Genomic DNA, 144,179 nt, shown 5'->3' with positions numbered 1-144,179 from the left:
CCTTAATTTACACCTGGCTTATAGTTTCTATATAGTAAGAGTATATAAAGATTGGTAACATAAGATATATAAGAACATGGCTGGTAAAGTATGTTCCATTAGAACAGAGCTGCAGATACTGTATTTATTTTTTGGATACTGTACTTATTTATCAGAGAGTCACCAAATTCAGGTCACATTGAGAAAATCCTACTTCTTTTGAATATATGATAATGGCAAAATTGGAGGGGGTGATTTCTTTATTTTTCTGAATGATATTAAGGTCTCTGGTTCAGATATTATATTCATATATTCATGAAAAGTTCTTGTTTATTATAGACTAGAATCATTTTTAGGTATACTAATAGGTACTGTGAAGTTGAAATTTAGGAAAATTCCTCCTATGCCATCTTTAAAGAGACATGTATATATAGCTTTTCATGTGTATATGTGCGTGTACCTTCTACATGTATCTGCATATATATAATAGAATATTGACAAATGCTCTGTGATAGCTCTAACTTTGTCCCATTCTCTCTGATTTATCAATGTCAGCCACAATGCCTATCTTAAAACCACTAATCTGACAAATGTTTAAGTCAATTCTTTAAGACACAGAGCAACTGTTTGTAAATTTAAGATGTCGCAGAGAATGCCGACTTATACCAAATGCGGACCTGCTTATTATATTCATTAAATTTGCCTTTTACCTCAGAAATGCAAAGCAGAAAAATATTGGATAGACATTACTTATACAAGCACATATTTACCTCCATATTCATGCATCACATTTTGTATTATTTAACAGCAGCCTGGTCCTGCTGTTTTATTGCCCAATTGGCTAGGATGACATATGACCATAAGAATAGATAGAGGCTTACATTTGCATTTGTTCTCGCATTATGGAGCTCAGAAGCAAACTGGTAATCAGAAACATATTACCTAGAATTACAAGGGACACATTGCTACCATGGTAATGTTTTAAAAAATTAAGTGTTCTCAGTAGGTGTTTAGTGCCTCCATATTTCAATTAGCACACTCTTACTACATGCTTACAATTTTTAGAGATTTTATATAGGGATATATTATTTGGATGTACATTATGCATATCTGAATGTCTACACATTCTCACAGCAGAAGTTTCTTACCCAATATTTTATGAATATGTTGCAAAGTAAGAAAGAAATCTTCAAGGATAGGAGATACCAGGCAAGAGTTGAGGTATAAGGGATGACAGATGTACAAAACTGATGGGTCATTTCCCTGTTCCCACAGCTATGTACTCAGGGCTGCTCCTCAGGAACAAATGTGATTTTTATAACTCTTGGCACGTGCTGACATACTCAAAAGGCAAAACTACAGCAAGGATTCCTTATAGCACACAGTTAGGTTTGGGTTCCCAAGGCTTCTAGCATCCCTTAAATAGTCTTCAGTAATCTAAATATCACAGCAGACTACTGAAAAAGACTACTACACAGTGGGGACTCAATTCCCCATTTCCAAACATGCCAAACATGGTGATATCAGCCAACATTGCCACATAAAGAAACTACATCACAACAGATGGATTGTCTGACCAAATATTGCTATCAAAAAGCTACAGAACTTAGAACTGTTTTCCTTCATGATTTCATATTCTTTTTGTTCCCAAACTAAGAGTAAAAATTTGTAAATGGCATTTTTGTGTATATGTGTGTATAGAAATGTGTGTATATAGGTATATTTGTACGTATTTATACATATACAAATATGAACTAGATCAACAGGACATGCATGCAGCATATATGTACATTTGACTAAATATAAAACATTTTTTTAAGGTGATGGGAGTTTCTGTCAACATGAGTTGTGAATGTTAAGCACTTCTGAAGATTGAAACATGGTTATTTAGGTGACTAAACATTGCAAAGAGCTGTCATGTTTGAATACACAGACCACAGTGCTTAGGGAAAAATCAGCTTTATTCTACTGAGTATATCCGCTTGTTGGAAGAGAAGTAGATGATACAGTAGCCATGAAAACTGAAACTGGACTATAAGAAAAGCTTACCCATTTTACCTTTATTGAGCATAAGAGACATAACACAAAAATTTCCTAGAGGGCAGTTTATGAAGGAAAAAAATTCCATATTCTATCAGACAAAATCATTGCAATGGCCCCTTTTTCTCTTTAAAAAAAAAAAAAAAAGCCTTCATATTTCATCTGAAGATCTACCAGTATCATCCTCTGTATTTTGCGCAAACACACATTAGTACAGCAAGTTGAATCTCTCTTATTTAATTCCCACATTTCTGAGAAGACATCTCTGGACCACAAGTCTTGAATTAAGAACAGATGGCTAGGCTAGACACTTCTGGCAGGGTCACGAAGAGCTTGTCCATCCAGCCATTACCACACAATCAGACCCTTTGATCAAGATGTTTTGCAGGATTGTGACAGATCCAGAACTATTCCATCAGAGCAGACTTATTTCACCAGTACAGCCCTCTGCATGTAACCTCTTTGTTGGGTATCAGTACATTGGAAGTGCTGAGGGGGGCTTGATCCTGAAAGAAGAGGTATAGCAGTTGGCCACCCTCAGGGGAATTGTCACCGGCTGGTGAAGAACTGATTGATTTTGAAAGCTATTAATTTTCTGCTGATTCAGGAGCTACAGAATTTAGGAACACAGGATGTACTATGAACACCATGCAATGTAATAGCAAAAAAAAAAAAAAAAATTCCCTCAGAAGCAAAAGTTCCTAGAGTAAGATTACTTAAATATGAAGGCCACTTTTTGTACCACTCTCAGTTCAATTAAAACATTTGTCACCAAGTTATTTTTTGTTGAAATGATCTTTCAGAAAGACTAAGAACTTAATAGGTCCACCAAAATATAGTATGATTTGCTTGAAATTAATACATAACTCAAAATTCAATTGAAAGTTTTGTAGAACTCACTGAGTAATAGTAAAAAGTTCCAGTAAATTAATGACAGAAATGAGTAAGAGAATAAAAGCATGGATCTGAACAAATATTTGTTCCTTAAATGTTTTTAGACTCAAGGCAAACTCGTTACCAGTAAAGGACTCAGTAGTCTAAAATACTGGCTGTTTTACAAGCTGTCTCCTGTTTACTACTCTGTGATTTTAAATTCTCCCATGCCTATAGACTTTTACTGGATGGTTTCTGTAAACCTTCCAGAAATGTACATTCATTTGTGTACAGTGAATGAGACCTGTGAAGTATGAAGTGCAAGAAGAGCACTTGCAAATCTGAAAGCAGAAAAGATAATCTCTTACATGTAAGGGTGCAGCTACCACTGTTAATTACAGTGAAAAATATTTGCCTGCCTGGTTTCCACCAGCCTGGCAAATTACAGAAGTAAAATAAGATGTATTATTTCTTTTGTTTGTTTTTTCTCTCCTTCTTTTATTTTTGTTTGTTTTACATTAACTACACTTTTTTTAAAATCTACCTATAACGTTTCTTTGATTGGCAGTTCTTGGCAGTTCTGGGGAATAAGCACAAACTGAACGTTCAGGAAAATGAGAAAGGATGTGTCCTTTGTTCATAAGTGCAAGTAAAATGATTAAATGGTTCATGTAACCTCAATTATTCCTTCTCACTAAGCAGGTATAGGTGGCGCGTCTTCTTTTACCCAAGCTTCCTGTCCTGCATGGGGAAAGGAATATATATGCCATAAGAGTCAGTTGTGAGGGTAGACATTTCCAATAGGACTACAGAAAGCGATGGTCTGTCATTGGTTTTTGGCATCTGTCGCTAAATTCCAGAGGCACTAGAGGTTTTCTTCAGTTCCTCATATCAGGCTAGGGTGTAAGTCCTGTGCCCTTGAAATTGTCTATAATGGTCTGACCCTTATATCATGGCAGAAAATATTTCCCAGCTCCTGAAGAGACTTAGAGCTGTATCAGCCCTCCTGAAAGACAATAAGCAGTTGCCAGCAGATATTGTAATTTCCAGAGTAGGACAGCACTTTTTCCATCTGTTTCACTCAGCTCCACACTAGACTCAAGTCAGTCTCAAGTAAGACCAAAATATGAATACCAGTAAAACTAAAGGTTGTGTTCTTGACTAGAAAGGTGAAAACAAAGACAACAGCATAAAAGGACATGAAGAGGACAAGAGGACTCAGTACATAGAAATATATGTATATGTATGTGTAAATGGATATTACATCAATCATCTTTTGTAAGCTCCTCAGATATATTTTGTCCAGTAAAACAAAGTAATTTGACTAACTATATTAAGTACTGAATAGATTTTGTTTGTTTGTTTCATATCCAGAGGCTTTATAACCTTTTAATACTGTAATGTTCTGTTTGTGCTCTTCAAAAGCCTTTAATTTCCCTTATAATTAAAGGTGACTAACTCTGCTGTAGCTTTAGCAAACTCTTAGGAGACCATAAGAATGGAACAGGTTTACTTTTACCAGGGAATATCTCTTTAAAATATGTTTAGAGATTACATATGTGCTGTATGTGTGTAGACAAAAATATCCATATATATGTTATGGCTGTCAGTTTTACCACTCACATTTCTCCACTTTTTAGGAAGTCAGGTGAATCAAATTTTTTACCTAACTCTCCTCTCAGAGAGCAAAATCTGCTATATAAAACTTGCCTTGATAAATAAAATATTCAGTACATACAAAGAACACTGAAATTATACTTTAAAATAAACAGGGTTTTCACTTTTTAAGTACTGTGGATAAGGCATAAGAAAATGCATTACAAATAGATCTTCTGGAATTCATCATACAAACTTGCCCATTTCTTGTTGACACATAAGATTTTAAATTAACATTTATCACCATATACTTTAATGCATGCATATGAACTTGTTGCTGACTTGTCTTTGTTCAGATATGGTTATCTTATCCTTTACAGAAGGCCTGCTGATATGCAACAGATATCTTCTCAGAACTTGGCAGCATTTCATCCGTTTCCAAATACATCAGAGGGCTGCAATTAAACTAGCTGAGGTCTCCACAGTACATAGCATTAACTACTTTGGTTAGCAGATGACTGGACTCCTCAGTTTTGCCAAAACAGAAATGTGTAACATGTATTCAAAGTAGTAGAGGTTTGGGGCATGCCAGACTCACAGCTCAGATGATAAAGACAATGATTAGAGGTACTCCTCCACAGCTGATACTGTTCAGTCCCACACTGATTATTTGCAGATTTTTTTTTTTTTTTTAATCCGTAAAATACTCTCTTCTCATCGCCCTTTGACTAGCTTAGTTCTTGGACTGCCACTGTGTCTGCACCTGTGCTCAAAAGGGAGCAGGGGGGAAGCAGGGGAGATTGCTACCCCACACATAGCTTTGCCATTTAAAAATGTATCATTTCTGAGTGGCTACTGGGAATATGCAATAACTAGCACACCTGTTTCTGGAAGTTTCTGGAACTTTCCAAATAACCTCCACACAATGCATATATTCAGACCCAAGTCAGAAATTGGTGGACCTTCTCAAGGTTTTCTTTCTTTGCTTAATACCTATGAAAACCTTGTAAACTATAATTATTAGGAGAAGGTGTGCTGAAGTTCCTTAGATAAACTTTACCCTTTCTTACTGTTTGTATACACAATTTTTTTCCTCCCCTCTTTATACCAACGAGGTTCAATGCCACAATATAAAAAATCTGCATAACAAAGTTGTAATATCTGCCACAAACCAAGCTTATTTAACAACTGGGAAACGTACAAGTCAGCAGAGTAATTAGGACAGAATAGAAGAAAACCAGAGTAGCTTAATCTGCACTTATTTGATGTCCCTGCACATCAAATGCAATTCAAGAAGTACGATTAGAAACCAGCGTAATGCATAGTTTGTCTTAAGCTGCAAATCGAAAGGGAATTTATTACAAGTTTGAAGGCCAATGGATTTGCAAACATTTTCAAATCTGGTGAATCACAGTTCTAGTACCTCCCTTTACAGACTGTGCACAACCGAGCATCTCCTAAAGGTTCTGCTCTATTAAAAAAAGCCAGTGGTGTCAAAGCATTATACAAAATCAATAATAATTAGAGGTCACTATCAGCCTCTCTCTTTCCGATGCTTTTGAAATGAAGTCTCTCATTTCAGAGAGCAAAGTACAGCAAGGAATACTGCTGATTCACATGTAACTTAAAAACATAAAATAGAAAAGTCTTGCAGTAAAGCTATACTAAAATGCATTTCTTTTTGCCCCTGAGTTCTCCTTAATGTCATATGTAAATTGTGCTGATCAAGGACACAAAATCCAGTCCAGGGAAGACTGTCATAGCAAATACATTGATTATCTGACCTTTAAGTTCCCCTTATGCTTCTGCAGGAATGGACCTTCTATTTCTTCCTGACACACTGTTTGTGAAACCTTTCTCTGTGTAACCAGGAAGGAAGAGCAGAACATTTTTTCCTTATGTCTCTCACTTAAAAAAAATCTTCCTTTTTTTTTTTTTTTTTTTTTCCCTCATTTTAGCAGCACCACCAACTCCTGATAATTTTGGAGTGGATTCAGATTTCTTTAATATCTAAAGTTTTATATACTTTTTACTAGTAAACTTAAGACATATAGTAAGTTGGTGGCATATTAGCCTGCTTGATCATTTAAATGGAAGGTTAATAAGGACTGTAAACAAATGCAGTGCTTACATATATTTAAATCAAATATTTCAAGAAGAACTGTCTTTTAAGTGAATTAGGACCCTTTTTAAAGCTTCTACCTTTTCTTCAGTGTGAGACAAGAAAAATGCCCTCCAACTATCTACAAGTTTGGATACATCCCAGATTTGCTGAACTCATAGTTTTGGCTCACCTCTAGTTACTGCAGCAAAATAATGTAAATTACAACAAGATGTAGCAATTTTAAAGAGTGTAATAAATGGCCAAAATATTCTGTATTTCCCATTAAACTGAAGAGTTAACTTTCTTCACATGAAAATACTGCTTACTTGCCTCTAATAATTACTGCTGAGGTTTTTTTAATAACGAGGTAATAGCTTCATCTAAACAATATAATTTCCTTCTGTAGGCTGCTGTCAGACAGTAAGGGGACAGACCTAACGCACAGTATTTGCATGGCATCCAAAAGGGCAAATGAGAATACTGGTTATGGCTTATGTTTCTTTCTTGCACTAGTCTAAAGAAATGAAGCATCAGACCTAGCAGTACCCCAAGAAAGACCATATTCTTTCACCTTGACAAAATTTTAGAGGAACATCCTTTCTTGTGACCTTCTGAGAGATTGTTTCAAGATGCCCACCACTCTGACCTAACTTACCATACAAAAGTCCTAAGCTAGTAAGATATAGAGTCAATTTTTTTTTACAATGGCATTCCAATGCTTCTAAAATCTTCTTCTAAATGACAAAGGAAATGAAGATGCAATCTTTTTGCAGTGTTATGTCACCCCTACCTCAGAGTGGGCAAAATGTCCATTTCATTATACATTTTATAAGAAATTTGCAGTATATTTCAAGATTTCATGCCCAGGATAGAAAGACATCCTTTCATGGCATTATAGAATTTCTTATTATAGAGGCTTCATATCTCCCTCTGAAACATCTGTTGTTGGCCACTATGGGATACCAGTCTAGATTGATGATTGGTCTAATCCCATGCGACACTTTATCTCTTCGAATTATACTGATGCATTTGCTCAAATGCAACTTTTTACCATGAGAGGAAATTTAGAGCATATTGGTTGTGGAACCCCAAGGTGAACATGTTTCATGCACTTTGGGGTACTGGATTGGAAGAGGACACTTCACTACAAATGACCTACCTCTTTCTTTAGGTCATTCTTCTGGAAAACTCGGGAATTACTGAACTCTTTGGCATCCAGAGGTCTTCCGCTCAGACTGGTCCTTTTCACTTCAGTGCTTCACAAAATTATTGTCTTTCCTGCTTCTAATCTCTCCATCTTTAGAAAGCTGGCCTTGGCATAAGTTCCTCTCTCTCAGACACTTTAGGGACATCAATGAGAAAGAAAGTCACAATCAGACCTCTCCTCTCTTCTGGAAGACTGGACACGCTGAGGCACACATAGAGGAAAAGTTGCAAGTCCTTTCAAATTACAGGACATTAATCTGGGCACCCTGAGGAAAGTATTCCCCACCTTACTCAGTTAAATTGACTTCCCAAACTTACAGTGTAGTTAGATACCTTCAGAGGCAATGATTAGATCTGATGCCCCCAGAGGAGCCCCTTCCTTCTCACTGCCCAGGCTGGGAGAATGATGATTCTCGGTTAAGTTGCTTCCAAGTTGCTCTAAGGTCATTCTGTTTGAACAGCCTCTTGACTGTTAAAATGATAAATTGAGATCAGAAAAGGGGAGCAAACTGAAACATTCAGAATGTTTGACCCCTGAATACAGAAAAAAAGATGGCCTTTGCACCACTTATTTTCAGGGTGTGGTTTCTTTTCCATTGTATGTGCTTATTTTCCCCTTGACTTATTATGAATGCTTCTTCCTAGCTCCTTTTAGAATGCAAAGTTAGTTCATACCATTTTTTGTACATTTCAAATATTCTAATTTAATTTCATTCTTCTTGAGCGTTTTTCTATCCTTTGTATACATAAAATTGTAAAAAGCATACCAAAAATAGCTGGAAATAAACAATTTGACATCTATGGTCTTAAATGATCTCTGATTTATAAAGTGCTTCTTTTGCTGGTATTTCTGCTTCAGGAGGTTCAATGTTCCCTAGTTTTCAATATGCAATCAGAAAGGCACACTTAAAAGATGTCGTGACTAAGGCTTACATCAGTGTTATAATGGCAGCTTCCACTATCATTCGTATAATTTCCCGATAGCCAGTTGAACAGTGCAAATTACATTATGATTCTTGATTTCTGATTCTGAGTGATCTCTTCCAAGTGCAATATTCAGTTGAATGTGCAGCACCCGTAAAAGCACAGTGCATAATGCGAATGTTCTGTGCATTATCATTCCACAAATGATTACTTCTTTGATCACAGTATAGCTATGCCAACCTGTTTAAACCTGTTGTCAATAGGAATAAACAAGCTCAAAGTGTTTGTCTTAGAGTGACAGCACAAAGCAGCCTGCAATCAAGCCAGCATGTTTAGAAGACAATGCAGTAAACAGTAAAAGGTTAACTTATAACCTTTGGTAATACGATAAAGTGCTGTTTTGGTAAAAACATGCAATTAAATTCAAATCTGGCTTTTCATTACGCAAAAAGCCTATTCAGTGTAGATTTGCTGCATCTCTAAGCGGTAAGGCATTCTGGCTATTAGGCAACCATTTTCCTCAGATATATTTTTCATATCAAATTAAAAGCTAACTCCAAAAATGCTTCATTTTAAATGACAAGAAATAGCAGAGATCAGCTAATCTTTCATTGGTTCTAAAGCGTACAACTCCTGGTGACAATTTTAATAATATATTAAGATCTTTATACATGCTAAAAGAAAAGCCACCAGGGACAGGAGCAGAACAGTTGGACTGACTAAGATATATCAAGATGGTTTTTGGTGTCCTGTGTTGGGATCTATGTTGTTCAGACAGGCTATTCTAATTGTGCAAAACCACTTTTAATACTTCTTGGAAATAAATGATTCCCAGAATGCTGAATTTAAGCCTTGCTGCAGTGGTCTGAGCATGTGGATGGACGAGTGCACATGAAAGAGCTCTTTCAGAGGACTTTATTCTGCACCTGGAAGTCCCAGCCCCTCTGCTGAGAACTGGCGACTGGCCTTTTGTAGAATCCTAATAAGGATTTGCTCCTAAGGATTTACTCCTAATAGGGAGTCATTGAGATACTTTATGGTGCCATTAAGTAGCACTTTGAACTAATCCAGCTGACTAATCCAGTCTCATTGCAGTTGATTTGGAGCCCATAACTTGTTAGTTTCTAATCTGGGCTAAAAGCCAGTGACTTCTTCAACCATTCTGGCTCAGTCACAGGTTTGTCTGGACATACTCCACTGCTGGTGACTCTGCCTTCCCTTATTCTCCTCTTTGTTGGGATTCTTCCTTCTAAATTTCTGGCACTTATACTTTCCTGACCTTAAATCCCAAATCATTTTGCTTTTTAAAAATCTATTAACCTGTGAAATAAACAAGTCGAATACGGCCAGAATGCTATAACTGCTCAGCTTTCTCAAATAAAAGTGCTCTATTAAGTTCTGTGGCTTATGGTATTGCTATATGCACTTGAAAACCCCCACTCTTCCAGAAATCTGTGCATAGATCTTTGACCAAAAGTTGATATGGCAATCCTCTTTGTTGATTAGTTTCCATTCCTTATTTGACTATTTGAGTTTGAAAAAGCACGATGCAGGCTTGGTGAAGGATGTCTGATCCTCTACAAGATCTAGGCAAGAAAACAGTTAAATCTAAATGATTTCACAGTCCCTTCTGATTTAAATTTCTAGGAAATAATAATGCACTTTTAAGCAAGCAGGTCATAAACAGTCAATTAACTGTTTCTTTCTCACAGTAGGTGGATAGTTCTGCATCTGGTCTGATATTGAATTTACTGAAGCCAGTAGAAGGATCACATGGGTCTACTAATATATACCAAATTAATGTATATTTTACCATCACATGCTAATATTAATCAATTGATCAACCTGCCCAGTTCCCACACTGAAAAAGTCTATTAACCGTTTATTTTTGTTTAATGTTGTGACTGTTATTACCATACATGCACATATATACACACAAATGCCAGGCTATAGGGTTTCTATGAATTCTCTCTCCAGTGTCAGAGAATTAACCACAGCCTTTAAACATTTACTGCAAGGGTACCTTGTAACCCAGTAAAAATTTTGCCTTGATTCTACTCCTTTATTTCCAGACGTTTGATATTTTGATATTTTGACTGCTATATCGAACAGACCTATGCTTAACTTATATCTGTCCTTCATGAACTCTGTGCCTTCAGTACTAACCTTTCTCTGGGATGTCCTAGATGCCCAGAGCACCAGATATTACTATCTCTTTTCAAAACTGTTTATAAACTTGCTCTGAAACCCCTCCAGATTTTAAATGTTTCCAATTTATGTATGTGAAGAGTGTTTTCAGCAAGACTCAATAATACAGCAACACTGATCCCTCCATCAGTCTATACTTGTAAACTCCTCAGAGATAATGTTATTTTGGGCAATATCTGGTTTCCATAAACTAATGTTAATTGGAGATAACTGTTTTCTCTTAATCAGCTTCTATAAATCAAGTCTCATTTAAACTATTTGATCAGTTTAAACAGAATCAATGTGAGAGTTATATAGTTAATAGAGTAATCACATTTTTATCCGTCTTAAATTAAAGCACTGTATTAGCTTTCTGGTTTTCATTTTTTCACTGCCTTTCAATCATCTGGAATTTCCTAATAGTTTTAATTTGCATTAGAAATCAACACTGAGAAGGTATGAAGCTTCTCACCCTTTTCATTTTTCACTCTTAGGGACAGGAGGTTGGTCAGATACGTTGCTTTAAAAATAGCTAGCTATAGGAGCTGCAGCTTCTGATTTACTGTTCGTGTGCAAAGTATTTCATCAGCAGACTGTGAAATTACTGCGTTTATTTCTTTTTTTCAAATAGGGAGCAGAAATATTCAATAGAAAAGGGAAAGATGTATTATTTGTGATATATTATTTCAATCTACCGAGGGAAAAGTAATATTATTAGAATTTCTTTTGTTCTTAGTGTAGTTAAAAATATCTTCCATATTATAGGTCGTAAGCTTTTCCTTATGTCTTTTTTCTTCTTTATCAACTTTCCACCATTCTTAGTTTCCAATTTATATTCATTGTTAGTGGTGGCACTGTTTTGCCATTTGTTATGTACCATATTTATCTGAATATAAGGTGATAGTGATCAAACAGCAAACCAGATTTACAGTTGATTTTAGGAGAATAATATATGGATCCTGGATATATGATAACCCCCAGTTATAGATGTTTCCCATGTCTCAAAACTCCTACCATGCGTCCTTATATTTGTAGGGAAGGCCTTCCTCCCTCCATCCTTGCTCTCCAACCTTTTCCCTGACAGTGTTCTTTCTATACTTCTCTGCACACATTTTCGTAAAACACCAGGGCATTAGCCCTATATAAGAAAGGTCTCAACTGTAAGGCAGGAGGCTTCAACAATTTAGGCTTTTTATATGCTAGTTGTTGTTTCTCCACTTACTCTGTCAGCATTTCAACTCCCCAGATAATTCTGGGCAGAGATTTGCTGCGCTCTCGTCTGAGCTGGAGGCTCAGCCACAGAACTACAGCTCTCACCTGACCTTCCTCCATGCAATTCTCTTTGTTTTTCACTGTAACTTTCCCACATCAGGGTGAACTGAGACATGTTAGGGCTCTGCTGCAGTCTCCACACCACAAAGAGCCAGACTGGTAGATGAATGCTGAGAAAGATTGCTTTTTACTTTGTGACTTCTTTCTCAATACAGAAGGTTTGGGAGGATCTCGTTAAATATGTTTAAATATTTTTAATATTCTAATTTATCATTCACATTTCTACTGATAACTAATATGGATCAGAATTCTTCACAGATCTATGTCTTTATACCAATTAAAATTTTCATCTTACACATGGATTTGTGTAAAGGACAAAATTGCTCATGCATAAAAAAGCCTAAGAAGCCATGATTGCTGATACCTATATAAACATTTATTGATAAGTTTCCTTATCGATAATTTCTTTGTCCAGACGAGTTTTCTGATTATATGCAACACTTTTTAATTTGTTAAATGGCTTCTTTAGTAATGCCAATAATGTTCAGAAAGCTCTGCAGTGTAAGAATGCAACTGTCTGACACTCAGGCTATGCTATTTGATGATAATGTGCAATACAAACATAACAGGTACTTAAGGAATTAATGATCCTGCTCTCATGTAGAATACAGTAGTTGGTAGCCATCACTGACTGCTACCCTATCTTAATTAATTTTTACAAACATTCAGACATTCAAGAACCTGTCAGTGCAAACTAATAACTGATTCAGAAATAGTTGCATTTTAAAGCATCTCAATTCTCTTCTTTTACTCACGCCATTTTTCCTACTACTCTAGAGTCATTTGGTTGGATATTCTAACCAAGTCCATCATTCTACTACCTTCCATTAAAGACAAAAATATATATTCAAATTGTTGGTTTTCCTCTTTAGTCTATACTTGATATCAGAAAGATTTACTGAGTTTGTATTTGTTGCTATCTGTTTTTCCAAAAATTTTGAAATAATTTAAAAAGTATTATTTAAAAAATAATGAACAATTTAGTAAGTCATCTCAGAGAAGATAATTGTTTGCAAAAGTCTTTCTATTAAATAATACAGAATGAGTTCCCTAAAAATAGTCAATTATAGAAAAATTTGTACAAATTTTCACTTCTTTGGAAAAAGAAGGCATATATATATATATGATATATATATATATATTGCCGATATAATAGCAAATAATTACGGAAAAATTCACATGACTCAAAAGACCACAAAATACAAGATTATTCACGGAGCAAAGATACCATGTATTTCACTGTTTCAGTCTGGTTCTGCTCCTACATGAAGTAAGTTTTATCCTTTCAGTAATTATCAACACATGGAAGTGGAGGAATTATTGCATTGAGCAAAATTTTAGTTAGCAGGAAATAATACAGGTCTGGAAAAGGTACGAATATATTACAAGTGATAATATTTTTAATAGATTGGTTTTTATGAATTATTCATTTTCACCCTTTATATATTTAGCAATTATTTATTTTGCATAAATTATTTACAGTTTGAAAATTATTAATTTTAAAGATAACATTAAAAATTAATTTTTTTTTAATTTATTGTACTACAGATTAACTTTTCATTCTAGACCATGGCAATAACTTTGCATTTTTCATATCATGCTGCAAAATAGCTAGAAATGTTCTTGTGACTAGGATGGCTTTCCTGGAAAGAGTGGGGAACTTAAGAACGTACACCATAGGATCCCAATTTATTAAAGGATTCTTAGAAGAACTAAAAATTTACTTATATGAGTATTCCTATGCAACTCAGGGGGGTTAGTCACACATAAAGTCAGTGCTTCAGTACTTTGCTGAATTAAACTCCAGAGATAGGGAAATGATACTTTAAGTTCAGCGTTGAACATAAAGTAGAACATAACATCACTTAGATAAGTGCTTTGGTAAGAAAAAAAAAGAGAAAAAAAAAAACACACACACAAAAAAAAACAACTGAGAAGGGAGCCATCTGCTAAGTATTTCAAAAAGTTAGTCTAACTGAGAAGTTAGGCTGTCCCTGCCCCAGAAAGCATGTATTATAAATAAGTAAGACAGAAAACTATTGAAAAAGACTCACTCATGCAAGCTGAAAGAACAGACATAGTTGGCAAGCACTATATCAGTACCATATTTTGTTTTAACAAGCTTCATTTTCTTTTTAGGTTATGGTGGACATTGTTTATCAGACTAGCAAAAGGAGGAGGAGAAAGGTAGGAGAAAGAGCAGCAAGAAGGCAGCACGGGATTTGGCTGTTGTTCAGAGAAAGCCAGCAATCAGCACAGGAAAGTGAACATACAGTGGAAATATGTTAGCTGCTCCTAATTCTTCTATTTCCAGTTCATCTGCTTGACAGTTTTCTTTCTCTTTTATCCCTCAAGGTTGCAAAAGCAAGGAAAGAAAACAGAAATGCATAAAAGCACGTCTAGAAAATAGCTAGCTCTTGTGCAGTTCTGCAACTAGGAGTGCTTGACTTTTCCACTTCCTGGGTCTTGTCCAGGATACAGATGTCCAGCCTACACCTAGGATTGGTTCATTCTTGATGTTTCTGTGTTCTCATAACTGAAGCTTACCATAGCAAGCACATTTGAGAATGTAACCTGTCCGGGATGACTGGTACAATTTCCCACCTGAAAAAGGAAAAAAAAAAAAAAAAAAAAGAAGATAAGATTTAATTGTCTATTTTGAACACAAATGCATTGACTATTATTTGTGGGGTAAATGATCTCCAATGAAATATTGCAATGAAAAAAGTGCCAAACTATTTTTTTTGCTTTTATTCTCTTACTTCCGCCATTTCTGAAGTAGACACAGCTAAATACCACAAAGAAGGGAAGACCCTGAAAAGAGCAGATACCTATTTATTCCTTCATATTTGTCTAAAGTCAACAGGAGAAATTTATTTATATATAATTGGATCAAAGCATTATTTAAACTTAGGTTCTGGATCTCATCTGTATGCTGCTGGGACAACTATAGGTTTTCCAAGGAAAATGTTGCTGCATGGGTTTTTCACTTGAGCGCTGAATTGCTGGTAACTGCGCGAACACAGTTTCCTTCAGATAAAAGTCTGGAATGCTCTTGGTCTAGTATTGTTCATTTACAAGATCTGTAGGCAAAGTTTGATTTTCTTGAATACAGCAGAAAGCAAACAAAATGGTCATTTTCCTAATCAGCAGTCTCTTGTATGGCTCTACAATAAATTCAGTACTTGAGAAACTGTCTTTGTCTCCCTTCAAAATCACTTTCATAACTCTGTCTCCTGCCTTTCCCACACTAATTCACATATTTCAATAAAACATGCTTTTAATGATTTGATTTTATCTGAATTACGCCTGCACAGGCCTGACCATTTGTTTTAATGCCTCCAGTGGCAATCCTTTACCACCTAGAGATATTTCATTACATAAAAGTACTTAATCAGTTCTGCCTTCAATCCCAAAAAGAGCGAGTGGGTGCACACCTACTCACATTAACAAGGTCTGTGATTCTTTTAGGGCCAATGACTCCTCTCTGTAGCAGTGTGGTATTCTGTTGTGTTGTGAACGAGCATGCCCAAAAAGCAGATAGTCACTCATTCAATTCTAGCCCAGAAACACGACGTCTTCCCTCTAGTTATGTGTATTCACACCTCTTCCAAATACTTTTGACCTCTAAATCATCTCCTATATTCATCAGCCTTTTATTATTTTCTGTTAGTTGAGCAATGTTCAAGTTCTAGATATCTTTTTAATCTTTTCTTTCTTGTTGTTCTAAAAAAGGAAAAAGAAACCAAAATAAACTGTTGCTCTGAAAACAAGAACAGGGGGATCTGAAGGAATGTTCGCTCCTTACCTGCCAACATACAATTCCTAATTGGATGTCTTGCCTCAACAAAAGACCATTTGGGAAAAAACCTATAACACTGCACTTCAGTTTTTCCATAAATGCAAATTTTATAGTGATGCCCTAGAATTAAGGTACAGTTTCCATTATAAACTGATTTGAAGAGAAAGGTATTTCAAAATGTGTTGGATGACCTAAGAAGAAAAGTTAAAACCATAAAAACACCACCACCACTGAGATCTTTTCCTATATTTCTTGGGACTTTTTCCTAGTTCAATGAAAACAACAAATAAAAATATATGTAGCTGAGAAATGTGTTTATTACTAAATAATTTCTATTTTCATGACTATTAGGATAAAGCAGAGATTAAAACCACTGCAAAGAGTACTGTATATCAGTAAAATATAAAACCACGTATAGCATGTATTGCCACTTAGTGGGAAGAGATAAAATGTTTTGAATGTTTAAAAAAATACCCTTTGCAAAGCACTAAGGCAGTTAATAGGTGTTGCAGGAAAATACAAACAGGGAGTAAACTGGACAATGGCACACATTACTCTTTTCTACCTCTTTTCTGAGTGTTTCAATCTAAGCATATTCTAACTGAAAAAGAAGTCTGCATCTGTGATCTGCTGTACAAGCATGGTGCTAAATTAAAAGTGTTTTAGAAGTAGAAAGTACAAGTAATGTCAAACTGTGTTTTCCCAGAAATTTTCAAAGTTGTATTCATTCTATTATCATGTTATGGTGCCTTATTTTCAGGCAGTCCTTTTTTTGCTTCCAAGTCATTTGGCCTAAATTGGCTTCATTTTCTCAAAGATTTCCCAAGTGGCAACACTTTCCTCAGCTAGGAATTACCTGTTCAAAACTCAGTGTAAGGCTTCCTTATGGAGGCATTCCTGGGGGTAGAGGAAGGTTTTGGTGTTTAGTTCGCATTGCTAAAGGCTCTGCTTTGTAAGGCAAAAATATGAAGGTGGAAAAAACTCATTCCAGCATTCTTGTTCTCATTTCTGTGCCAGTGGTATTACCAGGAACAACCTGAGCCAATTCTGGACACCCTTGTATTTGAGCAGTGTTCATACACAGAGCACTGCTCGCAGTCCATGGCATTTCCTTTGGGAAACAGATCCCAAGCCTTGGGATCTCAACAACACTAGTTTCTCAAATGATAGCAGGTCCTGGATACATTACATAAAACCAGCTGAACTGGAAAAGGCTAATGACTCTGTGTTTCAGCAGCAGGTCTGTATCTCACTGATGACGTCCTGCTGTCTGTGTTTGGGCACCAGAGGGTTAGCCTGGAGAGTTTCAGAGCTGCCAGCACAGTTGGACTGTGCGGGCGTGTTGTAATAATCGAGGCTTGAGAGGCTCTTCTCACTCACATACCAACCAAGTGCTGTTCATCTGGACTGACAGTCAGGCATTGGCCCCTGCTGTCTCTGTTTCTGCCAGCTAAAATGTCTCTTCTAAACAAGCGGTGAGAAAGGCTTTCTCCTCCTTGTCCTGCAGAGCACTCTCTGGGCTGGGAAGGGCAGGGCAGGTGGGAAAGGCTCCCTCCCTGTCTTGGTTTAGAAATATTTTCTTCAGTCCCAGCGTGAGAAAGACAGTACTGGACAAACTGTAAAGCAACTACTGGAGAAGCAAAATTAACAGGAGAGGGATAGATAGGAGATATCACAGTGGGGCTAATGGAGATGACAGAAAACTAACTGGGAATACTAAGGTCAGTATTTTATTGACCTATACTGATTAAATATTTAATGAACGTGTGGCAGTTTTGGTGAATCTTTCTAGAAAATGTTCTTATCATTTGGTGAAATAGTCTGATCTTTTCACTGTTCTTTTCCAACAAGTGTTTTGAAACTTCAAAGAAAACACAAGTTATTCCACAGTTTGTGGAGAAGGTACAGAACAGAAATGCTCAGTTTCAGCCAGCAGTGGCAGGCAGCATACAGAGGGTCTCACTGTGTCAGCAGGCAGAGGAGGTTATAATCTTATTTTAAAGTAATTCTGTACATGCACCCTCATCTACAGCAATCAGGGCTCTTTACCTGAATAGAATCATAGAATGGTTAGAGTTGGAAGGGAACTTAAAGATCTAGTTCCAACCCCCCTGCCATGGGCAGGGACACCACCCACTAGAGCAGGTTGCTCAAAGCTCCATCCAGCCTGGCCTTGAACACTTCCAGGGATGGGACATCCACAACTTCTCTGGGCAACCTGTTCTAGTGTCTCACCACGCCCACAGTAAAGAATTTCTTCCTAGTATCTAAATTAAATCTCCCCTCTTTCAGTTTCAAGCCATTACCCCTCGTCCTATCGCTACCCTCCCTAATAAAGAGTCCCTCCCCATCTCTCCTGGAGGCCTGTGGACTCAGTTCTACGTAGTTTTGTTTTCCAGGTACAATATCCCAAGTGTAGCTCAGAGACGCAAACATTATCCATCAGAGGACACTAATGTGCTGCTATGGTTTAGCAGGAGGAAATTTCTCCCCTACCCTCATGCATACTGCAACATGGGGGAAATCAAGTGCTCTCCTGCTTCCCACCTGTCTCAGTGATCCTGTACCTGTGGGGCTGTTCAGAGCCTGCTTAGCCTTCTGGCTCAGAAAGGCAAGCCTTTCTTGTTGTGAGAGGGCCCCAAATAATCTTACTCTCAAAGGGTCTGTAATCAGCCTTCCAGAGCCAGGGTGCCGCCTAGATTAAAGTGAGCAGAAGGAGAATATTCTTCAAAACGTGTTCCGTGCCTTATTCTAGATATATATAAATTATGATAATTATGTGGCTCTCAAGCTGAACATGAAGTTAAAACAGCAGTAGTAATGAATAAAGATTTCAAGATTATACTCATTTAGCCTTTGTCCGTGATAAAGCTCTGGCTAGCAGGTCAATTTAAAGCACGTCTCTCGGGACAGTAGAATAAAGGCTTTCATTACACCATAAAAGTCTTAGCAAAAAGCAGGGAAATAAAGTAAATCTACTGTGGATGTTAGTGCCATTAGAACATTATCCAAGGAAATTAGACACATTATTGAGTAAAAGCATAAGACCAGGAGAAAACCCCCACAAAATTAACAGTACACATTTTAAACACTGTGACCAAGTTTATTGCCTCTTATTTCCTGAGTTCAGAAAAATTGTCAGCAGCCACAAAACACCTGGAGTTTAGATTACTATGTGTTAAATTGTGTTTATGTACTTGTAAAACAGTGCTACATTGCTACTGGTCTTTAAAAAGTCTCTTGTCTAAGAAGGTCTCCAGAGTTCCTATGTGTGAAAAACACCTCTCTACATTCAAATGTATGAGTGCTTTCTATATACTTAAGAAGCATCTCTTTTTTTAAAAAGACGTCTTTCTAAGGGACATAATTAGAGGAGGACAGAGGGCAGAGATGCTACTTTAAACACTGCATCTTTTTGAAAATTTGAGTTTTAAAATGTTGATTTCTGTCCATTATTTTGTACACATTCCTAAGCTACAGATCCCACATCAGATAAACAAATGAGAGGAAGCTGGAAGCAACTTGAAATGGCAGCCTTATCTGTTCCCCTCTACTGAGGCAGGATGTGCCAGCAATACAGCCAGACTACCTCTGGCAGTTACTTGCTCAGCCTCCTTTTCTTTGAGAGACATTAAATTGCAAAGCTTTTTGCTAACATGTTATTAAAAAAATAATAGCTTCTATTGCAATAGATATAAAATCAGCTCTCATTCTTTCTACCTTGAAAGCATAATTTTGAATCAGAATCCTGTCTTAATTAAAACAAACATTTATTAAATATATCAATAAATTAAGCATATAACTAAATCTAGTAATACATTACATTAGCGCTTAAAATGATTGCAGCTTCTCCCCACTCAATTTCATACTACCTGTTAGTAGCATTTAAAAATAGCAACAACTTTCCAGAGCACATTGAAGAGACATTTTTACGAAGGCCCATGTTACAGTGCTGTCAGATTTCATGACTTCACTGTAGCACAAAAACATTGTGTCTCTAAAATAAAGTTAGTTTATTTTCTTATAGCAGGCATTTATACACATGGTATTGTTCTCAAATTGACTTTGGAGATAACCTAAAAATAATTCCTCTTTTATCAGCCTGTATATAGTACTGATATTATAACATTGCTTTCACAGCATTACAGTGAAGGTTGTATTAACCTTACATCATAAAGCCCTATTTCTCTGAATTTTATAACCATGATTTGTACTGGGCTCCAAACTGAAATTTGCTACTAAAAGTCATATTGTTTCACAAAAGTCTGAAAATATCCACAATATTCATTTTTGTCTATTCTGGCTGCAAAAAATAGACATAAGTTTGTGTGTGTGTATAAATGCATTTAAATATATAAATACTTATTTTTGTACACGTAAGTTTAAACTCCCCTTATACATTCATATACACACAACCGCCTTTATATATGACGACATGCATAACTGTGTGTATATATATATATAAAAATACTTGTGTTGATATAATTCCAAAATGTTTGATTGAATTTCTTCTCTCTCCTTGTCTCATTTTGAACTGCTAATAATATCAAAGCAGTATTCTTAGCACAGGAGTAACCTCTAGCCACGGTCAGCTCTCAGACTTACAGCTGCTCTACCTTTGTGAAGGAGCAGGGGGAGGAGTCAAACAGGGAGAAGAGACAGAACGGGATAATGCTATTAATGGAAATTGTCTCCTGGAAGTTGTCCCCACAAAGCCTTACATTATGCTAAAGATTAAAGGAGGTGGGCCTGGCTGCTGTCATTCCTCCCATCTTGTAGCATCCAGCCATGAGGAAGATGAGTAAACCGTGGCTATGACCCCAAGTTTTCAGCTGCATTTGGATGTCCTCTATTACAGAATGTTGAGTGCAACCTTAGTATTAGTTTTGCTAGGAGGTGAGCCATTATTCCTCAATCTCTTGTTTAGTACCTGTTCCAGTGAAGAAGACGTAGAAGTGTGTTTGCCTGACAGAATTCAACTGTCTGAAGATGCAGTATGTAAAGCACAATCAAGTGAGTGTTGTATTTATTCCTTTGCCTTGCTTAATGTGATACAAAAACAAGTAGTTCATTTGTTCAAGGTTTACAGTGTTGCACATTATTTCTTTGTTTTTAATTAATCAACATTTCCCCAATGTTTTTCAACAGAATTATTTATTGCATGTGTTTATGTGTAAAACATAGTCTGGCTTGTGACACCAGTCAGGTGCCTTTTCTGATCATGACTTTGCCACAATAATCCATACTTGAATCTATTTAGGCCAAATTAGCTTCATAACAAACTGAATATGGTTTTGTTTATCAAAAATTATTAACATTTATAATCCTTCAGCCTTTATCCAAAATGGAACATCCTTTAATTGGAGCTGTTGTAGAATGTGGTCTTTTTTTTTAAATATTTTTTTTATCAGGGAGAGCATATGGACAATTTTCGCACTTATATTACTTGCAACACTCCTTTATCTTGTAAGGGTGTCAAGGATATGGAAGTGAACAATGCACAGCTCCTTAGTATTCACTTCAAGAGACGGAGAAAAATTATTGGAGAAGTTTAAAGTTGCACTGCTTCTGAATTGTACTGGGCTTGTTTTGATCTGGCTTACACTTGCAGCTAAACTACTCAGCAGTGGTTTTGCTTGCCTGTTTCTGGCTCACAACATCGGTAATTGGTTGTTTTGCCAGTAAAGGCCTAAGCTCAAGAAAACACAAATTCCCCAAAAGAAAAGCCTTAACACCTATTAATACAGAAATCAGTCTCTTAGTGCAGGGAGTGACATGAACAGATAAACTAGAAAGCATGGTTCCTCAGGATTTTTTGGTATGCGCCACAGAGGAAAGTTATTAATACTATTTTTCCCAAAGTGGGAGATGTAAATTATTTCATTATATTTGTATGGTGAATGAGCACCAGTATTGTAGTCTGTTTCTTTCAAAATGAAGCAATAGTGAAGGATAACTGATCAGCTCTTCACTGAAAAAAAAAAACCAAATATTGACTTGATGCAGTTACACCAACTCCTCCAACCTTTGTTATAATCAAAGGCAATTAACTGAAACTGCTCTCAACTACTATTTTTTCTTAAACCAAAGCTAAGCCTGAAACAGTATTTTGAAGTGTTTGAATATGAACCCAAACCGAATTCGAAAGCTTTCACATAACACTTCAGCTGAAACCAGAATTATATTGAAAAATGCATTACTTGTGCTATATATGTTATTTTGTTTGGGTGTTAAAATATCTTGCTGCAAATGAATTCTTCCACTATAGTGTTTTTTAGACTGTTTATGTCAGATTTATCTTCCTTTTGATGCACATGCACCCTATTAACCTTTTCTCTGGGTTATAGGTCTGCATGTAAGACAAATATAGCTAATAATTATAGTCATCTTTGCTCACTGGTTAACAGGCTTGGCCAAAACAAATTTCAACCAACATTTGTATATTTGTAGACTGCAAAGATTATTATTGCTACTTATTCATGTTCCTAATTAAGAAATTTGAAATTAAGGGCAATGTTCTTCTTTAGATATAATTAAAGCGGTATTTCACAGAATAGTGCTTGAATTTCCTTATCTCACTCTGTGCCAATTAACTTGGCCCGATTTGCTTGCTAAAGTGACTGGGCCAATTTAATTAGCCTGACTTCACTCTCTGATTCTGTATCTGAGTATTACAGAGTTTGTGTTTAGCTCCATGGAGTGACCATAATGAATCAGTATGTATTTGGAGAGTAATTGCTTTAGTAATGAGAAAGGACAAAACAACAGGCCATTTCACTATGTCATTTTTTAAAGCAGAATTTCTTGTGTGAGGTCAGTTGAATAAAAGAGCCCACAGTCTTATTGCATTGTTAGGTCCCACTAGTGTTTATGGCACGTGTGAGAAAGTGACACAGGGAAGCAAAGTGACAGAGTGACAAGTATCATAGCTCATAAAACTAAACCAAGATTTTAAAAACAATCTGTAAAACATTGATAAAGATGCTTAAAAGTTTGGGTAAATAAAATCAGCAATAATTTTATTTAGTATGAGAAACTATCCCAAGAGAGGGGAAAAAAAACACCCTAAAAATTCCTTGAATTAGAAACTTAGCTCTTATTTAGTTTGTTTCACCTTCTAACTGCTTTATAAATATTTAATTCTGCCCAATATTCTTGTTACATGAATTACTGTTCTTACTGTTGTTATTATTAATAACTTATTCCTGTGTTTATTTACTTTTTCCAAAAGGCAAAATTGAGGAAGATAGTTGGAAAGTTTGTAAGAGAGATTTGTGCCATAAATTAGCCTGGCACATGTAAGGTCAGTTACCTGGAGATAAGAAAGCTGTCATTTCCAAATCTTCCTTATCACATGGGGTGTGCTAACACCTTCTGGACTCCGTCAACATACCACCAGTGGGTGTAAACCAGAGAAAGGCAAGGAAGTGAGAGTATCATACTGCTCAAATCAGAAATCAGGGGACGATTTCTCAGCATAAGCGCTAATGTGCTGCCCAGCCATGTTATATTCAACTCAAGGCTGATGACATGGGAGAGTGGTATTTCATATCTCTCCCTCTATCATGCAGTCAAGGAAAAGTGGAGCAAAATCTAATTTAAAAGGATATGTAAATATCATAGAAGAATTTTGATACCAAAAGTGAATTTAGAGTTCAGACTTTCCTAGTTCCCAGCTGTCTACTCTACTCAGTCACTTGAAATCACTGACCTTTAATCTCTAGGGAGGAAGTTCAAGCTGTATACACTCTTGGATTTGGCCAACCTTTGTATAAGATAAGAAGTAGCTAATGCCACAAATGGACCCCGCAGGGTTCCTTTGCAGGGAGATCCTACCCTTTGTGGAGTAGTGCATAATAAGCAGTTGTGCATATTTGTGCAGATACAGCCTTTGTTTGCTGAACCTGAGAAAAATGACATTTTCTGAGATGCATATAAATTCAAAGATAAAATGGAAAATATTAAGGTAGTGAGGATCCTAGAATGAAATGTATATTAGTGGGAATGGGAGGGGTAGACTGAGATTAGAGAGGGGGTCATGTTTCCACAGGCCCATCCTGATCAGATCACAGCGCTGCTTGATGCCAGTATAACCCAGGAATGCATCGTTCAATCCAATCTACTTTGCTACTGGTGTAACTGGGAGCAGTAGGATAGCAGGCATCCTCCAAAACGCTATAGGTCTTCTCAATGATTTAGTAGAGTCTGAACGCAAGTAAGGACAGTCAGTGGATATTGGCAGTGCAGTAGAAACATCAGCTGTATTTCCTTTAGAATGAGTTCCTTTTAGGCACAAGGCAATGCCATTTATATACACCTCCCTTTATTTATGGTGTGTATTAAACCTTAGGTGTGGCACTCAATCTTCTGTTCAGCCTTCGGATAGGCAAAGTAACCTTGTGTGTTTTTTTTTCTTTCGGTCAAATTCGTCTTCACAAGACTATTTTCCAAGTATTTGCATTATGTGACTGTACAGGTAGCAGTAAGGAAGCTGCAGAGATGTGAACTCAGCTCCCTTCAAGATGCAGTTCAGGAACAACACCAAACTCCACAGCTAAATTCAGGCTGCCTGCAGTTATAAATGGGAAGAGACAGAAATGATGTAAAACTGATATGGGCTGACATCCAAAATTGCAGTGAACATGGACTTGGAAGTTATGAGATGAAGGCTGTGAAACGGAATTAGAAAAGTATAATCATTCTCTTCTGCATTACTCTGTACTTTTTGTTTCTTTTAAGAATGACACACCATGACACACACACATAAATAATGTAACTAGGGTAAAATACCGCTTTCTCACAATGCAAGTAGAAGAACTGCTGTAGGATAGCATTCTTCTTCAAAAATGGCCAAAAGTGTGTCTTTCATGAAAGAACAGCAGTGTACCTGAATGTATGAACCAGCACGACTCAGTGGCAATCTAGGCATACACAACTGGATGATACAGGAGTCATGGAACCTAAAACTTCTATTAGTCAATTTATTTGAATTATCCCCGGTTAGGATAATCAAGGAAGATACCATTTGTTTTATTTTCTTTTTTTTTCAAATACAACATGCAATTAATTTTTTTGATCACCAGACATGAAATATTTAGCTGAAATTATGAAAGAATATCAAAATTACTGATCAGCTCATAATGTGTGTGTCTTTCCTCATGTCCAACCTGTATATGCAAAATATCTATTGCAGAAGCACAATTCAGAGCTGTGAATGACAAATTCTTGTTCACCTGCAAATAGAGGTATACTTTTACAAGCAGATATTTAAAACTGGACTGGCACGTCTATGGTTGACTTAATGTTTGCATAAGGAAGGCACAAAGCAACAGTTCAGGCAAAGATGAAAAGGAGTTTGAAGAGTGCAAAGAAGCAAAACAGAGCTTGCCTTTATGAGCAAAGCAATCATTGCAGTTCTTTTCAAACTCAAAGATTAACAAAATTATTTTACAAAGAGCACGCATATAACTGAGGCCAACAGCAATCAAAAATAATCTGCTCAGTCATGCAAAACTAAAAAAATACTATTTTCCAATGCTAATTTTGTTAATATGAAACTGCCTGAAGATAATTTTTCATTTCAGACTGGAACAGAAGTAAAGAATTGCCTGTACTCCTCCACGCACAACCGCCTTCAGAGTAAATGAATCCAACGAAATCTTCCATGATTAGTTCTGCAAAATATCCAGAGCTTCTCATGAGGGTCATTGTGTTATCGGTTCTCCAGTTTCAATGAACCTTCTACAGAAAGACTTTTACAGGGTTCATCTAAAATACAGTTACTTTTTGCCTTTGGCTATTTTGCCATACATCTTACTTAGGTGCCCTATAGTGCTTTGGACCATTACTGTAGAAAACAGTAGTATTTTCAACAGAAGTCTCACATAACTAGACGAGCGGCAAGGCTGATGGACCAAAGTTAGAACTAACATCTGAATGCAACTGAAAATTTATATTCCACATTGAAGATTAGAGCCACTTAAGAGGAAATATTTCACTAACCTTTCTCAAGTCAGGAACGGTAGCAAAACTACTGTTGTGAGCATATTAAACTGGATTTTACCTAAAATACTAACATACATACATAATCCATAATCTTTTGGCATTTTCCTTGGGCGAAACTTTGTATACACTTACAAAGATTTACTCTTCACCAATCTTCTACCAAATTAGCAGTTTCTGCCTTCCAAAATGTCCCTGTTTTATACACAAGCACTTCAGAAAATTTATTGGGATTTCACAGGGAGTCTGACTCTCTAGAGTAGACTTTGGCATTTGTTAAAGATTTGCCTTTCTCATCCGTTGCTTCCTCCTGGAAGTCATGGATGAAAATAATTGTATTTAGACTATATTAGAGCATGTGGTATTTGAAAGACATTTTTTAATCTAATTTATGCCAAAGTACCATATAAGTACTCTGAAAGTTTTTCAGCAGAATCAGGATGTTGATGATATTGGTGGTGTTTCAACAGATGGACCAGTGATTGAACAAGGTTAAAATGCTGTTTTGCCAAAAAGATGCAAAATATCTGTCATTTTATTCACAGCTACTCTTTTTTTTTTTTTCTCTTTCCTGAAATTAGGTTGTTGAGAAAGCAGTGGTGGTCCAACACAGATTGTCTGACTTCTCTCTGTGTTGGTCTTCAGGTCAGAATTCAGACTAAAGCATCGTGGGCAATTGTTGATGACTGGTTTATTTGACTGCTGTGTGCTCATGTGCAGGAATTTCACCTTGCAGATTGTGATTTTCCTTGAAGGCTTCTCTACCTCATCTCTCCCAGTCTTCTAGTTCAGGACTATTGTCATGAAGGATACCAAGTTAAACACTGATTTGGAATGACTCAACATCATAATTTGGTGTTTAGGACATGTCTTACCTACAAGAGAGAAGTATCCAAGTGAATCCATGTCATTCAAAGGCAAAGGTCCCATTTTCTTCAGCACTGTGAAATCAAACCTTCTGTTCTTCTCCTAGTAACATTGCTGGAACAAGGTGTTTTGGACTGGGCTATTCAGTTGCTCATACAGGACTGAGTCCCAAGGCTCAGCCTCGTAATGGTTTCATTACATTTGTAGATATGTCAGACCCCATGACTGGAGTTCTCTGGTATTAAGATAATAGTCTGTGTTAGTTTTGTGGGTTTCTTTTCTTTGACTTGACTTCATTGCTCCCAAATTTCATCTAACACTGAATTTAAATTTAATTTTTCATAGAATTTTCAGCTCTGAGAGCATGTACCTCCATATTTTCTTCTGTGGAGCTCACTTCAGTTTTATGTTTTCATTTTTAAAAAAAATGCATTTTCACATTAGTGTGGTCATTCTTTAGCTTGGGAAGCTGTTTGTTTTTTTCAAAGTACAAAGCATAAAGAAAAATAGTATCAATAATGAAATTCATGAAAAAAATGTGAAAAAAATAAACAATTTTATTGGTTTTGTATTTCAGATTATCAACTCAAATAGTAGTATTTCCTTAGCTCCCACTGCATCCATCTAAAATCACTAGATAAGCACACAGGTGGTGAAATCCTTCTATCCTGAGACTGGTTTGCTGTCACATGTATGCAGAAGGATATAATGTAAAAATTAATATATACCTGCTTTCAAAGTGAGCAAGCTCTTTACACTTACAGCCACAACTGTATGTATCTGTTTTAAGTTGCTTTAGCAACTGAGTTGATAGTCACTGGGAAATTTCAAGCAGCTGAACAGAAGACAATTTCCAGCCAGCATTATCCATTTCTAGTGACTTGTTAGTAACTGGGGATGCAAAAAATGTTGTGATGATTTGGAATGAGCCACGTGAAGTTTGCTTGACATAAGTTATCTTTGTGGGTGCAACCTAGAAGTACAACAGTCTCACTTTAGACAGTAGGACCAGTTGATAACTAATTTCTTTATGCTATCCAGGGAGTCAGACCTGACCTTTTGGAAGGACATTCCAATCTTCTGTCCTTTCTGAATCATAGTTCCTTGTAAATCACTGTGTTTGGAGCTGAGAAATTTAGTGTGAATTAATAACTGATGCAAATTAAAAGTTGATTCTTATTTCATCAGGGGAAATATCTTTTTTCATTCCATGAATCTAAATTGTTTTAAGTTATCATGCAAACTTTCAATCTAAGTACATAGGAAAATTTTGTTCTATGGAGGTGTGCACAGGGATAGGTTCTGCATTACGTGATCCTCAAAAATAAGTTCTCACTCTTGATATAGTTCCCTGCATCTCTGTCATTGATTCTCAATAAAAGTTAATAGCTAACAAGTACTTCAAATTGAATTATTTTTTTCCACTAATATTTCCATGAAAAATATAAGTATAAAAGATACATTAAATCAAGATGTATCTGGAAGGAAACAGTCTTATAAACTGAGTTTTTTCATTAGAGACCTGTTTCATTACTGTTTATAACAACATTAACACAGGTCATGGGTTAACACAAAGTCTTCCAGATGCAAGGTGTTTGCTGGCATGAACTATTTAACAGAAAGGCTAAATCTATTTACTGTAGCAGTAATCAAGAGAGAAAACAATAAGAAATCATTGACATATCCATGGTGGGTTTCCTGTAAATTTAGCTTGAATAGCTCCATTACACCTACAAAACATGCACCAGTTAGATAATGATCCCAAGCATTAATTTTCAGATTTCAGTTAAGACTTGAATTTATCACTTCTATCTTTGGTATACTTGTAGAAGTTATGTAAAAGCATAGTATATGCAGTTTATACTCTACCGTATTTCAAAGAAAAACTGCCTAAATACTGAAAGGTTGTCTATAATTTTTCAGAACTACTTGCTAATTTCTTGCTGCAAGGTTCATTCCTAGCTATGAACAAGAATAGAACAAACAAACAAAAACTGTGGTTTAATAATTGGATATTTTCTCACTTCTTTGAAATGTTATTAATTTCTCGTAAACCTCAGCTTGTGTCTATTTCAAAGACAGTCCAGGACTGTTATAACAATATTTAATTAGCATTCCACACCACAGAAGAATTCATGGTGCCATTTCAAAACACTACTTAATAACACATTAACTGTCTGATCTTGTCTTCCCTCTCTAAACAAAGCTCCCATTAACATCAAGGGGAAATGAGTGCAAAAGGGCAATGGGACTGGGAATGTGATCAATTATTTGATGCATGCTACAATAATCTATTTAAAAGTAATTTTAGTGTTTAGGGAAGTAATTAATTTAAGAAAGCATAACTTACTGACATATTTGAAATTCTACCATTATGTACATTAAGAGCATTCCTTATTCATTCTAATGTTTTGTTTATTGTTGCACCATTAAAAGATAAATCAGACATTGTTGCACAGCTTCTCAGGATCTTTGGCAAATCAACATTAATATTGATTTTTGTTTCTCTAGAAATTTGGCATGCACCTAGCAAGCTGGACCCCTCCAGAGTGTCAGCTTTATGTGAAGGACAGTGGGCTCCCTGCAAATGACTAAATGCATTGAATTTACCAGAGAAAGTGTTTTGTTAACCAAATTGTTTATTAAATTAGATTCTGCAATCCATGAATATTAAGAAATTAGTAACAAAATTGCCATAGTCTACTTAATTTTTTTCTACGTGCTGCTCCACATCATCGATGAATTCTCCTAAAGTGCATTTGGAATTGAACTGAAATATCATCTAAGCAGTTTGAAGAAATATTCTTATTCTCCATCTCTTCAAGAATGTTATTCCTCTTTCATATCTCTGAACCCTTTCTGCAAGCCATAACTGAAATATTGCACCTACATCTGCAAAGGCAGCTCAACTGCTACAGCCAGTGCTGTTTAATGGAACAGAAGTTCTGAACTCACAAGTTCCCATGGAGGATATTATCTTTCAAGAGAGTATAATTTTCTCATTGTATTTGTTATTTTTAGAATGTCTCTAAAATTAAGTAAGTACAAAAATTATATTTCTGAAAGTATTTTTCATCAGGAATGTTATGTTCAAAGCCTCGGGACATATTCTGACAGTTATTGGGGCTGAAATATACATATTAAATTTTGCTGAGGATTGAAATTGCACATTTGAGACAGAGAAAACAAGTTTTGAAGTGCTTTGTGTGGAACCGTATTTTCCATATTTGGTTTGAGCATCAAAAACATGACTTGTCAAGTTACATTCAGTTAACCAATGTTGGGTCACTGAGCTGGAAACAACGTTCTGTGGTGTTTATACTTTACTTTTTCTTCATGATTGCATCAATGAACAATAGTTTTAGTGATGTGGATTTTATAGCATGAAAAGACCTCTAGTCAGGGAGAACATAAACCAAGTGCAAGGCACTGAATGCTATGACTAGAACAACTGCATTAGGGAAGGGTGAAGCCCCATTTCATCATCCGGTGCTACAGGGATCACCATCCGTCTTTGGCAATTATCCCTTCAAGAGAGTGACCATGTGGTGCTGAACTGTAACCTGACTTCTGTATTTAGAACTGAGTCTATTAAATGCCATGAAAAGCTCATATCCAAGGAGAAATGAACTGAAAATAACCTGAAGCAACAAAGAGCTTCTTAACAGCATTCTGCTGAGAAGGTCACAAATTTCAACATTTAGAGACTTTCTCTGTGATGCTGATCAGGACAGCACAGCTGCTCTGACTGCTCTGGAGAACAGAGACCAAAATATTACTCCCTTGACTTCTCTCCAGCTATCAAAGTCCCAGAAAGCAACAAGATTTTTGGTAACATTTTTTTTTTTCCTACTTATTCCAAAATGTCATGAAACTATTTTTGCAGCAGAAAAGTGCAGTGCTTTATCTTGTTGTAATATATTTTGTTTTATTCCGTCTCCCTTTTCCTATATTATTTAGTATTCAAGCAACATAACATGCTAGGAAATAGTTAAATTTGTAAAATTCTTTACATCTGAAGAGTTGTAAATTATGGTACCTAGGAGCTTCATTGCCCTTTTCTGAGGACTATGTTTCAGGAGAGAATTAAATTCAGACTTGTAAAGGTATAACTCTCATGTTTAGAAGAACAACAAGAAGTGCAAATTTCAACCATATTGTAATGCAATATTAAAAATGTAATACCTATTTTAATGGCAATATTGTAAAGTGTAATGATTTTGTCTTAAGTTTTCTGATGGCACTTGTCTTAAAAGCTGGTTACTGAAATTATGTGTTCATTGAAAAACACGTGTTAGACACTGTGCTTATGTAAAAAAAAAAAAAAAAGCAAATATATGGGCCATGCACATCTTTAATAACTCTTTTCTTAACATTTTGGTTGTCTAACAATTTTTAACTATTTGAAGTAGGCATGGCTACAGCTGGCTACCATGCCTAGGAGCGTATTTTAGATGGTAGTGGATTGTCCTGAGAGAATTTGCACTCATTCTAAAAAAATAAATTTTAGGAAAATCTTGAATTCTTAGAGATTGATCATCATAATATTTCTAGGGGGAGGGGGGAGGATAGGACGACACAACAAAAACTCCCCAAAAAATACCCAAACACAAAAACCCCACAGATCTTTTACGATCAGTCTATTTAGACTGATTCACTTGGTGATTAATTTATGTACTATATATAATCAGGCCAACACTGAATAATGACATCAACTTTCAGATGAGTCAAAATCAGTGCAGTGCTGTCATGCCCTATTGTTCTTTCAGCACACTATGAGTTTATCTCAACACACCATAAACTAAACAGACCGACACTTTCAGGACATGTTCAGGAAGGGGAACAGAGCAGCCTAAAATTACTTTTTTCTCTACTGCTGCCTTTGTGTTTTCTGCACATGGCTATACAGCCATGGAAAGGAGTGAGACTAGAAAAGGGATGGGATCAGTGAAAGTGCGATCAAATACTATGAAAATTTTAATGATTCAATAATATTCTTGAAAAGATTATTAGACTGATCACTCTGTATATCTCAGGCAGCTTGTCAATGATGTATTTCAAATGTGTTCCTTACAGTGCATTCCCATAATTTACAGTAATGTAAGTATCAGGATATGGTTTAGAAGGCTGATAAAGTTCTAGAAAAGCCAAAGCGCAGAGCGGGGAAGGGAAGGGAAGGGAAGGGAAGGGAAGGGAAGGGAAGGGAAGGGAAGGGAAGGGAAGGGAAGGGAAGGGAAGGGAAGGGAAGGGAAGGGAAGGGAAGGGAAGGGAAGGGAAGGGAAGGGAAGGGAAGGGAAGGGAAGGGAAGGGAAGGGAAGGGAAGGGAAGGGAAGGGAAGGGAATCTTATCTTGATTTTTTATATGTTGGGTCATTTTTCTGAAAATCCTATTTCTTCCTTTTCCCCATAATAACCCTTACTATGTCCTAACTCAGAAAGAGACACTATGCTATTACTAGTCAAAACTGGCTGAGCAGCTTTTGACAGAGCTTGTCACAACTGAGTTCTGCCTTTCCTTCCTTCAGCAAAGAGTCTCATTTGTGTCTCCTCTCTTGCTAACAGCAGACAATAGCAGACAATTGTGCTTGAAGTTTGTAGCAGTGTTATTATCTATATTTCTTTCAAATGTTAAGTTACTCATTGCACTCAGAGGTTATTGCAGAGACAGACTAGCAGGTGGATAGCAGACTGCACAAAAACACACAGGGCAACATTTAAAACAAAACCAAAACCAACATATAGATGAGCAGATTAATTAAATATCAAAATCAATTATGCCGTAAATTACACTTTTTTCTGATTTCAAGTCTACTTTAGCTAGTAAGTTACAGCACAGATTCTTTTGGTCCAAATTATTTGTCTGAGCAAAAAACTGGAAAGGCTGAAAGTTATGAGGCAAGTTACCTCATCCCATACCTAGATGCCCCACTAGAGTGCCAAAAGCTAGCCAGATCCCAGACGTCAATAGAAATGAAGAAGCCAAAGGAATTTGTCAAAAAGGTCCAGAAAATATATCCGGCAATTCCTGTGACTTCAGTCAATCTGCAGAATAGTCTCATAAAGTTATAAACATGACTTGTGTTTGTCCTTCAACAGAGCAGTAGCCATCTCACTTCTGCTCCCAAGTGTAGTGAATTATCATGATACCAATGCTTTGGTGGATGCAGTCTGGTACCCTCAGGAGTTAAACCAGTTCTTGGTTTCTATGCATTGAAAGAACAGTTATGTAGTGTGTCTAAACTGCATGATTAATGACATATTTTTTTTTTTTGAAAAAAGAATTGAGTCAACAGTTAGTCATGAATTTTGTGAACAAGATGCTGTTTTAATTGATTACTTCCTAAAAGAAACTCCCTTTCCCCAACATTGACAACTTGCAGAAAACATAAATTAATAATGGAATCATAGAATCATAGAGCCATAAAACCATTTGGGTTGCAAGGGACCTTTGAAGGTCGTCTAGTCCAATCCCCTGCAATGATCAAGGACATCTTCAACTAGACCAGGTTGCTCAGAGCCCCATTCAACCTAACCTTGAATGTTTCCAGGGATGGGGCATCTACCACCTCTGTGGACAACCTGTTTCGGTGTTTCACCACCCCCATCATAAAAAATGTCTTCCTTTTATCTAGTCTAAATCTACCTTCTTTTAGTTTAAAGGCATTACTCCCTTGTCTTATCACAACAGGCCCTGCTAAAAAGTTTGCCCCCATCTTTCTTATAAGCCCCCTTTAAGTGTTGAAAGGCATCCATGGAGCCTTCTCTTCTACAAGCTGAACAACTCCAACTCTCCCAGCCTGTCCTCGTAGGAGAGATATGATCATCTTCATGGCCCTCCTCTGGACTCACTCCAACATGTTCATGTCTTTAATGTTGGGAGCCCCAGAGCTGGACACAGTACTCCAGGAGGGTTTTAACCAGAGTGGAGTAGAGGGGCAGTATCACCTCCTTCAACCTGCTGGCCACACTTCTATGGATGCAGCCCAGGATATGGTTGGCCTTCTGGGCTGCGAGCGCACATTGCATGCTCATGTCCAGCTTTTCATCCACCAATACCCCCAAGTACTTCTCAGCAGAGCTGCTCTCAATCCCAGCCTGTATTGATACCAGGGGTTGCCCTGACCCAGGTGCCAGACCCTGCACTTGGCCTTGTTGGACGTCATGAGGTTCACATGGGCCCACTTCTCCAGCTTTGTCCATGTCCCTCTGGATGGCATCCCATCTCTCAGATGTGTCAACTGCACCACTCAGCTAGGTGTCATCCACAGACTTGCTGAGGGTGCATTTGATCCCACTGTCTATGTCATTGGTGCAGATACTGACCAGTACTGGTCCCAGTATGGACTCCTGAGGGACACCACTTGTCACTGATTTCCATCTGGACATTGAGCCATTGAACATTACCCTTTGGATGCAACCATCCAACCAATTCTTCATCCACTGAACAGTCCACCCATCAATTCTATATTTCTCCAATTTAGAGAAAAAGATGTTGTGGGGGACTCTGCCAAAGGCCTTACAGAAGTACAGATAGACAACATCCATAGCTCTTCCCTTGTCCACTGGTGTAGTCACTCCATCACGGAAAGCCACTAGGTTTGTCAGGCAGCATTTACCCTTGGTGAAACCATGCTGGCTGTCTGAAATCACCTTCCTGTCCTCTATTTGCCTCAGCATAGCTTAAGGAGGATCTGTTCTGTGATTGTCCCAGGCACAGAGATGAGGCTGACAAGTTGGTAGTTCCCAGGGTCCTCCTTTCAGGGACTTCACCTGACTGCCATGACTTTTCAAATACCGTGGAGAGTGACTTGGCAACTACATCAGTCAGTTCCTCAGGACTCTGGGATGTATCTCATCAGGTCCCATAGACTTCTATATGTTCAGATTCCTCAGGCAGTCATGAACCTGATCTTCTCCAGTCCTTGCCTTGCAGTCCATCCACTCAAGAGGTGCAGGAAGAGAGGTTGCCAGTGAAGACTGAGGCAAAAAAGTTGTTGAGTACCTTAGCTTTCTCCTCATCCATTGTTACCAGTTTGCTAGTCTTGCTGGCTAGATAATGTGGTGTAAGTGAACGGCAGGCACTCAGTGACCCATGAATACAGCAAGGAGTTCAAGTAAGCATTTCACGTAAATCCAGGGTAGCTGATGGGATGAAGCCTATGCATTTTAGAGGTCCCTGGGTCCTGTCAAGCTCTGAGAAGGTCAGAAATTAAAAAGGGAGAGAATATCAATAATGTATTTTGAGACAGGTTGGAGGTTTTTGTTCATTCGCAGTAACAAATAGGGAAAATAGAGCAAACAGTTCTACCTTAGTAGTCTTTTTATCAAATATTTAACAAAAGAAGATTCCCTGTGTCCAAATAGCTAACAGTCCAAGTGACATGTTGGTTTCCAGTCTAAGCAAACTGAATCCAAGTTGACTGTACCCTCCAATTGAACTGTTTGTTGTTATTTTATATACATGTGTGTGTCTATATATATGTGTGTGTATATATATATATAAATTGAAGAAAATCAGAAGCCATATGCTTGTGAGAGGATAGGGTTCTGGGAGCTATTTTTTCATCTTTTACCTCAAGACAAGTATCGCTCTGCATGTGACTAGTTAGGCTGTTTCTGTGTTTGGTTATACATATGTTTTAAAACAGTAGTTATAGTCTATAGCTTTGAGATGAAGTGTTTAGGATCCTCTTTCTTTTTTGCCCTTCCTGATTAGGACATGAAAAATTAACGTCTTTATGTAATATTCTACATATTCTGAAGTTTCAAAAAATACCATTAATAACATTCATTAGTAATAGGCCATATGGCATCTAGATGACCAGAATTCAGACTTCTTACACTCAGCATTCCATAAGCATAATGACAAATGACTATCACTCCCTCCCAGCACTAAATAAGAGTAGAGGAAAAGGAAATTCTAAAAGATGGGGGACAAGGATGCATACATATGTGTATACATACACCCCCCAAATATACAGTGGTTTCCATCCATTAAATGCAGTTATGTATAATGATACTAAACTATAAAACTTAAAACTCAGTGTTGAATTTATGGACATTAAGCCTGAAAAATGGAAAAGCTCCCAACTTATTTGACAAAGGTGGTTTTGTTTTGAAAGGCTGGAGACAAGATAAGTCTGCAGTGGGGGTCAGAGCAGTTTTACGTGCATGTGTGTGCTGGAATTGTACCTTGCTAAGCCAGTGGCCTTTTTAAAACACACATAGCAGAAGAGGCTAGCTGTTGGAAATATCCGCGTCAGTCTGTGGTATTTAAAGGAATAAGGTCATAAATTCTTTCATATCCAACCTTAATATGCTTGCACATATAGTAAGGCTAAGAATAGAACTATTTGTAGCAAGTATTGAAAATACGATTTAATAAATGAAACATCATTAACTTCTTACCAGCCTTTCCTTTTCTAGACACTTTAATAAATAAGTGGTGTACACCCAAAGCGTCCATTTTTTCACAAGGAAGAAAGAGGGAATAACTTTATTCCTGTTAACTGTGCCTTCTGATCCTAAAAAGACCCATAAAAATAAGGAATACGTTAGGACAGGAAACTGGAAGATTTTTTACATCAAATCTGTCCCTTGGAATTTGAATGAATTAGATTGATCCAAATGTTATGACTCTGCGTATTTTCTTTACATTATGATTTAGTTTTGATTTCAAAACATAATACGCAATGAAATAATGAGAAAACTGAGAAGAAATGCTCAGAAAACACATATAGAAAAAGAGAAGTCAAGGAAAAATCAGCAAGAGAAAAACAAGATATGATAAAATGCCATTTTATCCTGTGTTTGTCAGATAGTGTAGTGTCAGATAGACAGATAGATAGATAGATAGTCAGATAAATAGTGTAGTGTCAGATAACTATGTATAGCTGCACAGTATGGAAAGATTAAACAAAATTATACAGAGGGTGTATTCTGGAAGCCACTGTATGTTAAACTTGCTCCAAAAGCACATACAGGATCCAGCCCCTCAGGTCACTTTTAGAGTGTCTGGATTTCATTAGAGTTTAAGCATTAGCTAAGCACCATTTCCTCAGTCCTGTCAAGCATAAGACAACTCCAGGGAGACAGAGATGCAAAACTTTGAATACCTGGGAGTCTTTAAAATGGAAACCCAAAAGGTTTATCAAATGTAAAATTCAGCAGCATGCAAAGGTTGATCCAGGGTTTTCCAAACAGCAAGTTGTGGTACCTAATCTTCATGTGAAACTTGATACTGATGTCCTCTGGACTTCACACTTAGGTACAAAGATGAAAAGCACAGCAGAAAAACCAGAATAGAACAGATTAGTGAGGGGCTTGCCTTCTTTTGCTGTTCATTACCATCATGCAATCTAGAAAGTTATGTCACTCCCTTGGATTAATGCTGGAGTCAGCAGTAATAATATAGCATAATCTCTACATGGAAAGTATTTGTTTCAGCTCAAAAGCACATTGAGAGCTCATGGCATAGGAACAATAAGAAATGGAATATTAACATATCATATGTTTCAGATTAATATCCTGGTCACACAGACAAAATAAAACTTGTAGATATTATATGGAAACAAATTCTGAAAAATTCCTACCAATAATATTTAAAATTAATATTGCCTCAGCCAACCTAAAAAAATCCTGTTAACTGACACTATAATTAAGATAAGATACCTCTTTGCTTGTAGCAGTGGGGGTTATAAATTATTGAGTGTCTAAATAACCATTCTCAATTAACATGAAATTTCTGGCTATGTTGTACAACATATTTATTGAATGCAGACTTTAAAGTACTAGACGTGCAGGCTGACATTACTTATGCTTACTTACCAAGTATTTACATAGAGTTCAGCCTCAGTAAAATGTATAACTCAAGGCAATCCTTCCATACTCACTATTCCATCTTCCTTGGGGTGGGTTTTGTTTTGATTTAGAAGCTGATTTACAAAGCATATTTCTTGTTTTGCTCAATGCTAAGAGATACTTTCTTAGCAGATTAAGGAAAGTTCAGAGAAAGGAGGGTTGCTGACATTTTTTCTTTTTTCTTTTTTAATGTAAGTGTTGCTTTATAGTTGGCAGCTTTCTCCTAACAAAATTACTTGTAGTGACTTTTCATGTAATTGTCACCTGCCTTCTCCTTTCACTTAGCAATGCACTTTGGGTTGTTGTAGTCCAGCTGTGAACCTGCAACAATTTCTAAGTGACAGGATAATCGAAGATCGCACTTCAGCAAAATCCTTTTATGCTTCCTAATGAGTGGGTTTTTGTCCACAGTGAACATTATTTTAACATGGCATTTCAAAAAGTAATACGTAAGGTTCTGTTGACTGATAAAGGAAGTTTGTTTTCCTTCCATGCAGGAAAAAGATTTTTAGAACTTGGGAAAAATTAAAAGAGAAAAATAAATGTATGTAAATGAGAAATAATCTGAAGTAAGACTTCATGACTTTTACTGAAAAGTCAAAGATCATAAATTATTACAGCCCTGCACTTTCAAAGATGCAGTTATTCATTCTGTTGATGGTAATCGAAACATCTCTGAATATCCCTTCTTTAAGTTTCCCACATTAGCTTTAGTTTAACCAATGCATCATAGATATTACATATACTGAAGTAAAATTTCAGCCAATGTTTAAAGCATACAGTAAGACAGTACTTACTTTTGCCTTTCAATTAAGGTACTTTTGTATGGAACCTAAATATTTTGCATTACTACACAAAAAAAAAATTCAAAAAGGAAACTGTCATTAACAATAATTGTCCACTGGGCAGCCGTTACAAAGTGTACACTCACATGCAAAGTCTCATAGATAATTAAATATTAAACTTTCTTTGAGATAGAGAGATGTGTCAAATAGAGACAAGTCACAAGGAACAGGCAATAGAGGTGACCTTAAAGCTGCTCAGAAGAAATTCCCAGGCACAAAAGCAAACGGATTGTGAGAAAAAGCAGAGTTAGTTTGCTCTATTGTGGCAAGACTTTCCATTATAATAAATCCTGGACTTAGAGCAGCCTACAATGACTCAGGTCACCTAGAGATGATATTTTAGCAAAAGTATTTTTGCGGTTCTGAGAAGAAGATGCATCAACAAAATTAAACTACATGCAAGTCAAGAGTATGGGCTTTAAGAAGTCTTGAACGAAAAGTCAATGGTGCCCAATATTAGTGTCAAAGAGCAAATGGAAGAAAATACAGAAATATTCATAGAGTTGCAGGAGATCTGGGCTTCAAAATCCAAATCATTTAGTGCAAAAAAAAATATAAACCTGATTGTTAGTTACTAGGTGCAAACACAACAGTTTTCATATTACAGAGGGTTTAACCTGGAGATCTGGGACTTCTGTCAGGGTTGTACACTCAGCTTGTTACCTCTGTGTCATGTTCTCCTGTATTTTGTATTCCAAGGATAACTCAGGCAGAAAAGAAAGACCTCACAGAAAATCGTCTTTCAGGCCACAGGCCTGAAAAGATGCTCCCATACCCAAGCTTGCCATATGTGGCCACACACATCAGCGACAGTCACAGTTGCCATCACAGTGGCTGTCACCAGCCACCTCACTGCCTTTCACTCAAGACCTATAAAAACTGGGTCCCCTGCAGCTGACCCACAATTTGCCGAGCTTCAAGGTTCTCAGATGCCAAGCATGCTTGGGAGGAAGAGTAGCCACAGCAGCAAGGTGGGTGGCTGCCCACCTTGGTGTGGGACAACACAGAGCTGGTTCCAGCAACCACAGAAGAGGAAGACACCTCCAAGGAGGAAGAAACAGAGGCAGCAGAGGAGGAGGAGGAATGTCACCCTCATGCCATAAGAGCAATTGCCCATGCTCATGTGACCAACGGCATGCAGCACACATCTGTGGTCACATAAGGAAAGAGCATGGGGCCCTGGCCCATCTATCTGCTGAGGCACGGTGTGAGGCCCAGGCATGCCAGCCCACCAAAGGGTGACATGGAGCCCATGGATGTCAATCCATCAAAGCACAGTGTGGGCCCAATGACTGTTAATCCATGAGACAACAGCATGGAGCCTGTGGTGGTGGATCCTCCTCAGGAAGACTCATCGATGGCAGTGGGTCCACCTGCCACAGGGATGACTGGGCAGCACCACAGTGCATCAAGGCTCCTTTTTCTGAGGTCTTGCCAAGAGCACCGCAAGAGCAACTGGCCGGTTCCCTAACAATGGCCCAGCCTCTGCACCTTCACAACTGGACAATAAACAAAACAATAAAAATGCTTTCCTCTTCTCTTATTTTGCACTTTGGTAACTGCATTGGCACTCCTGTGTCCCCTACTGGTCTCTGTGTTTGAGTAAGAGGGGCTTTCTGGAAACTTTTGGTTTCTATGCCCACCTTCGTGCTTCTGTGGTGCCTTACATTCTGTGGGTTTTTTTAGGGTGTAACATCAATAATTTGATAATAGTTTTTTTTTAATGGAATAAAATTATCATAATAAAAGCCATTGAACCCTAGGAACTTCTTGTTTCCAAGGGTAAGAAGGAAGACCCTGGTAATTGAGCTCTGGTAATGAGAGCATGCACTCATAATTGAGACCCTGGTAATATGAGCATGCAATTTCATAGTCTCTGATACTGTCTCCAATCCTCCATCCATTTAATTTACACCTTTGAAAAATCTCTTCCAGTTTACTGTCCTGTTGGATTTCAAAAAAATTTTCTAATCATTGTTATTAAGACTAAACTGAAAATATCATAAATATATACATGTAATAATCACAAAGAGAGTGACTAGCATAGCAGAGGGTGAAAGTTCACTGAAAACAGAAGCAGCTTTTATTACTTGCACTTGTTTCAGGTGTTCAAGTTGGTTTTGAATATTATGGGTTTTAAATAATAATGAGTTAAAGTTTGTGCAGACTAATTAGTGAGAAGATGAAAAGAACAGATTAGTTAAAGTTCAGGATTACTCTCTCTTCTATACAGATTTAGATAGTGTTTATCAGTGCTCTGTCTAAGAATCTTCCAATAAGCAATGTCACATCTGTCATATGTTGGTTCCTCTCTTATCTCCAGCCCCAGGGGAGAACTGCACGACAGCATACCATAGTGTGTCTTGCGGCAGCTTGTTTTCAGTTGTTTTAGTTGTGAATATATAAACTGCTATTTGAGAAAGGGCAAGACAGAGAGAAAAGCATTTTGTAGGGGCCAGAAAACAATGACGTATATGAGAGCACATTCTGGAAGAATTAGCTTCATGTTTGGGACCAACAGCTGAGAAGGTTGAGCTCCATCACAAACAGCACGCTCCCATTGGAGGGTAGAGGTCTGCTGCATCAGGAAGGAGAAGTGGTTGGTCACTGTTTCTGTCAAAGGGCTTTAGGGAAAACACATGAAACAGGCCAGGAAAAAACTTGAAAATGGGAATTCCTATCAGAGGTGTAAGGGAAATAAGGAGGCAATGATGAAAATATAGCAAGAACCAAAGGACTTAAATAAGAAAGAGAAAAAGAACTAGCTACACAAAAAGTTATTATTGAAGAAATGTACAGTATTGTTCAGTGATAACCTTGCAGTGTACGTGCTTTCTGACATTGAGTGTAACAGATGAGAACAAAAGAGGCAGGATATAAATGGCAGTATGAAAAAGTAATACAGCACATCATGAGCTCATATCCTAAATATATAAACTAGTTAGTTAAGCTTAAAATCCACTTACTTCTACCTAAACAGTAACCAGGTTGGAATATCTTCACACATCCATCCTGGACCAGACTATGCAATTCCTCTGCAGTTTTCAAGACAAAACTACTACATACCTCTGGAGGAATGTGTTATAGCCATTGCAGCTAACTGGCAGTGCTGTGACTTCTTACCAGCAATTCACATTATTTCCTTTGACAGTGAATAGGATGGCTACAGCACCAGTTTCCTTCCAGCTCTATTATAGTGCCTAAGTGGCATGGAAGACCCTAGCAGGCCTTCCCATTGATGGATTTTGCTAAAGTATGGGGATGGTTGTTTTGTTTTGTTTAGTTTTCCACAAAGTCCACTCCCTTTCAGTTTTTTCTCCTTTGGTCACTGCCAGAATGTGATTAATAGATAACATGCTTTGAATATGCCATGCATTGTTTAACATCTTGAAATGGGTGCACCTGCGTACCGTACTGAATGACAGAAAGAGAGAAGGACACTGTGAACTTCAATGGTTAGGTACATATAAACTGACAGAAAATGTTACAAGGCTATATTAAACATTTGCCTTTCATTATTCAGGTTCAAATACCAAATGACTCACTGGCTTTGATAGAATTTGACCAGTGTAATAGAGATTAGAATTCACTCCACAGTCCATAGGCACAAGAATGTTCTTGATTGGTAGCCTGGGTCATTTTTTCATTTGTTTTAATTACCAGAAATGAGTATCTCGTTAATGTTCCATAAATATATTTTAATAAATGTAATAAGGCATAGCCCCTTTATATAAGAAAATCATTTTAACATACAGCTACTGTCTTTTGCCTGATCTCTCTCTCTGTCACACACACACACACTTTCACACTCTACTATATCCAATTTAACTAATGTTTATAGCTTTCTCATTCTGGTGACAGTACCAAACATTTATGGTTTTAATACAGTGCAGAGGCATAAATAAAATGTGTTACCAGTGTTCGAAGCAATTTTAGAAATTACAATACATTTTTACACTGTAAAGCATAAAGAACACTACCATAAACAGTAACATTTTTATAATTCATCCTAATTAAAAAACCCCAGTCTGCCTTTAAATTTAATTAGAATGTACCTTCTATAGGAGGCTCATTGGAAGCCAAGTAATTTGCATGTTTACAGATGATGCATTGTGTTGAAGACAGGCTTAGTGCCAAAAAAAATTACCCAAGAAGTCTTTGTATGTTAAAGACACTTTAGGTAGCAACGCAGGCTACTGATTGATGGATTCTGAATTCTTGGAGCCCCATTCTGTAGATTTAAAGTCACGCAGATATATTTCCCCTCTGATCTACTTCTAAGCAGATGGTTTCAACAGCATAACATTTTACACAAATAAGCTGAAATGGCTACTACATTGTCATCTTTCAAAAATATGTCTGAACATCATGTCTATGGGAATTCCTTAATTCTCTTAGATGGATTTATATTTAAGTTCTAAAACTCTATGGAGTAGATATAAATAAAAGTGGCTTATATCCTGCATATGAATACACAGGAAGACGAAACAGTAGATTTCTTAGTTTCTGTATAATCCCGTTTCTTTTCTTCCAGCACAAAATGAAGCACCATGACTTGACAGAGCTTTTAACCTTTTTGCGTGAACACTAAATGCTTTTTTGGCACAGCACCTCAGCTGTGTAACAAGATGACAAAGATCTGTTAACCTGCCCCATAGAGCAGTGCCTGACAACAGAGGAGTTTAACAGAAGACAACAGAGCTGCAACAGAGCACGGGCAGCTTATTGGTAGCTCATCATGGCACCTGTGCCTTCTTTCTAGTTCCATCTTGGATCTGAGGGAGATAACTCTTCCTTTGGAAATATTGATGTTCTGGGAGGTCTTTTTTTTTTTTTACAAAAATCTTGGTACTGGTTCATTGGGAAAGAGGTAAATGTGTTTGTTTATTTATTTATTTAATGGTAGGTGAATCACCAATGTAGTACAGTAGCAACAGGAAGAACATTAGCATAATACCCATAGCTTTGCTCAGAACAGGGCAAGAATTATACTCACCCACTACCTTCTGCAGGCTGGCTTGGGAGAGTCCTGCAAATTAATAAACATTTCTAGGGATTTATTGTAAGATTCCACATGAACCATTTGCATCCACCAAAGGAAAAGCAGATCTTCAAAGGTCTAGTGCAGGGAAACTGTTTCCCAATGATTTTCAAATGAACTTTGTTTTGAGCCTTTGAAAATTGAATGGTTGATTGGCTATGGTCATCTGAAGATTGACTGTATCCCTTGAGAGTCTACATGCACCTCTTGATTTTTCATACAAAGAACTGTATCACTGATGCTTCTGCTTGTCTCTGTGACTCTAATTTTGAAAAGACATTTAATGTTGCTCCAGAAGAACTTTCATCTTCTACAGAGTTATCAGTACCAAGTTCTTATAAGTTTAAGTAACTTTCATTTGATGATTTCTAGCAAACATAACCTTATCAAATGTATGCAAAATTAATGATAGTTTTCCATCATTGTAATTGGCCTTCTGAAGTGGGTTATCTTCTTGCAACCTATGGAAAAAAAATCACATTTTTATCTCCATGTTCCCGCCTGTGTAAGAGCTTTTCTTTGCTCTTTTGAGTGTCTTGCATTGTGTGTTAACGAGTCCTGATTAGTTCCAGTAGTCCATATACCTTTTCTCTTGTCATGTTCCCATACACTTCTCATAATTGCTGCTTCTTTATTTATCAGGTGGGAGACTTGACCATTAAACAAACTGTGGGAAGAGAGCACCTCCTTAGGAGGCTAACCTTTGTGTGTTATTGCTAATGTTGTCAATCCACAATTATTTCCCCCTGCAGTCTAAATCTGTCTCTTATAATTGCTGTCACCTGGACCTGGAGTAGGAGTGATCTTATGTGGCTGTGATGCCAGCCACAGATTTTGTGACAACGCTGAATCTTTATTCTTTCAGACATATCTAGCCTTTTAATAAGCACTTTAATAGTGCATTGTGAATTCGCCAATCATTTTTAGATAGACCTTAGAATATTTCAGAACTTTTCAACAAAAGCTGCTTAAGATCATATTACTTCCAGTGTCAGCTGATGTTAGCAGTGCTAACAGTACAGTGCTCTAATATATTTTGTCAAAATGTTTCTTAAAATATTAAACATTACTTAAGGCTCAGATCAAATAAATGGTTATGAGAACTACAATAAAAGACTTGGAGTTTCTTTTCCAAAAACTTTTCCTAGTTTCATTCAATGGTATGAATTTCAAATGTACTGACAGCTAAATCACCCATCACTATGTTACAACAGAGCCAGTCTGCTTCTGGTTTGCTGTCCTTCTAACTCCCAAGAATATTATGTTATTTTCTAAACAGAGACTGGGATAGATGGAGGGTGGCCTATTAAAATACCTTTCTCCATGATCCATTTTGATAACCAGAATATTCTATTAATCTTACTTTATTATGCACATGTCGGTAGGATTTTGCAGCTAAATTCATAAACTGGACTTGAGTTTCAAGGTGACTATATCTCTTTTGGAAAACCTGGCTGTAAATGCAAAGTGGTTGACCTTGAGGGTATCACATCCTGTCATGTCACATTAAACTTCCAATAGGCAGGACTCACACTGTAGGACACATTCATATGAAAGGTTCTGGATGCCTTTGAGTGTCCTAGCAGGTAGCTGCAGATGTGAATATCCATAATGGCTGGTAGGTAAATTTCAGGGTACCCACTAAAGCCCCTAAACTTTATTGCGTCTAGGGATAGCAAATTAGATGATGGATCAGATTCTTAGCTCCAGCCATGTAAATGGATATCTTGCACAATTCCCTGTGGCAGATCAGTGACTCACCCCCCTGTGAGCTTCTTGTGCAAATTCTGTCTGAAAGATAATGTGTCAAAGTTTGAGTTGTCCTGGTAAACACAAAAATTTCTGAAAATTTCAAGACACCCAATTTGTGTATAAAACAAATAGATATTCAATAGTGTTTATTTCAGCAAAGACTGTAGTCAATGTCGTCTTACAGCTTACCTAAACAACCCTTTTCCTGCATCCCTCCCTTCATGCATAATACAAGCAATATATCTAGTTCATGTAAGCTGTAATTTCCTGGCACACATAATGACAGTACACAGTGAAAATGAGTTGAGCCTGATGCCTTTTTTTTGTAAATTAATCAGTTATAATACACTCTCACAGATCTATTAGAGCAGCAGACCTGGAGGCAGGATTCTTGACCCTGGTTTTACCACTTATGAACAGTTTAATTTCAGCTGACTTCATCTTAAACCAATAATACAGTAATAGAGTCTTATATATTTTTTTATTTTTATATAAATATGTTTCATAAAATGCCAGCAAGTTTATGCTTAGTTAGGGTTCTTAAAAAAATTTCATAATATTAGAACTTCCTATTCAAAGTCTTATGGTATGCAGTGCTAAGAACTGCTTCTAATGCTGATATGAGTTCTGAAAAAAAATAGTTTTGAAGAACTTTACATTTGTATATGGTGCTTAGTGTATAAGAAGATTTATAGAGTACACAACAGGCAGACAAGGCTTATTTCAGTGACTCTTTAGTTATGACCTAAATCTAATAATATCTCCAATCCTAGCCTTATTGTTGTTCTCACAATAGTTGCCACTGGAGTCTGGCTGCAGCTCCCTGCTGTGGGGCATTCAAAACTTTGTGTAGCCTTATTTTGTTACAACTTATGTCCATTATATTCTCTGAGATGACTTGTGCTTTGAGCTTTGGCTGCACACATTTATTTCTTACAATATTATGTGCCGGGATGAGCCATAAACTACAAAGTTGAAATCTTTGGGCCTAAACTCATAAGGCACTGCTGCATGAACAAAGATTCAGCCAGTATCTCAACCACCGAACCCTAAGAGGTCTAGCTGACAGGGACACAACTGTCAGTATGGCCACTTTTTTATACTGCTGTCCCTCACACAGAGAAGTGTGGGATTTCATCTAACCTCATTCCTATATTCCTTCATGTATGTCAGTATAACATCATAGTTAAAATTTCAGTCATTCCCTTATTGCTAATGGAAAAGTTGAGTTTAAGCTGTCAGATAAACATGGATTTACTTTATACCCAGACCTCAGCTGGTGAAAAATTATGGTAAATTATGGCAATTTATAGCTTGTGAGGATCCACTCCCTCTAATATGTGTGAAGACTGGGACACTTTTCTGGAATTTCTCTCAGATACGAATACTTGTCTGGGATGAAAAAAACCAACCAAATAAAAAAACCCCAACAAAACAACAATCATTCCCTTGAAAATGTTTGTTTGTGAGATTAAGTGAAGATGAGGGTATGCAAATTACTTTGATCTTCCAAAACAAAAGGCTTGGAGTTATTTACATAAAGTAAAATAAATTAAAGGAAGTTAAAAGCTCATTAAAATCTTACCATACCTGTTAAAACAACACAGAGAAAAAAATTTCAAATGTTCCCCAAAGTAGATGTTTTTTCTGTGATATTTAAATGAATGGGTGATGCATTTTGGCCATGAGAAACATCAAAGTGTGCTATTCATGTTCTGGGATTAATGCTCTTGTATTGCTGAAGTTAATCATCATGCAATCATATGAAGAAACTTAAGTTAGTTTTTACAGAGGAAGAAGGAAAATCCCTGGTGTTGCTATTCATGTCTGAAGTAAAAGAAAATCTCCCTGAGAAACAGAAGAAATCTTTTTAATTTTATGTCTCATGGGAAAGTCTATGCACATAACCCAAGGCAATTTTATTGCACCTTTGGTGAAGGATGAAGAATTTAAAATGCTCTAAGTCGCACTCATTAGATTTCTTCAGTACAAACTTTCAGTGCAATATTACTAATAGAAGAGGAAATCTACAATTAGTAATGAGAAAGTGAGTCTCTAGCAGCTTTGGTTTCCCAGGACATTTGAATTATTCATTAGAAATTATTACAGAGTAGCCTGGATGGAAAAAAAAAAAAAAAATGTCCCCCAAACCCTAACATCTCCAACATCAACAACAAAAAGTCTTTTGTCAATTCTTCATAAGGGGGTAGTGGCAGTGAGAAACCACCAAACAGTAAGATGATTTTCCATTCAAGCTAATTCATTGATCTGATAAAAGGAATCTCCTTTCTTTTTTTGTATGTAAATTAAATGTCCTGGTGTTACAGAATTAAAAAGAAGTATATTAGACTGTATGAATTATTCACAGGGAACTGTGGTGATAGGGAAAGGCAGCAGACACAATGAACAGAAATGCTATTAATTCCTTTCCAGACTAACATGCAGAAAGATGTATAGAACAGTAAATGAAAATACAAAGGCTACAGTAAATCATACTGAAAGTCTGATTGCAATCTGTTATTCACAATATAGGCTTTCCCCTTCTTGCCTTTGTCTCATTGCCATAAATTGGACACTATGATTGCACCATGGAAATGCTTAAGCCCTGAGAAACAATTTTTTTCAAGACTTCACAAAGTTTCCTGGGCATATTGTTTGGGTTATTGTTCATTCCTAGCCTCAAAACTCTTCATTAAGGTCCTGTCAGCATTTGTTGCCAGTGGTGGGGGCATCCCCCAGCTCAGGATGGCCCCAACAGGACTCTACCCAGTCACCCAAAAATACCTGCTCACTCCACCTGCCATGAGATCAGCTGTAATGGAGTTCACTCAGATCTGTGCTGGGGCCCCTGCCTTCAGATGTCACCTGGGTATCCCCTCTAACCACAGAGCCACGTCTGCTTTGGCAGTCCTGCGTTATCCCTCACTTTTGCATCAATTTGCTTGTGCCTCAGTGGGGAGGACCAGTGGCCCATGCGATCTGAGACAGATCTTGCAGGGAGGCTGCCTCTCATGCACAGGGAAGCATGAAAGTAGGTCTTTTCCCTTCTTTCTCGCTCACCAAACTGGAATCTATTTCCGAGTAGTTCCAGCAACTCCAGAAAACTCTATATTGAGCTTTTCTGGTATGAAGTTTGAGCATATATATGACATATATATGACCTTTCTACAGTTATAAATGTCTCTGCTCAACAAAAGATGATGATAGGAGCTTTCAGCCTTGTAATTTCAAATGATAAATTCTAGATTGTAGGCACATTTGTTACTCCTTCATTTACTGTTCTGTATATCATACGTCTAAGAATCCCACTGCTGAGTTCAATGCTGCATAGAAACAGAATAAAAAGTGGTATCAAATCAAAATGGTTTATAATTTAAAGACTTCTGTGCCTCTTTTATCTTAGAGAAGAAACAGATGACTATGCGTTGGTTTGGGACTTAAATAGCAAACTGATGGTAAAAATGGACCCTAAGAACAAAGACTGTGGCTTTTCTTGAGATGGTTATAAGACACAAATTAGATGATGCAAGACGAGAGGGCTCAAGGAGACAATGAGATAATAACATTCACACTGATTAACAATGATATAGAGATACAAGCCTCCAGATGTTGTTTTCTAGATGCATTTATGTTATATTCAAAAGCACATGCTTCACAGGCTGCATTTCACTTCAGTACAATGTGCCCATTGTTGCAGTGTTGCGTATTACTTATTTTCAGAAGAAATAGGAGCAATAACATTAGTTACTGGGGGGGGGGGGGGGGGAGGGGAAGTAAAAATAAGGCCATCAGTGCATGTACATACAAGATAATTAATGGTGAGTTAAGAAGATGGAGTAGCTTCAGAAAGATTTAATGAAGTAAGACCAGTGTGGCAAAAATGTCTGATGCAATCCACAACACAAGAGGAAGCCAGAGACAGCAGAAGGGTAAAAGAACAAAAGCACAACATTAGGCAGAGCGAGTAAATAGCATGTGAATAAAAATCAGGAATCCAAAAGAATCCAGACCACTGTAGAGCTTGGTCTTGCACAGAGCCAACTAAACCTAAATCAGGTTTTTGCTTTGCTTACATTGCTGACAGATTTTCTCATTTCAGTGAAAATATGTTTCGAGTTTATGATTATTTGATGTATGTCAGATTTTCATGCTCAAGCAGAATGATTTTTATTACATCATTTGCATTTTGAGGGTATTCTGGAAAGTTTCCTAAAGGTTTGGTATAGCTGATTGAAAGGCAGAATATTCATGCTCTGAAGAATGTCAGCATTAAAATAGAAAAATGTTGGATTTTCCAAATCAAAATAAAAAACAGAAGTTTTCATGTTGCAGTTTTTTTCCCCACTCTATTGTCCCCAGCATTCTTTTCTTTCTGGGGTCTGAATGAGCCAGGTGCTAGAGATAGTCTGTTGCCATGGCTTAAAATGTACATTAGCTAGAAGAAACTGGCTTTTTCATTTCCCCTCTGCTAAGGTTCCAGTCATTTACTTCTCCAGGGCCATTGATTTAGCCTTTGCATTTTGAAAGGGAAAGGGTCCCTCTGTGTTTTCAAACATCTGTACCTGAGGAACAGGAATTACAAAATGATTTCAAAAAGTAGAACTGAGCACCCTCAGTCACTTAGGCTAATTTGAAAATATTTCCTGACCAAATTTACACACTGATTAACCAGTTTCCTTTCCACAGAGAAGACCATGACATTCTGTCCCAACAAAAGCAGCGGAGATCTTTCTGTGAGATGGACTTTGTCTTGCAGGACTTCACCAGAATTTGAGCCAAGAGCAGCATTTTGTGCAGATTGCGAAATGACTTTTGTCTTTTAAGGCACTTGCAATGCAGGAAGAGGTTGAGATTTTTTTCATCTCGTAGAAATATATTACAGTAGATCAGTGTGTTTTTCAAGGTGTATAGAAATTTTCCATTTTTGCAACATTCAGAAACTCAAGCTTTAAACTATAGAAACAGAAAATCAGACTCGGGTCCAAAGACCACCTCTGATTTTGCTGTTCCTTCAGTGAACACTCTAGACCAGGTGCGTAGCACTTCCCAGTGTTTTAAACAACTCATCTCAGACTTCCAGTAGATGAAATGCACAAACCTAGTTTAAAATGCGCTGCAGGTCTTAAGTTTCCAACCTATTACTCTTTTGCCTCAAACACAATAGCACTTAAGGTCTAGGTTTTAAGCTTCTATCTAACTTCTCTTAAATACTGTTGGGAAGAAGTCTGGATGCAAATAAGGGCATAAGAATAATAAGTGGCCAGTAACTGACTGTCTCAGAAACTGGCTGGATGATGAGAACATTTAACAAGGAAAACTTGTTTTCAGTTTAATTTCTGTAAACTCATCCTGAGACAAGGAAATGTAAATACAACCAGTTAGAAAAAGAGCATGATAACATTACCATAATTTGGAAGTCAATTTTGTCAGTAAAAAGGGAAAGCAAATGGGATGTAATCAGAAGAATCTAGACAGAGACTGTTACAACCTCCTCAGACCCTGCAAGTCAATGTGGTGATTATGCCTTGCACGCTTATTGTTAGCTATCATATTGTGAATCTGTAATAGGTATCTGCACTAGCATTTGAAATTTTTTTTTCAGCCATTAGAATATAAAGAAATTGAGATTTCTGCTAGCAGAAGGGTGTTCTACCAGTTTCCACAACTACTTCTATTATCCTTCCTTCTTACCACCAGCATTAAACATCTATTTAGACTCTTTTAGCCTGACATTTTTTTTCTTCCTTTCTGCAGGAAGAAAACAATTTTAGATTTACAATGTAGCATTTCATTACATTACTTTAAAGAAAAATAAATTACAGAAGTGTCATATCATGTAACAGCATAATAAACCACTGGTAAATTATTAAGTGCTGCATAGTAGTTTTTTATCATTCTTTATTATGTATTAAATGTCTCATCTAAAGCATGTTGCTGGGAGGTGGGGCTGTCAGGAATTTTGTATTTCGTTCTTTGTTTTATAATGGTGCTTCATGTACTAAGAACTTATCTGTGACTGAGATTTTAGGGTCTGCCAGCCATGCAGCTGCTGCTCTTCTGCATCTGTATCTTGTCACAGCCTTCCTACGCAATAATGTGTTTCTGAAAGCTATAAATAAGTGATGAAAAAGGCAAGGGTCAGGATCTATGACCTTTTGAACCCAAGTTACAGAACTTAACAGGGGCTCCTGATATGCTGTTGCTTCATCTGTACTTCCAACCATTTTAAAGCACTCTTCAGACTATGTCACACATTCACTCTCCTCTCCAGCCCCCCCTTCCTTTTCCTCTCCTCCCCCACTGCTTGGCTCATGATCTAATGCAACATAATTCAGTGTGAACTAGCATAGCATGTCGGAAAACCAAAAGAGAGCATTTTCTTCAGATCAGTTATTTGTTATCAATTTGAGCAAAGAAACCAGTTCCAAATGTATTGCTGACACTAGATTGCTGACAAAGAATCCTCATTTATCATGCCAAAGCTATTTTATTTTCACATGTGGTGAATAATAAGAATGTAAATTGGCCCTTGGTTGCGAGGTTTTTTTATTTCACATAGAAGCGTCAATACCACTCTAATCCTGCTTAATTAGGACCAATTTACCATGCACAGGATAAAAAATATTGTAAATATCTATTTACCAGTTAGCATACTTCTCGCCTAGGCACTGAACAGATAAGCTGCCATTATGAAATAAAAAAGCCATATGCATACAGATGACATTGTATTAAGTATCATCTAGTCATACTATACCAAATAAAGATGTACAGAAATTCAGATTTTGAAGATCTAATTTCAGGTCAATCCATGAGCCTGATTTAAAAAAAAAATAAAAATAATTATCCCAGAACTGTATAGTGTTTTTGTACAGCTAAGATTCTGACTCTGACACATCTTTTAAAAATGTCATGCTTGTGTGATGTTGAAGAGGAAATTATTTGTTGTCTTAGAGGGTAAATATTTATTGATCACTCATTAATTATTTTGCATAAGTTGCCTATTTGTTTTTCCGTGCATAAACTACTTGGTTAATTTGCTGATTGGCATCATATAGTCCCTTATGATTGAAAATAATGAAAGAGCTTGGAAACTTTCAACAAATGCTTATAATGTAGAAAATGAAAAACAGAAAACAGTTTAGATGAAGCAGTAAAACAATAATTTATTTATATTATGATTACAACAAGGTTAATTAAATAATGTTTGGTTTAAATCCATTTTTCATCAGAGTTAATCACACAAAGCTTTTCCAGATGAGTACCGAACTTGAATAAAATTATCCCAAAAGGTTTATCTTTAACAAGGCATTACCAAACTGATAATATGAAATTTGGAGTTTGCCCAACACTCTTTTTTGACTTTTCAACCACCTCATCTGTCTCCCTTCCTATTATCAACACAGGCCAGTTGTACATTTCTTTGTAAGTTTGTAGATGAGCCATACTTAGACAAATGCATCAAGCATAGTGATTAGAGGCCGTTTCAGTGATTTATAATGGTTATCACATGTATGAGTGAAAGGGCATCCCAAAAGCCAGATATATTCTAGGTGCTTTCAGTAAATTTTAAGGTTATGATTTTCTTGGCACAGTTCTTACGCTGGCAACAGCTTAAACATGCTACCAATCATTTAATTTCAAAATTCCCACTGCCATTCTGGTATCATGTACTTCATGCAGGGACCAGATACTGGTTTTACCAGAAAAACACTTCTTGTTAAAAAACATTGTGTCTCTGGGGGGATGTTTATTGCTAAAGGATTTCTCTCTGCAAACTCATGTAGGACAGACTGCAGCTAGGACTGAATAGTACTTAAATCCACCGTAGTCATAGGAGGGCAGATTTTCTACTAATAAGCACAGATATATAGCAAGTGACTTGAGAGCACACTAGCACTTGGCCAGTCAGTAAGCTGTGGTGCCCAAAGTAAGCAGGCCAGTAAGAAAGAGAAACACTGGTGAGGGAGTATTTTGCACATCACTGTTGCAGCTAGTTGCTCTGGTTGGTGTCACCTGAATGCTAAGAGCAGTTAAGCTCCTTCTGTCGCAACAGAGCAAGCCAATAGCCAAGGAGAAACCTTGCCAAGGGAAGGCAAGTTTCAGGAGAGGTCTTGGTTTAGGAGCGAAGGTCCACACCTTGAATGTTTCTTTCTTAATTGGGGTGGTCTTCACATGCAGCAAACTGGCTCCCAAACCCTTGCTCTAGATGAGCCGGAATCACTTTCCTTGGGCAAACGTGGGGAAGTCCTGGGGCCATGCGAGACGGCAGCATTCACCATGCATCATTGTATCCCACCTATGCCAGTACCTAAAATGTAGTCTGAGCTAATCTCTGCAGATTATTCCAGTTGGTGTAGAAAACTCACATGCATGTCCATAAATTTCTTTTATTCTTTTGGTATTTCTAGTCTGTGCAAACACCAGAAAAGGGCCAGGGAGACAGTTGTAGTTGCCCTGAGCTATAGCTGGTGCCAGGACTATGCTGTCACTTAATGGCAGAGGGGATGGAGTCCCTGTGCCCAGGAGCATTCCCCAATTTTGCTGAGGGAACTGGGGTAGATGTAGGTTATGACTAATTTAGTCTGCAGTGCCTTTCCAGAAAGACCATGCTCAGTACATGTTTCAGGAGTGAGCAGTAAGATATTTTAAGCAAACTCCTTTTCTTATGCAACTGTATGAAGCATATGCACATTTTGAATAGGTGTCTTCCTTTAAATACCACTTACTTTACACTGAACGACTTCAGTGAATGTCATTCCTTGTGAAAGACTGCAGTAAAGCAAAGAATTAGCAAGACAAATAAACCTTCTTCTAATTAGATTTCTATGCTACATTCCTCATCTCAGTAACTGAGTGCTACAATATGTGACTAGAATCAAAAATTAACTTTTCCTTCATTCTGTTCTGCTGGGAGGAGCATGTGTTAGTAGATTTTTTTATTTTTAAATCAGTTGTTGGATTTTACTTAGTTACATTCAATTTTCTTTAATAATCTATTTAAATATATACATTTATGAATCAATTTATGCACTTCTTTTTTATTGGCACAACCTCAATTATTGAGGCCTTGAATTATTCTGAAAGTCACTGTCAGAACTGGGAATCTACCTGGCTTCAGTGAAATCCATGTTAGGCTGGCAAGTTATCTTTCTGGCCTCCGCCACCCATTTCATAGAATCATAGAATCATAGAATGGTTAGAGTTCGAAGGGACCTTAAAGATCATCCAGTTCCAACCCCCCTGCCATGGGCAGGGACACCTCCACTAGAGCAGGTTGCTCAAAGCCCCATCCAGCCTGGCCTTAAACACTTCCAGGGATGGGGCATCCACAGCTTCCCTGGGCAACCTGTTCCAGTGCTTCACCACCCTCACAGTAAAGAATTTCCTCCTAATATCTAATCTAAATCTCCCCTCTTCCAATTTAAACCCATTACCCCTTGTCCTGTCACTACACTTCCTGACAAAGAGTCCCTCTCCGGCTCTCCTGTAGGCTCCCTTCAGATATTGGAAGGCTGCTATGAGGTCTCCCCGGAGCCTTCTCTTCTCCAGGCTGAACAACCCCAGCTCTCTCAGCCTGTCTTCATAGGAGAGGTGCTCCATCCCTCTGATCATTTTCGTGGCCCTCTGCTGGACCCTTTTGTCCCATTTGCTGCATTTATTAAAAAAGAGGGTGGCTTCTTTCAGTTTGGGTTTTGTTTTGTTTTACTTTAGAGCATTTTTGAGAAGAAAGAGACCCAAAAGTGTTTTCATTTGGTTGCTGAAGACAGCTGAGAAATCAGTTCATGTAGTGCTGGAAAAAACATTGTTTGATTTACTGATGCAGGCACTACCTAATTGCGTGAGCAAAACAAGCAGGCATTGGCCAGGCACTTTTCTTTTATGCCATCTCTCTATCATAGCATTCAATGCATTTTACAAAGTTATTAAGTGTACAGAAGATGAAAGGGAAATGCCTGCAGTCTGGCTTAGAGTATATCTAAAAAGTAATATATATATATCTACAAACACACAAAGAATATTTTAAATTTCCTAGGCTTGATTCACCCAGCATCAATGGCTCAAATGTCTCCTTCAGTAACTCACAACTAATGCTTTTTTTATTTGTTTTAGTGCTCCGTGATGCTCACTAAAATAAATACCCAATCACTTTAACAATCTCCTAACTGTGAGTGGCTACTGCAAGAGCTATTATTCTAGAAGCTTTCAAATACCTTGAAGATACTGAATGGAGAGAGAAGTTAACTGTATGGAATGGTAAAAGACAGATGGATACAGCAGGCAAACCTAAGCACTGGTAGCTCTAGGCGCCTTTCATCAGAGAGACTGTCATTGGAACAATTTAGTCATCAATTCGTGTTATCTATTTTAACACTTGCCTTGAATTCTGTGGGGTCTTAGGCACACTTGCAGCACGGTATTGCTAATGAGGTACTTACTGTTTTTTTACCTGGGACTTTGTACTCTAAAAGATATGCCTTTACTGTTTCCCTTTCAGAGTAACAAAAGAATTGCTATTGGCAGCAATTAAGATGTTTGAATACCATTTACATTTCTTTATCTTTCAGGTCAGTGAGACACTCGCACAAGACAGTTTAAATTGAAATACTCCTTTGATTCATGCTTTTAAAGGCATATTAACTTCAATCAGAAAACAGATGACACCTGAAGTCAGATCTAGCTTCTGGTCTCATAATGAAATTCTGTGTCTAATCTCCTTCTGTCAGTTTAGACTAAAAACTCTTCTATGTGGAAACTTTATCCTTTCCACATGCCTTTTTTGCAGCTCTGACCACATGTGAGCTATACGATGGGAGGAAGCCAATACCAACTAATAAATCTGGACCATGAACGGTGTGTAAGTGCCTTGCAGCCCACAGAACTCCTTCACCTCTCCCTCCACTCATTCACAGGACAGGCACCTGGCAAAAACAATATTATGGAAACCCATGGAAACCTAGGAGCTTCATGGTTTGAAGCTCAAATTCAGGCTCAGGATGGGTGGGAAACGGCCCAAGCACATACACGAGCTTCTGTTGCAGGAGTTGTCACTTAATTGTTCTCATTTCTTACTGGGTAAGCAGACATGACGAGCTAGGAGCATATACTGCACCCCCCTCCAATAATATACATCACATAAGCAGAGCACCATTCAATAGTCAAGACCCAAACTCCACTGTCATCTTTATAAAGGCATGCACTGAGTTCATCAGCCCCTGAAAGAGAATGTGCATGTGGAATTACCACATACAAAAACAGCTGTTGAATCAGATCCTGGTTTCAAGGCAAATACTGATCAAACAGCTTAATTCTGGTGTGATTTCCGAACACATACACAGATGTACCCTTCAGGCTTGTGAGACTTCCCCAGAGAGGGCTAAGGAACAGGCTTTTCCTCCCTGCCACTACCACACCAGGATCTGGAGATTCATGATAATGGGACAGGAGCAAGAGATGAGGAAGCAGGGGAGACGAGCCCATTTCAACTTTGCCACAGTGCTGCTGCCAACTGCAACTGCTCTATACTAATTACGGTACAACTACACACGTCTTGATGCCTTGGAATATTGCACTGTTTTCCTGCTCCTAAGATTATCATGAATAATAGTAATGGAAAGGACTAAAGAAGATGCAGTAAGTTCAGAAAACTTATTAGAACAGCAAAAAAAAAAATAATTTCTGTGAATGTCTTTATCCCACGAGTGCAATCTGTCATGCTATTCAGGCATTTCTGTAAGTCCAGAAATGAAGAGCCATTCAGGCACAGGAAGCAGAAACAGGACGGATGGTGAAATCAGCAACAAAAAAATGTTCTGAGATATCTAAAGTTGCTGTTTGGCATTTTGTTTGTTTGTTTGTTTGTTTTGCTATTGTTTATTTTCTCCTGATGGGGGATTCACACAGCTGATGTGGGAGGCAGCAGAAGAATTCAATGATTCTCTGGTATGCTGCAAGGTCATAACCTCAAATGTTACATAAAGCCTACAATAAGCTTATTTATTTTGAGATAATCATTTTAGTCCAGGTTAGTTTATTCATATTTAAAGCAAAAAGCAAAGATTTATATAAAATATCATTCCAGTTTTATTGCTATATTTATAGACATATTACAAAATTGTTGAACCGTTCGAATAGTGGAGAGGAATAGCACATAGGTATACATACAATAAATAATAACAGCATATAGTTTTATATAGGTTTGTTTAGTTCTATTTTTGTAATATATATATACACTACAATATTATGTAGTAATAGATAGGTATATGCATATAGCTAAAAGTAAAATCTTTCCATTCCTGTTTTAGTATAAACCACTCTCTTATACATACTAAAAGAAAGGTAGTCAAATTCACTTCAAAGCTCATTTATACACAGGCCTTGAGAGCAGCCCTAGATGACAGAATGGTTAAACCTAGATGCCTGCCAGTTCTTTATCTTCTTTATCACTAGCATTGTTGCCTTCACAGTGGAGATACAAAAGGAGGAAATGTACTATAAATAAGAGGTAAAGTTAAAGATAAGACATACAATCACTTCCCTAATACATACTCCAGCTTGACCTTGAATAATTCAAGATCAGTCTCTCCAAATATTACATAGACATAATATTTCTCTATCCACCAAAAGGATTAAGAAGATGATATTATTAAGGACATGGTTATAAATCTCTTCTTACTGACTATTCACATGCAGAAAAATTTCCAGTCTTTTCTGTGTCCGTCAGGATGTATGATCACACAGCTGGATCATAACACTTACAGCTAACAGCTTTTGAGAGCTAAATTGGAATAGAGTGTTCACGTTCACAGCCCTGACCCTGCTCATTGCTCACACAAGATGTTGGTCTTAATAGGGAACAGGATGTGTGCCTGGAAACCATAATTTAGGAGAAATGCAGGTTTCCTTTTTTGTAAATAATTAACTGGATTATTGGTAAAAGCAGCTACTAGATGAAGTATGTCTTCCATCAGGTGGAAGACTGGGAAGTCATTTGGCAAAAGAGAGCAAAATACAAGGTCCTAATGCAAGGCTGAGTATAGGAGAAACTGCCTTGGAAGCTGAGGAAGTATAAAGGAAGGGAAATCAAGAGAGGGGCTTGAAAAAAGCACAAGCAGAGAGAAAGGAAGCAGAAAGGAGCACTAACAAAGCTGCAGGCATGGAGCAGTTGGGCAAAGCTGAAAGGCGAGAGAAAGCGTCTCACGCTTGCTGGGGAGGATGAGAGGAAAACTCTGTAGGAGTTAGCCTAGGGCTTAACTGAAGAGAGAAGGTTTCAGCAAGGTACCTAAATATACATGCATCTGGGTACGTGTCAGGGTAGGTGACTAGACACAAAGACACAAACATCAGGGAACTGAGCATGGATCTTCAGTGTTTGAGCTGAAGAACAAAGGAGGAGGATCAGACTAGTTCTGGGCTCTGCAAAGGGGAAATTAAGTCAAACTGGTAGAAAAACTTTGCAGACATGGTGTTCAAGCATTTCAAGGATGAAGATATGTAATTATCACAACAGCCAGATATTATATGTTCCCACTTAACACTGTGGACTTGATCAGTTGAAGAAATGTGCCAAAGGTTCACAACTGTAATTTTCTCTACTTTTCTGAGTTAAATTTCTGAACCATTTCTGAACCTCTGAATGGAACATTTAGAACACAGTTATCTTTTCAGAGCAAAATTTATACTTTCAGTCTCTACTCTGAATAAGAAAAAATATTTTCTATTGAACGTTTACTTTCTCCTTTGAAGTCTAACTTCAACTCAAAACACATCTGGTTCAAAGATAAATCAAAGATGCAGCAGCAGCTTGTGTTCAAATGAAAACACATGTATACATGTTCTTTTTAGCCCAGACTTGAGGATATTTAGGCTTTTAAGGCCTCAGTATTTAAAATAACTTCAAGATTGTAATATCTACAGGAAAAACCTTATGGTGTTTGGGTTCTCTCTGCTTTTTTCTTTCTTTTTTTTTTTTTTTTACCTAGTCTTTTTAGCTCAGCAGTGAGCATACTTATTTCAGAAAGCCTGCTCTAGCTAAGTTGGACTTTTAAAGGAGACAAAGACTTTGGGAAAGCCAAGTCATTGATGATTAAACTTGAGTGGTCACTAGTAGTTAGGCAAGTCATGGCGTGCGTGGAGTGTTGCCTAAAGTGTGAAGATAAGATCAAAGCTATGGAATAGCTGTGTGGAGGTTTCAAGAGATTAAAATTGGAAAGGTTTATGACCTTAACACTGAGGGTGTCCAGGCCAAAAAATGTAGTTAAAGATACTTATTTCTAAAGGTAATTTTTTTATTTCTAAATAATAATTTCTAAATAAATTATAATTTCTAAATAAATAATTTCTAAAGGTACTTATTTCAAAAGGTAATTTTTCATAACTCTAGTGGGAGAAGGAAGGAGTCAGCATGTGGAAATGAGGAACAATAAATTATAGTTCATACCTCATGAAATACAGGATTAAATAACAAGGGCAATGGAAGAGCCAAACTGGGAAAAAGCATGTCCCCAGAGGCACTGCAGCTCACACATTGTCATGCGCCATTGGCAAGTTGGAAGCTATCAAGTCTTGTCTCTTTAGATGAGTTTCTCAACAATGCTATGATTTCTTTCCAGAAGAAAGTTGAGGTTATCATAATTCAGGATTTCATCTTGCAATCTTGAGTAATGTTTACATATTTGACTCTAAATTAGAAAAAAAAAAAATAAAAATATTATACTGTTCCTACTACCCCTGCAATCCTTGGAACAACAATGACTCAAAGAAAGTTCACTAATATATTAAATGCACTGAAGTATATACTGAATGGATACAGTAAAAACTTTTGCCAGTATGCTATAGGTCATCAGATAACTATTAGTTGAGAATTTAAAGATTAACTTTGCATATAGCAGACTGCTGCAGAGAAGTCTCTGTTAGAATAGAGCTGAAATCCTGAGGGTGGGAACACTATTTGAATGCATTTTGTGATGCATTTTGAATGTTTGTGATCTCTTTGCTTTTAGTGATTATTCTAACACAGGCACAAACAGACAGTCACAATTCAGTGAGTGTTAAACAAACAGCAAAAAACATTCCACAGTACAAAGGAGTCAGTTATATATTGAGAGAGTTTAAGGCCTAGAGGTCGTCTGTATTCTTTTCTTTTCAGACTGGAATTTAAACAATGTGCAAGATTTGTGCTAGTTTGCTTCACACAGGTGTATTCAACCACATAATGATTCATGTACACTAGTTCTAGCACTGAGCTGGTCTAAATGACACCATTTATCTCACTTAATCAGGAAACCCACCTGTCCTAAATGCTCAGTTAAAACAGCCGGAGATTTTGAATACTTAGTACCTGATAAAGAATAGCTGTCAAACAAGCTGGAGAGCATTTTTTGCAGCAGTCAGCCAGTATTCCGTACTCATTATCCAATTTAAGAAAATGTTGGTCCATTCACACAGATTTTTCAAAGAGAAAAAGCATCACAGTTTGCTGATAAGTGTATGAGAATGTTTATTTAACAGCCCCAAGTGGCAAAGGATGCACATTTCTCTACCTTATTTCATCCACAAATGTTTCAGCACCATTGACCTACCTAGGCTTTTAACAACAAACTCACAGTATCTAGAATTCCATTAAATCGGTGGTAACCCACTTTGACTCTGCTTATGTCTGATTTCTTCCAGAGATGATTCAGAGTCTGAGAGCAACTTTCACTTTAATGTTTGTTTTTGATACACATACAAGCTCAATAGTTCAATCTCCCTTCTGCCTCCTGAAATTTCCCTGGTAACAAACATTTTCAATTCTGTCTGGTTTAAAAAACACAGCCTGTGTTCTTGGAAGTAGAAAGAGTACATGGATCCATCCTTAGTGAAGTGTTTGCTCTGAGTGTTTCAATTTAATAATTCAGTCAATTGGAACTCTTGCTTTTGAAAATGTAAATAAGATCAGTCACTGGCATCTGAAATAAACTCCTTGAGCCTTTCAGTGTTTTAAAGGAGCCACCTTCTTTCAAGAAATTTGATTGAAATTCACGTTGCAGTATGTGATTTCACAGCCCAAGTTGTTTCAGTGAAAAGTAAGAGCATAATCCCCTTTTCTTCATTTTTTTTGCCTTCACTCATTTCCACACTCTTTTTGTCCCCATTCCATCCACAGATTTCCATTGTAATAAATCATAACTACCTCTTACTGCACTGTGCAGAGCAAGATGACATAACTTGTCTCCTCTCTAAGTATTCAAATAAAACAGCAGGAGCATTTAACTACTAAGCATTTGTTTAGGGGAAAAAAAAATGTTGGGGTGGGATGGCTGTGAACAAACTAAACTAGAAATCATAACTTTTTTTAGAAATTATTAAAAATGAAGATTTCATCTAGTATTTCAAGCATTATTCAATCCAGATACTTTAAATCTGCAAGATGGCTCCAAAATTATGGTAGCTTATTTTCACCCTGAAAATTGTGTATTTTCAGTCTTTTTCATTTCACAGCAACATGTTTCTCCCCTCTCCTTCATCAAACCAGAAATTTTCAAGCAAAAAAGTGTTGTTGTGATGAGCAATACATTAGTCAAAATGCACTAAAAATGGTAAAATTTGAATCAAGTATCAAAAATTGCAGAAATGCCACAAAATATTCAGAGCACAGTTCAAAGAGAAATTGACTCTTTGACCTGAATATCTTATGGTTTGCTTAAGCTATGGGAGGTTTAATTTGAATTTCCCCTTCTGCCTGAGAGAATTTGAACCATAATCTCCCATCTCCACCAAGAAAGTCCTCAATATACCCAGTTCTACCAAGGTATAATAAAATTTCCACCACTTCTTACTTATGCCCCTGTAGATGGCTTCATTTTCCAGAAGTGAGAATTCACCTAAAGTTGTTCAACTGTACCCTAATGGAAGAGTCATTGCTACTGAAGTATATATTATGTATTCACTGATCATCAAAGGTAGTGAGCTGAAATACGTACTTCACTGAGAAATATTTTTCTGTTTAAGAAAGCACTTCTTTTCTAAATTCACTAAGTTTATTCTTTTCACATGCTCTTTGCAAGTACCTGATGGTCATTTTCAGTAATGATATTCATTTACTTAAATTTCCTCAAGCAGCAAATTTATTCACTGGGTTTTAAGCTGTGGAAAAACAAAATAAAAAGTAATACTGCAGTGTGTCAGTATCCACTTACTGGAGAGTATTGGTGAGAAATGCGCATTCGGGTCACAAGAAATAAAAATTCATAATGTGTCTGAAAATTAGGGTTAAACTAATAGTGTTCTGGAGCTTTTTCTTCTTCGCTTTTAACTGTTTCAGATGTGAAGTTCCAAGACTCAGGTAGAGCTCAGTCACTGTAGTTACCTGTAAGTAAAGTTATCATTATGCAGTCTTAGCAAGAGAAAAATACTTCTGTAATGTTTCTCCATCTAAGAGTGCTTATGCAATGTTCCCTAGCCAGATGAAATTCTCATCATGATATACAGCCATCCAGCCTGGTGCTAAAGGTGGCAGTGTTTAGCTGCTGGTCTTCACCATAACCTTTAGTAGCTATCTAGTAATTATTTTTTGCTGTAACTACCCATTTCCTAAGGCACTCTCTCCTTCACATTTCCTTCTGAGGGCCTCAGGGGAGTTCTGTACCTTTAATGGAGACAACATCTTATCTCGTCTCTAAATTTTAGAAAAACTACTTGTTAGGTTGTGCTATTGTCTCTCTGCAGCATCCTTGGTTCTTCTGGAACATAGTATCTCTATGCTGGACATTTTGTTACTCTGTTCTGATCCTGCATTGAACAAGTTAGTGACATAGAAGGCAACACATATATCTTTTACCTTTGTTTTCTGGTTTCAGCAAACCAGAGTGATTTCTTCATACAAAAATGTAATCAATATTATGTATCCTCTGTATCCTCTTCTCTGTACCTTTTCTCAAACATGCTTCACAATATTGACATGAAATAACCCATTCACAAATCAGTCCATGTCATCTTGTGTGTCTTTGTCTGAATATTGCTCTCCCTCTGTATAAGCTCTCTTCATGCAATCTTGCTGACTCAGTAAACCCAGAAATCAGACTAAGTGATGTGACTCAGGATTCTCTCTGAAAAGTGGTGTATTCCAGCTGACCAAAGTCTGTGCAGACTTTGTACAACCCTTCCTGCTTCCAGATTGAAGCTATTCACAATCTCACTCTGCAGGAATGGTTTCCCCAAATAGAAGTCTGCCACTTTGCTTTTGCTGATTCTTTAAGCGTTTGGGAAATATGCTGGGGGAATGGTTTGTTACTAGATATAGTGGAGAAGTTACCAGCAAACATGACTTAAAAAGCCTTAATCAATCTCTGAAGTGTATTTTACATTGAAGAAACACTTAGATTGAACTAATGTATAGTGAAAGCAGCCTTGGGAACCGGAGCACTCTAACTTCATCAAGTACGCTGTGCCTGTCCCACAAAGCCTGAGGCAGCCACCATCCAACAATAGCCCTATGATTCAAAGATGTTTTTTTACTGAAAGTAAAAGTGGGCTTTAATTTGGGGAAATGACATGGTAATCTGGATTTATTTTATGTTTTGGCACCAAATCACATACTTTCAGCCTGCCAAAATTCCCCGTCTATAGAAGAAGAATAATTCCTTTTGTCTGTTCCCTTCCACTCGCCTACTCCCCAATTTAGACCGTGAGGTCCCTGGTCTGCTTGAATACACAAAATTGAGAGTAACAGTTAGTAATAATGGTGTTTACTCAAAGGATTGCATCAAGTGTTCGCTTTGTGTGCCTGCTTTGTAAAACATATTTAGCATAGAACAGTTTATCACATTGCATATCTCCACACTATATTTTCAGCCTTCTTACCAAGGCAAAATGCACGAAGGATAGCAATGGCTGTGAATTCCTAAATTGGATTATTCCTTTTCAGCAGTATAGTTTACACTGTTCTCTAATAATTTGGGCTGACTGTCAAGAAAATACAGAGGCAGAGCAACAGCAAGAGGCATGTCACTATAGTGCTCAGTAACATCATTATCTATTCAGCTATCTTTCAAGTTTATTTCCTCTACTTTTATGCTCACCCTATACCTTTTCCACCTAAAATTCGAGAGAGCTTGCATTTTCCCTAGACCCACTGTGTTACTTTTTTTATAAATAGAGCAGCACAAAATAACTGAAATAATTCCTGCTGCTGTGTCTCTGTTTCTATTTCCTTACCCTAATGAGAATTTCAAGTTGGAATTTAGGAACATAGTAAGAAAAACACAGAGAGAAATTCTACTGACTGAGCCAACTGAAATTAGTAGATATGACTGTGAGTACAGAAATACCTTCTCTAGCAGAGTTTCTCTTAATGGCCAAGGTTTTACACACTGTTTAAGCCACTGTTACATTTTGTAGTTCAATTAAGCAAAGGTTTGCACATCCTTAGTCATATATGGGAGATTGGACTAATGCACTGTTGTGTTTGCAGCCTTTGTTGATAAAGCAATTGTGCAGGGTCCAGCAGTTTCAGAATGTAATAGCACATTTTATCACTTGAACTAATCAGAACATATTTTCTCAGTATTGAAGTATTTGTTCATTGTGTTAAACATCACATCGATTGCAAGACTGCACGTCTCATGCAAAAGACTTTTAATACTTTGATCCTTTCAGACTCGAACGGCCTTACTCCTTGTTTCCTTAGCCATGCTCTGCTGAATCTCATGCCAATCCCCTCTCCCTGTCTCACAGTTCAATTTAGAAGCTTTAGATGCCCCAATTTTTATATTTATTTTTTTCACACGGCAAAACATTTGAATCAAAAGGACTTCTGAGAGCTTGAGCCACCATAAAAACTACCTGTGTTACTACTCATACTGAATTCTGCTACAGTGGTGAGATGAGCACTCTTTTGGTTGCATTATTCTATTCTGGTTTGTAGCTGAGCACAATCAGTAAGCCCCAGACAGGTTGTGATTCTTTGTATTCCACAGACATGAGATACTGGACTTGTCAATTAAAATAAGAAAAAAAAAAAAAAAAAGCCCTAAAATACTTCGACACTCTCAGGACAATGTCTCAGCTTCCATAACATGCTTTCTACTGTGCAGACAGTTTGAGAAGTACAGCTGTAGCAATACCATCTCTGGCTTTTCCGTGCATACATAATGTGGCACTCATCTGAAAGCAGTAGAGCAGGTAGGGGTATTCCTTTGGTTTTGTATTGTTGTGGTTGCTTTATTTGCATAATTTGGAGTCAAAGTCCTTTCTCCCCTACCACCTCCAATATGCACCCTTCTTTTTCTGGTAAACCGCAGCTGCATGTAGGTAATGGCAGATTGCAAAATACAAGGTAGTTTAGCCTAGTCCCTACAAAAGAATGCAAGGCAAAGAAAAAAAAATAATTAGAAAAGCATGGGACTGTGTTTTTATATCTGTTTGCCAGATGTGATATCTTAAATAAGAGCTGAAACAGGATCTCATTATTCTTCAAGCTTCGGTGGTCTACTGTTGGTCTGTTTTTTTCCTTGTCTTCTTTTCAAGATTTTCTTTGAACTTGAAACACTTTAGTCCTTGGAAACCTATTCCAGCACTACTTTATGTGATACAGTGTGGGGTGGGAGATCTATCAAAGACGGCAGTTCTGCCTACCTATGATGTAAAAGTTGTTTAGTAAGACTCCGCTCCAAATATTGATAAAAAATAGACCTATTGAGAAATTGAACCCAGATGTTAAAATATAGAGAAACAATTTTTCAAAGAAACTAACCTGAACTTTGCAATCAAACCTAGAATTCTGGTACTTGAAAAATTAAGGCAAGGCATTCTGTTTCTGAAACAGGCACAGCTCACACCAGCAACAGATACCACCACCTCAATTTCCCCCAACGTACCCCCCAAAACACCCATGCATTTACATAAAACAGAAATCTCCACTTTTGGGCTAGAGGCATTTATAAGTGGTGGTGGTTCAAAAGAAGGAGCATAAAACAAGGACTTCCTTTTGTAAGATTCCTTTTACTAATCACTTTTGCAGTAGTCCGGTACTATAGCCTGCTAGAAAAACAGGACATTCACCAGGGAGCTCCAAGGTCAATTCCCAGCTCCTGATAAAGTGTCATAAACTCAAGAACACTTCCAGATTACCAGGGACAGCACAGGAAGTTAACATTAAAATTAATAAATCACTGTCCTAACTGGAAAAAAAACTTCCCTTCATATACAATCCTACTTGGGCAACTAACTTAGAACAACTCTTAATCAAAAGCCTTTTTTTTTTTCTTGTGGAGGGGATTAATAGAAACACTTCATCTAAAACAGAAAACTGTTTATAGATATATGCATTTTTGAAAACAGATTTTCTTGAGATTTTCAATTTTCTGGTGGAGTAGAGACATGAGTTCACATTCCGTAGCACAGAAATACTGGAATATGTTGTGACTGGCTAGATCTCTTAATTGGACAGGGTTTAATCTTTGTGAATATTTCAGATATATCCAAGAAAACAGGTTAACTTGGTAAGTAATTTCATTCACAGTGCCTGAAAATTAAAAAAACCCTGTGATCTATAATGAGCAATGTACATGGATAAGTTGGCGACTAAGTAAGCCAAAGAACAGCAATTTAAGTCCCTGCTCCAAGCCCACTGCTTTTTATTTTTTTATATATTTATAGGGTGTATGCTCTATACTACACAGCACTGGAATAACTGAAAAAAACCACCATAAAAATCAAAAATGTTCTAATAGAAAAAAGTACCTTATTTAAAGAATGATCATTATTTTTTGAAGAATCAAGAGACCAGTCTGACAAGATCAATACTCTGGATGTGGAAGGCACTGTATTTATTTTGGTGAAGATTGTTAGTTTTCCAAAACCATACAAGTATTCCCCAATGAATCTGTAATATATCATCATGGCATACCATTGTGTAAACCAAGATGAAAGGTTAAAAATTACATTTTCAAAATAATCAGATTAAAATTTATCAGTGTTTAGGGCTGTAAAAAAAATCATTCATAAATACTTAGCTCAATTTGCCTCATGAAGTTTAGATTATATAAAGTTATATGGGGATTAAGAAGAAGGGTTAAGACCCAAGATAATCTTTCTGTTAATTCAAATTCCTTATTTATCCCTCTGAATAAAATGGCAAGGTTTTGCAATGCCTCATCAGAGATAAGACATCTGACCTCAGACTAAGTATGTAACTAGAGATTGTTGGGAATTTTCCAACACAATGCTTTGCTCCTAAAATGAAGTTACACAAAACCCAGAAATTATCAGAAGTGAATACTTCCCCACCCAGCTCCTCCAAAAAAAAGGACTTTCTGGCACTATTGAAACAGAAAGTGAGAAATATCTGCAGGACCTAAGCTACCTCCACACAGAAAGCATGTTTGAGATATGGAAAATTTCATCAGATCAGCAAATTCAACTTGCATCTTGAAAGTTTTAGGTGATATAGATGTGGAGATGGTCTCTTTCTCTCTCTCTCTCTCCAGTCAGAGGTTTTGCATGTTATATAAAACAGTATAACTGCACTGGGCCACAAAGAGAGACAAAAAGAGGGAGTAACTTTGTAGTCTAATGATTAGGGATGCTTGAGAACAACATAAAAATCTCTCTACTAAAGAAAACGTATTATTTACCTAAAATGGAATGGCATGAAGAGAAAATGGTGAAAGTGTTGGAATAACCAGTATCTCAGTCATCCAGGAATTCACATCCTTGGTGTGAATGAATTCCAGTTAATTTAAGGACTCTTGATCTAACATTCCCAGGTGGAATATTTCTCATGTGCCATCCAAGAGCTCTAAAATTGCCTCAGATACTTAGGGTGTGCATTCGATATTTTTCTAGTTTTTCACTTTGATGGAAATTGGTTTGATCCTATTCCAGAATTACATATATTCTTAAATCTTTAAAAAAAAAAAAATCATTAAAATCTCAGGATGAAAAATGGAGCTTTGCCCATGATAACTGTATTAAAACCACTCTGGCACTGATAAAATTCTACTCTTATTCGAGTCTGACTTACTGATGTCTATCCAGGGCAAGAGTGAGACACTAATTTGACTTCTGTTTTGTTTGAATATTTCTTTTATCATACTAATTTCCTCTTAGTAATTTTTGTGTTTGTTCATTGCCCTCTGAAATTCCATGAGTAAATTTGCTTGTGTAAGTAGAATGAAATCACTTACATTATTTTCATTAAAAATTCCAGCCATTTCTCTTTTGTCCAACAAGAATCAGTTTTCTACTTACTTAGCAAAGACAAAACTGTTTGCCTATTGAAAAAAACTGATCAAAAAGTGAAAGATACTCTTTAGTCAAAGAAAAGGATGTTCAGTTTTAAATTCTTTCTAAAGTACATCTCACTTGAACTTTGGCTATTTAAAAATCACTCAGCTGGTCTCTCAGGTACGCCCTTATTACCCCATGACTTCAATAGCATTCTGCAGATATAACTAAGAATCAGATTTGGCCTAGGGCATATAGATAGTAGAGGTCATCCTTTTCAATGAAATATTAGTATTTTACTTATTCCTTTAAGCTATTTCAAAAGCTAAACATCCAAGAGACTTGAATATGAGGTATCTAATTCTGTTGATAAGCAAGACTCTTTAAATGACAGCATTCATCTGTGTGAGAGATTCCTTTCATATTGCTCTGCTCATGAGTTTTCAGTTGTGGTGGACCATCTGCCAGCTGGGAAATCCCACTATGTTTGCAGCAGCACTGCAAATTCTATTGGTGTTTGCAGAATAAATTAACTTGATTTAGAGAGCACACTGAAAGCTTCGTGCAACACTTCAAAATTACTAAAATTAATAAATCAAGCAGTACAAGGCATTTTTATATTTGTCTCCAAGAATCTCAGACCGTTCTTTGAATGAATTGTCAGTTAAAGTGTATCAGTGAAGCTGGTGGAAGTAAAAGACAGTTTAATATAAAGTAGCTTGCAGAATTAATATTTTCATTTCTCTCTGAGACATTAAACCTTTCCAGCCTAAAATTCCATTTTCTTGCCCTATAGTATCCTTTCTGGTATCCCACCAAAACAGTGACTTCACAAGCTCAAACGTATCACAACCTTTAGAACTCTGAAGGAAATTTCTAATCAGCTCATGAGTTATGGTTCTCACATGAATTTATAATGTCTTTCTCTTTGGAGGAAAAAGCCACAGAGACGTATTTAACAAGCATTCTTTCACAACTCACACTTGGTGACACAGGCTTGATGGGAATTGGATTTCTGTTGCATCTTAAAAAGTTACTGCTTCAAGTACACAAATATTGATCATGAAACAATAGTTCTAATCTTAAATTAACAATTACCAAACCTCTCCTTTATAGAAAGCCTACTAACACTCCGAACAAACACTAAGAAGCCTAACCAATCGGCATCCAGTATAATCCTGCAAATCGGGGAGTATTTATTTCTATGGTAAAAGATGATTACTTGAGATAGGATGATCTGAATTAAAAAGCTAGTAAATCTTGTTTGACTTTACAAATAGAATAACTTTATTTTATACTAATTTGGAAAAAAAAAAAAGGAATTCTTCCAGAGTGGCAGTACCATTATCATTTCTCAAGGCCTTCAAAAATTAAATTATAACACTTGTAATTCCTTTATACATTGCATTTGTACATTTCATATACATTACATTTAATTATGTTACATTTAAAAAGATAATTATTCCCATTTTCTTTCTCTAGACCACAAACAAAATGTATTCTTAGTAGGGGAAAATGGCAGAACATTAATGGAAAGATTAATTTTTAGAACAGTGGACAATAAAGATGGGTAAGTGATGCCTCATCATAGTAGTGGCCTCATTTTGCTTTGTGTAAAGCTTTGTGTAAAATCATTTTACGTTATTATTCCCATAGATAAAATTCTTATCAGTTTTTTTACAGTGATTCAAAAAGGGACTTTTCCCCTATACAAACTTCTGCCTTTATTTGATTTTTTTAAAAATCATTACAAAAGTACAATGCAATACCAATTTGGACATATTTCAAATCAAACCATTGTAGTGTCACATTTCATTTTGTACTTTGAAATTATAACTTGATTAACATTATTATGCTAAAGCTTGTCCTATTGTTTAGCTAATGCATTTAACACAGAAGTAGATCAGGAACAATGGGTAACATATGTATGACAGCTGTATTTTTTCATCCCATGGATAAGATTTGCATAAGCGTGGGAGTTACAAAAGTCATGCAGCAGACCAAAACTAAATAAATGTAATCTTAAAATACAAAGCTCTACGTAAACTCTTAATATTGGAAATTGAATTTTAATGTTTATTATTTAAAGGCTTCTGTTTGAAGTACTCTTGAATTCGTTCCCTGCTGCACATTTACAAAATGCAACTATACAACTTTACTGCAAAGTTTCTTTGGAATGGACGGGTACCTGCCAGAGGATTTTTCACTACAGTAATCCCAAAGTATTGAAAGCTCTTCTAAAGATGTAATACAGATGTGAGGGGGTAATTTAAAATCTCTTGACCCGTTAATGACTGCTCCTGAGAAGAGCTCCTTCAGCGAGACACAGAATGACAAGAGCAATGGCCCATTTTGAATTAATATTAAGGTTTGCCTCTTTTTAATTCTTTCAGAGGAATCTCAGAGGAGGAAAATATCAGATGAACTCCCACATTTTTCATTGCTCTGCCCCATCAACACACTGCAAAGTAAGTACCACACCACTGCCAAAGAAAGTAGCATTACAGCAACAGGTTGCTAAATTGTGTATGCTTGTTGAGCCCATTTCAGACATAACTTACAAGTTTGGGGAATCAGGGTGGCTCAGGGGAATTCATAACAGGATGTAAAACCACTGTACATATCTATTCTGCATGGCAGTAGAGAAACATTTTATCACTTATGAAATGAGTTTGACCAAGTCTATTTCATAAGGTGAAGAATACAAAGATGTGTCAGAACAGATAATATTTTTATACTAGTGGTACTAAAATAAATACAATCAAGTTACAGCAATTGAGCAAACTATCAGTTAAGGTGTGAAACAGATATGCTAGCTCAGCGTAGTTGGTGTACCCCTTGCAACCACACAAACACACACTTTCATCTCACTTTGTGAACTCTGTGTGCAGTGCAGCGAAGAAAACACAGTGAAGCCTCTTTAAAAGTGAGTTTTGCTTTCCATGGCCCAGATAGTGTCATCTCTAGCCTAATACACATTTTGGGCAGAGCAAAATCCTGAATAAAATCACAAGTCCAAAAAGGACAGAGAAAACATGTAACAGACTTCAAAAATTACTAGAAAAAAGCAAGACTTATTATGATACCTCAAAACATTTCCCCACTTAGAAATATTCACACGTTATTTTTTGCTGAAATTGTTGTTTGCCTTTAATTAAACTCACCTGAATGATAAATGAAATGGTAGAGGAAATGTGAAATTACTCATCATGCCATTCACCTATAGCTTTCACTGAAGACTGATAATTATAAATTAGAGTTTAAACTGAGTACAGAGAAGGGAGAGAAAGGTTTGACTTTTTTCAAGAAAGGTTTTTCAAAAAAGGTTTGACTTTTTTCAAGAAATCATAGGTTTAATTAACTTTAAGTGCTTATACTTGCTATTATTGTGCTTAAAAAAGCCTTCTTGTTATCTGACACAACACTGGACAGCTTCAATGAGATAAAAACCCCTGCAGACACCAAGGTGAAAGAAGTAGGGTGAGGAGGTGCTCCAGGCACCAGACTCCCCTGCGGCCTCTGGAGAGACCCGCTGGAGAAGATGTCTGCACTGCAGCCCATGGAGGACCCCTATCAGAGCAGGTGGATACTTCCTGAAGGAACCAAAGCCTGTGGAGAAGACCGCATAGGAGGACTGTCCTGAACAATTGAAGCCCATGGGAAGGACTTACGCTGGAGCAGCAGAGAAGTGTGAGGAGGAAGGAACAGCAGAGAGGAACTGTTATGGACTGTCTACACCCTCCATTCCCCATCCCACCTGTGCTACCAGAGAGAGGGAGGCAGAGGAGTGGTAATGACGGAGTGAAGTTGAGCCTGGGAGAAGGGGGGGGGAAGAAAGTCTTTTAATTTGTCATTGATTCTCCTATCCATATCTATTTTATTTGACAATAAATTAAATTAGTTTTCCTCATGTCAGCTCTCTTTTGACATTGACAGTGCTTAGTAAGTGATCCCCTGTCATTATCTTGACCCATGAGCTTTTTTATCTTATTTTCTCTCCCCATCCTGCTGAGGAAAGGCACCAAGAGAAGGGCTGGCTGTGTCCGGCACACAGCACCTAAGTTACATAGTTCATTTTTAAAAAAATTTGGCCTTTTATCTATCTCAAGAAAAATACAGCCACAGTAAAAAGGGTAAAGGGAAACACTTACCACTAACAAGTAACATGTCCATGCCACAGTTGCTGGCTAGGTTAGAAGGTGCTCCTCAGACATTTCTTTTCACAGAATCACAGAATATTTTTGGTTGGATGGGACTTTTGAGATCATCGAGTCCAACCAACAAACAAACAAAAAAAACCCAAACAAACCACAAAACCACCAAAAACAAACAAACAAAAAAAAAACCCACCAAAAAATCCCAGAATACCAAACACCAAAACCAAACCAAACCAAATGCCCACAACCCCACACCACACCACCCACAAACAGACATAAACCAACAATATCGGGCACTAGAGCATGCCCTGAAGTGCCACGTCTACACGTTTCTTAAATACCTCCAGGGATGGCGACTCCACCACCTCCCTGGGCAGGCTGTGCCGGTGCCTGACCACTCTCTCAGTGAAGTCATTCTTCCTGATATCTAATCTAAACCTCCCCTGCCCCAACTTCAGACCATTTCCTCTGGTCCTGTCATTATTACCTTGGGAGAAGAGGCCAACACCCACCTCTCTACAACCTCCTTTCAGGTAGTTGTAGAGGGCAATGAGGTACCCCCTCAGCCTCCTCTTCTCCAAACTAAACATGCCCATTTTATCATATATATAATCAGTAGACACAGCTTTTAATTACAATACTGCATGCTAGTTGGATCACATGACTGTGTCCTTTATTTACAATGTAGGCTGGATATTGCTTACCAGCTAAGCAGGTGTATATATTTGATGAACGTACTCAGGAAGCTTTACCATATTCTGCTGATCTAAAATTTTTAACTGGAATTCCAAAAAATCCTGTCCGAATCTGTTCAGCAGAACTTCTCAGAAAAAAAGAGCTGGTACAAAGTTTTAACATGGGCAAAGCTAGGTTTTGCTTCCTACACTTGTTCTGATGGATTGCAGAAGTGGTTTTGCTAACATAAATATAGGTATGAAGAAATAGGCACCTTTCCATTTAGGAAAAATAGATAACTAGCTGAAACAGGTTAAACTAAGGCTAGTCAAGAAGAATGTCAATCAGCACTGAGAGTTATATCCTAGGCTTTTCTTTTGGATTTTAAGTGTGGTTTTGTGTTACATCCTTGTTTTAAAAAGTATGACTATTATTTTCTGTACACAATTCTGTACACATACTTTGATTTGTGAAAAATGTTGTGTAAAATATCTCTATTGTGTCATTTAAAATCTTTCATAACAATGCCTTGGAAGATGATAACTAGGAGAATGGCAGCCCAATGATAAAAATGCTGATTAGCTGGCCTTGTGACTTAGTAGCATAAGAGCTGATATTCAAGGTATTGCTTCAGAAATTCATATCACTAGTGATGCATATGTCACCTAAACAAGGGCCAAACAGAAAACAGCCTTGACAAAAATACCTCTGTCTTCAGAAACCCATGCACAGTTAAGTTGCGTCAGGTATTCAACTGTATTTTTCTTTCTTTGTATCACCACCAATGATTATTACACTCTAAGCTTGAAGGAAAGGGTTAGGATGTATATATTATTTGCATTTGTGGAAGAGTGGCAAATATTTTAGTATCTTCACTTTGTATCTTTATTATCAAACTAAAGTTTGAAATAAATTGATCAGTATTTGTCACATTAAAGTTATGTGTTCCCCCTCCATCATATCCCCCCAAAAGCTTTAAACTTGAAACAGATGTCCTGATTCTTTATTTTGAATCAGAACTTCTCACTTCTATCGACCATGTCAGCTTAGAAAGTTCCAACACAGGTTTTGCGTGGGCAGCTCTTGCATTTAGACATATAACCACAATTCATGAAGCCAGTATTCTCATTTACTTAACAAAAGACACAGCCAAGAATCCATCAATAGTGTATGTATGACAGGCAGCTTTGAGCCATCTCATGCTTAGATATTTGCTTTGACATTTCCTAATAAATTTTTTTCCTATGAAAACTCCATGACAATTAAGAGGCCGAGGCTCAGAATTTTTTGTCAAGCCAACAAAACATTATGCCATAAGGATCATCCTAATCCCTGTCAAAAGTAAAATACACCTTCCGGTCACATCGTCCTCCCACATGCAAAAATCATTTGTTTATACTCAAGAGATTTTGCTGATATACAGCAACTCCAGGGCAGCAGCTGAAATTCAGTTCATCCATTTGGCTTAAACCAACTCTTGAATGGACTAAACTAAAAAAAAAAAAAAACCAAAAAACCAAAATGCATCACTACAGTTACATCTATGTTCTTTTTCTGGAGAAAATCACTCTTCTGATTAGGGATATGGGGTTTTTTTCACATTCGTAACTGGCATAATGAAATTAGTGACACCTTTTAGCCCAAGTGCATATAACAACCTTGCAGCTGAACAGATAAAAAGTGTTGTCTCATTCGAAACTAGTAGTGTTTCATCAGTTTGTCATTTCATTTTCATTCAAAACCACTAGTACGTTAAGGCAGAAGAACTAGTGAAACTGCAAGCCTTGGAGATTAGTATCTCTCACCTTGTATTGACACTGCTGTAATTCCTGGAGTTCTCACTTCAGTGCATTCTCCCCACTGCACAATCAGCTCTTCGGCCACTCCACCACCACATGGTTACTGGGCTGGTCAATTTTAGGGTAGAATTCTTAATGCACTTTTGAAGAGTAGAAACAAAGTGAAAGCATGAGAGAACCAAATAGGAGTACCAAATGAGTTTTACAAGCTTTTGGGGGTTTCAAGAAGTGTTCATGCTACTTGGGGAACAGTTACCTACTTTTACATGCTGGAAAGTATCCACTTCTTCCAGGGCAGAGAGGTGGATATTCATGCTTGTAATCAGTTCTGACTAGATTCTCCACAGCCAGTAACACACCTGCAGCAGAATTCAGGGGAGATTACAGCAGTCATGTGAACACAGATGTGATCAAAATGGGGACTTTCCCTAACTTGCAAAAAGTTAAGGAAATGTTATGGTTCAGTACCGAGAGCAGTGTAGGACAGTGGGAGAGAAAAAAAAAAAAAAAAACTGAGCAGGAACGTGAAAAAGAATTATTTTTTGTGCTAAGAGTGTAAAAACGAATGAAGCTATTTAATAGAGAAGGGAGGAAAGAGCTAGAAATCACACTCAGAGAAAATGGAATATAAAAGCATACAAAATAGATGAGAGAGAATGAGCAGCTCTTTCTCTTCTTTTGCTTCTCCAGCTGTCAAACACTTCTTTTGCATCTCTTCCTGACACATACAAAAATCACTGCCTATGATCCTTTCTCCCCTAAGGACAAAAGCCTAGCTTTTGTCCATGAAAATCTGATTGCTCTCTAAACCTTTTTCTTTCATTATTGAACAAATAATGTCTTGAACTATTAAATGTCTGTAAAACCTTTCCAGAGTCTCTCTCTTGGGCATCTTCATGTTTCAGAAAGACACTTCTTCTTGAGTGCATACAAATTCGTTTAACAGACTGTCAGACCTAAGGCTATGGGATGCTTTTGTTTGGCTGTTACCATTGCACCTGACACAGTGAAGACCTAATCTGGAGCTTGATCCATTTACTGTTCAGAAAACTTATATCAGAGCAGCATTTCTGCTGTAGTAAAGGTTTCCTTTCTGTTTAAAAACCGACCATTCTAAGAGAGTTAAATGAAAAAACTAATTCATTGAAATTTTCTGTCTCAGTGTGGACCACTGGAGACAGAGGTTCCAGAGATACTTCCCTTCTAAAAAAATATGGCAATTCATAAAATCAAAGTTATAAAAGCTTTGCACACTGAAGTACTTTTTCTAATCACTTCCAGCCTGCTCTCAGACCCCTAATACTTATATTACCTACTGCAAGTTAGCTCTTTGGGGAGGCAATATTTTTGGCAAAACTTCGTTGACCTCTTACAGCTTGAATCTACTGATTCAGCTTGTGAGCCAAAGAATGAAAACACACATATGAACAGGGGTCTGCAATGTAGGGGCCCAAGAGGAGAGACCAGAGGCCGGTGGACAGAGAAGTTAGAAAGTAGGGGCTATATCCACAGAAAGGGGTTTTAGGAGAAAAAGGATAAAAGAAAATGTTTGTATGAAACAACAAGAACATCAGGTAAATGACTATTGAACATAGATGGCAAAACCAGAAATTATTATTATGATAATCTAATCTGACCTCTAAAATAACAAAAGTTATAGGATTTACCAGAATTAATTCCAGCAGAATTAAGAGTTTGCTTAGAAAAATATGCTGGGTCTTAATTGAAATTCCCAGGGAAAACCAACCACAATTTCATCAAGGTACTCACTAGTTAATTATCTTCACTGTTTAAACTTGGAGCCTTATTCTATCACTCTAAATTTAATCTTGCTTCAGCTTCCAGCCATTGAATTTTGTTACACTTTTGTCTACTGTATTAGAGAGCCCTTGATCAAAGTTTTGTTTGCCAGAAGATACTTCCAGTATGCAAGACAGTCACTTACTCACACATGCAAGCACATACACCAACCCCCTTAAATTTATCCCTTTTATCTCTTTGATAAGCAGATTAAAGCCCTTAAGGGGGCCTGTTTTCAAATCTTTTAATTATTCTCCTGGATTTTCTACACACTTTCTGCAATTTCAACTGCCACCAAAACACTGCATTCCGGTAGTGCACCTATACTTGCACCTATACTAAAATGATATTGTACCCTAATTTTACCCAAGATTTCCCTCTTTTTAATTCCTGACTCTCTTTTTTGGGAACTTAACATTTAGTTTCTTATCCACCGTGAACATTCAAATTCATCTCAAAGTTGCTGTTTGCCAGGCTAAAATTTCCCAACTTGTCAGCACAGTCTGCAAGTCTTTGCCTCTAGCTGCAATAAAGCACCGCACATTAAAATAAAGATTGCCGTCACATTTTGGGAATGTGTGAGATGATATTTGAAGCCTTCGTAATGTTATCTTTCTTATTTTCCTATTTTTGCCTATCAGATATTTCCTCTCTTCATCTGTAGAAAATAAATGGAAAAATCTTTCCTGAACTGAAAAAAACCACCAGCAGATCAGAGTAGCATGCATTTACTTCCTCCCCATTACAGGGATTCTTTCCATTGTCATTCTTATCTTTATGAAAAAATCCTATTGTGTTGGGTTGTACCTATTTCTACTTAATAGAAGGAGAACTGAAGTCTGACATACATGTTACAATCACATACCCAGAAGATAGGGGAAGAGCCAATGTCAAGTTAAGGGCCAAATAAGGGCCCACAGATTTTCCACCCCAATATTTAGCTCTTAAGTCCTACTCAGGAACCTTTTTCTACCCTTTCCTCTTTGAAGGCCTATTTTTGTTTTCCTGCCTCCAAGAAATGATCAAATCGAGCAATTATTTTCTAACTATGCAGAATGTAAAAGCAGGGTTTGATCCGATTGGGTACTTGAATCTGCTTTACTTTTTTAGGCTCAAAATCTTGTGTGCAAAAGAAGACACTATATACATAGGCTAAAATGTTACTGTTAAATCAATTGATATTTTAACAGACAATTAACATGGCTTATTTAATTAATACAGAAAAGTTTAATAATACTGTTTAAATTGTTACACAAAAGAAATACAGAAACTTTCCTAGTATTTGGTTTTTTGTGGCGTGGTGCTCACCCTACCTGTGTCCCTTTGCATCCCAAGGCTGGCAGTTTTAGCCTTCCTAGAGAAAGTGGGAGAGAATAGGAGGGGATAGCAACAAGTATGCTGCGGTCTTTGCTGAGAGCAATACGATGATCATGATGAGGATTGCTTTCTCTCTGATCTTCCACTTGGGACTACTTTTATATGTTTTTTTTTCTCACAGCCCCAGATTCCCTCTCAGAGGCTCCCATCTAAAGCCAGAGAGTAGTACAGTTGCTTCCCCAGCCCCAGCTCTGCACCAGGGCTTCTGTTTGTCACCCGCTGACTCCTTGCCTTGACCAGGACAGTGCCATATTGAGGATGCTAAGAAAAGCTAAAACAGGAGACCCCATAGGCATTGCTCCTGTAGATTTTATCTGGTATCTATTTACTATACATACCAAAACAATCTCAAAAGCACAGGTATGTTCCCCATTTATCAGATGGATTTTTATTAACCATTGAATAAAAGAAAGATGCTTTTCCTATTTTCTAGCTTCTCCTCTCAGTGCCTTTTTCTAACAGCGCCAACTAGAGCAGGAAATAGCTAACTGCTAAGACCATATTAGCCACAAAAATTACACCTGAGCCGTTTTATTATAACTTTTCATATAGCTATGAATAAGCCTTCATTTTTGGCATTTGCAGTGATTCTGTTCACAAAATAAAACTTTGAGCATGGTACTTCACAATTCCTGAAGGATAAGATTTCACCTTGAAGGTCCTAAATAGCCCACATCTTAGAAACCCTTTTTTTTTTCTTTCTTATGTCTTACGACAGCCGAACTTGTCCAAGGCAACTCTGCTAACACTTCCAGGCATCACAAAAGAACTGGAGGAAGTGTCTTTTCTGTACAAGGTCACAAGTTTCCTAAGCCACAGGCCCTCTGACTTTCATATGTGGGAGCATCATTTAAAGTAGAGAGCAGCTAATGTATCTCCTTCGTTGTGACTTCTATTCGCATGTGCTACCTCCCCTTCTACTTGTGATTATGCGACATCTTTCTGGCAACTGCAGCAAGGGAAACAAATATAAAAGTATTTGTGTATTTTTAGTTGTCTAGAATGCAATGATTGTTCTGTCACTTTTGCTCCTCATTTTGTCTCCCACGCCCATCTGTTCTGTTCCTCTGCTGCATCCTCTACATGCTTCTGTGCCACCTGATTCTCTTGCCACCTCTTCCCTTCAGTGAACTGGGAGCAAGGAGGAGAGACTGCCATCTGACCTATGAATTCTCTGCAGACCACTATCAAATGGTACGCAGGCCACAGCCGAAGGACTGTAACTCTTTTATCTTTTCTTCCCTGGGTTACCTCAGAGCTTGCTGGTTTGAGCTTACAGTTTTTAGCCAAGTTTTAATTTACCTCCAGACAGATATACTTGCTTTGTAAATCTGTGGCATTTATGCTGAAAAACTGTTGAATTGTTTATGTCTACTTCACGCATTCATCCACGAACAGCTTCAAAGGAGAAAGGCTCATGCTTCAGTTTGATAGGAGACTCCAGACCAGAGGAAAGTAATATTGTTAATGTGTTTGGATTTCTTTCTTCTTCTATGTTATCTGTGAATTTTAATTGGAATCCTGAACTAAGGCTATTAAACCAGTTGTGAGAATACCTGACTTTCAGATATCTTTATTCCTTAGATATCAGTTTCAGTCTATTCTGTGTTCTTACAACCCTTGTTAGTTTACAGGTGATCACCTTGGGTATCTAAAACAACATGTGTCATAAATGAGTGCTCAAATGAAGAGCAGATTTCTGATCCTTCTGTCCCCTGTGAGCATGCCAAAACTGCAACCATTGTTATGTTAAATTTGTTTTTCTTTATTGTTGAAGTAATTTTGAGGATTTTGTTATTATTTTTGTTGTTCTTGAACAATGGCTAGTACTGTGGATATAGGCAAATACTGTATTTATTGATATATCAGTGTTTTGTGCTCGCTGGCAGATAATTCAATAAACTTTCCAGTGAGATTAAGTATGTCTACAGTTATGGTATGCATTTTTTTGAAACATTTTTTCCAAAAAAGCTCAGGCACTTTAAAATTTGTTGCTTAACATTTTGGTAAAATTTAAAAGAAAGTTTAGCTGAAGCTAAATAAATTCAGACATCTTTTCAGTGTGTTTTCATTTTCATCAAAGGGGATGCGCAAACTGGAAGGACATCGGCGCATCATTGGGTGTTTTGTGAACAAAGTACTATCCTGTTTGAGCTTGATGCATGCTCTTTTTCCCCATCTTCTTCAACTGACAAAAAAAATATTGACACTTTACACTCTTTCAGTTTTGAGTTATGTTGGAATGGCAATATAGTGGTGATGTGTACTTGGAAAATAATTGGGGATTTGATGTGACAATCACTCAAACACTGTGAAAAGATCACATACTTACATATACGTCTCAAACAAAAATTTATTTAGTAATTTCTAATTATTAGATTTAATAGTCTGAATATCGAAATGACAGCACTGAATATTTCAAGCAAGAAGAGGGGAAAGGAGGGTGGAAAATTACCTTATTCATGCAGAAAGGGCAACAGCAGATATTACTGACACACTTCTCTTTCTGTTGAGAAGTCATATTGTATAAGTGAGAAACACTCCTCAAATTACTTTCCCCGTTTATGTGTGTACACAAATGCATGTATGTATTGCTGCAGACACATATGTAAGTTGTAGCAAAAAGCATCATTGCAAATAAGTCTGCCTATTTATTTCCATATTATCTGTGTTTCTATTATAAGTCTCTCAGAATATTTTTGTGGGGGTAATTTGGAAGACTGGTTTACTCTTTCACACTGAGTTATCTCTGTAGTGTGATATATGCTAACCTTTCCCTCTTGAATCCTGGCGTTACTGTTTTGGCATAGATAAGGGAAAAATGTGTCTTATTAAACATGATGAAATGTCTTCACCAGAAGCACTTTCATAATAGGTAAGAGCCTACAGCAGCTTCTTCAAAATAACACTGCTAATTTGGTTCCTATTGCAGAAAGGTCTTTCTTGAATCTAGAGAACTCTGTTTTGAAGAATGACCCAGCATATAGTTGTTCTGCCATGTCTTCATCCTCTCTTGATTTTCTTTTTTTTTTTTTTTTCCCTAAAGAAAACCAGCAAATTCATCTTATTATCACTGTTCACCCATTAGACTACATGTTTACCACTTCCATCTTACTAAAATGGAAGTATTATTTTCCTGGATGTGTAAGCACAGGACTGTGTCCCTAAAATAGAAAAAAAAAACACAAAAGGATACAGTGTTAATTTGATACACAGAAAGGACAACAGGAACAATAAGAGTTACAGATCTTCAGCTGAAATGATGAGTTTCTCCTTTACCCTTGTGTCTCTTTGCAGATAATAACTTTTTAAGAACTCCAGTTTTTCAGTTATAGTTTCTAGGAAATTTGTCCAACAGGCCACAATGTTCAAGACTACACTTAGCTGGAGTAAATACATCAAAGAAAAAGCAATACACTTTAAAAAGATGTATTATGTGCAGTATGGTATGCTGTTAAAAAGACATTCCAAGTTCTGTTTTATACAACTGTTTATGTGAGTGTACTTGCAAGTGAGCCAACAGGCTGAAAGTCCAAAGGACCTGAGTTTATCGAAGGAGTTCATTTACCAAGGGGAGAACATGATTAGATTCCAAACTGACCATACTGTTTCATAGATTTCCATAAGACTGCACAATGCACAAATTACTAGCCAAGTACACAGCAGAATGGCAGGTGGCTCTACCCACTTCAGCAAAATTAGAGGTTGCATTGAAATGTCTTTGAAAATGTGATCACGTGGTTTTAAGAGAATGTGTTTACTTGTTTGTTTTTGCAATCAGCTGAAGCTGTGAGAAAGAAACAATTATGTGGAATATTTTTTCCTGTTTCAGGTCCATGTTTTAGCAAGAGATAAGAATATGTGGATGTTTGCTTCACTGTATTTAATGTTTTAGCCCGGCTCTGGTTTTGCTGACCTTGGGGAATAAGAAATAGGATCTGCTTTTGACAGAATAAGATTAAGTGTGTTCTTTTGTTGTGCTCTGTGTGCTTGCATATTTAAACTTGAAGCCTAAATGATTGACAAAGTGAAAGGAAGCGAAGATCCAGTTACAAAAGAAAATATTTAAAGCAGAAATTATTAGCACAAAGCAGTTTTTTAAATAGGCTTTAGAAACTAGAAGAAAAATATCCAATTCCCTTGGCTATCATTCACTTATATTTTTCACAGGAACTTGGCAGCATAGAGTATTTGCTTATTTAGTAGTGGTGGCCTTTGAAATTTACTTTGATTAGCTTTCTGAAGCAGTTTGATATACAGAGTTGTAAACTAAATTAATAACAAAGCAGAAATTAGGAAATTATGAATAGAATAGTCTTTAGTGGATCTTCAGGCTATCAAAATTATAGAGAGCTGTATGTTACTCTGCTTGTTTTAAAATCTATTAATTCTATCAATTTTGGTCTGGATGATTCAACCATGTCACTGGATTGACTTTATTAAGTAATTTTCATATGAATTCAGTGTCCCCCTTTCTAGCAATTATTCTTGAAGTTGACTTGGGAAGTCAGGATTATAACCCATGCCAAGGGAGAATCCTCAAATGCATATTAAACAGAATTTTGCACGGGATCTGAGGGCACAAGTGTCATAGAAGAGGTTCCTGTAAAAGAGTTAGGCTACTGGGGGGAAATGGTACATCAATTCTAAAGAGACAATTCCTTTCTGCTAGTAATATATATGTAGGTTTGTGTGATATAAAGTACGCTTTTATATATGTGTGTGAGTATACATACAATCTCACTGGCAAAGTAAGATAGCTATGGGGAATGTTTCAGGGACATATAAAGGCCATATAAAGATGATTTTTGAATAAAACTGAATCTACTTCCATTATTCTATCAGCAGAGTGCTCGGGCAGATAGCCAGAGGTCACTGTTATCCGTCAGGACTGGAACCACCTACTGTTGAGAGAGCTCATCTAATGCAGAAGGTTCCTCCTTACCCTTCCCAGGACAATGCAGGTATGTCTGACCTAAAAGTAGCCTTCATTTTATCTAAAACAATATAGCAGAGAAAATTTTGCTTACTGAACCTGATCACTTCAGAAACCTATCAGATGATATATCACCACAACTTAAACTCCAGGATAAGAGGCCATTCTTTAGATTGTGCCTGCAGTGTAAAACGCTTTCTTTCTAAAGGAATAGGGATATGAAGAAAAAAAAGACAGCTGAAGTGTGTGACACTGACACACACTGTGCACTGATACACACTGTGTATATGTGCATCTTAGAATCCCAAGTGTGGAAATCTACACAGGAAACTGTGGCAGGAAACTACAGCAAGTTGCAGATAGCAGCAGTTTTCTGCTTTACAATACACTCAAAGTAGACTGGAGATAGTTGTTTCAGGTCTTTTTGTTAGGGTAATGAACACCAACATAAAATTTACAGTAAAATGTGATAACCTGATTTGTACAGTCAGCCTATGTATTAGGTTCAGGAATGGCTACATATCCGGAACCGTGTTTCCTGTGTTTGTATCTTTTGCCCAGTTCCTTACATAATTGAGACTTCTGTGATCCTATACTGAGTGCATATATGTCCTTCTAGAAGATTTCAAACCAGTTAGCCAGATTCACCAACTTTTTTGCAGAAGGGTAGGTGTGTCATAGATAGCCCACTTCTACCAGTACTGTAGATATTGACAGCTAGCATAGTAGAGAGGGTCTATCGGTGCCCATAGATAGATGGAAAAAGATAAAGTGTGAATTCAACCCCAATTAGATTTAAGCTTGAGAGAGATGTTCTAACTGCATCTAAGTGAGATAAAATGTCATTTGGCATCTGCTTCTTGTTAGGGAAAACCAAACCACACTCCAATACAGATGCCAATAGGAAATCCACTCTATTCTTCTGATTACAGAACTACTTCTATTACACTTCTCATTGATAAAGTTTCGCTGCTCTAAAGATTAAATCAGTTTCACTGCCTTCCATTCTTGCAAAAATAGGACCTGAAATGTAAAATTTTCCCAGAGAGCAGAGAGAGAAGTAGAAATTACACCTCTCATACTAGAGATTAGCAACGAGTCTATTAGACTGAGTTGGCAGCCATGCCTTTAGGTCTTCACAGAAATCCCAGGTAGGATTAAAATAAGAGTTTAAGCTGTCAGGTTTGGCTAACTATATGCTAGCCATATGCAATGAGCATATGCTTGAGGCACAGTCACAGGAGTAAGATGGCTGAGTAGGTAGACAGTCAGCCTTTCTCCTTGTATCTGAACTTGAAGGATGACATCTTTGTGTGGCAGACCAAAGTCATTTCTCAATGATCTCTGTCTTCCAGGCATGACAATTCCAAGAGCCCCTGGGTCTCAGGGGTGGAATTAGGACAAAACAATGCTGCAGCAGTCCTTCTCCAGTCAAACAAATGAGATTGAAAGATAATTTTTTCATGTTTTTTTGCATTTTTTTCCACTTAGTGCTGTGAAATCTAAACAGAAACATGGATAGAGAAGTACCTTACTCTTTGATTTCTCACTTACATTTTCACACTTGGAGACTACTGTGACAAGTTTTTACTTTGGCATGAAAGTGTCAGGATCACGGAATTTACTATAAATATCTAGTACATATATTTGGTAAAAACTGTTTGCTGTAAATGTACAAAGGGAAAAAAATAGAGAAAGTCTTCTGAGATTTTTAGGAGTTTATTTTCCCTGCTATTTTCACAGCATGCATTTGAAAGTTCAAACTGCCTCTGAATGTAGCCAAACTGCCAATGCAGGTGTCTAACATTACACAGCTCAAACTTGATACTCTCGGGTAACTTGGGGTTCTAATTATATACTGACCTAAATTTTTCAGAAGTGATTTTAGATGTTTCTCTTGGGACTGCACAATTTGAGGCTGTTTAAAGAGACCAAATCTTTATAGGTTCAAAATGCCTTTTGTATGTACCTGTACATATTGTACCTGGACCTTTTTAAGAAAAGAAAAATTAGGAGTAAGGACTTACTCACACCTGGCATTTCTGAAATTTGTACTGGCTGGAATTCACCCCTAATTTCCTATAAATGTCATCTGGGGTAAAGTGCCAGAGGAAGTCTGGTGCCAAAGGCAGTAATTGGGCTGAACTGTTAAAGGCAAGAAAGCATCTATGATGGATCCAGGGCAGATGCACTGTTTTATAATATTTTCAACTGAAGGAATTTTATACATCTGCGTAGCAGCAAGGAACCCAAGAACCTCCAAAATAATACCAATTAAATATCTCAAAAAAATCTGTAAACTCAAAACCAAATTCCTTCATTTGGGGTTTTGATCCCCTGTGAAAATTGTAGTTATACTTATTGCTTCCTGCATTTAGTACATGTCAGATTTTAGTCAAAGATGTGTTTTCCCAAAAAATCTTTTTTTCTCTATTTGAATTGCATAAAGCAATTTGAGTTACAACTTAAAATAAACCTAACAAAACACCTGTAGCCTGAAACAGGACAGAGACTTATAGCCTAGCATAACTTGAAAAAAATAAGAGTAACAGAGGAGGAGAGTAGTTAAGATGAAAGCTGAAATTCAATTGGCCTCTGCTTCTTTAATATTTGCCCCTTTTTTTTTTAATTTCTCCATTTAAAAAAAAAAAAAAAGAAACAGGTATTTTATCAGTCACTTTGCATTGCCCTATTCAGTAGATAAATTAAATGGTACATGTTAGCTGGTATTATTTGTTCAAATACATATCTTCACTATGTTATTTGATCTTGGTATAATGCAATCACTTTTGATTACAGATATTGCTATCATCTGTTATGCTTGTAATTAATTAATCACCATTAAATTCATTTCCTATTGTAATACATCAGATACTATCATGTGATACCTTGTAGTGTCTTTTTCTATTAACCGGATTTGGTAGTGTGAGCTGAAATTTATCCTTTAAGGATCCCACCATTCAAAGTTATCTCTAAAAGGTTTTAATTCTCTACAGAGCAGTGCTACAGATAATTCAATCTGTTCTACTTCATGTTTGTGATATTAATTATTGCATATCAGAGATTTTTGATTCACTTTGCCTGTTTGCCTTTGCTGTTTTGCTGTCAGCAATGGTCGTCCTCACAATTTTAGTACAGATTGGGTCCTCATCCAGCTTACACATATTCACAGGAATAACTGTAGCAATCCAAATTGTCTCAGTCAGCTTAAAGGAACTCAATAATGTTACATTTACTGACAGAAGTGTTTGAGAGATATGAGATTCAGCAAGTAGTAAATTAACAAAAAATCACTAGTAAGTATCTATATTGATTTCTCCTTTTCTCCTTCAAGTTTTTAATTTTTGGGGTTTCAAGTTAACACAAATCCTCCATATTACCATATTGCACTTTTATTTAATAAGATCAATATTCATCTGGTTATATTTAACAGAAACCTCTCTCCATCACACAGAGCTGATCCGGATTTTTTGTGTGTGGGTATCTCCCATACATACTCAGCTTAGGTTTTTCCATAGGATTTGAAGAAAGTGCAGGTGCTTGCTTTTAGAGACAATTTGTGCCTCTGGAGTAGCAGAAAAAAGTTGGACTTCTCACGAAGATTTCATCCAATATTCCTCTAAGCTCTAAAGCCATGAAATTACCTTCTGCTCAGCATCAAGGTAGAAGGTCACCATATTGTCCTGAAACAGCCGGAGAAATAGAGACATCTTGCAACTTCTTCCACCTCTCCCCATTAGTCTGGAGAGCAGCCTCACCAAGATATGAGTGTGCACATATTACCAGGTACATTGTGGCAGTAGTACCAAGACCTCCTCTCTTCCCTGCTCAGCTGTGTGTCAGTAACAAAAGGACCCCTTTTCAGTCCCTCCTCTTTTACGGTCTTTTTCTAGGCCAAGAGCTGGTCAAAGCAATGTATTGTTGTGCTCTATATCCACCCTTCCACATTCATCTGGTCCTGGTACACTCACAGGGTCAACCAGCCCTACTCATTGCTACCCCATCAGGGCTCCTCATGTCTTTTAAATAAGATCTATTCATCTTCCATTTGTGTGTAGTCTGTGAATCTTAATCTACAATTTTATATTAATTGCTATTTAACACATTCAATAGCCATACTTAGCGTTTCTGGTCCATGGAAGAGGATCTTCCCATTCAGTCTTAACTGTGCCTTTCCAAATAGAAAATGCCTGTGAGTAGTTATTTTGTATTTCTCTTTTGGTCTCTTTTGGAAAGAAACTTTTGGATTACGCATTTTACAATTTCTCCATGTACTTAGACTGTAGAATAGATCCCAGAATGGTTTGAGTTGGGAGGGATCCTAAAGACCATCTAGTTCCAATTTCCTCCATACTTATTTGAAGACTGGACTCTAGTATATAGGTAATTCTTAATGAAACCATTGAAAGATGCTTTTCCCCACTAGAAAAGAGGATTTGGTCAAATGAACTGTATGAGAGGATGTTACCCAGAGGATTCTTCTTAAGTGCCTATTTTAGGTGACCTATTATTCAAAAAGGATAAGCAGGACATTTCCCTGATATACAATAGTAACCAGAGGTTGCCTCTAAATCCTGATTATGATTGTCTTTAGTAATGCTGGAGCATTCAAATCAGAAGAAATATACATTAGCTTCTGGAAAATAGCATATTTATAAACTGAAGTCTCAAGTTGTACAAGTGAAAGAAAAGAAGGGTTTTTTTCCAAAGTAATTTTCTGGAGAGCTCATTTTGGCTCTATGTACTATAGGTATGTATAACGAGGAACCTTATTTCACAAGTATACACACCAGAATGAACACTTACGTCCTTTGATATTTTACAGTGTCATCAGGGACTCACATGACCGTATCTATGCAGGACTGCAAACCAAACTTCTTGCTATAATATAATATTTATTATTCGGTGTAATATGATCAACCAAATGTCAGTTTCTTTAATTATATGTATGCACCATATCAAATTTCATTACACTGTGTACACAGTAGGAAATGTCTCACAATGTAGTTTCATCACTTAAATTTAAAAATTATTAAATTAATTAATTATTAAAAATAATTAATTTCTTTTTAGAGAAAGTATGCTTTGGTAAATGCTGAAACAGGCTTATCTTAAAGTATGTGCTTACATCCTTTGAAGCCAGTGCAAAGTCTGCTTTGGTACTGCCCTCTAAATGAGCAGTGAAGCATAGTATTTTGCTGACTTAACCGCACTTGATATAGAATAACAATCCTGATATACTCAAAAAGAAAGCTTGTTGAACTAATTTTTTTTTTAATAAATTTTGATTAATCCTCAATAAATACTACACATGCCTAGACAAAATTCAGAAGAGTAATTTGGGTTTTTTACAGTTCTGAATACTTGTAACTGGTAAAATAATTTTGCTATGAACCAGTAATTTATATATCTTCTATCAATATTATATATTTCTATTGCAGCAATAGTATGTTTGTGTTTCTTTACTTATACACTTACAATGTAGCTATAGGATGCTGTTACCTGAACAGTTTAGTATTTCTGCTTCTTGGCAGGGGTAATTTTTAAAAATTCGAAGATACTCTCATATTGTCACTTTAGACAAACTAAAATGTTTTGAAACTATTAAACTTGATTCTTTGTCTACGTACTACTTTATTTTTACTGATAAGCTATCTAAAAGTAAATCCGTTATTTCACACATAAACTATAAATTTCCAAGGCATATGCAAAACTTCCAAGATAATGTGTTTCTAATACTTGTGCTTATCAATCCTCCTATTCATAGCTACACATAATTCCCGAGGACAATGAAGGGCACTGGATATGTGGAAGGAATATAAGGAAATGAAGGAATATAAAAGAAATGCCTACCTACTCTATTGAGCCTTAAGAAATGGTGATGTCTTGAATCTTCTGCTACTGTAAAACTTAATGCACATATTCAATTTCAGCAAGTGGACACAAAACATGGGGTTTTCATTTACAATATGGTTACTTTACACAACTGTGGCAAAGTAAAAAAAGCACTACAAGTAAGCAAACATTATATTATATAACTTTAATTTCTTGAGTGGGCTGAAATGGTTTAAATATAAGTGCTAATTACACTGTCAGGTTTACAGAGCTATAGATCAGAATACAAGTATTCATTGTTCAGTATCATTTGGATCTTACCAGGGAAGTATCAAGCGTTGCACTAGGAATACTCTGGGGAGCTGGCCTGTATGCTAAGGAATAATAGGGAAACATTAAGTGCTAGAAGAAAAACCAACAGACATACAGCTAGTAAAGTAAGAATTTTGATCTTCTGTCCTCTACTGTTAATTCCCAGGGGTTCTTTTTCTTTCCATCTACCTGTTAAGTTTAGCATAGATTTACTCCAGAGATTTATTATACTTAAAACAGTGGTGGATGTTGTTAAAATGATATACTGTACTGCAATAATCACAGCCCAGTGATACATAAGGAGTATGTAAGTGCAGCCATCTTCTGCTCCTTACTTGAGTGGAAAAAGACACAGGGATGCAGTACATAGGCATTCATCTATTTTTGACATAATTCTTTAACATTTCAGGAAGCTAAGAAATCTGGACATGCTATGATCTAGTTTGTGGCTGATGCCAAGACTTGTTAGTCAAGAAATGTGCTTTGAATACAGAAAAAGATTAAAATAATCAGTAAGTGCAAAATAATCTTTATTACTGCATTAATAATTTGGCTTAAGCCAAGGAAGCATGTGTGTTGCAGCAGTCTCAGCTACAGAGGAAAAAAAATTACTGCCTTAGAGAGCTTCTTTTTAGTTGGGCCACATGTTGAAACTGTCCACTGGCCATGAACAGAATAATTATTATGAGTCAGTCTGGGCTCAGAAAGCAGAGAACAGTTATTCTAGCTCTCTGTTCCCAATACCAGGACTAACAAGGTATGTTTCATTCATGAGTCACATTAACTACCAGTCTGCCAGCCTTGAGCTGCCCCAGTGAAGATAAGCACCATCGTCTCTGCACTTCCTCTTCAGATGAACCCAGCTGGAGTCAAATGAAGCCTGGAAAGTGGAATCAGCCGTTTGAAGCAGAGGAACTGGAAAGATGATGAAAGCAATGAAGTTCAGCCACAAAATGGTAGAAAAGTAACAAACTACAATGTCTTACCATGAACAGCAGGACTTGTCCACATGGGACATTTTTTAAAAAAACTTTTAAAGCTAATCAGTTAACAGAAAGAAATTGATGCAAATATCCTTGTTCAAAGTCAAAGATGTTTAATGCAGTTTAGTTTTATTTACTTAATAGGTGAACTTACACAAACTTACACACTTATGAGTTGGAATCTTCTGTTCCCCAAACAGTCTATGGCTTCAGTGATAAGCACGTTTGTTATTGACTGTTTCTTGTCTCTGTTCGTAGGTCTTTGTAACAAGTGGCAGTCCACAGTCAGAGCTCATGGGATCTTCTTCAAGGATGGGAATCAAAATGAGTTGGTCCTCCTATAAACATAACACTATCACATACTTACAGTCCGAAATACACTCTTGATCAAGGATCAAAAATCCTTTCAGAAAGACCTGTGCAGGTACATGAAGGGAAATAGCCCTTCAAAAGGCTGAGGTAAATCTGATAACAAATGACTGCAGACTCTTCGTCCAGATACCATTCTTCATCCTTTATAGGAGTAATAAACATAATTGCACAGGTCCCTAGCTAAATACATTATGAAAATACTATGAAAAAGTAATTTGACTAAGCTAACAGAATTCACCTAAGAGAAGTTCACTCTCTCAAAGAAACCAAATATTTTATGAATACATTCAGTTTTCAAAAGTCTTGCCAATCCAAATAGGTTTAATAATTGAATAAATCTTGTCTCATGTGCCAATGATATCTCTAACCTTGTATTATTAAGCTAGAGTCTGGGATTTACGATGTCTTAATCTTCCCTGTGGGATCACACCACACACTGTAGGTTGTGTATAAAGTAAGTCTTTTATTTATTTTCATATGTCTGCTACTGTGGGAGAATGGCTAGCTGAGAAGGGTCACGTAGACATGATCCAGCTGGCCGAGCAAAAGCTTGAGAAACATCGGATTCAGCCCCCGTAACTACTGGGCTGGTAAAGACACCTTGTCCTTGACTATAATTGTTGTAAGATAACAGAGAGGTTGCAGCTGCTCAGGCATGGGAAAAGAGGATGAAAGTAACTGTAAAGAAGGAACCAAGGGCGGAGTTGATCTTTCTAAGAACTAACCAATCATGAGCTTAACTTTTGTAATATGTATGAGCTAATTATGTTAGGACATAAAAGGCAACCGTGTGAATCAATAAACGAAGCTTGCTGATCACTCATATTGAGTGGCCCTGTCTTCCCTCCGTCGCGACAAATGGCGCCCGAACAGGGACCCTACAGAGGGCTGAACCTGCGAGCCACGGTCAACGGAGTCTCAGTGCTGGTCCTGTAAGCAGCGCAGGAGGCGAAAGGGATTAAAGGAAAAGGTCCCCGCGCCCAAGAGCGAAAGGGATTAAAGGAAAAGATCCCCGCGCCCTGGAGCACCTATAGAGAGTGTCCTGCCGGCTACGCGCCGCCGAAGTCTGGAAGGCTGCAACAGCGCGCTGACGAAGGTATGAATAGACAAGCGGCGTATGATTTGCTCAAATGCTTTTTAGAAAAGCGGAGCATAGAAGGTTTACATTGTAAAAAGGAATTACCAGAGTTATTAGCTTATGGGGCAGCTAGAGGATTCTTTGCCAATCCCGATACAGTTTTTGAGGAAGAGGAGTGGCGGAGATATGGGGATAAAATATTTGATGAAGTAATAAATGATGAGAAGTTAGCCAAGAAACTGATGAAGCCTTGGCGTGCAGTTACGAACGCTCTGGTGATGCATAAAGCAGAGCAGAGAGCTGCTGCTGCTGCGTCTGAAAGGTTAGGGGGATTAACTGGGACGGGTGCAACTGCCTCGCAACAAAAGCCAGCTCCCCCTCCCTCGGGTTGCCCGTTGCCTCCCTCGGTTCGCACTATAGTCGTCCCTGAAGGGGTAGCGGGAACGTGGGAGCACTCGGTCTTTGTTCCATCTCCTCCTGAGTCACCTGGAGATAGTGAGGACCCATCGGCCCCCCCGATGGAAACAGAAAAAGGAGAGAAGTCAGAAGAAAGTTATGCAGGGAAAGGAATGAGCCATAATCCTTCCACGGAGGGGCAGAGTATTATCACAGAAAGACAGAGGATGTGGCAGCAAATTGCAGAGGAGGCGATGGCCTCCGGAGATAGAGAATTTGCCTCGAGCATTGTACATGAGGCGTTCCCGGTAACTTACCAGCTAAATGACCAAGGGCGAATAACTGCCACAATTCAGAACCTAGATTGGAAGTTATTAACTCAGTTGCGATCCACGGTGAGTGACTCAGGGATCAAAGGAGAGCCCACAAGGCAAATGCTAGACTTTATCTGGGGCACCAATATATTACTCCCGGGGGATGTACGTAGTATTATGAAGTTGATTTTGACACAACACCAGCAGCTGTTGTTTAATGCGCATTGGCAGGCTGCTTGTCAGCAATCAGTTGCCACAGTAAGGCAACCGGGAGATCCGTTACACGGAGTCACCCTTGATGAGCTATTGGGGGTGGGACTGTATCTGCGGCCAGAAGCACAGGCACTTATGGGACCGGATAAAGTAAAAGAATCAATGACATTGGCAAGACAGGCTTTTGATCGTCTTAAGGAACCTGGAGGTGTGCCTTCATATATGGGTATTAAGCAGGGAAGGGAGGAACCATTTGGCCTATTTATAGATCGAGTAGCAGACGCCATACAGGCGGCCGGGGTGCCCGATTATCTCAGAGGCACTATACTAAAGCAGTGTGCTATACAAAATAGTAATCCGGCCACACGCAACATCTTGGCTACATTGCCAGGGACATGGACTATCGAGGAAGGACTAGAAAGGATGGCTCAGGTACCGGTAGGGCCACAGGCAATGTTAGTTGAGGCAGTAAAGGAACTAGGGAATAGTTTAAAGGAACACGCGCAGGCTACGCAGAGTCAAGTTCTTGCAGCCCTTGCTCCTTTGCAAGCCTCCGTTCAACGATTAAATGCTACTGAATCATCTCGCCCACGATGCTACCGTTGCGGCGCTGCTGGACACATCAGACGGAACTGCGACGCCGGCTCAGTATGGTGCAGAAACTGCCGGTCGGACAACCACAATGAGACTGCATGTCGCGCTTCCAAACCGGGAAACGGACGATTCAGCGGGAAGAGCCGCCCCGCGCTGACACAAAAAGCGGCTGCATATCCGGCAGCACTCAATCCCTTCAGCTCAGACCAGCCACAAGCGGAAGCCTCGGCTTGGACCTGGCAACAGCAGTAGATTGTACCCTGTTGGACTCAAAGCCTGTCAGCATTGCTACCGGCACACAGGGACCAATCTGTATCAATGGACAAGCTGTCGGAGCACTACTTATAGGCCGTTCATCAGCCACCATGCTGGGACTTAATGTGTTGGTGGGACTGATTGATAAAGATTACCACGGTGAGATCCAGATCATGGCCCACACGTTATTTCCACCGCTCTTCATCGCTAAAGGCACCAAGGTGGCGCAATTAATTCCCCTACCACATCTTGCGGGAGCCCTTCCACCGCTGCAAGAGCAGCCACGAGGGCAAGGAGCCTTTGGATCTACAGGACAAATGGCCTTACTAACTGTCGGCTTGCGCCAAAGGCCACAACGCCCGGTTGCTGTGCAATACGCCAACCTAACTATATCACTTGTTGCTCTTCTAGACACTGGCGCTGACATCTCCATAATCAGCACGCATAAGTGGCCGGCTCAATGGCCAACCTACGCGAGCAACGCCACAGTCGCGGGAGTAGGAGGATTGACCCTTGCTCGCAAATCACCCCTTCTACGATGGACCATAGGGGACAAGGTATCATCTGGGTTCCCAGCCGTTGGGTAAGACCCACCATCGACCACCCTGAAGTCGCCGCTGAAGGTGACCCGACTAATCACCGTAAACCAACGGACTGAGACCGCTGCGCCTGAGTGTGAACCACGAGGTCGCAAAGACAGAAATTAATTGTACAGTCTGTGGGGTCTGTAACCCCTAGGTATTATGTGCATGCTATTTGCTTAGAAGTTGAAACAGAGAAAATGGTTAATTTAGGTATAGAAAGCTTTATAGTAGTTGCCTTAGTTGTAAGCATAAGAGCCATCCCATATAGCGAGATGTTTGACCCACGAGAAAATGTGTGGATAACTTTAGCTCGGTCACTCAACACGACCAGCTTTTGTGCAAGCCTAGCAACACCCCGCTCCCCATTTACTACGTGCCTTATAGGGGTGCTCTTGGAGACTGGTTGGGTCTGTCCGGATGGCTGAGAAACCTTTTACAGACGGGACTGCTAGTCTTAATCATTGTACTAATAGCGTTGCTTTGTGTGAGTTGTATGTTGTCTTGTATGAAAACCCTTGTGTTACGGATGTTTAACCAAGCCTATGTCATTCAAAATAAAAACGGGGGAATTGTGGGAGAATGGCTAGCTGAGAAGGGTCACGTAGACATGATCCAGCTGGCCGAGCAAAAGCTTGAGAAACATCGGATTCAGCCCCCGTAACTACTGGGCTGGTAAAGACACCTTGTCCTTGACTATAATTGTTGTAAGATAACAGAGAGGTTGCAGCTGCTCAGGCATGGGAAAAGAGGATGAAAGTAACTGTAAAGAAGGAACCAAGGGCGGAGTTGATCTTTCTAAGAACTAACCAATCATGAGCTTAACTTTTGTAATATGTATGAGCTAATTATGTTAGGACATAAAAGGCAACCGTGTGAATCAATAAACGAAGCTTGCTGATCACTCATATTGAGTGGCCCTGTCTTCCCTCCGTCGCGACATGCTACATCTTTCCTTATAAAAATCTCTAAACCTAAAATTCTTCTCTTCACCTGACAAAGAAAAATTAAATACATGTTTAACTGAAATACATATTTAACCTACCAAAAACATCTAACATTATTAAGAAAGCTTTCAACATCTGTGGACTGTTGGAAAATGGGACAAGGAGATCTGAACAAGTTGTTGTGGACAGGGGAGTTTAAGACTCCTTAAATATAAGGTCTGGAACCAAAGTTTCATGCTTTTCCACAATGTAAGAGACACATTCACCTCCATCTATGACAATGAAGCCAGACAGATTCATAAATCTAGTAAACCCACACTAAGTTATAGAAGCAATCATGCACACCCAAGAACATCTGCTCAATTTCGACTTTGCCAAGCAAGGTCCCTCCTGCTACTGTGTTCTTGGTACAGCCCAGCTACACATTACCTCTCTGAAAAAGCTTAATTTTACCCTGGATTAGACCTGGTGTGTACTGGAAAAAATGTGTCACCGTACAATATCCTTAAAAATCACAAAAACATTTTGTTGACCACAAAATTTTTATTACAATTAATCTATATTCTGTACATTCCTGATATGGAGACAAGTCCCTGAAGACTAATTTTTTTTAAAGTGCTTTGGCATTTAGGTTATTTTCCAAAGCGGTGAACTGTTTCTCAGTTGTTCAGACACAGACCTTAGAGTTTGCAGCATAATGCAGATCCTGATGGCAAAACATCAGTTGGCAAGATGACATCCAATTAATATTGCTCTTCCCTCAAAAAAGCATTCATAATTCCAAGTGCTGCTTTCCCAATACTTGCTCCTTTGTGTGTGTGTGTGTGTTCAAAATGTCCTCCTCTTTCCCTTTTTTTTAAAAAAAATGTGCCTTCACAGATGGGATATTTCATTGTGATTCTTTGTGATTATTATTGTAACGTTTAGTATAAAGACTTTATTGGTTCACCTTAATGTTACAAGGCCTATACCATACCTGGTGTAGGGGTAGAAACACTCATGGAAGACAATAAGAAAGTGAGTATGCACACAGTTTTTGATATATAGTTCTAGCTTCTGATAAACTGAAGTTCAGGGACTTTTGGAGCAAAGAGTTCTATGTGAAACTTTCTTTCTCAGTGCCCTTCCATACCCTTATCTTCCATGATCTCTCTGACCTCCTTTGGACCCATCCTCTGGTAATGAGTTCTGGGGTTTAATTATACACAACGTGGAATAGCACTTCTTTCTATTTTACACCAGCTGGCTGATCTTTTCATTTTCTACTCTTGCATTCTTTTATTGTGAGAAGAAAAAGAATGAGGACTGATTATTCACTCTTCCATATTTTTCATATTAATGAGCGTATTTATATGAACATGCATAATAACAAATGTTAACCATGCCTTCCCATTTTTTACAAACTGAAGAATATTAATCTATTCAGTCTCTCCTTATGTAGATGCAGCATCACTCCTAGGATCAGGGAGTTTTATTCAGTTACAGTTTTATTGTAATAATGTATGGTTTAACTGAGTTTAGTCAGTTACAGCTTTAGTATATTCTGGGTGAGCAGTAGAAAAGGAGGGTAGAATTGGAATGCATGCAGTATCAAAAATACAGATGTAGCATGGATTAGTTCAATGACACAACTGGTTTTGTTGTTGGTTTTTGTTCTTTCTTCCTTTTCTTTGTATCCCTCCATCTTGCCAAAAAGGACATGGTTTTCTTGTTCAAAAGAAAATGTCTATTCATATGACATGCAGGCTTAAATTGGGTTCTGTTGAAAAAGCAGAAAAGTGAAGATACACTTTAACTTCTCTTGCCCCTCTTTCTCTCCCTTTTCCTATGTCTATTTACCTTACAGTCATTCTCATTACACACACAAAAAGAAAAAAAAAAAAAAAAAAGCAGCAACTTTCAGCTGATTCCAGATATAAGGTTATCACAGTGTGAGGAATTATATTGATCCCAAGTGTTTCACAATATATTCCTTTCATTACTTTTATATGTAGGTGATAGGGTGATGGGTGGGGAGGATAAATATTTTACCAATAGGAAAGTGAGCACCACTTTGCTGCTTTCCTTTTATAAGTTACGTGCCATATTGTCATCTGCCACCTTTCATTAAAGAAGAAAATGAGGTTAATCTGAAAAAAGGTTAAAGAAAAGCCTTAAGAGTTCAGCTAGTTACTTTCCCTGCCATTAACCCATCTTTCACTTCATCTTCATCAGAAGCTTTCCATATGTTTATACATCACTCCTTCTGGGTTCTTCCATGCAAAATTTTTTTAACCAAAATACCTACCTCTACAACTGAAGCTAAAGTTATCATTAGCTGAAGAAGTGATGCTTACTTGGGGGTCTCCTTCAGTATCAGTACTCTTCTGTTCCCATAACAGAATATTCCATTTTCAGTAAGGAGAGCGGCATTTAGAGAAACTATTGCTTCTTTGATCCATGACTTTGCACACATGGCTTTTATTGCCAGCATTTCACATTACAACACACATTGAATATGTTGCTCACTGACTCTCATCCAATGCTACTACTTCTTTGGATTTTTCCTCACATTGATTCATACTGCTCTGGCTTTAATGCATTAATATGCTTTTTTCTGAGTAGTGGTTTGTTTTATTATTTCCTTCCCGCATTTCTCCCTAGGGCCTTTGCATAATGCTTCTGTCCTCACTGGTATTTGTGACTCTTCCTAATTTAGTATCATTTGTGCATTTCATTAACATGCTGTTTATTCTTTCTTCCAGATTGCTAATGAAGATGTTAAATAGGAACAATCCTGAAACTGCACCCTTCATTACCCTACTAGATATTTTCCCCCTAGTCACTATCATAATCTTTTGTTTATAGTCTTTCAGCCAGTTTTAACCCACATGCTCCTATAAAACCCATTTCAATTCATTTTCCACTTACGACTGCAAAAACTACTGCAGTGAGTATTCCAAGAACATATGGGTACAACCTTGATCCTCTGAAAGTCATGAGAACTGATGAAAAAAACCACAGGTAACCAAGAATTTTCTGGGTATCATCATTATGTGTCAAGGAAGAGAAGATTTTAGGAATCAAAATGATAGTGGTGTTTGGGGTTATGTATTGCTCCTTATTGTATGTATTGCTCCATATTGTATGTATTGCTTCTGCTCTGTTCTTCTCACATAGTCATGTGTACCAGTTATATTCAAAGCCATTATTAATACACTTTTTGAATTGTATGACAAAAGATACATTTTCAATGCAGTAGATTTTTTTAATATTCACATATAGATACATAATAGAATTAATACTTTCTATTTTAATTTTATTCATTATCACATATTGTAGAACAATAGCTAGATATCGATTTGTTAAAAATAGTATTTAGCTTTTTTATTGCATGGAAGCATAGCAGGTGTTAAAGAACATTCCTCTTTGTTAGCTAATACATTGCCACTCAGAACCACATAAGCTGGGTGAGAGAAACAGATGTACTGTGGTTTGAAGCTTTGAAGCTTTGTGAAGAGAAAATTTTCACAGAGACTTCAGTTCACATCCCAGACTAAAACAAACTTAATTGTGCTCACTGGGTCAAATTGTTCCCTTATTTACAGTGAAGCACCATGATCGATTTCAAGCTCAATGTAACAGCTATGTTTAGGTTAGTGTACAATGCTGGGATGCACAGGATCTTTATGAAAATAAGAGTATCTCAAATTTATAACACATTGATGTTGGACTTCAAAAGGAATTTTATTTTTTTTTAATACCATCTTTTGGCTTCACATGATTGCTTCTGTACAATTAAGCAGTCCATCTATTCAAATAAAAGAAAAAAAGTCCCACTTAGAAATGCTCTTTGACACTTCAAAAGGTCATACATTAGAGAACTAATTGGTGTGGCTTTTACACCTTACAACTCGCTTTTTTCTTTTTCCACATTGATTTCTTTTCTTCTGGATGCAACAGAATCACTGTCTTTTCATTCTGTTACAGCCTTTGTATGATTGCAACAGTTCAGTTCACATAGAGATAGACAATACTTCATGCAAGCTTAGAAGGTGCAAATGATTGCAAGTTTTCTCAGGACCTTTGCTAGTATTTCTTCGTAGCATAACTTTTTAACTGACTATAATGTTGCTTTTCAGATCTTAGAGTCTTTCTGCTGAAGCTGTCGTGGCAGATGTGTGCCACAGACATAGCCAAGTTAGTTTCGCACTAGCTAGCTCAGGTGAAAATCTAGCTTTGAACAGCAGAGACAGTCAGTGTGAGGGCCGGAATGCTATCTTTGCTGATGTCCATGCAGACACAGCTAACCAGATAAGAGTACTCAACACAGCTAACTTAGAGCTCCCATATTTGTGTATGTCATTTTACAGTCACAGTGGTGTTAGCTGAACCCTAGAGAGGAAACTGGATTTCAGAAGAAGTCAGTATTGTGGCTAAATCATTTGGTGGATTCTAGTTTAATTTCCAACTTGGCCCTTTACATCCTTGAGCAACTCATGGGAACAAAGATCCTAACATTTTGGGGTGTAGTTCCTATTGCTTTCAGTGCTAGAGAGCTTCCTGCATAACTCTGAACACATGCTTCTGTGTCTTTCCAGGCTGCAATCCAAACTCCAGACATCTGGAAATCCCAGGTTTGGGGCAGAGGCTTTGTTTCTCATGCACAAAACAAAGGTGAAAGTGCTTTCATTCTCCTGTCTCTTGACTGTTTCACCTGCTTAGACTGTAAACTCTTTAATGCAAGGACTGCACCCTACACTGCATTAATTGAGTGACTGTCGTATGTTCTCAAATCTCTTGCCATTACCATAATATAAATAAATGAGAATACTGAATTACTTTGGTGATCCTTCTTATAACCACTTATTACATTTCTGTGGTAGAATCCCTGAAACAACGTCCAAAATATAAGACCATACATGAATTAAATATGTATGTATTAGTTTTAATTTTTAATTATTATTACTATTATTACCATTGAATTTTTTACCGTAAGTCAACATAAGCAAAGTGTATTTACAAAGGCAACATATTTCTCACAGCTGATTCCGAAATAATTCCTTTTTTCCCTGATTGGATGCACAGAATTCCTTTCACTTCAAAAACCTCAATTCCCAAGAGCTCCGTGGCTCTCTTCTGATTGCATCCTCTGTGGAGTATAGCAGCATGTACCACACACATTAGCTTCTCAGCTCTGGTGCCCTTTCTCCCAATTAGCAGTCGCAGTGAATTTCCAGTGTCTGAAGTTCACCTCCCATTGCAGTGCACAGTGAAACAACATCCTCTTCTTCACTGCAGAGATAAGAAAAAGAAAAGCAGCTAGCCATGCTCTACAGCACAGGAGGGAACAGTTTGACTTGTGTTCGTTGCCCATCCTTTTTCCACACCAGCTGTTTGGAGCCAGTGCTAGAGGGAGGACATGCTGTAGGCTTCCAGCAGGTACTGTTGCCACTGTTGCATATGGTCCTTTGTGCCTTTGGAGGCTGAATGCCTTTGGGACTTGCCACAGATGCAAGTCCCTTCTGCACCATCTCTTTCAATGTATCCGCAACTCTAAAAAAGTTACAGTCTAGCTCTAAGTGCAGAAGGCAACGAGGACATCTATTTAGAGGAAATATAATGCCGAGTTCATGCAAATATGCCTTTCCAAAGGAAATAATTTTAATAATATTCAAAATTGCTTTATTTTTTTCACAGAGCTTTATTACAGTCTCAAGAGAGGAACATTGCACTAACCTGCCAAAGCTCTTATCATAATGAGATGGTGTAAGCCTCAGTTATACACTATTATGTATCTGTCCATACATAGAGACATACTGTGTATCTATGCACACGCCTGCATATATTTGTGTGTGCATGTGTGTATGTAAAATATGCAACTTAGGTCTCTGCTAGCCTGGGAATCTCCCTATCACACTCCATCTCACAATGCAGTCATGTCCTATAATGTCATTCTCTGAAATAATCTGCCTTGGATGCACTACTTCCAGCAATAATTGCCAGGCAGATGGCGGTGGTAAATTAGGCAGTATTATTGGTAATAAAAGTTAGAAGCTTCAGATTTTCTGAATGGAATATTCATATAAAGCCTTTCAGAAACAACCTCTTTAATTGCAGAACCAACATCCAATTTCATTTTCCCTCCATTTCCTGGAATATTTCACTAGTATTTGTTCTGTCTTATTCTGTCTTTTGTTAGTGATTGCTGTGGTTGTGTTGTTTTTAAATACCACCTACTTCCAAATAACCGCTCTCTGTTTACTTATCACCACCAGCGCTCTCACCAGTTGCTATAAATACCTATGCCTTACATAGGAAAAGCACACAAAGTTCCCCACTTTAACATAGCATAATATAAAAGCAGTTGCAAAATACTGTAGGCAGCAATGCTTCTGGTTGCTATTACTTCCAGTGCAAATAATGCCATCTGCTTATCATTATGCCCCAGTGCATGCTATCTTACGTGTGGACAGAACTTGTAATGTGTTGTTGTCTCTGTAGTAAACAGCTTGAAAACTACGCCCTGGAATAATGTCATGAAGAATACCCTCTTGGCTTTTTCCGATTAATTTCTCGGCAACAATTTATAATAGAAAGCTGTAGTTAAAAGGCAACAAATACTGACTTGACCTTTTAAATTGAAATTCCTCTGTTTTTGTTTTTCTGGAAGGAAGAAAGAGAGGTTCCAGAAAAATAAAATATGAGCAATAGCCAGTAATAAACCCAGAACTTTCTCAAAAGAATGGGAAATGTATGAGAAAATGTAAATAAGTTTGAACAGTTAAAGTTAGCATGAACACCAGGTCACAATTCTGCAAAAGCATCACTCATTTAGATGCCGCTTTTTTTTGTTGTTGTTGTTCTTTAAATTTCACACAAACTGATTTAAATCTCACACCACAGGTTGTTTAAGTTTTCATACTTAGGAAATTTTCATTCAATTTGGGGTTCCAATCCAATTACCTGTGTCCTATTCAAAATACCTCAAGAGAGTGTGTGTGTGTGTTTTCTGGCCACACAGTCTATAAATAAGGCGTGTTTATGAACTTTTGTACCTGTCCTTTCATCTCTTGTATTCTGGCATTCAACAGCAGACTTTCGACTTCTACCTGAAATTCCTGTTGCAAAAAGAGACAGGGAAAGAGGCAGACCTACGAAGAACATTTGCAAGAGAGGAGGATCCTCCTGTCTTTTGAATGAAGAAAGGGTTGGGATGTTTTTTTCCCATTCTTTTGAAAGAAAAAAAAAAAAAGTTTTGTATGAAAAAAGGGAATAAAAAAGAGTAAACAACTTTCCTCCCAATCCACTGTTCTTGTTTACCAATAACTACATTTCCACAGTTACAAACTCACTGTGCGGTGAACAGTGGTCATTTCTCACCAAGCTGTGAAGACAAGTTTGCTTTATCTATTCAGGCAAGATTAAAGGTGTACAAACAAGTTAGATTAAATACTTTACTTCAGAGGTCTACCTCTACTTTCTCTGGGAAAGCTCCAATTTGATTCCACTTGAGATGAGGCAATGGCTGATGGTTCCTGGCGAACATTCATCACAGGCTTCAGAATGAATCAAACATTTCTCACATGGTGTATTTTATATTTAGTATGTCAGAAAACAGCCTGGAAGATTTCCTGCAGGCAACAATCAGCCTGAACTGTATCTCTTTTTAACTTAGAATTTAAAACATTTGATTTTGATGTGCTCTGCAGTTTCCATGTGATGAAAATATATAAATTATTTCTTCTTCAATAAATAAAAAAAAAGAGTTTCTCCTCTCTTGCAGAGTTCCTGAGATATATTGTCTTTTTGCTTCTGATGACTTTAAATGGTGCATTGGCTTTTTCATGTCTTAACTATGCAGCAGGCAGTGATTTTTACATTAAATTGTATGATGAGATTTTTATCTAGCAGTAAATTCAATGAATCATTGGCCCATATTCCTTTCACTCACAATAATTGGGTTTTACTAAATAAAATCTTTTTGAATATGTAATTTATCTATTTCTATCAAAATTAAATGGAACTAAAATTGAGCTTAATTAGCTTATACTGCAGAATGCAGCAAAATAGCTTTTTGATATGAGAAAACTCTGAAGTACTCAAATACTTTTGTTTTCAGATATGACCTGGTTGTATGTAGAATTCAAGTCACATCTGGCCCAGCTGTTCAGACCAGAGCTTTACTCACTCAAAATCATGAGAACATAGAATTTAAGTCAGATTACTGTTTACCAAGGAACTTCTGTTTTGTTCCAGCTTCTAATATAGTGGAGGGCTAAACCATGGCTGTGACTCCTAGATGTTGTTGCGTTATAAAGAAACCAGAGGGATGCAAGCAGCCCTCTCTGACTATCCGAGCCAAACAGAATAATGTGGATAATGACAAAGGGAGCAAACTCTCAAGCTTTTGCACCTGTAGCCTTCCAGGGGAACAACATTGTTCAATTACTCAAGGTGTGTCCACAGTGACAGGTTAAGGCATGTGCCTGCATTTCTCGTACTTGTCGCTCTCTGGAGAGAGCGCAACTCAGTCTAGAAGCCAGAGAGGTGTGCTAACATGGTGCAGGGCAGCAGTTAATATGGCAAAGTAGCCTCAGCAGAGGTTATTTACTAGGTCATGGTTCTGAGAGAGGTGCTACCAGCTACGGCTTCCAGGACAGAGTTGGCTCGCATCCAGGTAGCTCCAAGCAGGGGTAGGCTGGATGCCCAAGTGTCCACACCCATGCATGTAGACATGGATGTCATGCAGTAGAGGCACACACATCATATCAATGTAATAGAATAGTGTCATTGCTGGATCAGCATGTCGTGCTTTGAAAATAAACTCCCTTGACTATGCTTTAGTATTTGCACAGCAGCAGAAAACTATTGTGCTGTGTCAGTGTTGATAAGCACAATTGTATGCCATCGGCATGACCTAAATGGACAATACACAAAGACAAGCACTCCAATTCCAATTACACTTTGTGAAAGTAATTAAGAAAATATATACAAATGCAGACTAGATTTAGTTTTCCTAAGTACAAAATAAGGGGCTGTAACAACAGATACTTGTGAAAAAAAGTGAGGATCTACAAAGAATTAATAAAGTTTTTCAGGAGTCTAAATATATATTTAGATAACTGAGCATGCAGTCATTATTTTTAGATAGCTTTCATTACCAGTAATAAAAGCAATGCTGAGGAACTAAAGAGAAGAATATTCTTCTCTCCTTTCCGACTCGCTTGGCACAGTGACTGGGAGACTCTGCAGGAGCCATGCCCCCATCTCCTTCCTGTACAGACTCTGAGCATCACCCCCACAGTCTCCGCAGCACCAGAACCATTAATAGTAATCATCTGAAGAATATGAAAAATATGAATACTTCCTAAAGACTTAGAGTCCTGAGATCTCCTGCTCCTTGCCTAAAGCTCTGATCAAACATCAATATAATTTTGAAACTGGAAATATGTAAGCCACTTATAACAACACAGCAAAAGGTATTAATAAAGACTACCACAGCAAAGGGCATTAATAAAAACTTTAGTATGAAAAGAAGAGGCTTCCATTCCATTTCAGAAACGTGTCTCATATTTAGGATACAATATGAAGCTAAAAAAAAAAAAGGTCTTTATGGACAATAATGGTAACGTTTCTTTGTTTTCAAATGTGAATATTGGGAAGATTCACTGAAAGGGAGTTGTAAAATAGTCCATGTTACTGATGTAGAAGATATGCACACATTATAATGAATCAGAACAGCATAGAGAGTAAATTATCGCTATCAGCCTATACCTTGAGTAATAGAATTTGCAGCCTCCTACTTAAAAAACAAAGATCCTTGACACTTGAAAAAAAAAAAAAAAAAAAAGCAGAATTTCTCTAAGACATAGCAATGGCAGCATTTTGGGGTTTGAGGAATACTTGTGAGTACTAGTACTTTACATGCAGGTTAGACAAAAGGCAATGTTTTGAAGTTAGAAAAGGTTTTTACTATTTTTGTACTGTTGTACTTTAACCATTCCTTTACCCAGGAAGCTGTAGAAGACAATTAGAGAAGCTATTTCTGTGGTACTTCCTACCAAGCAAAAGCCTAATGAGTTTCAAAGATCTTTCTATTATAGTACTACCTGACTCTTGTTGCAACTTCTTAATTTGGGTAAAATTAGGATGCTTATTTGAATAGATTTCCCAAACGTCTAGCAGCTTGCCAGCTAACTAACTGTAGAATTATTGAAACTTTCAATACATTCAAAGTTAGAATATGTTAGGAACATCATATCCACAATAGTTAAGCTATACACCTGCAGACCAGCCAGCGCTTTAAGATGTCTCGCAAAACTGAATTCACAGAAGTCTGTAAGTTAGCAGAATTTCATATCAAATTGTGAACAACTTGAGTTGCTAAGAATAGTATCCTGAAATAGCAGCTGAATCATCACTAATGCTGACTGCTTATCAAAGAAGGTGTTTTGTATTTGGTCTAGCTAGCTGTGCTATACCATGTTACCAGAGGCAGGTGTGAATAATCAAATGAAACAGACTGGATGCAAGAAATGAAGGATTGTACATTATGTGCTAAGGTTAGGATTTTCAAAATTGACTTACCATTGACTTAACCCTTACTTTACTGGTCAAAAGCCAGGAGATTTTTTCACTGTCTTGAGTGGGAACAGAAGTAAGCCAATACTGAGCTTTCAACCATTTATTATCCTACCAGGTATCTTAAAATTATCCAGCAAATTATCCAGCATTTACTATCTGACTGGGTACACTTGGGCTTCTTCTCTGAACAAGTCAGAAATGTCCCAGACCAACACATGGTTGAACAGATGAACTATTGTGTAGTATCTTGCAGGCACCCTGACACAGAAAAATAAATCTGATTTGCTCATTGAATAGGTCTTTCTCTCACTGCTCTTTTGAGCATCATGGAAGTGTCCTGATCCATCCTTTCTTAAGTGATAAAGATTACACTAGGTCTTCTTCCCCTTGCTCAGCAGAGGGCATAATATTCCTATGTCTATACCAGTATTTATTCATGCTGCTAAGCACTGATTTGGCTGGCAGACTGGAAATTGCTGGCATCCTAATTAAAAATAAAAGGAACCTAGAAGAATATGCAGTGTCAGAAAGAAGAAAACATTGTCTTAATCATAATTAAAAAATTTTATGTTCGTAGTCAATAGTATCAAACAGGGCAGGCTCATTCAGTAAAATTAATAAAGATAAATGGGCAGAGTACATCAAAAAGAGATTACTCCCTGCTATGTAACAGGAGTCATTTCAGTGTGATGGTTGAAAGTGCACTCAGAATATAAGGTCTCAAAGAAAGAAACAGAATTTATGAAATTTTCAGTGAGACATTTGGTTTCTTGAAGGCCTCATGAATTGCTATTGATTTTGGTAGATTTGAGCTATTATATCAGCTGGGTGTCTCCTCAAATCACTTACTTCATCCTACCTGCTTGCTGAATTTCCTGTTTCGCCTTCTCTTTCAGAACACAAACCCAATGAAACAGGTCCTCTCATATTAATATATTTGTTTAGTACATACTTCCCAAGGGTCCTATACTGAAAGTCATGTAGGCAACAATTCTAGCTACAATTTTTATCACATTCCCCTATGCTCAACCCCAAGAACATTTCCTAAAAAACCTGGAACTAAATCATTAAGACTGCAGAGAAGCAATATATTAATATCTACCCAAAACACTAAAACAAAAACCCATGTATCTGACAGAGTGCAGGAGCTGTGCTTTTCATCAGAAGCACTCTCTATCTTACAGCAAACTGAATTTACCAAGAAAAATACATTGGAATATCTTTAATGGCAAAACCAACGTGAACCAGCATGGCAAATTCTAAACCTTAATAGAAAATCTGAAGCCTTTAGGCAAGAGGATTTAAGAAATAGTTCCCTTGGATGATATTGTTGTCCAGGCCTTTAGGGAGCCAGTAAGACAGTGGTGAGTATTTCGATAAACCAGCATTTGCCTAGGGAGGCCACTCACGCTCCACAGGATCCATCTCAGTTAGCAGAGAAGAGAGAGATGCTCTCAAAATGGCAATTCAGAGCCAAAGCCCAGTTTAACCACTCGAAATTGCTCTTCTGGGGGACTTTTTCTCTTCCCAACGAGCACAGAGCTTTTAGAGGACTATAAGCCTTAGGTAAAGTGAGAATACTCAATTGAACAAGAAACAATGGGTAATTCCCATCAATTCAGATAACAAACTTGGAGCTTTGGAGCTCCCTTTCCCTGATTTGACACCTTTGTTAATTCCATTAAACAACTTGGGCAGCGAACAAGAAGAGGATTTTAGGTCTGCAGTAGATTTGTAGATTTCCATTCTAAAACCTTTTCTTTTATATTCCTCCAGCTGAAGGGATTAGTGTTTTGGGGGGGTTTTATGGCTCCTGTAGAAATCAGAATGTAAAATGCACCTCTACTCCATTGGGTAAATTAAAGTGAATAAAATAATAGCATAGTCTTCTTTAAACGAATGTGACTCTATGCTAGCCCTCCAAAATGCTTACAGAACTTTTTAGACTTCTTCGTTTATTTCTAATCCATGGAATGTACCCTAATTTCCTGCAAGTAGCAAACCAGCACCACACAGGTTTAAAATGCTGCAGGAATTCTTTCTGTATTTAACACACCAAGTAGATTTGTCAGTAGCAGTTCAGCACTAAAAAATTGTTTCCTGACTGAGAAGCCAACCTCAGATAAATAGAGTGCCTGAAAAAACCTTTAGATGCTCTTTGCAGGCGGCAGCAAACAGTAGATATTTTGAAAAGTGGGCAGTATGCAGCTGGAAAAGAGCCTCCCGAGCCAAAATGGCCATCCTGCAACCTCAGCTATTTTTCAGTAAACTGTTCTTCTGTGCTTTAAATAGGACAGTTTGAATTTCCTATGTACAAGGTATACTTTACTTCTCAATATGCACGGATTCATGTGAATAACTCCTGTTAACACTAATGGCAGTTAAATGCATCAGTCCTTGAGTATTACTATTAGAATACTAATACTAATACTTCTCACTTGTACCCTTTATTAGCATTAACATGGGGCTAGCTGGAGTTTCAAAATGATCTTCAGCAGTAGATTGTTAGTAATTTTGTGTCAATAATCATTATTCACCTTTTCTAAAATACAATTGTTAGGAGACAGGGAGTTTTCATTCCTCAGCAAGAGTCATAAAGCAAAGCTAGTCGTTCTTTAAAATGTGGGCTACTGTAATGTCAACGAGTCACTTCAGTAAAACCCTTCCAGCATTGCCGGAGCCTCCTTGAGCTGGCTAAGCACACCTCATAGGTATGGAAAAGATGGTGTGGCAAGTTTAGATTCCCCAAAATTGTTAACGTAAGGAAGGAATTGCTGATAATGGTAGTTTGCACAAAACAATCATCAACACAATTAAAGAGTAACCATGGAATTACTAAGGAATTTGCCCCTTTTTTTTTCTTTTTCCTTTTTTTTTTTTTGATAAAATTAGGACTCAACTTGAAATTAAGTTTAAACGAACTATGATAATTTGCAACAGGAAATGAAAGAACTTGGGGAGGGAAGAAAGAGCCAGAGGCATCCAGGTTGGGCACTGCCTGCAGCTGTCCTGCCAGTGTCACCGCCTCCACCTGGGACAGGCAGAGCGCCTTCCCATGGGATGGATGCTGGGGGCAGCCTGTGCTCCACTCATGGGAGTGAGATATGGGGAGATCTACACCCAGAGGGGTAGGCAAGAGGGGACATTTCAGAGGTTTTTTCACCAGCACCCATGTGTTGGGCATCACAGGAGCAGAACAGGTGGAGGTAGGACTGGAATATGTGCATGTGTCTTTGTGGGGTTAAAACTTGGGGGCATTAGTTACAGAAGCATGTTTAGAAATTTTAAGTGCTTAATAACACTTTAGAAGTGACTAATATTGTTGTTTATCTGCAACATTCTTAATATTGATCCTGAATATATAATCCCCTATTCTCCAATTAATGACATGCTGTCAATAAATGAATAAAGTGCTTCAAACATGGTTTGATTTAAGCCACATGAGTCGAGCAGGGTTTTCCTTGTAACAGCAAGTAGTGGATAAATATACCAAAAATCAGGCACAGACCCAGTTTCACACTGAGATCGAATCCCAGTGATGTCTATAAGCGTTCAATTTGTGATCTGCCCTAAGCAAAAATTGATGGTCAACCTGAGCTAATGTTAAAGCAGAGAGATAATTATATGCAGTACAACCACAGCTAGGTAATTCTTCAGACACTGAGTTTTGCCTGCACTATCTCGGTATAAGGAGTGGCTTGCAATGATAACAATAAGAAAAACGTTGAGCCGCATCGAGTTGTGAAACATAAAATCTCAATTTTTAAGAAAATGTTGATATGTTTTTTCTCCCAATTCCAGTGAAAAACAAGAAAGGAACGCATTTCAAACATTACAATCTCAGAATAAGGTATCGAGCATAGTGGACGATTTGACGGAAATATGTAAGCTGGTGCGTTTCATGAAGCTTACACCTCTTTTTATGTAGCAATTTAATAAAGTTCTCCTTGATTCGCACCTGTTTCTCCTCCCAGTCACCAGTGTTCCACAGGATGAGCTGTCACGAGTTTGATGGACACCAGTACAATGACTTCTAGACACAAATACATGATGGTTACACTTCCTGTTGCAAAAGCCAGACCTGAACATAGGTAGAAGCTGGAATAAATGTTTTTTTCAGGTGAGTGCATTGAGCCAGTTCTCAATGCACATTAGCCCAAAGGGTATGAAAAACTTAGTAAGTAGAGTAGAGACAATCCTATAGTTTGTTGTGTTGCATCTTCCTGTCCCTCCCAAGTCTGAGCAATGCAGGGGAGGAGCTTGGAAATTGCTCTTCCACCCTACTCTTGTGTATCAGTAAAAAAAATATGAATATATATTCTTCGCCCTACAAGTGTGAGAGGTAAAGCTGTACTAAATTTGTAAAAGTTGCTTAGGTTGCTCTGACCCTTAGGATGCCAAATTTCCAGCACTTTGGATGCAGCCCTTGTGCTGGAAGAAGCAGCACCTGGAGTCTTTCAGCAGGTGCAGCCATCACTCCCCCTACATGCACTTCCACATTGGAAGTGGTGGGCTTCTACTTATCATGACTTATAGGTAACACAGGATCTCTGCAACCACGAGCAGCACCAGCCTTTCCTTCCAAAACTTGGCACAGAGAGCAGTCGTTTCACCTTCAGTAGTAGTTTGTACTATTTCCTCTGCACCAAATTCCCACCAAAAGCTAGTACCTGGATATACCTGGGGATACAAACCCCAGCTCCTGTGTGTAAAACAGACACAGAAAAACATTGCAAAAATTGATAGTGCTCAACATAATTGTCATTAAGAAAATATGATTACTAAGTCATCTAACTATAGTATGAGAAAGACACATGATATTCTCTCTTCCCCTTCCATTCTTCCCCACTTCCCTTATGTGACACAAAAGAAGGCTTAGTATTCTGGCTCTGTGACTTTGCTTTGTCAGAGGCTTGTTTTTCTTGTAAGTTATCTTCTGTTCCATTGTAAAATTCTCCTGTTCCCTTACAAATTCAAGTATATGCATCACCTGCTTCTGCAATTTTGCAAAGCACATGACTTCATTTTGCAAAAAGGAAGCAGAGATTAAAAAGGACTTTTTTCTTTAAATAAAATGTATTAGAAGCTACAAAGGGAAAACATCATCTTTTATTATTTTTTTAGATGTAGCCCAAAGACAGATTTTTCTCTTCACAAAGTAGAAAATTGAATTATTCTATCTGAGTGCTCTCTCTTTCCTTCTCTCATACTCTCAACTTTCTACAAGCAACAGAGAAATCATTAAAAATACATGGAGTCTACAAAAGGAAGAAAAAAAAGGGGGGGTGGGGAGGGCTTGTGTAAAGCTAAGAGAAAGGTTTAATAAAAGCATTGCTTATACTTTTTTCCCCTTCTCCCTCTTTTTTTTTCCCTTCCAGCCAGGGAAACACATCCAGTAATAGAATCTGGAAACAACACAAATTCCATCCGAGAGGCAGAAAATTTAATGTTGTTAAAGTGATGCTTATGATGCCTCTCAGTTAGTGAATGGTGGCAGTGGCAACTCTACAGCAACAAATGCCATGCAAGAAACTATTTGTTAGTGAAGGCCTGTTGCAGAATGTGATACATAAATGCCCTTATTTGCAATAAATATTTAAACATTTTATTTAGAAAAAGAAAAGAAACACAAATCAGAGGCTCCATTACCATGAGTTGTTTTTAAAGAAGCTAAAATTATGTATCATTAAGCTGGAAAACTAAAACACTGAGGGATTGTAGCTGGTGAAAATCTTTCCTCTTCTGCTTTTTCTTCTCCTATTTTTCTATGTGGCAATAGAACTTCACATTTTCTGTAAGCCATGATTCTTAGCAAATATGTACATAATCACCTCTGAAAAAATAAAGCATACTAGTGCCTAAGATGCGAGTGCCAGAGGGGTGACATTCTCTGTTGTTGAAATCCTCATAACTGAATTGATTTTCACAGAGTTACATCACTTTACCCCTGCTGAGAGTCTGGCCTCACAATTTTAATAATGTACAAGAAGAGCAAAAATTATCTATGCACTCTGAGAAAGAAAAAAAAAGTTTTAATGGGGTTATCCATCTTTTCAGCCTCAGGGATAGTCAACCTAACCTTAAATGAAAAGAAGGAACTGAATTCTCCCATTTGTTGTACATTGAAGGGTGAGGGAGGGAGAGGAGGAGGAGAGGAATGTGCTTTCTATACTTGTATTAAGGGTAGTTCAAGGTACAGGCTGCTACTATGGTTTCCACAGTCTTGGATTCAGCTCTGCTTTCTGCTGCGGAAATGTGAAGTGTGCTGGGTAAAAGTGTGGATCAAAGCTAGAATTTAGCTGTCAAGTCAGATGTTGCAGTGCCTAAATCTTAGTCACCTGTTCCTCTTCCGTTCCTTGGCCGTACAGCATCTTGCCACCTGTTCGGCAGCTGCCCTGCACAGCAGCCGGGCAGCAGCAGGGTTCCCACCATGAGGCGCCAACGCAACCACACAGGCAGCAAGCCTCTCCTGGTCCTCTGCTCTGGCCTCCAGAGTGATGCCCCTCTGCACTTGTGATCACAACACTTAGACCTTTCCAGGGCAAACTTTCTCCAAGGACTTGGCCAACTTTTTCTTTTTATTTTAAAATATAGGTAGAAGAAGAAAAATACAACCCCACCTTCGACAATGCAAGGTCAAATGGAAGAAAAACTTAGTGGGTTTTTTGCATGCACTGAAACTGGGAGATTTGCTTTCTGTATTTCTTTTTCTTTTTCTTTTTTTTTTTTTTTTTTTTTTTTTTACCAGAAGATTCAAATATCCATTTTTCAAGATGGTGTCTTAAGCAACAGAGCAACAAAGCAGAGTTCTTCAGCTAAGGGTGTGCCTTGGTCTGGAAAATATAAACAAAAAAAATAGGAGAAAGAAGACATGATCTCAGGATGTGGTCTGTTTTGTATTCACCCAGTGTCTAGAAAACAGCCAAGTAAGATTTGTGTCAACTGCAGACATTAAAACATTTTTTTGACCATTCAGTGCAGTTATCTGCCCTGACAGCTAAATTCCGCACCTTTTTTTGCATACATTTTTTGAATGAGCTTTAATCAGTTTAAGTGACAAGATTGAAGAGCTTTTGATCAGTTCAGTATTTGAGTTGCAAAAATGACATTAGACTCCTTCCTTCAAAGCCTTCATCTGATACGTTACAGGTACCATGAAGAAATCAGCAATTAAAACCAAAACTGATGCTTTCAATATGCAAAGGGGGAGAACCTAAATACCATCTGAACTGCACTGTTTTCTTGAAAAATGAAAACTAAGGGGCTGCAGGTTTGCTTGCTTTGCTCTTTGATGTGGTGTGTCTTCTTTAAAAAAATAAAAAACCTTACATGTTATCCTCTGAACAAACTTGAGAACTAGCCTCAAACCCACTTTATTTTCCTGAGAGCAGAGATGATTATATGAGTAAATCCAGTTGTAAGCTTAATAAGCTTTGGCAGAAAAGGGACTGGAGGAAGGTGAGCAATGGAGCAAACCAAGAAAAATACCCAAATTAACCTTCAGCCTCCTCAGTAATATCTAAAGTTGATAACGGAAAGTTTGTGAGTTAATTTCACAAGGGTATAGCTCTCTGTTAGTGTAAGTAGCAAGTGGGAAATTACTAAGTAATAGAAAATATATTGTGGAAAGAAGAGAACATTTTAGGACTTTCACGGAAGCTGTAATTATTTGACCACTCTCTTTAGCTGTAGTTTGTAGCTCAGCTTTTCTGGGATTTAGTCAAAGAAATCAGACATCCTGGGGGGACATCCCATGGGACTGAAATCATCAGAGCAAAGCTGGAATCAGCTTGTCCATCCCTGTTTTAAAAGGATGTTATTATGAGAAGACTTGAGCTAACTATGTTGACACCTGCATTCCTGGAACAGTGGGCCAGCACCTCCAAAAGCAGTACAAGGCAGAAGACAGAAAATCCCTTAAATTAAAAACTCTGCATCAATGACATCAGGCAAAAAGCAGTTTTCCTGTGTTTCTCAGAGAAGAATTAATGTCCAGAAATGGCTCTTTGGGCCAGTGCTGTTCTAATAACAATGCATGCTCGAGCTTACAGGATAATCTCATCTATTGTTTCTGGTTGAATTTATAATAGAGATTACCTAAGGAAAATTACTTGGTGATGCTGCCTATCTGCAATTAAACATGCTCATGTTTGGAAATAGACACTATCGTTTACCAACAGCAGTTCCGAGGGTAGTTTGCATTAAAATGTTTCTCACATCTACTGTATGCAATCTTTGTCAAATGAGGCCAGGCAGAAAAATATACATGGAATGAAATAAAAAAAAAATAACAAAGAGTATATTCTGTCTGCTTGCCAGCTGCTTTATATCCACTGGCATTTGTTTTTTGATCCTATACACAGAATAATCTCTTTTGAATCCATAGCTACAAGTACATGAAAGTGAGAATCCAAACTTTCCAAAAGATCTGAAAATGCAAAAAAAAAAAAAAAACCCAAAAAAACTGGTATGAGGAATAAACTAAGATTGGATTTGGAGAAATATTAAAATATATTGTATATGTAAGTTATATTTTGGCCTGAAAGCTGCACTGCAGTTGAAGTGGCATTGGATTTTCTGGCAACACATCCAGAATTTTCTTTTCTGAGACATACTTGGAAAAGTGCAGACTAAGCCATTTGTGTCGTCACTCAGTATTTTAGGTTTCCCATGCTGAATAAAGTCTTTAATCTTTTCAATGCCCCAGTGGCTTGCAGGGTCAGTGAAAGGGTCTTCTTTGACTAAATCAGTTTGAATTCCCTGCACATATTAGAAATGTATAGTCCTGCAGAAATCTAAATGCATGCTGTTTAACAGGAGAATTACAATGAAGAAAAGGTCTTCAGAATTTTGTCATTTTTTTTATTTACACACAGACAGCTGAATAGCCTTACTCGCAAATTCTACATGAATCATACATATGCATAGCATATATATGCATAGCAGTACATGCTAAAAAGCAAGAGGTTTGGTCCTATACTCCTGCAAATTTCAGTGCAGACTTCCTAAAGGCAATCCTGCAGCTTCACTGCAGAAAAGTCACAGAAGCGTCTTTCTACTGAAACCAATGGTATGAGCGGAGAGGGATATGAAAGGCTATGTGACATATGATATAGTCGAACAACTTTTACTGTGATACCTGTGTACTCAATGATATTTGATATGATTTTGCTTAGAAAAATATATTTTACTCCATTTTTCAGGTAAAACATGGACATATAAAAAAATTCGGTGACTTATTCAACATAAGATATCTGGGCTGAGGCTGAGACTGGCTTTGGCCCACATAGGCATCCTTTTTAACAAACCCATGCATTTAGATTAGTTTACTACCTTGAACCATTGTATCTTGAAGCATAGAATATCGGGGATTAAAAACTTGGTACCAGCTATAGACCCTTCAGGAGCAGTGACTACAATCCTATTTCTTCTTAAAAAGGCACCAGCAGCAGTAACAAGCCAGGCTTTCCAGGACTCTGTTGCAGGCAGAATCGGCACCAGGGTTGTGACCTCACGATGTTTCTTGCCCCAAGCAATTGGTGATTTTTTCTATGTCTAATACATTTCCAGGCCATTGGTATGAACAAATGGGAATTTTCCCCTCTATAGATTTTCAAAATTGCTTACTGCTTATACTTGCGCCCTATGCTATCTGCATACTCATCTGTTTTGAACTTTTTGAAGGAGATAAATATTTACTGTCTCCTCTGTTTCTGTGGTCATGAAAAAAATGCAGCATGGAAGAGAATTTGAAAGATAAAACCAGAATTGAGAATAGAAAAGCTGTACAACATATTTTTCTTAAGCTATTGAGATATTTGCTTGCTGCTTTTATAGAACCCATGAATTCTGCCTTTCCTTTTTATGTGATCAAAATCACTGTCAAAATTCAAATGTGTAACCTTGGCCTTCTTTTGCTGATCTTCCTCCCGTAGCTCTCCTACTTGGTGAGCTGCGATGGTATTTACCAGGATGAATGTCTTGGTTTGGCTTTTGGACCAGTTTTGCCCTCTCCTATCGCCCTATTCACTTTTCCCCATTGTGGCCAGATCCCTCCCTGCTTCAGGATCTAGCTTTGTTCTGACAATATAATGACGACCTGAAGCTGTTCCATTTGCTTACCATAAAATGTTCACACTGAGTCAGTGGGACTCATTTACCATTATTTAGATGTCTGGGGATATTTTAGATCTGAAAGTCTGTGTGCAGTTTCTCTCTACTAACAGCTAACCAGCATCTCACCCACAGATGCCAGGTACACTTTTGGCATCTAAAGCTGTAAGGTCCTTTACAACCAGGATATCCCTTCACACATGTACAGTATGCACATCCCTGACAACATAGGTATCTTACCCATGCCCAGACTACTGTAATCAGCTCCCACTTCTCAGAAAAATAAACTCACCATCCCTTTCCCTAAGCCCTAGCTATGCTTATTTCACGACAGCAATTTACCATGAAATCTCCAGAATTATCCAAGGGGTTTGATTATCAGCCCCATACGCTCATCCCAGCCTTAGGGTTAGCAACAAGTATGAGCAGGTAATTAGTAAGATTAGGATTTTTCCCAGAACTTTAAGATATCATAAGTGCAGAGAAGCTAGTAGGATAGAGAAGACAGAGATTGATACCATCAGAGCTTACAGTAGGTTTTTCTTTTATGATAGAGACAAGTTTGGGAACTACACTTAATCTGAGTAGGTCTCAGTCAAAGGGTTAGGAAAAGATCCAGCCATGATGGAGGGTATCCAGTGTGTTTACCTGGAGATACTTCACCTCAGCTCGCCTAGTGGGATAGCTAAAATATGAAGACCAGGTGGGAAAAAAACCCAACTTTTAGCAGGCTGCAAAGCCTGCCTCATTGCCTGAGGTGTCTGTGCAGGGGAGGTTCTGCTCAGAAGGCTCTTCTGCCTCTTACTGGATTGATGGGTTTGCATGAGCTCTTCCTGACACAGGGACCAGGAGGAGCTCTGGGAAACCTGGCAGTCTGGGAGCATTGGAGGGGAACAAGGGGAGGAAGTAAGCAATTCTAGGGATCGCTGCTTCCATTATTCTGAGCTGGTAGGGACTAAAGGCAGCACCTTTCCAGCTTTTTAGTCAGAAGCAGCCCACATCAGATCTGCCATGGTGATGGTCTCATCTGACAGTTCAGGAGCACTGGGACACTGTGCAGCAGAAGTGAGATATCAGGGAAATTAGTAGGTTTTAGGTTTTGTTTTGCTTGACAGAGATGTGTCAACCTACTAGACAGGCCAGATCCCAATAATAGGCAGGAGCTTTGGAAGGATGGATGAGACGAAGATGCCAATTATTCTTTTCCCACAGTTCATCTACCTGTATCAGTACTGACTTCTATTCTCTTCCAGTGTGTATCTGCAATGTCAGCAGGTATCTCTATGATAATGTGTTCAATTTCCAGTGGCTGCGCCTTCTTGTCGTCTTCTGTTTTAAGGTGATTATTGTTACCATAGCTACAATAGTCTACGTGTTGTGAACCTCTGAAGGATGTAACCACATGAAGCCATGGTGTTCCCATCCTTAATGTATCCAGAGATCCCAGCCATGTTCCCACTGGGTTTCACAAGCCAAGCTCCTTCCCCAGGGAAGAGTAACCCTTATAAAGAAGGGATATTTCACAGTGGGGAGAGCTGGGTGGGTCCTTTTCCAAAGATCCTTGGAGATCCCCATCTTCTTTTCTCAGTTAATGCATGCCAAGAACATATCAGGAGATCCCACAGAAATCTGCATCAGATGGGTGGTAAACCTTCTGAATTTCCCAGAAACTTACACTATGTTGTCTGCTTTTACTAAGCAGTTTTCATGCACTACAATCAGTGCTGAGCTTAGGGCCATTTTTTCTGCCTTCTGTTGCAGCCTTGCACCTACCTTCATGGAGGCTTCTTGAGTGACAGTGACAACAAAACCTAGTTGGAAAACTTGATTTGTCAGTGGGTTGAACAGTTTGCTGTAATATCATTCCTGTGATGTGTGATATGGGAATGCAATGAAGAAACAGGGAAGGCTGTAAGTGAATAAGCATTCAGTCTTTGTCCCAGAAAGAAACAAACAGCTCTCAACATACTGAGTAAAAACAACTCCTTGTGTTACCATCTCTGTCTCTATCACTCAGCTCATTTGATACAAATCAGAACCTCTCCAGGGGTTCTACCATATGCTTGCAAATGTACTGGGGTTTGTATTAAAAGCTATCGTTCTCTATTGACAAAACCACGTAGTAACATAACAAGAATCTCATATGCATTTGTGAAGCTCAGAAAACATCACAATGTAAGACACTATTGCATCAATATTTATAAACACTCAAACCACTCTTGCAAGTATGTTTCCACTCTTCTAACTTCAACTTTCTTTATCCCCTGGAGCAAGGCAGATCTTCCCTCTGTTCCATGAATTTCACAACCTGTAAACAAGAAGAATTACATTCCTTTCCATTCTTAGCAAGGGTCTTGAAGATCTACAAAGGAAAAGATTTGTATTAATAGAGGCTGTTTCTACCACATGAAAATATTAAAAGAAATTTCTTCTTATTTTTGTTGATTCCATTCCTGTCAGAACACCAAATATTTGGCATCCCACACAGTATTGGAAAATATATCTTATATTTTTCCATAGCAGAATCCATAAACCCTAATTGATTCCTAATCCCAGTGAATAACATCAGCTTGGGTAAGTGTGGGAAACAATAAGAGTGTACTGTAGCTGAGATCAATACAGCTTGCTTCTGAACTCCACAACCAATCTCTCTGGCCACAGACGCTGATAAATAGACAGTACCACCCCTCAGCTACATGCTATTAGCTACACTTTTCCTCAAAGTGTCAGAAAGTAAGTGGTATAGCTAGCATTATCTCAAAAACAAGAATGTTTTGTCATTCTGCTGGGATAAGGACACCTGCCTGGCATCTGTATTACTTATAAATGCTATTAGTAGCTTATTTAACTTGGTTATTATGCTTCACACAAGTCAGCAGTAGCTTTGCAAGTATTTGTAAAAGCAACAACAAAATGAATATTGAATTCAAAATGTAGCACTCTCAAAAAAAAAAAAAACAACTTGAAAAGAAAATAAATATATTTACCGCAAACAAAATGAATATACTAAAGTAACAGCACTGAGCTTAAAGTATTGTATTATGACATCAAAACCCTGAATTGTGCTTTCAAAAACCTGGTAAATATTATTTTCAGATGTTAATCTTTTAAAACTACTTTGGCATTTTTCCCACAAACAAAAATTTGACTGTAATAACCAAGTTCCAGACACTGTGTTCTTCTTTTTTTTTTCAGGTTAGTAAAATCTTCTCAAGGCATCTAAGGCCTAGTCATTAGTTTCACAATAAGACAAGTGAAAAGAAATTCAGTTCACCTTCATAAAATAAGAAAAAGAGTTCAAAGATCAGAAACGTAATGGTAAGTCCTTCAAAGGACGCATATACAAGGCTGTATATACTGGGAGCTTACTAGAAACTCAGCTTCCCCTCCTTTCCCTGTTCTCTCTTTGATCTCAAGCTAAACATCAGAATCCAGCTTTTAAAAAGACTTGAAGTGCCTTTCATTTTCCCTCGCTGCCTGAGGAGCAACAACCCCCACATCTTACATGAAAGAATTTATTTCTCCCTAAAAATAACTTTAGTTTCAAATGCCCCCTGCAAAGAGGATGAAATAATTTCTCCTCAACTCTGTGAAGACAAAAGAAGGTAATTGCTTGGGTAAGCCATTACCTACAGCTGGAAAAAAGGCAGAGGAGTCATTACGGATCTAACTGGAGCAGTAATGCAGCGTTTCCTACTTGTCACTTCTGTAAGAAAGGGGCATGGTTCATATGTGGCAATATTTGGGCCCCTCACACATTAACACTAGCCATGCTGGCTGAGCTTGTAGTATATATAATCTAGCAATTCTTACCTTTAAGGTGTTTTCTGAGGTTTTTTTCCCCCTTCCTTCCTATAAATGTTGAGAGCACTGGGAATTTTTGCTCATTTGAACTATTAATTTTCTTTGCTCCTCAGCTAACATTGCTCAGGGTCAGGTACATAGCATAAGCTTTTGCTTTCAGTATGGTTAATTTAAGTTAACAGGCAAGGTCTGGAGACTAGAATATATTTTGACTGCTCACAGACACATTTTCTTCACTCATTCTTCTCTGTGTCATGACACAAGTCAGGTAGGAGAACACCCACAGGTGACGAACAAACTTCCAAGCTCAAATTCAGACCAATTAACCAGCCAAAGTTCAGATCCGCAGGGGCAATAGAGCTACTTTGAGGATTTCAGGACTGTAGATGCATGAGAGATTTCACCACTAATGTTTTCCCAGGTAAACCAAGAGAATACCATCTCTCCAATTATATTTTCCATTATATCAGCATGGCTGGTTGTACAGTGACAACAGACCATCTCCCTCCAAAAAAAAAAAAAAAAAAAAAAAAAGATGCTGACGTCCAAAGCATGACAGGTCTTTCAACTGGAATTTCAAATTTTTTTGGTATATCTGCCTTCATAAGGTCTCTTCACTCAACAATCAAAAGGCTTGAATGCAGAGGCTTGAGGTGGCTCGAGGCAGTGAAATTTCTTGCTTGCTAACAAACAATAAGACAACTCATGAAGAGCTACATGATACAATTTTTAAATATTTAAAACTGAGAATGATCCAGATTTTGTCAAGATTGATGCCACAAATATGAGGATATGCAAAATGTTTTGACATTTCTAGCTTGAGCCCAATTACACATCCCGTGTGCTTTCTCTCAGAGGTGCATTTTGGCATGAAAGGTTCTCTTCCCAGCCAGAAGCCAGATGGACCACTCCATGAGCCTTCACACTGCAAATAAAGTTTGGCCCTGAAAAGACTAATGATTGTAATAGGGACACTGTTGCAGCAACAGATAATAAAACAGAGATACATGTTGGTTTTAAGCTGTGTGTTTATTAGAGGCTTACGCTGTCCTTTTATTTCCATAAGAAAAGTATTTTACTTATACAGGTAATATGATTTAAATGTGTCAGTACTACATTCTGTGTCTGGGGACTTGCTAAACATCATTGCAAAGAGCAGGTTCGAGCATGAGAGAAAGCTCACCTGGAGATTCATACTACCGGGCCCTGGCTTGACCTTGGCCTTCTTGTAGCATGAGCTGGTAACATCTGCACTGCTGAAGGAAACACAAGCTCCAGCACAAGAAACATGCCATGGTAGGAAGAACATTAAACCCTTTAGAATCTGGATTTTGTGCCAACTGACCTACCTGGCACAATTTTGGATGTTAGCGGTAGACTAAGTGCTGGTCTAAGACTGAAAAGTAGAATAGGCTGGCACCATGGAGGAGGTGGGAGGATTAGGAGGACCTCAAGAAAGCTTTAGGTAGCACCACTTTGAAGACGATGGTGGTCTATGTATCTACAGAGACCCAGCCAGGAAATCGAAGACCTTAATTTTCTTCCCCCTACTGTAAATTAAAGACAGTGACTCCTACCCAATCTTAGAAGACTGTCACTTGAGCCTAACAAGAAAGCAGCCACAACAAAAAGTATTTTCATTTTTCTGTAGCATTTAAGATTATTAGTTCCATCTGCGATAGATATATAGAGAGACCAATGATAAAACTACTACACTGAACGTAATTCAGCAGAAGTAGTTTATTATTGGCATATAGTTTTGATCTTCAGAAGAAAAACCTTTAATACCTTTATCATTCCTTTTGGAATTTATGATGAGGAATTTTTAGCCATGCAGGTCCCGCATCATGAAAAGTATAATTTATAATAGCTTTTTTCAAACATGGGGAGGAATCTTTAAAAAAAAAGTTTCCAACTCACATTCATTACAAACATTTTAGTGTATTTATTTGTCCAATTTTCTCTTTGTAATATGACCGTGCAGAAATGACCAGTTGCCATGCCTTAAACAAAAGCATTTTTCATTATCATTGAGGAATCCATTCAAGCAGATTATGAAGGTCTTAATTCATTACACACAATATGTTTATGATAGATTCCATGTAGCACAGGCATATGCACAGTAGCACATATTCTCAATACTTGTGGCTTTAACATTCATTTTAACAACATCAGAAAACTCTTTAGAGTGCTCAAATGTTTTTTTGCTTTTATTTGCTTTAGCTTTGCCTTTCTTTTTAAAACAATGATACTTATGAAGCATAAATGTAAAGTTTTTTATGTGTTTTTCAGTAAAGAAAGCATTTGTATCACAGCTAGTACAGCTAGTTTTAGGCCTACATGAAAATAGCTTACCACTGAAGTCAACGGTGTGGTCACATCAGGAGTGGATATGGTCCTTCTAGATCCAGGCTGGGGCTCTTCCAGAAAGATGGGCAGCTGGTGCATATTGGCTTATTAATCAGATAACTGTGGTGTCAGTAGCTTATTTGCCCAGGCTTTCTGCAAGGGAGCTCCGTGAGGGAGGAGAAGTAAGAGGAAGGGAGAGGACCTCCTTAGCTCAGGCCATTGGAGAGCAAGACTGCAGCTGCTGTCCCAGACTGCAGTGGCCACAGCCCTTGCTGTGCTTGATCCTGCCTGTTTACAAACCCTTCTAAGCTATGCTAGCCTTGGAACCTGAATTGGCATTTTCAACAGAGATGCTGCAGTCCCTACAGGGTCCCAGCACTTCAGCCTTTTGATATGTGGCAGCTGATGGACCATGAGGGCTCTGGAGAGTCACAGATATTGATGGAAGGGCCAAATTACAGTCTACTCTAGAAGAGTAGGCAGCTTCTTTCCTACTGTTCCCTCCCCTGCCCCCTGCCATCCCTGGGCCATGATGGTGCATGTGAGGACAGAATTTCAAGTCACTGGGGACAGTATCATGTCAACCTTGAATACCTGAATAATAAACATTTCTATTAAGAATTTTACATCCCGTGTGTGTAATATCACAGGAGGGTTTACATTATACCATCTGCTGGATTTTGAAGAGAGAATATGCCTGAGTGATTACTTCTGTGGTTGCCATTGGCACCTGAAAGAAATATCATTCAATTTTGCAGAGAAGAGGCAGCAGTTTATTCTGAAGTATCTTGCATGGGTGCAGACCAGTTGGCACTAAACACTAAGTCTATTTTGACAGTTTCTGAGGTGTAACAGGGATGCACAGATCATTGTAGGAGAAGAAAGTGGAATGAAAAGCAAATTGCTTCACAGATATATCGAAATGCAGTCTGGTGGAGACTTCAAGTGCCAAAGTGACTGAGGCTGTGAACTAGCCTGTCTTGGAAAAAAGAAACAGATATCTGTTGGAGGAATAAGGAAAAGAAAACAAACCCAGAACATCAAATAGTCCTGGAAGAAGACTGAAGAAAATACTCTGAGCTAGAAAATACTGAGAGCAAAACTACATTTGTTTCTCATTGTAGGCATTGACAGAACCCCATTTTTCTCTGTCATTTGGAAAAGGGAGGGGAAGAATTGCATGGAAGCAGTCCTGAAAAGAAAAAGGCTCTTCCCTATTAAGACTTATAGCTAATCCTGAGAGACAATGATACTTTTAACTGACAAAATTGATGTAGCTGGGAGTCTGGTGAATAAAAATGCTACCTTTCTTGGTAGCGGAACACTGCTAAGTGGAATAAACATTCTCTTTTGATGACTTTAAGCTTACAAAGAAACACCAATGGTACACGTAGAATTCTTTTTTCCTGCTGTGTTAGTTCCAGATACTCTTAGTACTCCTGGAGTGACAAGTTTGCTCTCAAAGACTCAAACGTGCCCAAGGACCCATGAAGACACGGGGGTACTGTGAGTAGTGATGTAAACATGAAGAGGAGGCTTTGGTTTTATTGCTTGTGATGGCACAGATCAAGTAACCTGGAATAACTGGTGTTTAATCTCCCTTCTTCCCCTCCCTTTCTGTAAAAGATTGCAAGGATTTTAGTATTCCATAAACAAACTCAGCAGTTTTAAAACTCTAATTTGATAGGTATCCTGAATACATTGCTGGTTACTGTAATGATGAGATATTTCCTTATGACAAGCACAATTCAGGTGCTCCTCTGCATACTACCATATTGATCAGCTGTCTCTGGTTTCTCTGATAACAAGTAATAGTGACTTAAGTAGGCGAGGTGGCAAGAGTCTCTCTGGGAGCTACTGCAGTGTAATTTGCAGTAATTTTGCTCTCTCCAGTAGTCTGTCTTGAGGATTTTGATAGTGCTCTGCCTCTTCCTTCTTCTTTTTTAATCTGCCAAGAAAATTAATAGGAAGCAAATACCTGGCTATTGGATTCCTTTCTTGGTTTCTTATAGGGGGAGGAATCTCTTACCTAAGAAATTCACCCTGCTACCTGAATTTTGATAAACCTTTCAACCCTCCCAAACAAATAAAGAATATCCATTCTCTAATAACAGTCTTTTCCATCTGAAAATGTTAAAAATTTTTGATTTGCTCTAGCAGTGAAAGGGTTTGATCTTTGGTAGAATTGATCTGGTATCCTCTACCTTTTCCTACGAAATGACAATTTTTGGACACTGTGGAATGGAAATGAAGGTGAAATGTCTGCTTCTGGAACTGCAAATGAAGTAGGTGCTTGTACAGGTTGCCAGGTATAGTAAAACTACACCTGCCTTTTAATAGGTGTTGCGCCTAGTAATCTTTTCTAAATATCTTATCTACAGGTGTAATCAAATGTGTATCTATTGTCAGTGTTATTACATGATAGTGCATTTGGACACACTTTTCTTCCAGCTACTTAAAAAACGCCAGTGCTTATTTAGGAGGCTTGTCTTGCCATGATGAGGAAAGCATGGGGAGATAAGAGGGGAACAGCACCTTTTGAATCTATCCACACTGGGCTTCATTTCACAATTCACTCACAAGGAAGGGTGTAACGGGATACTAAACCCTGTAAAACAAGGCTGCTGGGATGTTGGCTTTGCAGTAGGTGACCCATCTTTAAAGGCAGGTTTCAAGCTGCTAAGATCCATCCCAAAACCATGCACAGTCCCTCCCCTGCAACGTATCTGAGTGAGTGGACAAACACCATTTGAGAAGAGGCAGTTTCCAAAAGCACATTCCTCTCAGGGGGCTTTGATTGCTGAACAGTTCAAATACGGGACTGCCTAATACAGTCTTTTTATTGCTGTCTCCAAAACCAATAATTTCAACCTATTTATTTACTCTGTGCTTCCCTTACACTTAAGAATACTTCTAGGGCATGGATAGGCAATATGTGTATATACAAAGCAAAGCAAACAATACTATTAGGCAAATGCTAAAATGCCTTCCTGGGCCACTAGACACTGTGCCCTTTGGCAGCTAACTGCAGCCCTTCTGCAGGCATAAACAGTATTAAAATTGCAGACAGAAGGCTGAAACTGCTGAAAAATAGAATAGATTAAAAAAGCAGTCCCTAAAAGTTTTGCATGATTTTCAGAAGTGTAGGTACAAGAGGTTATTTGAAGCCTGCATTGTGAGGTGTATGAATTCTAGTTATGAAAAATCATCTCTGTGGGTTGTTGTGGTTTTTATAAACATATCGTTTCTGTCACTTTCAAAGGAATACTAATATTTTATAATTGTATCTGTGCCTGTAGTCCACAATAACCATTAGGTAATTTGTTTCTTAACCCTCTTTTGGTAGAGCTGTGTAAATCTTATTATCTTGTGTATGCCTTGAATAAAAATAAGTATAGACAGTTACCACCATGGCACAGCCAACGTTCAATAGCTATTTAAAACTGTGACAGCATGACACTGTGTTTCAGTCCTTCTAAATGAATCATTCGGAATAACTTGCCATAAAATCCACTGAAGGACTCTCCAAGGAAGAAAAAAAAAAAAAAAAAAAAAACCACACCAAAACTGGAGAATTTCTACTTAGAAAAATGTGGAGATAGAAAGAAAGTGTTTTTCAAAAATACTTTGTAGATAATCAACACTAGAAACTGGCACCTTTTAGAACTTCTGGCTTTAAATCCCAGGTTGAATTTGAGACAAATGATTGTGTTCACTAAACAGTCCCTATACCTAGGTGAACGTCTGCATCCAGTGTGTGCTTGTCCTACTTTAAAATGTCAGCTAGAAAGAAGATGGATGATTAACCTACCCTGCTTATATTTCACCATTAAAGGCACAAAAGGAACATGCGTTAATCACTGACCTGGTACAAAGTCTGGCATTGCATCCTCAAAGAGAAAATCATTATTTTAATTGGAACTAATGGCTTGTGGCCATGATAACTCATGGTGAGGCACAATATTAATGTCACTTTGTCTGGTGACAGAATATCTTATGCCCACTTACTCACAGTCTGCCACAGTGTCAGCTGATGTAAATTGACACTGTCTTCAGGCCAGATCCACAAAAAAGGCTTTATTGCTTTTCATCCCTAGAGGAGAGATTTGAAGTTCTTTTACCCAATGTCACCTGAAAGTGACAAATCCAAGTACAATCCCGGACTACTCTTCTCGGCACTTAATCAGTACACAGTAATTATCTCCGTGCATTTATTACTCTTCTATATTCTGCACCAAGTGTGTTCATGTTAGTATCAAAAATAAGTAGATGGACATTTCACACAGAAAAATATACACTGAAGCACAAAAAGAGAGGAAGAGAATATTACTCCTGCCAGTGAATTAAGTGTAATAGGTGATGTTGTCTAACAAATTAACAGTGACATATCCAAAGAGAGAAAATATTGATTTTACTTAGAGAAATGTAAAAATTATCTTCTGAAGAATTCAGAATTTATTGCCTTCTATGGGTTGTTTTTATGTTGTTTCTGGAATTTTCAGAATTGTAAAACAAAGGTCGTTTTAAACCTTTACAGCTACCATAGTTTATTATGCTAAGAAATGGTATCTGAACTGGAATCTTTATTACGATCTTTCTACTTTTGAGACAAAAGAGGGTGATGGATGTTGTAAGCATTTATTTTCCACCCTTGATCACAGAAGTTGGGGATGTGAGGAATAATGTCTCCATGCCATAGCAAAAAACTCCATGATTAGTGATGCTGAGTTTGACCTAAAGCCCTTCAGAACCATTACTTCAAATTCCTCCTACATCAGTTCAACCTTCAAGACCAGAGCCCCCAAATCATAACAGTACAGTACAACTAGGGACTTTGGACTAGTAGATTGATTCGTCTTCTTCCAAGAGTTGCTTCAACTCCTGCAAGCCTTCTTTTTTTTTTTTTTTTTTTAACAAGTCTGAGAGACAGATCATAGGTCTGAGATTAAGCAATTTGTTTTAAATTCACTATTCTACAGGAAATTTTTGTAGTTAGGTGCAACTCTCAGCAACTAGATTGCACAATTAGTGAATTCATCTTAAAACCTAAAATTTTTCTTCATTTCTTCAGTTTCTTACCTAAACAATTGCCAAACGCTGTTATGCATGTAAAGATACCCAAAGAATGCAAGACTTCTAAGCTATATCCCATTATAGATATTTGACTACAAGTGAGCCATAAAAGGTTAATTTCCAAGGTAGTACACAATAAATTTAGTCAACTTTTATTGATACCATAATGTAAAAAGGGTATTTCACATCATAACTTCAAACTCATCAGCTCTTGTTGACATCATACTGTAAACAGGCACTTTCATATCTCAGCATAAATCCTAGCAAGGTTTAACTTTTTTCTTCAACTTTTTCTATTTACTTTGAAGTAAATGATCTGTGTCTCACCATAATCTACCATATCATAATCTTTTGCACATGCACTGGTCAATGTCAAATTAATCATTACAATTGATTTTGCTTCACATTTTTCTTTTTTATTCAAAAATAGAATGACAGTATTTCTCATGTGTATTGCAAACATTTCCATATACTTTATTTACGTTACTTTCCAAATGAAACCTATTTTTTTCCCCTTCTTGTCCTATGAAATGAAATCTGCATATACATTGTTGTATTTGAAATACAAGTGACCAGCTATTCCAATGTGAATTGAGAATCGTATTTAAGATACTGCAATAATCCAAAATTTCTGTGAACCTATTTCAAAATATTCTTCCTTTTTCTTATCCTGAAAAAGAAAAGTCCATCTTAGTTTGATCTTCCAGTAGTGAACCACAACAAGAAAAATCCAGTCTTTAGCTCAAAGGACACCCTGAGTTCAGTGAGGCTTGGGTTCCTATTTAAAGATTATAATTTCCTGGAACCCCTTAAACTTTGAGTATTCCCAAGTAACACCTTTTCATAGTAGCTATCCAGCCTGTTATTCTTAACACTTCCTGTTCCTGAATGTCCTACAAAGAATTTGCTTCTGAAACTGGATCTCCTTGCTCTTACCCCATTAGTGCCTTGAACGGTCATATATCACCTTGCAATATGTCCAGGGGTAGTGGGAGAAGAAATTCTGTATATCAACTTCACACAGTAGTCTGAAAAATGACTATGTAGACTGCTTGCAGCAGAAAATACAATAGATCTTGTAAATATTTCTCTAGTGTATAATTCCGTGCTTAGGCAAGTTTTCACTTTGGATCGAATTGTGGTCCGTGAGAGGGCATTATTACTAAACAAAAAATAAACCTTAAGAAATTATGATGCTTTGTGAAATAGTGGAGGCATGGGGGAAGTTATTGACTATTCTAAAACGAATGCAGGAACAGTCTGTGTTATATTCATTCACCTTCCCAGAGATCATTGTTGGATGACAGCTTTGCTAACAGGGCATTTCTAGGCAGAGGCATGGTCTGCCCTAATAGAGCCATTATGAAAATAAATGATTCTCTTTATCCCCTCTCAACTGAAATAACAGCTTATGAAGCTGCATTTTGAGATAGTCTGCAGCGGTACATATGGTCTTCTTCTTGATTTGTTTCAAAGACAAATAACTCTGAGGAGTTCCATTTAAAAAGTAATAAAGATCATACTAAGCTTAAATCTAGGGTATGCTAAGCTAAGTGTTTTAAAGAAAAAAAGATGAGAAAAGTTCTTTTTTTGCCCTCTTTTATAATTAAACAAATTAGGGTGAAGTCTGATTTTTATGAAAGCTTGAAAATACCACCATGTTCCTTAGGAGTCTTATTCATTTTCTTAGAAAGTAAAGGGCAAAAGTGATGCTGAGCATTGTGAAAGTCCAGTTATGCTTAATTTTGATAACTGTTTAAAAAGCAGAATTGGAGAGATTAGTCCTGTAACAAATCTTCTTTCACGGGCACGTGTCCTTTTTCCCTATTTTCCATAGCACAATTCACGTATGTGTACATTTTTGTGTGTGCGACAGCAATGATAGCTGTACCTATGGGGCTCCAACAGACAGCCTTTAAAATTATAAAAGCTTTTAAGAGAAGCCTTTCATGCTGATAAATACTGAAATGCTTGCAGCCCTAAACTACTCAATTATTTCTTAGTTGACTGCCATTCAGCCATGGCCCTTGTATCTGTGGGTGTATTGTCTGTAAATCCTGCTGCTTCTTTTCAGCCTCAAACTGAGAGACCGGGACAACCCTATTCATTAACACATCAAAAATGTATATTCCCTGCTGTGGAGAAAGAGAAACTGCTGTGGGGCCTGTCTAAAAATGCATGCTGCTATAAGATGTGTATTCACACTCTAGCCTTCTAAACACGTTCTGTTGAATGTTGGAGAAACAACAGAACATAAATACAGGAAGCTAGTCCTAATGGAAAAGATGATTGATCTAGCCAAAAGTCAGGAATGATTCTCAAGAAGCAAGTCACAAACCTATTAATATGAAACATTATTTAATTCACTATTAAATAATTCTTAATTCACCATTTAATTCACTAGTAAATAGGAGGGGGACCTAACTGTTGGGAACAGAGATAAGGTGTTGGCATGAAGATGACATGGATGACAATGGATTTGGGGGAAAATGTCCTGTCTGTTTGACCAGTACTGTTATGTCAAGTTAGAGAAGACTTTACAAGTGGAAATTTCACACTTGGTTCAGTCCAGTCACTGGCTAAGCGTCTTGAAAAAATATGAAAAGAAAGACAGTGGTATGCTATTTTAAGAGCACTGTACAGAAAAATGGTCATACCAGCTCGATTTCCAGTTGAAAAGCTTGGGAAGCAGAGATCTGGGTGCATTGGTGGCAAAGCTGACATTCCCCAAACCTGCTAATTCCTTGTAAAAAACAAAAACAAAAATGAAATAAAACAAAACAAACTTAAATGCAGCTTTAGGACACTGAAGAAGCAAGTGCTGTCTCCAATAAGATATTATTGTTAAACAAAGTAACTTTCTGATCTTAAACTTTTGATTCCATTCATGTGTTTTGATAGTGTGTAGGACTGAAATTAACACTTTACTATTGTTATCCTGGATGTCTAAGTTGTCCTAATGATCTGGCATACTAATCAAGACTCCCGTCCATATGTTAATTCGTTCTTGCTCTTCCAATCCACCAAATCGTATACAAAGAAATTGTACCACTGCAGAAACATAAACTAGAGAGGACAAGTAACTAATTCCCATAGCACAGTATAACATTTTTAAAACCAATGAGGTTGTAATGAGGAGAGTAAAAATCTAATTGGTCCTACATATGGAAGCTAATTCAAAACTTGAATCATTGCGATCCCTTTTGTGTTTTCCTTCTAGTTTTAACAATCCCTTTTTTTTTTTTTCAGAAGGAGAGCGGATAAAGACCAGAAATATATGCAGTTACCAGGATGAGGTATCTTAGACCTTTGTACACAATCAACTCCTAGTAGCAGAACAATGTTTTAATTTTTCCTCTTCCTTTCCTAGTTCTGAACAGTTTGGTTTGTTGGGGTTTAATGTTACTGCACATTAAACTGCCTCTTTATTTTATTACTGGAATGGTTCTATTCAGCTCAGAGTCTGCTCCCTTCCTTATTGGAATTAGATTCATTAATTCAGTTGATTGGAGCATATGGTAAGAACCATTGCAAGATGCTGTGACTCTACTTCCTAGAAAGAGGTTTAGGTTCTTCATCTTTGAGCCTCCAACACACAGCAATACCCAAATAGGGGTTACTATCTCGTCAGTGCAGATCAGGTAAAAATCCTTTCAATAAACAAATATTAAGAGAACTGATGTGGATTCACTTACAAATGTTCTCAGCACTTCACAGTAGTGAAAGTGGGCCACCACCAGGATACGCAGCCCGCAACAGCACTCCCTTCTCTATTGCACAACAACAGTGCACTAGCACCCTGTTTGTCACTTGCAACATCTTGATTATTCAACCAAAACATTCATTAAAACACATGCAGAAGAAATCGCAAATGCTCCAAAATAAGAATATGAATTAGAAGACAAATTAGCTGAAAGCATTTTGGTCTTGCACATAAGGAGCCAGAGCAAATAGTCCAAAATAATAGAAAATGCAAATCAGTCTGAATTTGCAGAATTATCATATTAATATAAATTTTTGAACCACACTAAAGTACACAGCTTGGAGAAATGTAACTGAATTTATTTTGGGTTGTTTAGACATACTTTAGCTGCTTACTGTGCTTTTTGACTATAAGAAAGAAAAGGGAGGGAGATGGCCCAACATTGATGCCCATTTAAAACTTCCTCAGTAGATAAAAAATTTTTCTCTGGTCTATAAAATCTTGCTTTAGAATAATAAAAATATTAGCTATGGAAATGCAGGAAGCCATAGAATTTTCTCTGCATGGTAAACTACATTTTACTGAACCAGAAGCATTGAAAAAGTATCTGATTTTAAAGGAAAAATAAAGCAAATCATTAATCTGACTGTTTTCTTTCACCCACCTCTTAAAGAAATGTTATTCTTGGGCTTAGAGTAAAATAAGACAGTTTCATATAATGTTAAAGACTTTGCTATCACCAAAGAAAATGGTTCGTTTGCCTAAGGGGAAAACTGAATGAACTTTAAGTAATAGAAAAAATTCTTTCTAATTTCTTTTTTCACTTCTCTGTGGCATTCTTTAACTGTCATCACATGTACTTTTAGACCTATAGGGCTGCAATTCAGAACAGGAGCTCTTTTAACCCTGAGATTTCCCTGGAAAGGTCCTCTTTTACAGAAATATTCTTTACATTTGATGTGTTCCTCAAGAATTTCAGTTTTATTACCAGCCTGGGAAAGATAAGTAAGTAAATAAATAAATAGCCAACCTTGTTTCTGGTGCTTGCAAATTTCTGCTTCAACCATGTCAAGATTATCAATATCCATCAGAGTAGAGATTTTTCAAAAACAAATGGTTTTCAAATGTACTCTCATTTGCTTGAACTAAAATATACATTGCACATGAAATTAATACATCAGGGTGACTGAAGAATAACATGAATAAAATAACAAAGGAAATCAAACAGGCATGTCATGAAATGCAAACATGTCTCCAGCTCAAATACTGCTGTTCTAATATTTCACAACAATGTACACTAACTTATTTTCTACTACCAGAAAATGAAGCTGCTGACAATATGACTTTTTCTAATTTTAAACAGAATTCTTATTTTTCTTTCCCAGAATTTAAAGGAAGGAATACAAAGACTTACCATGTCACTGAACTTATAGAAGCCCTCTTGCCAGAAACAGAGGAGTGCTAAAGGTTTCTATACCAGCATGTGAAATAACATTGAAAATAGTAGGCTGCTTTACACCTCTCATGCTTTCTAAATCTTGTCCCTTTCATTTTCTCCTTACAAAATAAAACCCTCTAAATCCACTGATACAGTTCTGCAGCATTCCAGGCCCCATGCATGCTTCTTTATAAGCTTCTAGAGGAAAGAGATTGGGGTAAACCTGTACAAAAACCAAATAGATCTCAAATCATAGATGTCCCAGAAGCTGCAACCAGCAAAAGACTCTCAGAAAACAAGTGGAATGTATAAAATTTCCGTTGCTCATGGTGGGACACCAAGACTTTCTATATCTGCTGGAATAAGAGTTGATGCCATGGTTCTGTAGTCCCAAATTTGTGAGAAGAGCATGAGCCCACAGAAGATGTTAGATATTCTTTGGGGCCAGTGAATACATGTTTTCTTTGCCTTTGGGAAAACGTAAGCAAGGCAGGAGAGGAATGCATATGCTCTGTGTCCAGAAAGGAAGATCAAGTTAAACATAATTTAACTACTGCTTTTCTGTCTTTTCCTCTGTCATGCAGTAGAGCACAAGCTCCTGTTTAGCTCTGAAGATTCACTCAAGCTTTGGGTATTTGACTTGTTCTCTTGAAAAAAAAAGCATATGATTTAACAAGAATGAGAGATTTAGGAAGTCATGTATTGAATTCTTCTTCTCTTAAACTGTCAGTTTCCCTGAAGGAAATTGAGGAAATATTGGTACAGCCTCAGCAAAGCTATTAAGACCCTGCAGTGTGTTGCCAAAGTCCTTAACATATGCAGCCCTTTTAATATACCGTGCATTCATCAATATACAGGGAGGGATGGAGGAAATGGCAGCAAAATGTCAGCCATAGTAACACCTGCTACAGCTCTCGCTTCTAGGAACAGCTAAAAATGGAGGAGTCTGGGAAACAGCAATAGTGATGAAAAGGCTTTGAGTGAAAACTTCTAACATACTGTAACATTTTAATGCAACTATAAGCAGAAAATAACATTTTTCTCACTCACCAAAGTAACACCTCTCTTTGTCAATGGAATAGTTGATAAATCAGTTAAAATAAAATGTAAATTGAGTTTTCCATCTGGCCACTGTGACACCCAATAATTCAAGCCAAATAATGTGCTGCCTTTAAGGAAATCATTCTACTAAACAAAACTGTACACTCTACTTTTTTCTTTTCCTCTTAGCTCAGTTTAAAACTCAAGATAATGACAAGCCTTATAGAACAAAGCTTGAACAAAGGCAAGAAAATTTTCAAGTAATTTTTTCCACTTGTGTTTTAGACTGTCTGTGAAAGTCATATGGTTATAATCTCAGTTTAGCCAATGATAAAGAAATTAACTCAACTAAATTTAAATATTTCTTTTTAGATAAGCCCATGATTCTTTCATTTAGCAATCACCATTGTTATCCAATTCTAAAATGATTCCCAAGCTAAATGGATTTATGCAAGCTTAACATCGTCTTACACTAGTTTTTTTTCCTGGGGATTTTTTTGGTAACCATCTAGTTTCTTTAAATTAGGTAAATTCCACATGAACTCTCCTGTATATTTGTCACTCTTACCTTAGTGGTTAGTGAAATTTTCTTCAGCCATACTTTGATCGACAAGACAATCCACTTTGTCGTCTAACCCTTTTATCAAAGTCACAGAAGATTCTGCAGTTTAACACCCGGAGAAACTTTCATTACTTCTACAAGATTTAGATAACACTTCCATTAACAATGCTTACATCAGTGTTTCAAAACATCCAATTTTAAAACTTCCCTTTGGGGTCCTATTTCTGTATTTTTAAAGACAAACATTTCAGATGAATAAGTGTAGTGTGAACAAGAGCTCACCTGTCACAGAAAGCATTTTCAATGTCTAAACAAGACATTTGTTAATGATGTAGCAATAACAATTTCCACATTGTCCATTACACAGAAGATATTTGTTTTGTATTAATTTCTAAGCACAAAACTCCACCCCACCCCCGAGAAACAAACCTGCACAGGTAAAATGTCCCCTTCATGCTAAAAACTGCAGAAATTCTCTCTGCAGTTTCACTTAATAAAAGTGATCGGTAAAATACTTTGTCATTTCTTAAAAGGCAAGGATAAAAATGAATTGAATATGAAATATAATGTGGCGTACCTCACCGAGGAGGGAAAGCCAGGAAAAGTATGAGTCTCTCCTACTGGACTTCAAGCTTTCTTTAAAGTGTGGGGATTGTTGTAGCGAAAGAGAGAGGGATTGGAGGATTCAGGAGTGTAACTCTCCTAAAATAGACAAAAGAGTTAAAACACAACTCAGCCTTGTATATGCTTACTTACTGCCCTTCTCCTTATTTTTTTGTAGCAATCCTCTGCAAAGGTCATACGTACACCAATCCCACTAGGGAAGAGTACAGTAATACACAATCTTTGCTTGGATTATATGTCTTGATTACTATAAATAAATTACAGAACAGGTATTACTGTAAGTCTGACTTTTAGGGAAGAAGGTGTGAAGGTGGAGAAAAGAGAATGGATGGACACAACATCACACTGGTCACCTAGTTATCTCCCCTTCAAAAATAATGGGTTAACTGTAATGTACTACATTATTTTCTGTCTTCAAATGTCTGATGTTTTTTTCATTTTGTGTGGGTGTAATGAGTCCTCATATGCTCAATAAGTGTCTAGCTGCAGGGAATTGATAAATCCATTACCCTCAGACTAACAAAGTGCACCTAGCCTTATTTTTTTTTTTTTTATTAGAGAACAGAATATATTGTTCCAGAGCAAATCAGATGCTAGATATCATCAGTGCTTTAACAAATTATTCCAGGCCTTCATGCCTAATACTATAGTCCTGTATTTATAACTTCTTTATGAAGTTAGCTGGAAGCAACATGACAGTTGCTAAACTTTCAGTGTGGGTAGAGGAGGAAAGGTTAACTTACACAGTTATGACAGTCTGCTCCAGTCAAAGTGCAGTTGTGGAAACCAGACAACTACTGTTACAAATACTAAGTAATTAGGTTGATTCTGCTCAGTTCCCAGGAGACAAGGACTGGAATCACAAGTCCAAAAATCACAGCTTGTATTGACTGCCAGTACTGATAACAGTATCAGCAGGCAGATGACAACTGCCTATGTAGGATATAAAAGCAACACCAACATCTCCTACTATTCACAGAAACAGCTTGTTGACAAGTAATATTGCACTCCGTTTCCTTGGTCCACCCTTGATTGACACAGGGATGAGGACAGCATTCAAACACAACTGTTTTGTACCATATAGTTTTCTCACCTTTGAGTGCAAACTGAATATAAGTAAACCATGAATTTCAGTAATATCTTCCAAACATGGAACTCTCCTAGTAAGCCATGATATTGAGATTTTCCTGAAAGTGAGCATGAGATAAGACACTAAAAGGCCCTTGATTTCCGTGCTTCCTGTACTGGAAAACCAACTAGCGTACAGCAACTTTGGAGACCAAAAATCTGAACAGCTAGTGTGTAGCACTAAACCAAGAGGGCTCAGAATAAAATCTACACAACATATTGTTGCTGGATGCAAGTCTTAGTATTATGAGAATGTTTGCATACTGCCTTTGGGTTTCCCTCCTATTGCAGAAGTTGCCCATTTTCTCCTGGGAATTATCCTTCTTTTCACCTCTGAGGGCCACCTACACACCTTTCCTCTTCTCTTTGTTGAAGTCTTTCAGTTTATTTGTGTTCCAGTGTTCAGCTTGCTCTCTTTCTCATTCTCTCTATAGCACAGAATAAAGTTGGCAGAAATTAGTTTTCTGCTTGAATATATTCAGTTGTTTCAGGGAAGGGACTTTCTTTCCTTTGGGATAGCTCTACCTGGCCCAGACTGCAGTGTACAGAATGAGGTAAAAAGGCAACCCTTTCACAGCTCTGTCCTCTAACAGGGTATACAGTACCTGCATATCATGCTGCATAGTGGTGTTGTGATATCAGTTTTATTTACCGTTTAACCCCTGCAATTGAAATACATGCCCTTTTCTTGTATCATTTTCCTCTCTAGCTAAGTACAACCCTCTTCTGCCACACAGAAATATGAGAAGTATTTCGCTTTCAAACCTGAGAAGAGAGACAGGACTCAATTTATTTAACTAATTAGAGTGGTGTGCATTGCCCTTTGAGCAGGTTGCAATAGGAGTACATTATAAGCTGTAGGTACATGAGCAATTGAGAGGGTTTCAGGGTTGGTACATGCTCTCATGGCAAAATGGCAGGTTATTCTCTTTAACCACCATCTGTCTGACTTCCCCACTGGCAAATATAGTAAAATAAATATTTTTTTGCTATATCACCTGTCAAATATTAGGCCTTTTCTTTTGGAAGAAAAAAGCCTGCCAACAAAAAGTAACTCTGAAGTAGAATGTAAGAAACAACAACACCTTTCATTGTGTTTAGTAACTTAATGGCATACAACTAAACAGGTTATGCAGTGTGTTGTGAAAGGATCTAATATTGCCTTAGATTCTCTTGAGTATTTTTTAAGGAACACCAAGTAAAATAATGCTACTGCAAAGCCCCAAGCATACTATATCATGAGTCTGACACAACTTTAATAATATATTACACAAACATTGGTTCAGTCTGGTAGGATCAGTGGGGAGAGGTAGTTTGTTAAGTGAAAACAAGAAGATATAGAGGAAAATCAGAGTGAAAAACTGTTGTGAAACATGTTTTCTAAACTAGGAGATATCCAAATTATATTTTCCCCTGAATTTCTCAAAGTCTAGAAGTCTGTGCTTTATACAATGCTTTTGGCTTCACTCTTTAAGAAATTAAGAAAAAAAAATGTGGTTAATATCTTTAAGAAAGAAATTCATAAAATTTAAATTAATGAAATCGAGTAGAGTTTGGATTCTGTACAGTCAATTATCCTTGAATATTCTTCCTTTTCCTAAAGGTACTATCTGTACATTAGTAATGGTTTTAAAAAAAACAGTTTTAAAAATACTTGTTAAGGCCATATATACCTTGTGACTACAGTACATATAATTTACCTCTTAATTATGTTACGCCTAAGTATACCCAGAAGCTCTATAACTTATTAATATCTTTTCAGCTTCCCAACTGAAGGTTTAAAATCCTTGCTGCCAAAGTTTATATGGCTTCCCTTCCTCTCCAAAGCGAGATGCAGTATAAGAATCCTACACCAGTTGTCTGCTAGAATTCCTTAAGTACTTCCTTATTAAGAACCCAATCTTAATTGGTTGCCTTTGTGAAAGAGCTTACTTATGAGCAATTCTGTTACAAAAAGCATTTTTAAACTGTGTGTCGAGCTGAACCAGGTTCCATTATCATTGTGACAGAACTGTATTGAAGTCAGTGCTGTGCCACTTCCACCTGCTGCAGATTCACTCTGAAGATGACAAGGTCTGTATCTGCAGGCTGGATTTATACACTGTGTATGTCAGATACAGCGCACTTCAGCTTCTTCTACAAACAAAACTGTAGGAAAGAACAATGGTGATGCTTATTTTAAAAAAAACCTGCTAGCAACCAAGAAAAAAAGAAGGAAAAAGAAACAGGAAAGTATAAGATTCAAACAGACTTTGTACCATTGCAAATCAATAGGACAAATCTGTATTGCCTTTACCTGCCACTAGCCTGTTGTATTATATGGCCAAATGTACAAGTTGGATATAGTAAAATGGGGAGAAAGGACATTCTTTTCAAATTTGGGTCTGATACGCTCTCTCAAACCTTAAAACTCTGAAGATTTTGCAAATGCAAGAGTCTCTCCTTGGTCCAATAATACCATTCCAGAAAAATACTACAAAATATTATCTGACACTTCATTAGTTTGCTTCACTAGCTTTCCTGGAAATCTCTTAGCAACAGAACTCCCCAAACACACACATGCATGTCATTAAATAAAGAGAAATGGCTTTCAGCTCTAAGAAGGTCATCAAAATCGTAATTAAAGTAAAATGCATTACTATGTTGAGCTCATTTGTAATTAAAAAACAGATTTATGAAAGATGTAGCGATTCATCTCAAACATATTTATTTTATAACTTCCCATTTTCAATGGTTTCAAACAAGATTTGGAAACAAAGAAGCATTAAAGAGTAAACTAAGTAAGTTTGAGGAAAAGAGCAACATGGAGATACATGGAAATTAGCATTATTTAATTCAAAGAGATAGCAACAAACCCATATGTTGGCATCAAACAGACACTGCAAGTTAATAAGGAACATTTATGATTCCACATTTGAGAGAGGTCAGTCTCAAAAGGAGCTTTCATAAGTTTAGTTTACTCAGCAGTCAAAAATCTAGGTGAATAAGAAAACAGCTGGTTAGAAACAAGCTCTGTATTAATAAAAATAAAATGGATTATGGATGTGGGAAGTTATCTTGTTTTTACTGCCTCCACTTTCCCAGTTCTGCCTCTGAACACATTAGCCAATTTGTGCAATTTCAAGTCTCCAATCTAGGAAGAGAGAGTTTTGGTTTCTTTCACCATGTTTCAATACTTTCAATTTTATGCTCCAGCCACTGAAAGAAGTCCCTTTTTTTAACAATGTTAACTATACTGAATGTAAAAAAAAAAAGGAGTTGAATTTTTTTCTCTGAACTCGCTCTGTAATCTAATCATTTTGAAGATACATTCAGGAAACTCAAGTACAATTTTGTTTCCTTTCCATTTTACCTGATGGGATGCATAAGCTGAGCCAGATCCCATCAGAAGAAAGTCATTGGTATGTTTCTGTTTACTTTGGTGACAGCTGTAGCCCAGTAAATGTGATTTTCTGCCATTCCTAGTAGAGGGCCACAGGCTTTGCAAGGTCTCAGGTTTCATCCGGGCTGGTACATCCTGACCTGGATTTAGCTTGTAGCAAAAAATTGTCTAGTGAATTCACTGAAGGCATGCTACCTTCACCTCTTTGAGTACCCCAAGTAGCAATAGTAAGGAATGGTTATTAATACTAATAATTATTATTAATTAAAAATAATAATTATTAATACAATACTAAACAATAGCAAAAAGTACTTAGAGGCCTAGGGAGTCAGTGCATGACAAACAATAGCTCTTTCTATCAAGAACTGTGGAAGTCAATGCAAAGGAAGCTGTCTGTTATGAGAAAGCTTGTAGAAACAAATCTGAGACTGAAAAGAAAGAAACTCAGCCCTTAAACTTTATACTCCTTCATGCAAAGTCCTCGGGTTGCTGATGACTTTCTATAAGCACCTCAACTGCCACCCCTGTGGCACTTCAGAAAAATTCAGTTGTTGACCTTGGGACTCAGAAGGACATTGGAAAGGTGAACATTACAACAGAGAAAAGGGTGGGAAAGAAATTGTTCGTGTAGCAATTTTAACTGTATTATTAATTACATTTTCTGTATTATTTTGGACTATAGAGTGTGAAAACATTATTGTAACTAAAAATAAATTCTTAGCTCCATATTTGATGTGTTCTAATCGCCCAGAACAAGATTTTGATTTAGATTATTGTTATCTCTTGAAGTGTTACGTGATATCTGTTTGGGTTTATGTAAAACATCATGTAAAGTCACAACTCAGTTTAATGCAAAAGTCTCCTTAGAAGTCTTCAGGCATGCTTCCAAAGAAAACCCTCTTATCTTATTGCAAATATTTCATTGTACATTGCCCAAATCTCTTTTTTCTCTGTCAGAGATCTTTCCAGCTGTAGGCACTGCTGTACCTGATAAGGATTTGTTAATGCAATAGCTATGCACTGCCTAGTTCAGGAAGGCCAAACGTGGGTAGTTACTACCCCTTTGGATTAAACATTTGTAGTCATTGTAACCCTTCTCTCAGCTTCCAAATCACACTAAGGCTCGTTAACTACTTTGCTAAGCAACATGACTAAACTAGTGTAGTAGAATTGCCTCTCTGGTGATTTATCTGCATTTTAAATAAAATATTCTGGAAGTGTGATCTTTATTTTTCTTAGAAAACTCCTTGCTAAATACAAACTCTTCATTTTGCTTCATTTGTATCAACTGCTTGTCAAGTAGGTGTGACTTAGTAATTGGAAGCTCTTGATCGCTAATGATTGCTGTGATGTATCTCTGCAGCTTTTCTGAGACCCTCAGCATTATAGAGAACATTAAGAATAGCCAGGTTGTTTATATCTAAGGAATTGCTCTGCAACAGTAGTATTTGTACAGTACAAGCATTTTTTTGCAGAAGCAAGAAAGAATTGAATTAACGCAGAAGCTACATTAACTTAGATTTAACACGTTTTGCATTTAGACCCGGCCAGCTAATGCTGTAATAAGATCAATAGGATTGGACTGCTTTGAATTTTTGCAACTTCCATGATGTAGTCCAGGCTGTTTATTACCTGAACTAGTCTCTAGACTGTAGAAGCAATTTAATGTCTCTCTTGGATACTTGTTCATCTTCTTTGTGTGTTTGAAAGCATTATATTAGATGTAAGGCCATTAATCTATAGTTTGGACTCCCAAGAAAAATTTCAGAGAAAAATAGTGTACACTCACTACTAGAATTATTTCGAGTAGATCCAAACTACAGAACTAAAATGCTTTTGTGAATCTACAATGTTTGGATTTGTTAGGGGCAAATCTTTGTGCTGCCTGATTACTGATGACACATTGGAGATTAACCCCAGTAATTTGATGATCTCTCCTATACCTAATAACTCTAAAATTTGTGAATGACAAAGTCTTAAAAAAAAAAAAAACAACTTAGAAATTATAATATCCAAAACAATTTGGTGGAGTAATGATTGTATCTGAATTGAGAAAATCACCTCTACTTTACTTCCTCAAAGTCTAGTGTGCACCACTCCAAGATGCAGCATGAAACAGAAGACTTAGAAGTACACTTCTATTGTCATTGTTACCTAGGATGGTGTGAAGGGGAGAGAGAAGAAAGCACTTTTGTGTTCAAGGTTGGCCTAAAAATGGGTACATTAAATTTTGAGATAGGGTGCCTGATCATCCACCAGATCTGCATGAAGGTCTTTGCACCCAGTGATCTGCTTCTAGAATAGACTTTCTGTGTCAGTCTCAAACAGGAGGTAATAATGCATGACACCTGCATCTGCCATAATATATAAAACTCTGCTAGAACTTTGACCTCTAGGGAATGCAGTGAAAAAATGCACAAAATAGATTTGGATGAGGACAGCTTGCATATGTGGGATTTTATTAGCTCCATTCCAAGCCAAAAAAATTTCAGCTTCCTTAACCTGAAGCAGAACAGCAGTGTTTATAATGTTGTGGGCTAACAATTCCAGCTGTGCATGGCATCTACTCCAGAATACTTTGTATTCATAACACAATCAGCAACTCAAGTAAAATACCTCAAAATTAAGGAATGGCCGTAATACAAATCTAATAACATTATGATTACATTATTATGTTATTATGAATTATTATTTGCATTAATAATACATACAGAATAATTTAATTATGATAATTTTAATTGCCCCTCTTCTTCAGAAACAGTGAATTTGGGAAAAGAACTTATCCAAATTATATGATTGAAAAGCAGAAGTACTTCTGTACCAGATGACCATGTTTTAAAAAGAATAATATCTCTATTATTTATTCTATGGTTTTCTAAAAAGAATAGTTCTATTATTTAGAGTCTTCTACTATTTCTGTTGTTACTATCATCTCTCTAACATCCCCCTGTAGACTTCTGTTTCGTTCTAGGCAAAACCTGCACTTCATCTGTAAAGCGTATAATTCAAAGTATACATAGTGTGATAAATGTTATTGTTTTCACAAACATCTTCTGAAACTTCATTTCCATTACGTGGAGGACAAGAAGGGAAAATAATCAAACACTAACTTAAAGAAAAGCCTTACATCCCAGTTCTTGTAGAAAAATGTGAACTACAAGCTTCTATTCTTAAATGCAGAGTAAAAGTATTAAAGTTCATGTGTTTTGTGCAACTTCTATTGCATTGCATTTAGTACACAGTGTTCTGTGTACCAAAAATAAAAGGATTCATTTTTAGAGCCTATTAAAATTGCAGTTCTAGTCTATAAAGGAACTTGTAAAAATAGCATCACAGGAATAAATTTTAAATGTGTCTAGTAAATCTGAACTGGAAATCAAAGTTTAAAACAAAGTGAAAGAGAAGAAACCATTGAATTGACAGGCATATTTGTCTTCAAAAATAAATTTACATTCTCAGTGAAGTATCGAATGTTGTTTAGATTTTTTATATTTATTTTCAAGGACTATTATCCACTCCTTCAACTGACAGTCATCACCTGTCATTCTTCAAATTATCTCTTTGCTACCAAGGAGAACTGAAGCTTCAGACCAGTCACATGATTTCACAGTGCCTGGCACAAAGTGTACCATCATGGGACTATCATCATCAGTTGCTTCTGTCTCAGACTATCCACCTTGCTACTAATTCCCCAATCTCCATTTTTAGCCCTGATTAAGAGAGGTGTCAAGAGGCTATAAATGATAGCATGACTTGGTAACATCATTAAAGAAAAAAGTAAATGCTGTGTATACATCCAGGTATTTATATGTTGTTCTTTAAAGTCAGTCAAATTCATTCTTTGTATCTCATGAAACCTTTTTGCTTAACACACACATTAACTTCCATTTGGTCCTGACTTTGGGTTTGCTTAATCTGTTATGCCTTCTTCTAAGTTCAATTTGAAAACTGGAACGTAATGAACTGTTGAAAGGCTTCAAGTTTTCAGCAGATGTCAGATTTCTAAGAGGCTTTTTACATATGAAACTAGTGTAAGTAATTTTGATGTTGTATACTTGTGCCTTTTGTTAGGACTGGGAGATTGATGTTTTAGCACTTGCAGCATTCTTGATCAAGTTTCTGTAAAATAGCCAAACATATGAAGTTCATCAAATTAAGGGTGTTCTTTGAACGAATATAAGTAACGGAGGGTCTGTAATTACAAATAGATTTTCAGTCTTTCTAACTTGAACCTGATCAGAAGTATCTCTAAGGAGATTTTTTAATTTCTTTGGGGAAAAAAAAGGACTCACCTGAAAAAGAAGTGTTAAGTGTTTCCTCTTGCAAATATTACCGCAAGTGCTTATACCGCATCCTGGTCACAATTCCCAAGAAAGTATTCTCCTAAATACATTAAACTTATCTGAATCAGCTTCATATCCAATTACATGTCCCTAACTTCTCATGACTGGGAATGATAAACTGTTGTACTCTGGATACTGTGCACTGAATGAAAATGCCTTGTAAAGCAGGCAAATGACACCTAAAAATCAACTTCAAGAGGTGCTGGGGTGACATTTCTCTACAGGGTTTTGGTTTGTTTCTTCTTCTTTTTTCTTTTTTTTTTAACCCTCTCCAAGCCTTCTAGATTAAAGTGTTCGGGATGACAACAAACTAACATCAGTGACTTTTAACTAGAGACTGTTCACAAGTAACAAAATAACTATTCGGTTGGCACCCCAGTTTTCTGCAGGGAACATATCTGACAAACCCTGCCTGAATGCATCGAATTGTTCAAAGGGCCACATGGGCCGTGGGTAACTAATCTGCAACAGCAGCAGTAACCACAAACTATTAGATTTCACATAGAAAATAACAGAAGAAGAAGTAAAGGTGAAGGCAGAAGCATGAAGGGGGCTGCTCTCCAAAAGCAGGTGTCCCTGAGGACAACCCTAGGGCTGGCCATACCCCCACCAGTGAGATAGTGCCAGCTGTGTCTGGTCAGGGGCAGTCAGGCCTGCTAGTGCCCTCACGGCCCCAGTGGTAGCTAAAGCCAAATTACCATGACCATTTGGGTTAAGAAAAGCCTAATCTAACAGGGTGGTATCCAGCTACACCTTACGCATTACAGAATTTGACAGAAATGTAAAGTCATCATTACTTCTTGGATTTAGGTAAA

This window comes from Numenius arquata, chromosome 4, assembly GCF_964106895.1.
Source record: "Numenius arquata chromosome 4, bNumArq3.hap1.1, whole genome shotgun sequence".
Taxonomy (NCBI): Eukaryota; Metazoa; Chordata; class Aves; order Charadriiformes; family Scolopacidae; genus Numenius; species Numenius arquata.
Note: the sequence above shows the minus strand (reverse complement) of the source record.